At 40.5% G+C, this 140,228-nt stretch overlaps 3 protein-coding genes and 3 pseudogenes across 10 annotated transcripts; 3 read left to right on the plus strand and 3 right to left on the minus strand.

Moving 5' to 3' along the window:
• Positions 1–5,005: 5,005 nt before the first annotated feature.
• LOC309833738 (N-acetyltransferase 8-like) lies at positions 5,006–5,695 on the minus strand (annotated as a pseudogene). The gene has a single exon. The product of its transcript is annotated as an N-acetyltransferase 8-like (transcript).
• Positions 5,696–14,132: 8,437 nt separating this feature from the next.
• Positions 14,133–20,729, minus strand: TPRKB (TP53RK binding protein). Of its 3 annotated transcripts, none has more exons than XM_082672453.1 (5): positions 20,321–20,579; positions 18,268–18,427; positions 17,239–17,361; positions 15,719–15,895; positions 14,133–14,814 (listed from the first exon to the last, which is right to left on the minus strand). In XM_082672453.1, the coding sequence occupies exons 2-5, from the start codon at positions 18,406–18,408 to the stop codon at positions 14,728–14,730; spliced, it is 528 nt and encodes a 175-aa protein (XP_082528579.1). In that variant the 5' UTR covers positions 18,409–18,427; positions 20,321–20,579; the 3' UTR covers positions 14,133–14,727. The 3 variants fall into 3 exon arrangements, with proteins under 3 accessions (XP_082528579.1, XP_082528580.1, XP_082528578.1); XM_082672454.1 differs by lacking the exon at positions 20,321–20,579 and adding an exon at positions 18,518–19,311; XM_082672452.1 differs by lacking the exon at positions 20,321–20,579 and adding an exon at positions 20,592–20,729 and having other exon boundaries at positions 14,137–14,814.
• An 8,622-nt stretch (positions 20,730–29,351) lies between these two features.
• Positions 29,352–56,580, minus strand: LOC309833677 (RNA/RNP complex-1-interacting phosphatase-like). Of its 2 annotated transcripts, none has more exons than XM_082672128.1 (9): positions 56,361–56,580; positions 54,892–54,967; positions 53,797–53,928; positions 50,684–50,807; positions 47,225–47,285; positions 40,971–41,017; positions 40,280–40,355; positions 39,869–40,051; positions 29,352–29,869 (listed from the first exon to the last, which is right to left on the minus strand). In XM_082672128.1, exons 1-9 carry the CDS (start codon positions 56,459–56,461, stop codon positions 29,674–29,676), a joined length of 996 nt encoding a protein of 331 aa, XP_082528254.1. In that variant the 5' UTR covers positions 56,462–56,580; the 3' UTR covers positions 29,352–29,673. The 2 variants fall into 2 exon arrangements, with proteins under 2 accessions (XP_082528254.1, XP_082528255.1); XM_082672129.1 differs by having other exon boundaries at positions 29,353–29,869; positions 50,684–50,723.
• On the plus strand, positions 43,598–44,260 carry LOC309834204 (RING finger protein 11-like; annotated as a pseudogene). Its single transcript has 2 exons — positions 43,598–43,870; positions 44,085–44,260. The product of its transcript is annotated as an RING finger protein 11-like (transcript).
• Positions 56,581–61,140: 4,560 nt separating the features above from the next.
• Positions 61,141–80,012, plus strand: LOC309834125 (uncharacterized protein C2orf78-like; annotated as a pseudogene). Its single transcript has 4 exons — positions 61,141–61,240; positions 64,087–64,834; positions 66,126–68,016; positions 79,755–80,012. The product of its transcript is annotated as an uncharacterized protein C2orf78-like (transcript).
• Positions 79,726–114,110, plus strand: STAMBP (STAM binding protein). 2 transcript variants are annotated; one of them, XM_082672507.1, is made up of 10 exons: positions 79,726–79,779; positions 81,623–81,840; positions 101,510–101,585; positions 101,898–101,993; positions 103,146–103,509; positions 104,555–104,679; positions 105,562–105,699; positions 111,079–111,191; positions 111,792–111,891; positions 113,451–114,110. In XM_082672507.1, exons 2-10 carry the CDS (start codon positions 81,638–81,640, stop codon positions 113,505–113,507), a joined length of 1,272 nt encoding a protein of 423 aa, XP_082528633.1. In that variant the 5' UTR covers positions 79,726–79,779; positions 81,623–81,637; the 3' UTR covers positions 113,508–114,110. The 2 variants fall into 2 exon arrangements, with proteins under 2 accessions (XP_082528633.1, XP_082528632.1); XM_082672506.1 differs by having other exon boundaries at positions 79,764–79,853.
• The last annotated feature ends 26,118 nt before the right edge of the window (positions 114,111–140,228 follow it).

Below are 140,228 nucleotides of genomic sequence, written 5' to 3' on the forward strand. Positions count from 1 at the left end.
ACTTGTCTTTTTCCAATGGACTTTGTTATCCCTTCTCTCACCGTGACTTTTTTTCCAGCTTTACTGTGATATAATTGATATTTAACATTGTATAAGCTTAAGCTATGTAATGTGATGATTTGACATACATGTGTATTGCAAAATGTTTACCACAATAAAGTTAGTTAACACATCCTTCACCTCACATAATTACCATTTTATTTTTCTTGTTGTTCTTATAGTGAGAACATTAAAGCTCTACTGTCATAGCAACTTTCAAGTATACAATGCAGTGTTGTTAACTACAGTCACTGTGCTGCATATTTGCTCCCCAGAACTTATTCATCATAAAACTGGAAGTTTGTACTCTTTGACCAGCATCTCTCCATTCCCCCATCCCTCAGCTCCTGGTAACCACCATTCTGTTCTCTGTTTCTGTGAGTTTGATGCTTTTAGATTCCACATATAAGTGAGATCATACAGTTTTGTCTTTCTCTGTCTGACTTATTTCATTTAGCACATTGCCTTCACGGTCCATATATGTTGTTGCAAATGGCAGGATCTTTTTCTTTTCTTATGGCTATTCCATTATATGTATATATATCACATTTTCCATTATATATATTCCATTATATGTATGTTCCATTATATGTAGATATATATATATCACATTTTCTTTATCCATTCATCCGTCGATGGACACGTACGTTTCCATGCCTTCACTATCGTAAATAGTGCTGCAATGAACATGGGGGTGCAGATATCTTTTTGAGATCATGATTTCATCTCCTTCAGCTATGTACCCACAAGTGGGATTGCTGGATCATACGGCAGTTCTATTTTTAATGTTTTGAGGAACCTCCACACTGTTTTCCATAGTGGCTGCACCAGTTTACATTCCCACCAACGGAGCACAGTCTCACCTCCTCACCAGCATTTGTTATCTCTTATTTTTTTGATAATAGCCATTCTAACAGATGTGATGTGCTATCTCATTGTGGTTTTCATCAACAGTGACTTTTTAAAATATGTTTGTTCTTCTTTGATCTCTTTCCTGACCTCCACTTTTGTGTTTTCATTTAGTGATTATCCTCACTGTGTCCAAAGTGGAACTACCCATTTTCCTCTCCCACACTTACTTGGGCCACCCACTCACCCACTGGAAAAGCTGGGGAGCTATTGCCTCCAGCTCCGTGACCCCGCACTGTACGTGCAGTCGGCTAGTGCGTCCTGGAGACTCGCCTTCATGATCGCTCTGGAACCCATTCTCCTCACTGCCTTGATGCAGGCTTAGCCTCCTCTCTTGGAGGACTGCTCTTCTCCCCCTTCTGCTCTTTATCTTCTCTAATCTCTTTTCCACAGAGCCGCTACATCATTATCAATGATTTCTTTTTCAGATTATAGAAAACTTTGGAAAATATAGAAAAAATCAGAAAGAAGAAAATAAATGTCATTCATAATTCTTCCATCTAAACATAACTAACACTAGTCCTGTTTCTATGGGGATTTTGCAGAGACCTGTGTTAACACACTTCTTTCTCCCCAGATTGTTTATCATACTATATATACAGGTTTGTAGCCTGCTTTATTTTGCTTAACATTGTATTGTGAACGTTTTCCCATAGCATAAAAACTATTTGAAACATTTTATGCTTTGTAATAATTTTATTATAGCCCATAATTTGTTTAACTGTTCTTTTCTTTTGTTGGAGATTTACATTATTTCCAGTTACAGTGTATTTATCAAATGAATGTTTGATCATGTTCCTCCCTACTTAAAATCAGTGGCATCCAGTCCCTGATAGGACAAAGCCCAAGGTTTTCACATGGCTATGAGACCTTCACCCCATCTGCTTCCCTCCTGTTCCCCTACACTATCTCCGTGAAGCCTTGACTCCATTCTTACCAACACTCCCTTCTCCCCACCTCCCCTTTCTGTTCCTAACTATTCTTCAAGACCTACCTCAAGCTTAGTCTCTTCTCTGGTCTTCCTTGACCTCCTTCAATCAGAATAAGTTCTGTTTCTTTTCCTATAACTCTATGTAGCATTTTGTAGATATGATGATATTGTATTTTCTTTTCCATTATTTTTCATGCTTAAAAATATGGTAGTAATACGAAGTCATTATCTTATATTGAAACCATACATTTTTCCATATAGAGTGAAAAGAAGTTCATCTCCACCCCTCATTCCACTTCTTTCCCATAAGTAACCACTATTAGCAGGATTTTATTATGTTTTTATCTGTATCCCTTTTCAGATCATGAGCACTCCAGGCCAGGGTTCTTTGTGTCCAATTGTCTAACAAGAAGCAGGGCACACAACAGGCCCACAGCCTGTCTGAGGGACTGAGTGCCTGGAGAGCAGTAGAGCTTAGGGAGATGTGGGGAGGAGTGATCGTGTGCCTCTGTGGTCAGGTGGCCTCACTGCTTTCTGTCTTTCCATCGGTGCCATTTCTAAGGATTTATGAACAGCTTCCAGAAGTACAGAACAAGAGAGAAGAGGAAAAGTGGAGATTGGAATATAAGCCATACTGGCTGCAAGCCCAGCTATATAAAAAGGTCAGTCAGTCCTAGAGCAGGATTGATGAGATTTATCAGGGGAAAGAGAAATTGAGAAAAACACATCTGACCTGTTTGAATTAACCACATTTGGAGAGTGAACTTAAGCTCATAACGCATTGTACCACTACTAAAATTTAGAAGATAAAAGCACCTGTAACTAGAGTTCAAATCCAAAAATCTAGAAAGGCAAATCTGAAAAAGGCATCTTCCAGGGACTTCCATGGTAGTCCAGTGGTTAAGACTCAATGCTTCCACTGCAGGGGGCACAGGTTTGATCCCTGGCCAGAGAACTAAGAGCCCACATGCCGCATGGCACGGCCCCCCAAAAAAATTGTTTTAATGTTTTAAAATTGTTTAATAAATAAATAAATAAGGCACCTTCCAGGCATACATTTGGAATGAAACCAAATTTCATACTTGGGTGTCAGTTTAGACGCCATGCTGGAAATGCCCACACCTTTCAGAACTAATGAGTTTTCATCCAGAGTCCCAAATGATAGTTTTATGCCCCTTATGGGTGAATCATACACCACTAGAACTTTTTAAATAAATTGGAAAATGTCCAAGTGTAGCATACAAGTTGGCAGTTTGGGTACTCAGAGCCTTGAAGCCACTACCATTTCCTGCCCACAGCCCCAGTAGAATCAGTGGTACTGTAAGTTTTAGAACCTCACAGGCCAGGGGACTTGATACCAATTAATTCCTTGAGAAAGCAGATGGGCCACTATGCCTGAAGGTCCAGATCCTTCAGTGTTCTCATTTCTTTCCCAGCCCCCTCACTTCACCCCCAGAGGACTCTGAAAGTCAGAAACCAAGAGACGAGTTCATACCAGACTGATGTGGGATTGGAGAGCTGCTTCTGGAGCGCATACCGTGGCTCAGGCTGGGCTCCCTCAAGTGGGGACGCCCCAGGCACTACATGGCCTGTCTGGTGTGTCAGCATCACAAGGCCAGGCCTCTTATTGTGCTTGTGTGTTTGTGAACTGATGGATGGATTAGTCTATTAGGATTATATTAATATTATATTTCTGTATAGACTATAATAGACTACAGATCATCTTCCCTAAACACTTCAGGAAGTATTTTTTGTATAATTACCATAGTTTCTGTAGCTGGGAAAGAGAAACAAGATTTGGGGAGAATGACACTGGTCTCTTCAGCAACATGTCTGGGGTGAGGAGTGGCTGTCTGCCTCTAGTGGCAAGAGTATCTAACCTCTTTCCTGCCTTTCTTTTCTTCCACAGAAAGTGACCAATCAATTCTTGGGGAGAAAAGTTCCTTGGAACTGACATAAGTATTTTCCTCAGAGCCTTGGAATTATATTTTATCAGCCTGGAGGAGCACAATCCTTACTTTTATGAGTCTGGTTTAATAAAACTTACCTTGTTGTCCATGTGTAATTTAGAAGTAGTAATCTTCTAAAGAGTCTTGGGTAGAATGATGACTAAGATTATTAATGGTTTAGGAGCAATACTTTCTCCACAGTGGCCTTGCCCACAGGGATGTTTGTTACAATGGTATTATCTTAATTCTAGGCAAGAGTAATTCCCTTTTTGTTTGTGTTTTTATAGAAAATAACTTCTGATTGACTCATAGTAAAGCAAGCAGCAGAGGGTTATTTATTTCCCATCTGTAGAGGTGCAGGGAGCTATGCAGTGTCTCCCTGAGGTGTGTGGGGAACTTCAATTTAAAAGCACCAGTCAAGGAAAAGAAATACAGCATAACACGGTGAGAGCCCTTTTGTTGACTTGGTGTCAGGCAGTGTCTGGTTAGGGTAGACATCAGGTGGGCCCAGAGACTCTCAGCAGACACAGGTGCCTTGGGTCCAGAGCTACCTCCTAGCCTCATTCCAGCTTCCTTCGGGAACATTAGCCTTTAGTAGACACAACTCAAGAGGCAACAGAAGCTTGACTTAAATCATGGCCTGGCCCTGGCCAGTGGGATGTGGGTTGTGCCACTTCTAGGCCTAGTCCATGTCAAATCCCACACTCTGCCCCTGGCTGCCTTCTTGCCCTTCAGCAGCGACCTTGGGGCCATAGCAGACTGATGGCACCATTGGCCCTGATCCTTCTCACGTGGATTCTTCTCACACTCCTTCTCCACGCCCTTTCCACATGACTTCGCATTTCCTCTCACTGAAGAGGCAGGGCATGACACCTGGAGATCTAAGCGGCGGCCCAGCTGAGCTCAGCCTAAGCTGCTGACCCACAGACTCATGAGCTGAAAAAATGTTTATCATTATTTTGTGGTGGTTTTTTATGCAACATTCTTGTGGCACTAGATAAATGAAACAGTAGCAACCCCAAAAACTGAATGGAGCAGAGCCACCCCACCACCAAGGCCATTCGGTTCCAATGTGAGCAAGCAGTAAGCTTTTACTGTGTCGTCGCAGTGAGACTTCAGGGTTTGCTTATTACTGCAGCAGAGCCGATCCCTCCTAACTAATCCACAGCGACACAGATCATAGGCCCCCTTCTTGCTCCAGTGCCTGAGAGACCTGAGCAGAGGGGAGACGGTAGATAAATTGAATTGCAGGGACAGCAACTAGCCTATAGCTTGTGGAGAAGAAAAACTAGCCCATCTTCCAGAAGCCGAGGCGCTGGTAAAGGGCCAGGGCAGAGTACTGCAGTGTGCTGGTGCTGTAGCCCTGGTGCCACACAGACTCAGACAGTCCTGACCAGGGCTTTTACTTATCACCTGACCACGGTGCTCCAGGGCCACACGTAGGTGAAGCAGCTGCAACTCCTCATTCCACAGGGTGGCCTTCTGAATGGGCAGCACTCCCACCATGCCCACCACCTGCCCCCCAGACTCAACCACCCAGAAGCAGGAGCCACTCTCACTGAAGTAGGATTTGGTGATGTCAGACATGTCTGTGTGCAAAGACATGACCTCAAACTGGATCCAGGGGTGTTCGGCAAGAAACCTCAGGGCAACAAGGAGGGCGGGGCTGGCCACGAAGTCCAGGACCCAGGAGCGAGAGACCAGGAATAGGGCAAGGGGCCCCCGCAAGCAAGAGCACAAGGGTTCGGGGCAGCTTTAGGATGTTGTGGAAGGTGGTGGGAAGGTGCTCGGTCATCACCTTGGAGAACAAACCCACGACCCATTTGCGATAATTTTCCTGGTATTTGTGGATTTGATAAGGAGCCATGGAAGACTTCTGTGTCTGGATCTCAAAGTTCAAGAGAGAGGTAGGAGTCCCTGTATGACTTCCTGGCAGCCCTGGGGGAGAGAGAAGAAGCCATGTGAGTGGCTTATCCTCCCACCCCCCAGAACCGGGGATGACCCTGCTCAAGGATGTGTCTTTCTGCTTCTACCCAAGAGGAAATAGGCCACAACCACTGGGAGAAGGTGTAGAGTCAGCAGAAAGGTCTGCATTTGGTCCTGTCTCCATGTATGACCTTGGGCATGTTCCATAATCTTCTCCAAGAACCTGCCTTCTGAAGTTGTTTAGAGGATTTAATAAAATAACATATACAAATCTCTGGTTATGAAGTACCCTCCCCTCTCCCTCTTTCCCCTTTCCCTGGCTCTCAGCTTCTCCATACATTGGGGTGGCACCATGCAGCAGCCAAGCATGTGTCCCTCTCCCAGGGACCATACACTGCAGTGGTCCTGTGTTTCCAAGTACAAGTTTCAACAAAGGCTTCTTCCCACTTGTTTGCAAATTTTCAGGCTGCTGAGGTAGCATAAGAGCCAAACACCAAAAATAGACCAGCCTTGAGAACCAAAGGAGGGTCCAGAGCTCCAGGCCACACCTAAGAACACTGTCCTTCCACCCATAGCCTCTCACCTGCTACCACAAGAGCCTTGAGTGTCCAGGGCAGCCGCTGCCCTCAGCCTCCAGCTGGCATCCAGGAGAGACTGCAAGGGCACGCTCCACGTCCAGGTCCTGGATGGTACCTCATTGGCCAGCTCCTGGATATTCGTTCATCATAAATCCCAGGCTCAAGTAGCTGGGCTATGATGGAGCAGGGAGTCCATTCTGCACTCTCTGATCACTGGGGAATCAGCCTGGAGGGGGCACGCAGAGTCTGGAACAGCTCAGGAATCCTTGCCCTTGTGGACGGCCTACACCCCACACCATGGCAGTTCACCCAGCACCTTGGTGCTCCCTGATGTCCACCCTCAGCCCCTCCACACAGCTGCTATGACCCTGGGGAATTTGCCCCTCACCCTGTGCTCTGTCATCACAGACCAGAGTCCAAGTCCCCTGGCTCAGCACACAAGGTGCTTCACAGCTGGATGAGGGCAGCAGGGACCTGGCCATGCAGGGCCTATCATCCAGGTTAGGAAGTTTGGACTCTATTCCAAGAACACCAGGAGGCCATTGCTATGTTTTTAGCTGGGGAGTAACATAACCAGAGGTAGGGGTGGGGTGTGTGGGGTGTGTCTATTACTCTGGCTACATGTGGAAAATGGATTGGAAGAGCCAGGAATGGAAGCATATATCCCCCTGCCCCCAGAGGCTAGCACAGCAGTCCAGGCAAAAGAAGGGCCTCCAGATACAGATATGCAGGCTGCTCGCTGTAAAAGAGCACCTCGCCCAAGAAGGCTAGTGGGAACTAAAGTCCATGAGCCCTGGCACAGAGCTGAGTCTGACCAAAGGAAAAGGCACCTTTTTCTTATTTGCTCAAAGGTGTCACTGCTCACTGAACTGTGTTCCCAATAGGTTGTGTCTTTGTGAAGGGGGTGCCTTGTTCTATGTTCACAAAGGAGCCATCTAGGCTAGCAGGGGTCCTACGAGAGAAAGCAGTGACTTGGACTGGAGTTGGGCCATGGGTGTGACCTGGCCCACTTGGAGGTGCACTTTGGGGGCAGAAATGGCAGGAGTGGATGATCTAAGGATGAAGAAGTGGTCAGAGATGACAGCCAGATTTCTGGCAAGAGCATCTAGGAAGACTGGAGAGAGACCAGACTTGGGGAGACAGATCATGACCACCCCAAAGGTGCCATCCTGGCAGCTGGAATCCAGGGCTGGTGACGGAGACTGCTGAGGCCCAGATCTTTGGCACGCAAAAAGCCCACAAGGGTTTAACTAACATGAAGGGAGGGTGGTGAGCCATGGGTGTGTTACATTGTTTTCAGTACATTTTAATATTTTTTTAAATGTTAAGCAAAACTTGAAGTAAGAATCAAAAGAGAATAGAAGGCTCCAAAATACAGCTGAGTATCCCTAATGAGTCTATCTAATAACAACTAGTCAGAAACCTAATAGTCCAGCTGAGGGGCCAGAGGTCCTTGATCTGTCCCTGCCCTCTCTTTCCTGTATTCTCACCAGCTTCTGTGGCTTCCTCAACACCCAATGGCCTTGGTTTACATTCAAGCTTTTCAACCTTCCTCATAGCCATGAATAATGAGGAGGATTTATTGACATGAAAAATAATTGTCAAAATATAGCACCAACCTATAAAGGTTATAAAACAGTATGTTTTCATTCATTTTTGGAAAAATATAACAAAAGTAACTTATACACACAAGCATGCAGAGAGAAAAGTCTGAATGGTTACACCAAACATTGGCAGCATTTGTCTCTGGATAGAGGAATTATGGGTAATTCTCTGTGGAAGAAATGAAGTCTGGAAGTCTCAGCACATTCCAGACTCTTGGCCCTGCATGCAGATGATGAAACTGAGGCTTGGGAATCTACCTGTCTGCCTCAGCCAACTTCTTTATTTTATTTTAAATTTATTTTATTGAACTATAGTTGATTTACAATGTGTTAATTTCTGCTGTGCAGCAAAGTGATTCAGTTATACATATATGTACATTCTTTTCCAGATTTTTTTCTACTATGGTTTATCATAGAATACTGTGTATAGTTCCCTGTGCTATACATTAGGACCTTGTTGTTTATCCATCCTATATATAACAGTTTGCATCTGCCCATCCCAAACTCCCAATCCATCCCTTCTCCTCACCCCCTCCCCCTTAGCAACCACAAGTCTGTTCTCTACGTCTGTGAGTCTGTTTCTGTTTCGTAGATGAGTTCATTTGTGTCATATTTTAGATTCCACATATAAGTGATATCATATGGTGTTTGTCTTTCTCTTTCTGACTTCACTTAGCATGATAATCTCTAGGTCCATCCATGTTGCTGCAAATGTGCCTCAGCCAACTCTTTTTTAAAAAATATTTATTTATTTTTGGCTGCATCGGGTCTTAGTTGCAGCACGTGGGATCTTTGGTTGTAGCACACCGGCTTCTCTCCAGTTGTGGTGCACAGGCTCAGTAGTTGTGGCGCAGACTTAGTTGCCCCACGGCATGTGGGATCTTAGTTCCCTGACCAGGGATCGAACCCTTGTCCCCTGCATTGGAAGGTGGATTCTTAACCACTGGACCACCAGGGAAGTTCCCTCAGCCAACTCTTAAGAGTCTAAAGAGACCCAGCTAAGATTGTGAACTCCTAAAGGTAAGGCGGGTGTGTTATTTTATTCTATTATTTTAATTAACCATTTAAATGTGTACAATTCAGTGGCATTTAGTACATTCACAATGTTGTGTAACTACCACCTCTATCCAGTTCCAAAGCATTTTCTTTACCCCAAAAGGAGACCTGTTAGTCAGTAGGTAGTCACTCCCTATTTCCACTGCTCCCGAGCCCCTGGAAACCACTAACCTGCTTTCTGTCTCTATGGATTTACCTATTCTTGATGTTTCATTTAAATGGAAACACGTAATATGTGAACTTTGACGTTCAGCCTCTTTCACTTTTGTTCTCAAAGTTGACCCATGTCCTAGCATGTATCAGTTCTTCACTGCTTTTCACGGCTGAATAATGTTGCATGGTATGGACAGACCACATCTGTTCATCCAGTCATCCACTGATGGACACTTGAATTGTTTCCGCCTTTTGGCTATTGTGAATAGTGCTGCTATGAACATTCTGCACAAGTGGTTGTTTCAACGACTGTTTTCAATTCCTTTGGTATATACCTAGGAGTGGAATTGCCGGGTCATATGGTAAGTCTATTTTAACATTTTGAGGAGCTGCCAAACTGTTGTCCAGAGTTTTCCTTTCCCACCAGCAGTGAGTCTTATTTGGTTTTACTATCTGCCTCGGCACTATGTAGGTACATACAGGGAAGGAGAGACAGCTGTTATTCACTGAGATATTAGATGCCTGGCACTGTGAGAAAGCACTTTTCCTACGCTGTACTATTTGATATTGGCAGCAACCTAAGAGCTAAGGTTGATACTGTTTCCATTTTACAAATGGGAAACCGAAGCCCACAAGCCTGAGACATCCAACCCACAACCCCATAGAAAATGGCAGGGTGGGACCCAAGCCTTGGCAGCTCTGACTTGAAGGCCTGAACATTTTGCTTTTTCAGTACCACATGCTGACCCCATCAGGCAGCTATCTGACAAGTGAATTATTAAGTGGTGTAAAGCACTGTATTCCAGGAGAACCAGCTCTGTCTGCTGGGATGCAAGAGTCACCTACAAGCCTCATTACGCCCCTATCACCAGCGGTCAGACCATACTTGACCAAATTCCAATACGTGACTAAGGCTCTGTTCTTTCTTCAAGATCCAGTTTAGTGCTACCTTCTCCATCAAGACTTCTGACCCCTCCCAAGCAGATGGATCTTGTATCTGCTCCCTCTTTGAAGCCTTTGCACTTCTCATTAAGCACTTATATCACTGTTAATTTGTTACTTGCTTAACAGGTAACTGTTAACTTATTACAGTTAAACAGTTACAAGTAACTGGATAAATTATTTTATTTTTATATTGCCTATAGGAGCCTGATTATAATAGGTAATTATATTTTTGAAATCACTGTTATTCCCAGAGTTGTGGGACCTGAGAGCAGCATGTCAGTGAAATCCCATGCTTGCATTTATGAAGAACACTTGCCTAATAGACCAGCTCAGTCCAGAAATGGGCCAATGAAATGGAAGGTAGACAAGACTCATAGTGTTTTCGAAGCCTCAGAAAGAGAAGGAAAATGACCTGGAAAGAACATCATCTCCCCTGATCTCTCATTGGGGCTCCCAATAACCTAGCCTCAGGTCAATGCCCTGGTCTCCCACTGAGAACTCATAACTTAGACGAATGAGAGGAAATAACAGCAAATTATTTCAAGGGGAAAGAAAGTGGACTAATAGGTCCTTGGCAGGATGTTCAGAAATCCTACAACAATGATTCAGCTCTACAGAAATGTTTCTAATCTAACCTAACCTTTTAACAAATTTAGCAAAAGGGAGATGCTATCAGCACTCAAATTAGGATAACTCGAGCTGATTTTACAGATATAGATCACCAGAGGGCCAAATTATGAAGGTGTGGATGGGTAGAGGGGAACCAGACGTGTTATTGCTCAGAGGCCTGAAGTGAGGCGGAGGGAGAGGTGACAGGAGCCTGACCCAGGAGTTGAGTAGCACAGACCGCCCTGAGAGGTTCAGGGCCAAAGCCAGCCTAGGGGTCCTTGCAGGGAGGGGCCAGGAGAATAAATACCCTGGCCTCATTCTCCTGCTAGCCTCCCCCCTTCACACACACTGGCCAAACCCAAGTAGAAGCCATGGGGAAGGGAGGACCTCTTGCTGGGTACATGGTAAGTCAGCCTCCAGGGCAGACAGAAGAGTGGAGAAAGATGAAGGGTGACCTGGAGGGAACAATGGGAGACTACTGGCACAGAGGATATGAAAACAAGAACAGGCAAATTTGATGAATACAAACTTTGCTCATTGCACCCAATCAACCTAGAGATCTGTGCTTTACTCAATATTGTAACATGGAGTACAGATGGCATGTCAGTCAGCAAAACAAAGCCAGGAGCAGAGAAGCAGCTGCAAACCCAGCACAGGTTCCAGGGCAGAGGAATTGACTACTGTAGTTTGCAGACAAGTGGAAAGGTCATCAAGGGGAAAAGCAGAATGAGAATGGCAAAAGGAGGCCTGAAATAACCTGTGAGCCATGAGGCTCCTTCTAAAAAGAAGGTGCAGGGCTTGGGAGCAGTTCTTGTAGTTCTTCTGAGTGTGTGGTGGGGAGGGGAATAGGGGATTAAAGACGATTTCACTGTAGTTACAGCCTTAGTTGTTCCCAAGACTGGGGAGATGGGGAGCAACAATGATTGCCTGGGTAACAGAGCCCCCTTCCCTCACCTTATCCCAGAAACAGCTGGCTTTTTACTTTAACATGTAACGCTTGACTAGGGAGCCAGATAAGGGTGTCCTACCAAACTGCATCCCTTTTCTGCCAGCACCAAAGTCCCTATAATTACAGCTTGCTTTTGCTGGGGAGCCTTTAGGCTCTGAAGCAACCTGGTTAATTTAGGAACAAAGAACGTTGTTCCTAAATTGCATCAATTATTTTAGAGAAAAAGCTTACGTTACCTTCTTTCCCAGGAAATGGCATTACTTTTTCTTTTTTCTTCTTCAGCCAAAGGCTCACAAAGAGTTGAAAACATTATAAATAGTTACAGAAATAACTATTTAGACACTTTCAAAACACTCTTCATAACAAACTAACAGTTCAACTTCACCAGTAGTCTGACAACTCAAAATGGTTAAAGTGTTGAAAGGTTAAAAGGCATTGTTGGCGAGTCTGCTGAGACTGGCACACTTGTGCCAATTACAAGTGCAAAATTGCACCTTTCTGGTATTAAAAAATTTATATCCTCTTCCCTAATAACTCCACTTCAGGGAAGCTATCCTAAAGAAAGAGATGTGTACAGAGATTTATTTGCAAAAGCGAAGTGAAAAATTGAAAGCAATGTCATTGTATAAAAATAGAATTACATATGTGATGTTTCACATGGATAAAAACATGTTTGAGAGTGATGGCACGGGAAGAAGCAGTGTGATGGAGTCATCAGGAGCATAGAATCAGGGGTCACTCAGATCTGAGTTTTAATTTTGACCACAAGCACTTTGAGCTTTACAGCAGCTTTGACTCCCTAAGCTTCAGGGGAAAAGATGCCTTCATAATGGAGAGGTCCGGCAGAGGGTGGGGACCACCTTAATGAAGTGACCAAACTGTTATCACCAATGATGAGGCCAACTGACATGATGTGCCTCCCAACAATACACAACTGGAAGGACACGAAATCTATCTACTATCATTCCCCCAAATTTTTAAACTGACTCGAATCATGAACAAACTCATTCTGAAATTCTGAAACACGTCTAGGGTACTCGTCAAAGAATGTCAACATCACTTAAAAAAAAAAAAAAGAAAGAAAGATTGTTCTATGGGACTTCCCTGGCGTCCAGTGGTTAAGACTTTTCCTTCCAATGCAAGGGGTGCAGATCTGATCCCTGGTCGGGGAGCTAAGATCCCACATGCCTTGTGGCCAAAAAACCAAAACATAAAACACAAGCAATACTGTAACAAATTCAATAAAGACCTTAAAAATGGTCCACATCGGGACTTCCCTGGCGGCACAGTGGTTAAGACTCTGTGCTCCCAATGCAGGGGGCCCACGTTTGATCCCTGGTCAGGGAACTAGATCCCACAGGCATGCTGCAACTAAGGAGCCTGAGTGCCACAATTAAGGAGCCCACCAGCTGCAACTAAGACCCGGCACGACCAAATTAAATAAATATTTAAAAAAATAAAAATACTTATGAATAAATATTTATAAAAAATGGTCCACATCAAAAAAAATCTTTAAAAAAAAGATTGTTTTAGATTAAAGGAGACTAAGAGACATAACAACTAAACACAATGTAGGGTGAAGTGCCATGAGGTCTGCAATTTACTTTCAAATATTTCAGAAAAGCAAACAAATGTAGCAAAATGTTAACAAATAGTGAAATCACATGAAAGTCACATGGATGTTCATTGTATTATTTTCAGTTGTTCTGTAGGTTTGAAACCTTTTGAAATAGAGTTCAGAGACTAAATTTGCTTCCTTGAAGGTGGTAAAATCTCTTAGGGTTGTAGAGAGGACTATGTGAGGCAGTGCATATAAAGAGCTTAGCGCAGCACCTGCAAGAAACGCTAACGATGTGCTTTGGTACCTTATTATTTATGACCACAATGGAAATACATGTTTGTCCCCTAAGGATTTCTACCTCTCCATTCTCTATCATGGTGCAGGATCGCACTCCCCCACCCCTTTTGATGTTGGCACGGCCATGTGACTGGACAGTGAAACATGAGATAAGCGATATCTGTCACTTCCACATGGGAGCTTTAAGAGCCACCATGTAACTCACAGCGTAACTTCCAGCTGTGCAGTGACCCACAGAGCACATGCTGACATAAAGCCTTTGGCTGACTGGATTCCTGAGTCACTGCAATGAGTCTTCCTACTGATTCACAGTGGCTATGTGGAGTGAGCAAGACAATCTTTTGTCGTATGAAACCAATGAGCTTTAGGGACCCTAAATTACAGCCCAATCTAACCTAGGAGTCCAGAAACTACTGCCCTCTGGTCAAATCTTGCCCATCACTTATTTTTGTAAATAAAGTTTTACTGGGATACAGCTGTGTGTATCATTTATATACTGTCTGTGGATGCTTCAGCGCTACAACAGCAAGAGCTGAGTAGGTGCAACAGACACCACATGGCCTGTAGAACCGGAAATACGTACTACCTTGTCCTTAACAGAAAAGTTCGCTGACCCCTAACCTACTCTATCTTGACTGACACAATCATATTTTAAGACAAAATAGAAAAAAAAAACCAAAAAACCAAAGCATTTATAAAACATGACTTTTAGCTGTAAAACCTCGGGCAAGTTATTTATTACTTCTACAACCTTTTAGTTGCCTTTGTGTAAAATGGGAGTATTAACAGTATCTACCTCATATGATGCTGTGATAATTAAATGAATTCTTGCATGTAAAAACTTGGAACCAGGAGGCTTGGAACAGCAATGCTGGAGTAGCCAGAAGGAAGTGCAGGAATATGAGCTGAGGGATATAAAGTCATGAAAACAAGAACTCAGTACATTGTAGACACCCAATAAATGTTAGCAATTATTCCACTTACATAAAAATAAAATATATTTGAACAGAAACAGAAGACTAGAAGGCAGTAACAAATAACAGTAACCATGGTTAGCTTTTAAAATATTAAGAGATAGGATCAGGAATGGTTTTATTTTTTTTCCTTTGTTACCATTCTGTGCTTTAAATTTTTCTACAACAAACATAATAGATTTTATAATCTGGAAAAAATAATGAATGGTTTTTATAATTGCTGAAAATTTTTAATATTTCTGTCATTTCACAAAACATCTTTTGTTGACATCCTACAAATGATACCATCCAATAACGTCCCAATTCTTTCTTCTTGTGAAGATAGTTTATATATCTGTAAAAATAAAAGACAGATTATGACATGCTGACATATTCATGTACTACTAATTTTCATTACACGAGCATGTATATGTGAATTAACTTATTACTCAATTACTGGGATAATGGTGTAAAATCACAATGTGTTTAAAGTTTGGAAAATAGATGACAATTCATCACTTACATCAAAAGTTTCAATTGCAGTTATGGTGATAACTCTCTAAACATAGAAATACATTTGTACCAGTTTTAAAAGCATACATCTAGACATTAACTTCATACTACATTGTGTAAGATATAGATATTTAAATGTACTGTGTAACATATAGATATTTAAAATTATCTATTCTTTTAAAAAGAATGCATTGGGCTTCCCTGGTGGCACAGTGGTTAAGAATCCGCCTGCCAATGCAGGAGACACGGGTTCGAGCCCTGGCCCGGGAAGATCCCATATGCTGCTAAGCAAATAAGCCCGTGAGCCACAACTACTAAAGCCTGTGCTCTAGAGCCCACGAGCCACAACTACTGAGCCCGTGTGCCACAACTACTGAAGCCCGCGTGCCTAGAGCCTGTGCTTGGCAACAAGAGAAGCCACCATAATGAGAAGCCTGCGCACTGCAACGAAGAATAGCCCCCGCTTGCCGCAACTAGAGAAAGCCCGTGCGCAGCAATGAAGACCCAACGTAGCCACAAATAAATAAATAAAATTATATATAAAGAATGCATCAACTAAGTTTTTAATTATGTTACATAACCCTGCATTTCCAATTCTTTGCATCTATAATTATTTTTCAAGTAACTTTTAATTATATTAACCTTTCTTAAAAGTTAAAAATATATATAGAAGCATTGGCGTTCAGCAAACAAACAGTATTATTCCACATCTATCATGCTCTTTCTAAAAATACAGGCTTACAAACCTTTTTGACTTCCGTAATATTTGTTATTTCAGGGAGATTTTTGAGAGAAACTTGATGACCTTCTACCTGAGATATTAGGTATTCTTGATTTATTTGTTTTTCTCCCTCCTCAATATAAGCAATCAGAACTGAAGTGTCATTTGCCGAGATACCAAACTTTTTCAAGGCCTCTGAAATCTAAGGGGGAAAAAAAGACAATAAAACCAGTAGTTTCAACATCTGAAATCTCTCCCCATTTGTGCTCTTTCCTGGTCAGATTCTTATTTTTCATATCCTAATGGTTTTCTCTGTCTACAGTTTTTCAACAATCCCTTCCTAATATCTACCAGCTCTGCCTCTTGAGTACTCCCTGCTCAAAGCTGCACTTCATTCCCATAGAGTCAAGCCTGGACTTGGCATGGCGCACAAACACCCACTCCCCCTGGACCTAAGTGACCCTCTAGCCATGCACTCCTGCCCTCTAGCCAGTCGGGACTGTTTGGGGCTCCCGTCATTTCATACTTTTTTGCCTGGGCCCACACTTTGCCCTCTGCCTGGAGTGCCCTCATCTTTCAAGGTCCAGTTCAAATGTCACTCCCCTTGCACTTTCCTCTTTACAGAATGAATTGCTTCTTTGTTCCCACAGATTTGCATTATTATTCCCATTATATCAATTATCTTAGGGCATTTGGACTTTGTCTTGTTCATCTGCCTTCCTCAGAAACATATTTGTTTCTTCTGCCCCTACAGCTGGAACAGACACAAGCTCAACAGATGTTTATGAATTGTACAGTCTCCTGAGTTATTTCAGTGATCTCAAAGAAACAATAGTAACCCAGTAATTTTCCCCCAGGTACTGCGGAATTCTATCACCACACATTTTATAAACTTTTCAAACATCTGTATTTGAAACTATGCCATGGGTTTCCTAACTTTTCTCTTGATGTCAGCACTTGATTGTGTTGTTAATAGTAGTAGTAATACTAAAACTCTGTCAGCAAAATTACATTTTTTTTCAAATGTGCCCCAGGTAGAATATTTTAAACTCAATAACTTTGATTACTATCAGTATCTCAAACCACAAACTCTTCCTATGCACTGGGTGTGTGAGCATGTGTTAAAGGGCTGTTCTAGGTCCCAGGCAGACTTCTGGTGTATGGAAAAGACATGGGTTCTATCCTCAAAGAGTTTATGGGGAGAACGAAAGATAAACATGATAACACACAAATATCCATGCCTAATTTTTATCATTAGATTTAAATATCACTTAGAGTGATCTTCCTGACTCTATATGGTCAGGAAGGACAAATAAAACTATCCTCACTTAATTTAGCTAAACTTTAGTTTACTCATATGTGAAGTGACTCCAAAGCTTATTTGTCTAGTAAGAGGCAATACTAAACCTCAACTCTCTATCCAGCATTCTTTCTTCACTATTATTTTTGTTTGTTACTAACAACAGGCTCCAACCCAACAATAAGTACAAAGGCTACCATGACAAGGTCAAAAGATATAAAGTAAGTAAATTCCATATTAATTACATTGTTATTTGGGGAAAGATTGAAAATAATTTCAGTAGATAGAGTTCTTGTCTTCATTTTTCCCAGTTTGTAGAGGTGAACTGCTTTGTTTGCTGCCACAAGTATCTGAAATGGATCGACAATCTATCAAAGAGAACAAAAAGAATTACATACAGAGAATCTGGAGTACTCTGAAGACATATGCCCTATATCATGGTAACTCCAGTGTCAGGCTGTTTTACTTCATCACAATTCCTACAGACTACATTTTCAAAATTTTCAAAATCTCAAGGGCCTACGGTGTTTAGAAAATCACAGAATTTTACAGCTGCAAGCAACTTAGGTAAATAGTAAAAAGTTTTAAAACAACACTTATTGAGGGCTATTATATGGGAAAGGCCATATTCTCAACATTTTACCTTCATTTTCTATACTTCTCAAAACGACCCTATGATATCTGTATCATTATTCACATGCAATAGATGAGGAAACCAAGGCAAAGGATGAGTTGGAATTCCAGTTCTGTCACTTACCACCGAGGGAACCTGGGCAAATTCCTTAGTGTTTTATCTGTAGAAGCAGATAATCACCATACTTACTTCACAGGGTTGTTATGAAGATTAAGTGAGTTAGCGGTATATGTAAAGAACTTAGAACAATGCCAGGAACCAAATTAGCACTATATAAAGGTTGGCTACCACTTGCTCAAAGTCATAATAAATGGCATATCTGGGATTTAAGTCCTGCTGATTCTACCACTATGCAATGTCTCCTTTACAGAGATTTTCTAGTTCAGAAGAGAAGATGGAGATCCAGGCATCTGCCATCACATCAGAGCTAGACCACCTTTCACATCTCCAAGGGCAGGCCCTGGCACTTCGGCTTCTAGTCACTGTTAAATTCAAGGCTGGCCAAATCTGATTCCACTCTACAGCTTGGACAAGAACTTTTTACCTGAAGATAACAATTTTAGGCTAACCTATAACGTCATGAAAAATCATCATATTCTTAAACTCCCCATGTAGTTCACTCATTCCCACGAGTACTTACCACTGTAGGATTTATTAATGAGCCATCAATGGCACCTTCCATGGCCTTTTTTCTCAAGTCTCCAGCATTTTTTACATCTTTAAATAACAGAAGGGTCACCCTGTATTCGGGAAATAGGTCCAGCTGATGTGTTAACTGCATTTCATCGATAAGCAAGATTCTATTGCACAAGACCAAAAGACCAAAAGTTAACAACTGTAAGTCACTAACAAACAAATATCCTTACTAACAATTAAATATATTAAAGTACCTTGAATAATGAGATGTAGAACTGTTAAACTAGAAAAATCCACCCCAAAACATTTGGCATTCTCATGAGACACTGTCTTCCTAACCCTGCTGAGCTGTTTCTAGCTTCCTTTACCATTCCTGGGAAAGGATCAAGGTTGACACCTGGCCCCCTGGCTGTGCAGATAAGGCAGGCTCTGATGCATGGAAGAAGGGCAGCTTCCCAACAGACAACTAGGAGCAGAAAACCAAAAATTGTTTAGACCACAGGTTACTTATAGCATTAAGGAAATCTCACTCTAACTTGGTCTTTTTAGCTTTCTGATCTCACCATTTGTTTATATTTTAGCAGAACCTAGACACAAATATAAAGAAAATAATCTTATAGAAGAAAGTATGACACAACTCAAAGATATTTATTTCACACATGGGAATTTAGCCACGAGGGTACAATTCTTAAATAATAATACTGACCCTTTATAGACGTAAATTTAACAAGGACATAAAATACAAATAACTGGAAAGACATAATCTATCTTTGAAATGGAAAAACTAAGCACTGCAAAAATCTGATCTTTAAAACAATTTCAATTACAGTCCCAATGAGATATTTGGGTGAGGCAATTTTATAGGTTCATTTTATCCTTTCACCTAGGTTCCATTGCTAGCATTTTTCTTAAGGAATAAATTGGCAATCTGAAGATTTATGTAATAAGATGTCCTTCTCATCATCCTAAGAGTAAAAAGTTGAAAACCTACCTAACTAGTAACAGGGGATTGGTTTTTACTAAACAACCACTAAAAACTAGTCTTGAAGAGTAGTTAAGGATGTGTAAATATAGCAATAAATAACATTAAGTACTTCACATCTGATTGGAAAACAAAACACAAAATGTGACACAAATTGTGGGGTTTTTTAAAAGGTACACAAAAAGAAAAAATATTGAAAGAAAAATACAACAAAAAGTTATCCTTGACTTGCTGGAATTACATCTGATCTTTTCTGTTACAATCAGGAAAGAATAAAATTTGTGAATAACGTCCTAGCACACAGCAGTTCAACCTTTATTATCATGATAACGTCCAATGGAAAAAAAATAGATACAGACAGAATGTATACCCAATTATATAAAAAGATGCACTCAGAAAGCAAAAACATAAAGGAAGCACACCAAAGTACGGCCATCTTGGATAGCAGAATTGCAGGTAATTTTTATTGTTTTCTATAAAAAATATTTTTGTGTGTATGTTCTGAATTTTCTGCAGTGTGCACACAAAATATAATGAGTACATATAACTAGGGAGGAAAAATTTTTTGTGGTTTTTGTTTGTACACTAGGGGAAAAAGGCCCCCTAGCAAAAGTCAAATTGGTTTGTTTTGTTTTATATAATTCACTCAGGTCAGAAACTTCGAATCGTCGTTGGATACTAACCTCTCACTCAAATCCCATATCTAATCCAAAAGTCTTGTCAATTTTTAATTATCATCTCGACAGCTCCAATTTTCTCCTATACCCACTGCCACCACCGTAGGCCACCATCTCTCATCTACATCTGTGACCTCCTAGAAGTGGTCGCCTCACCATTCCTGCCCTCCTACCATCCAACCTCCACCCACGGGCGTTCCAAACTCTATGATCTGAACCCTTCCTCCCTCTTCGGCTTCCTAGCGCACCCCTCCCCTGATCGCGCTCATTCCGCCACCGCCGCACTTGACTTCTCAGCTTCAATTCACCAAGATCCCGCCCCCACGCGCCCTCTAGGACAGGCAGTTCCCCTGATGCAATCCTCCCTCCCTTCAACTCGCCGGTAAGAGCCCATTTACCAGCACGCCCAGAACCCAGGACTAGCTCCCTATTCTACGAGCTCCTCTGTCACAACTTTGATGAGTCGTGGCCTTATCAGGATGATGTATCGTCAGCTGATACATCAGGGAGAGACTACGCAGATCATTGCCGGGCTGCATCCTAGGGCCGGGCCTCGGGAGGCGCTCGATAAACGAGGAAGCCGAGGATCACACCCGTTTTCTAGAAAATGGGTGCCGAGACTGCGTCTTCCGTTCCCGCCCGGCCAGCTCTTGCTCGGCGAGGACTCACCGTCGCGTCCCTGTTCGTCTCGTAAGATCTTCCCCACGGAAACAATGCCCTGAACTTCCGGAAGATCGCCCTCAGCTGCGCCCCTTCTCCGCCCTCCCGGCACACCCTTCTTCCCCGGCTTGAATCGCATCAGCGGACGCGAAGGAGAGCCGGGGCTCCGTCCACCACTTCCGGCGAGGGAGGAGGCGAGACTCCTCCGGCAGGGCCGGAAGCTGGGGGATCTGTGGGCTCCGCCCGGTCCTTAAGCACCTTGACTTTGGACGAGACGTCCTCAGTTTCTTCCTGTGCAAAGAAAAGTATTGGCTTCAATGAGCTCTACGTACGTCTCCGCTGCTCGAGATTCAACAGTTCTTTTTCGAGGCAGGCGGGATTTAGTTTGCTTCTTGTTCTGGGTACGCTCACTGGGGAAGGATCTCCTGGAGCCGAACGCAGTCGGCGACCTACCTGAGGTACTTCAGAGAGAGGTGACAGTACGTTAATGGAGTCAACCTCTTCATCCAGCAGGCTCACAGATTTGACTTGTCATCCTTAAGTGTATCAGCCTCTAAAAGAGGAGGTAATCCGCTGAACAGGCTGTAGAGAATTATTTTCCATGTTTTTTATGCTTGGGGCTCATGTTGGTCAATACTTTTCTTTAAACAAAAAGACAGGTAAATAACAAATAGGGTGGATATATGCTATGGAGAAAAAACCAGAGGAAATGAGGTAATGTCAGGCCGTGGGTATTACTATTTTAGATAGGATGGTTAAGAAAGATCTCACCAAAAAGGGCCATTTGAACAGTGACTGGAGGAGGTCTGGAAGGAAGTTCTGTGTGTATTTGAAGAGCAGCATTCCAGGCAACAAAGAGTGTTCAAAGGCTGAGACAGATACGGCCTTAGCCTATTTAAGAAAGAGCAAAGAACCTTGTGGCTTGAGCACAGTGGGAATGTATATGAAAAAAAAATTGTTCTGACAGAAGACTGGAATCCAGATTATGTGAAGAACTCCAACTCAAAAATTATGAGCCAACCTAATTAAGAATAGGAGACATTTTTGAACACACTTCACAAAAGATATATGAAAGGCCAATAAAAACTTGAAAAAATGCTCAACATCATTATTCATCAGGGAAATACAAATTAAAAACATAATGAGATACTATTACATACCCGTAAGATGACTAAAATTTAAAAGACCTTAAAATTTTTAAATACCAAGTGTTGTCAGACATGCAGAACTAGAACCCTCACATGTTGCTAGTCCGAGTATAAAATAGTATAACCACTTTGGAGAAGAGTTTGGCAGCTTCTTAAAAAATTAAATGTGTTCTTACCATACCCAGCAGTTTCACTCCTTGGTATTTACCCAGAAGTGAAAATGTGTCCACACAAAGGCTTGAACGTGAATGTTCATAGTAACTTGACTCATAATAGCCCCAAACTGGAAACAACCCAGTGCCCAACAACACATCAATGGATAAACAAATTGTGGTAAATTAATGTCATGAAATACTATTCAGTAATAAAAGAAATGAACATACTTGCAACAATACTTGCAACATGGATGAATCTAAAAACATGCTCAGCAAAAAAGCAAGAAACTAAAATTATGTTACTGTATGATTCCATTTCTATAACTATAGGAATTGCAAATTTATTCTAGAGTGAATGAAAGCAAATTAGTGGTTGCTAGGAATGGGCAAGTAGGAGACACTGAAAAGAACCCCCAAGGGAACCTTTGCATTCACATGAAGCCAATGTTCTGTATCTTTTTTTTTTTTTTTTTTTTTTTGCGGTATGTGGGCCTCTCACTGTTGTGGCCTCTCCCGTTGCGGAGCACAGGCTCCGGACGCGCAGGCTCAGCGGTCATGGCTCACGGGCCCAGCCACTCCACGGCATGTGGGATCTTTCCGGACCGGGGCACGAACCCATGTCCCCTGCATCGGCAGGCGGACTCCCAACCACTGCGCCACCAGGGAAACCCCAATGTTCTATATCTTGATGTGGTGTTAGTTAAAAGGGAGCATGAATTTGTCAAAATTCATTAAATTATGTACTTTTAAAGAGTACATTTTATAAAATTATGCCCCAGTAAAGTCAATTAAAAAATAGACATAGAAAAAAAAGTTGTCCCAGTTCAGTGACTTGTCTGTGACCACCAAAAGCTGGAAATGACCCAAATGTTCATCAAGTGAATGGACAAACTGTATATCCATACAATGGAATACAACTTGGCAGTAAAAAGGAAATCAACTATTGCTACATAAAATAACATGGATAAATCTCAAAATAGTCATGCTGAAAGAAAAAAGCCAGACATAAAAATAGTGTATACTGTATGACTCCATTTATATAAAACTAATTTATAGTGACAAAGCAAATCACCAGTGGCTTGGGTAGGGGGCCTGGGGTGGAAAAGGAGAATTACAAAGGGGCACTAGGAATCTTTGGGGTAATATCAATAGATGTGTTCTATCTTAATTGTGGTAATGGTCTCATGGATGTATACATGTCAAATTTATCAACCTGTTCACTTTAACAGTTGTACAGTGTATCATATGTCAATTATATTTCTAAAGCTGTTTTAAAAATCACAACACTACATCTGTATTAGAATAGCTCAAAGAAATGAAAAAACTGACAATATAAGTGCTGGTAAGAATGTGAGCAACTGGAACCATTCCTGTGTCATGTGAAAATAACCCCCCAAATGAAACTGTATTTCTTGATAAACTGTTACTTGATGTCTCTGTATTCCTAAAAGGTATAAATATTTGTAGGATCTCAATGTCAAGTCAGTGGAAGAGCTCTGGTACTTCTTGGTCTCATATGTGTGGTTGAAAAATTAATAGCTATGACTGCCAGATTTATTAACAAATAATAAATTTATGAATTTTATTATTTTAAAATTTTATTTATTTACTTTTGGCTGCATTGGGTCTTTATTGCTGTGCACAGGCTTTCTCTAGTTGTGGCTTGCAGATGCTATTTTTTGTTGCAGTGTACGTGTTTCTCATTGCACTGGATTCTCTTGTTGTAAAGCACGGGCTTTAGGTGCACGGGCTTCAGTAGTTGTGGCTCACAGGCTCTAGAGTGCAGGCTCAGTAGTTGTGGCGTACGGGCTTAGTTGCTCCATGACACGTGGGATCTTCCTGAACCAGGGCTCGAACCTGTGTCCCCTGCATTGGCAGGTGGATTCTTAACCACTGTGCCACCAGGGAAGTCCCTACATTTATGAATTTTAAATGTGTTACATTTGTCTTGCTGAGGTCCTCTAGAAAGCAGAACCTGAGGCAAGGATTAAAATGCTGGTATTTTATTTGGGGTATGTAGGAACAGAGTTGTGAGGGTGAGGAACAGGCTTCACAATGAGACAAAAAGCCACACAGTTGTTTGGTATATGTGTTCACTCAGCAGGCTGGACTTTCTTTGGGAGGCTTGAAAGGAAAAACCATTCCTGAGAGTAATCCACAGAAGGGAGAAAGAAGCGGGAATTTGCCTGCCAGGCTTCCTCCTGTCTTACACGTCTCATTAATCAAGGCTCCTTCCATGGGAGCCAACTCCTCTACACTTCTGTTCATCATCTCACCCTTCTCTGGCAGCTCAGAAAGCCAGAGTTGTGGCCTGATATGTAGCATTTCCTCCAACTCTAACATGGAGGGATGGCTGAGAATGGAGAGGGCTTGGTATGGAGGCCCAGAGTTTAACTTGGGCTCTAGTCAGCTTAGAGAGTGTTAATTAGGTTTGCTGGCAAAGGCAAGACCAGGGAGTGTGGTCCAGGTGGCAGATGGCATCTTCAGGGAGGAGGAGGAGGCTGAGGGAATCTGAGACCATTCTTAGAACCTGTGTTTCACATAACAGGAGATATAAATGAAATAAATGCTAAATAGTGATACAAGGTACCTTGTAGAAAAAGAGCATAATTCAGTAGGGGGGTAGGGCTGGGAGAGAAGGCTTTACTGAGGAGAGGGGGCTTCAAGAATGATTTGTTCACAGAGGCTGTAGGAGAGCCATTATAGCCAAGGGAACAACCTGAAAGACAAAGATACCGTGGCATAAACATGTACAATGTTGTGGTCAAGAAACGGCTGGCACACTGAAGAATGGAGTGGAACACAGCAGAGGCTTTGAAAAGTCAGCTGGGAGGCAGATCACACAGGGCTCTGACAAGGAGTTGGAAATGGATTCTGAAGGCCGTAAGCCATCAAAGGTTTCCAAGAGAGGAATAACATTAATGAGCTTGTTTTAGGACATAATTCTGGGGCAGTTGTTAGAATTACATTAGAAAGGTGGCTCAGACAGGATCTAGATAGGGCCTACCTCCATAGCAGGAGTGTTTGTAGTTGATTTTGTGGGTCCAAATCATGACTTAGGGCACTGAATGGCCTACACTCCTGGGACATGAGGCATAAAAATCAAGCTTACCAGACTAAGGTTAAACCCAAAACCAACTTAAGTGGCAAAGTCTCATTACACTGGCTAGATTGAACTCATGCCTGTATCTCTACTCTTTACTTAAACCCTACCAAGAAGATAAGACTCCTAAAGATTAAGAACTCACAAGAGGATGGGAGGGATGATGAATGGTAGACAGAGAGAGAGAGAGAGAGAGAGAGCAATAAAAATTTCAAATATATTAACTCTCAGAATGGAGAAAAATAAAACCTAATTGTGTGCAGCAAGGGGAAGCTAAACAAAAGTCAAGGTGACTGACCACCTTATTACAAGTCTACCATACACTTCCATCAGCTCTGAGTGCCTCAATCGTAAGTACTAAATGACAGGCAAAGATCACCAGATATTTCAAGATCACATCTAACAGGAGAGAAAGGCATCAACAAACAGGAAAAAACAAAAAACAAAAACAGCTGACACAGGGAACAGAAGAAACTTAAAAATTGATAACTTTAGAGAGAGAAAAGATAATGCATTCATTTAAAAAATAAAAGAATGAAGTGCCTGGGAAAAAAAACACTCAGAAAAGAAGAGCTAGCTCTTGGAGATTAAAAACATATAGCAGGGGGCTTCCCTGGTGGCGCCGTGGTTAAGAATCCGCCTGCCAATGCAGGAGACACAGGTTCGAGCTCTGGTCTGGGAAGATCCCACATGCCGTGGAGCAACTAAGCCCATGCTGAGCCTGCACTCTAGAGCCCACGAGCCTGCACTCTAGAGCCCACGAGCCACAACTACTGAGCCTGAGAGCCACAACTACTACTGAGCCCATGCGCCACAACTACTGAAGCCCGCGCGCCCTAGAGCCTGTGCTCGGCAACAAGCCACCACAATGAGAAGCCCGCATGCCGCAACGCAGAGGAGCCCCCGCTCCCTGCAACTAGAGAAAGCCCATGTGCAGCAACAAAGACCCAGTGCAGCCAAAAATAAATAAATAAATTTATTTTAAAAAAAACATATAGTAGAAAAAATATGTATATAATATGTAGCAGAAAACCTAAACAATCAACAGAAGGGTGGACATAAAGCTGATAAAATTCTTGTGATTTAAAAAAAAAAGGAAAGATTAAAAATGGAAAAAATATATATATATAATTAACTTAGAGGTACATTTCAGAAAATCCAATAGTCAACTAATAGAAGTTTCCCAAAAAGAAAATAGAGAAGATAAAGTGAAAAGAAAATTTCCCAGAACTGATGCACATAGCCTGCCAGACTGGAAGACCTCACTTAGTATCTAGCATTATGAATTTAAAAAATACCCACACTAAGTCCTATCATGAACTTTCAGGACACCTGAAACAAAGATCCTAAAGCTTGCAGAAAGAAAAATTACAGGTCACAAATAAAAGTTCTGGAATCAGAATAGCACAAGGCTTCAAACAGCAACAATGAACTATGGAAAACAATGAATAAATGCATTTTAAAGTGCTTACCTACAATTGTACATTCTATCAAACTATCAGTGCAGTGGAAGAATAAAATAAACCCATTTCAGACATGCAAAAGCCTCAAAAAATTTACATCCCATTAATCCTTGGGAAACCATGGAAGGATATGCTCCACCAAACAGGGAAGTAAACCATGAACACAGCAGCTGTGGATCCAGGAAACAGAAGAGGGGTATAAGAAAGGACCAGGGTGAAGGCAAAGAGAAATCTCAGGGCAAGAGCTATGCCCCAAGTGTAGAGAACAACCAACGTGCCTGTCATGTGTTGAGCTGTGCTCCCGCAAAAGTCATATGTTGAAGTTGTCCTAACCACCTGGACTTCAGAATGTGACTGTACTTGGAGATGGCGTCTTTAAAGAGGTAAGTTTAAATGAGGTCATTAGGGTGGGCACTAATCCAATATGACTGGTATCCTTATAAGAAAAGGAAATCTGGACGTAGACACAGAGGGAAGACCATGTGAAGACCAAGGGAGAAGATGGCCATTTACAAGTCAAGGAGAGAGGCCTCAGAAGAAACCAGCCCTGCCAACAGCTTGACCTTGGACTTCTGGCCTCCAGAAGTGAGAAAATAAACATCTGTTGTTTAAGCCACCCAGTCCGTGGTACTTTTTTACGGCAGCCCTGGCAAACTAAAAACAGTGCCCAACCTAGAACAGGTCAAGAACAAGTCCAATCAATCCAGGAAAGATTTCAAACAAAAAAGAATCTGATGTGTTTACCCTATCCACACTGAGAAATGTTACAGTGGTGTTAGAGATCTGGAGGACGAATTAGTGATAGGTTCATAGGAAAAGACACAAACAAAAATGAAGGGGACAAAATGGTGTAAGAATGGAAACATACTCGTACACGATGGTTCAGAGGTGAATGATACTTACCTAGCAAATAACATAAACTTAGAATATTGATTTAACCAAAAGTTGGGAAATAACTATCCTGAAAAGATGAGGGGAACAGAAGTGTGTATGTGGACAGATGATGTGAAAGAGCTAAGTTCTCATCTTCCACAGTAGGAAGTCAATAGATAGTATCAGAAACTGAAAAATCAAGACGTGGTAATATACGCCTAGTATTTAAATATGGAGGCAAATATTAGAAAATAATGCTAAAATACTTTAAGTGGTTGCCTTTGGGTAGAAAATAATGCAAAAATACTTAAAGTGATTGCCCTTGGGGAGTGACAATCAGGGGATAGGGCAGGGGTGCTGATGGGAAGACTACTCTTTTTCATAGAAATCTCGGTAGAACTATTTGAATTTTAAACTATTGGGTTGGCCAAAAAGTTCGTTTGGGTTTTCCGTAACATCCTGCAGAAAAACCCAAACGAACTTTTTGGCCAACCCAATACTTACCTGTGTTTTTTTAATAAAAATAAAAAATTTAAAAGCTTAAACAGACCACTAAAGACCTTTAAAAAAGGTTGCTCGTCCCTTTAGCCAGAGGACTTTCAGTGGTGTGATGTGAGAAGCCGGAAACACAGTGTGTTGAAGAATAAATGAGACACGAGATAGCAAAAGGAGACTGGTTTTCAATAAGCTGTGCTGATAAATGAAATGGGATGGGGACAGAGAGGACAACACGATCAAAGAAGGTTTTCAAAGGTGGCAGTGCTTAAGATGACACTTCTGCTGGCAATGTCCTCCTCAGAAACTGCTTGCCCAGGAACTCCTTAAAACTATTAGATTAGCTGGACTCACATGCCTGTCCCTGGTGGTTCTTTTTTTGCCTCACCAGTTGTCTTGCTGCGCCAGTATCTTTCCAAGGGAGAGTTCACGATGTATGCGAAGGAACAATTCCACAGAGCAGCCTTCTGGCAAGAAGAACTCTTGTATCTCTGTTAAATGTGGCTGGCAGAAAAAAACTTTCTGAGCCACCGCCTAGATGAAAGGTAGCAACCTGACTGAGCTCATCAGACACAGACCAGGGAGTAGCTGAGTTAGAGAACTTCATTAGGGTCAGGTTCCACATGATGTTCATTTATAACACAGAACAGAGAAAACAACTATCATATGCAATATCAGACTTCCCATGATACAACACTTCAAAATCAGAGACTTAAAAAACGAAGCCAATTTGCCCAAGTATTCATCAAATATTTACCAAGGCTTATGATGTCATGACAGTTAGACCCTTTCTTGAGCAAACAAAGGTTTCTGGCTTCCTCTGCAACTAAAAATAATTAACACCTCCCACATGATCCAGCTGTGTGTTCCAGAGGTAAACTAGCAGAAGGGGCAACTTAGAAAAAGTCAAGGTCAAGGCACCATTCCACTGTGAGAGGCAAGTGGAGAAAGACTGCAGCAGGTTACGTTCAACAAAGAAGCAACAACACAAGGAGCTATGCAAGTCTCCCCAGATATTCCAGGCTTTAAATGTCGCACCCTATTCTGTTCATCAAGCAACATTTATAGTCTATAAAAGTTTTCAAGTTTTCTGAGTAGCTCCACACAGTTGATAACAATTACCCTGTCAGGTAAATTACCCAGCATTTAGCATTTACGCTTATCAGTTTGTCTCTCCTGCTCAATTGACAATCAATCCCTAAAAGTTTATCCAGTGTTAGATGGCGTATCTGACAATTCAGTGAAAGGAAATTGGTCAAATCCAACAATAGGCTGCCAAAAGAAAGAAATGTCTAATCACAAAAATACTACAACTAATTACAGATAGTGATTAGGTTCTAAAGAGATTATCTCCTAGGTAGATTTTAATAGAAATCTTGAACAGTTTGGGGCCGGGGTGGTGGGGGGGAGATACCCTGATGATTGGGTAATAACAGAACATGACAAAAACACTATAAATTTTCTGCAGACACACACATACATACACACACACATACACACACACACACACACTAACATTACAAGTCTAGTCAGAAGGAAATACACCAGAAAAGGAAGATAGAATTTTTAAAAATAATTTACAAGGGATGTTCTTTATTACTTTTACCAGTTCTAAAATATCATCCTCCTTTAAAAAAATTTAAGACTGGAATGACAGATTATTTCCTTCACTGTTGTAAATACTGCAAATTTATCAGCGGAGCTAAGTATCAATATAATTTTTCCTTAAGCTTGAACACATAAGGGAGCACTAAAATAGATTGTAAACCTCATTTGACCTGATTTTATAAAAAGTCACTCTGGCTGTCTTCGGTCCTGTTCTGTCTCCAGGTAGATTTCCAGGGTAGGCTTGTGTCACTTGGTCCATCTATAATAGGTCGGATAGGGTAGTCTGTAGTAACTGCCAGGATACCACCTTCTGTTCTGCGCTGCTTGACTGCCATTTGGCTTTACATTCCAAGAGTACCTCCTGTGTAAACAGTCCTCTCCGTGGGGACCAGGAGGAGGAATATGGCCTCTCTGGTAAATGTTCTGATTCTGTGAAAATTTTCTTAAACAAAACAAAAGTAATACACCATTATTAGTTTAATAAATATATATAATAAGCTTTATAAAATTATACATAGATACTCTGGTTCTACTGTTTTCTACCTGCGTGATTTTAGCAGATAAAATTGCTTAATCTTTGGATTTCGTAGTTCTTTATAAAATAGAGCTAATAATACCTTCCATCTTCATGGATTGTTTTGAAGGTAAATTAAGATGATATACTTCAATTACCCACCACAATGCCTTGGCACACTGTAGGTTCCCAGAAGCCTTTCCATCTTTCCCTATAAATGCCCATACTATTCTAATCAGATACATTCTCTCCAAGTGTGGCAGGGTTGACATGAAACAGAATAAGCTATTTATTTTTGAAACCAGGAACCTACTTTCACTTCATAAGTAAATACATATATAAATTAATTATAAAATGTAGAAATTCTAACCTTGGCACATGCAGCAAATTTGGAAAATTAAAATTTAATTGTTTCAAAAGCAACATCAGTAAATCTAATACAATCATACAAAAGAAAATTTGGAAATCTGAGAAAAGCAAACACCCCCAAAAACCCCTCAATCCCACTTAATCTAAGTAAACTGGTTAATATTTACTTTTGGTCTTTTTCCCCCTAGCATCTTTTTTTGACTGCTGAATCATAACCTATTATTTTCACTTATCATAAGTAAGCTATCACTTTCAATGGTTTTATAAAATATCATAGTATGGATATAATAATTTACTTAGCTATTCTTCATCATTAGAAATGCAAGCTGCTACCAATTTTTCCACTACTGTAAATAATGCTGGGATTAACATCCCAGAACATATACAACTGTATCCTAAGCATCTAGTCCAGAGTCTGATACATAGTAGGGAGTTTGAGAAATGTGCTGAGTGATTAAATGCACGTAGATTTTTCCATATTTTTAAGTATTTCTGTAACCTCATGGTGGAATTACCAGGTATGAACATTTTTATGGCTATTACAGTTATGTTTCAAAAGGGCTATACCATTTTTTAGTGCCCTGGCAATACAAGCAACCTTTTTGAAATGTTTACATCTGCTAAAAATGCCAAAATATCTTTTTGAAAACTGAAAGTTTACAATGTGCTAAAGTACTTTATTAACTCATGTAATAATCAACAATCCCAAGGTATATGTTATTAAAATTTATTTATAATATTATTAAAATTTCCATCTAACTGATAATAAAATAGGAATTTAGAGATCTTACTCAAGAGCATATACAGGGGGGCTTCTGGGAAGATGGCGGAAGAGTAAGACGCGGAGATCACCTTCCTCCCCACAGATACACCAGAAATACATCTACACGTGGAACAACTCCTAAAGAACACCTACTGAACGCTGGCAGAAGACCTCAGACCTCCCAAAAGGCAAGAAACCCCCCACATACCTGGGTAGGGCAAAAGAAAAAAGAATAAACAGAGACAAAAGGATAGGGATGGGACCTGCACCGGTGGGAGGGAGCTGTGAAAGAGGAAAGGTTTCCACACCCGAGGAAGTCCCTTCGTGGGTGGAGACTGCGTGTGGCGGAGGGGGGAGCTTCGGAGCCACGGAGGAGAGCACAGCAACAGGGGTGTGGAAGGCAAAGCGGGGAGATTCCCGCACAGAGGATCAGGGCCAACCGGCACTCACCAGCCCAAGAGGCTTGTCTGCTCACCCGCCGGGGCAGGCGGGGCTGAGAGTTGAGGCTCGGGCTTCGGTCAGAGCGAGGGGAGAGGACTGGGGTTGGCAGCGTGAACACAGCCTGCAGGGGGTTAGTGCACCACGGCTAGCTGGGAGGGAGTCCGGGTAAAAGTCTGGAGCTGCCGAAGAGGCAAGAGACTTTTTCTTCCCTCTTTGTTTCCTGGTGCACGAGGAGAGGGGATTAAGAGCGCTGCTTAAAGGAGCTCCAGAGATGGGCGCAAGCCGAGGCTAAAAGCGCGGGCCCCAGAGACTGGCATGAGACGCTAAGGCTGCTGCTGCCTCCACCAAGAAGCCTGTGTGCGAGCACAGGTCACTATCCACACCCCACTTCCAGGGAGACTGTACAGCCCGCCACTGCCAGGGTCCTGGGATCCAGCGACAACCCCCCCCCCCCCCCGGGAGAACGCACGGCACGCCTCAGGCTGGTGCAACGTCACGCTGGCCTCTGCCGCCGCAGGCTCGCCCCGCACTCCGTGCCCCTCCCTCCCCCCAGCCTGAGTGAGCCAGAGCCCCCGATTCAGCGGCTCCTTTAACCCCATCCTGTCTGAGCGAAGAACAGACGCCCTACGGCGACCTACACACAGAGGCAGGGCCAAATCCAAAGCTGAGCCCTTGCCAGCTGTGAGAACAAACAACAGAAAGGGAAATCTCTCCCAGCAGCCTCAGAAGCAGCAGATTAAAGCTCCACAATCAACCTGATGGACCCTGCATCTGTGGAATACACGAATAGACAACGAATCATCCCAAATTGAGGAGGTGGACTTTGAGAGCAAGATTTATGATTTTTTCCCCTTTTCCTCTTTTTGTGAGTGTGTAGGAGTATGCTTCTGTGAGAAATTTTGTCTGTATAGCTTTGCTTCCACCATTTGTCCTAGGGTTCTATCCGTCTGTTATTTTTTCTTTTCTTCTCTTAATTATTTTTTATTTTTATAACTTTATTATATTTTGTCTTACTTTATTTTATTGTACTTTATCTTCTTTCTTTCTTTTCTTCCTTCCTTCCCTCCTCCCTCCCTCCCTTCTTTCTTTCTACTTTTTCTCCCTTTATTCTGAGCTGTGTGGGTGAAAGGCTCTTGGTGCTCCAGCCAGGAGTCAGTGCTGTGCCTCTGAGGTGGGAGAGCCAACTTCAGGACACTAGTCCACAAGAGACCTCCCAGCTCCACATAATATCAAACGGCGAAAATCTCCCAAATATCTCCATCTCAACACCAACACCCAGCTTCACTCAACAACCAACAAGGTACAGTGCTAGACATCCTATGCCAAACAACTAGCAAGACAGGAACACAACCCCACCCATTAGCAGAAAGGCTGCCTAAAATCATAGTAAGTCCACAGACACCCCAAAACACACCACCAGACGTGGACCTGCCCACCAGAAAGACAAGATCCAGCCTCATCCACCAGAACACAGGCACTAGTCCCATCCATCAGGAAGCCTACACAACCCACTGAATCAACTTTAGCCACTGGGGACAGACACAAAAAACAATGGGAACTACGAACCTGCAGCCTGCAAAAAGGAGACCCCAAACACAGCAAGATAAGCAAAATGAGAAGACAGAAAAACACAGCAGATGAAGGAGCAAGATAAAAACACACCAGACCTAACAAATGAAGAGGAAATAGGCAATCTACCTGAAAAAGAATTCAGAATAATGATACTAAAGATGATCAAAAATCTTGGAAATAGAACAGACAAAATGCAAGAAACATTTAACAAGGACCTAGAAGAACTAAAGAGGAAACAAACAATGATGAGCAACAAAATAAATGAAATGAAAAATACTCTACATGGGATCAATAGCAGAATAACTGAGGCAGAAGAACGGATAAGTGACCTGGAAGATAAAATAGTGGAAATAACTACTGCAGAGCAGAATAAAGAAAAAAGAATGAAAAGACATGAGGACAGTCTCAGAGACTTCTGGGAAAACATTAAATGCACCAACATTTGAATTATAGGGGATCCAGAAGAAGAAGAGAAAAAGAAAGGGACTGAGAAAATATTTGAAGAGATTATAGTTGAAAATTTCCCTAATATGGGAAAGGAAATAGTTAATCAAGTCCAGGAAGCACAGAGAGTCCCATACAGGATAAATCCAAGGAGAAATACGCCAAGACACATATTAATCAAACTGTCAAAAATTAAATACAAAGAAAACATATTAAAAGCAGCAAGGGAAAAACAACAAATAACACACAAGCAAATCCCCATAAGGTTAACAGCTGATCTTTCAGCAGAAACTCTGCAAGCCAGAAGGGACTGGCAGGACATATTTAAAGTGATGAAGGAGAAGAACCTGCAACCAAGATTACTCTACCCAGCAAGGATCTCATTCAGATTGGATGGAGAAATTAAAAGCTTTACAGACAAGCAAAAGCTGAGAGAGTTCAGCACCACCAAACCAGCTTTACAACAACTACTAAATGAACTTCTCTAGGCAAGAAACACAAGAGAAGGAAAAGACCTACAATAACAAACCCAAAACAATTAAGAAAATGGGAATAGGAACATACATATCGATAATTACCTTAAATGTAAATGGACTAAATGCTCCCACCAAAAGACACAGATTGCCTGAATGGATAACAAAAACAAGATCCATATATTTGCTGGGTACAAGAGGTGCACTTCAGACCTAGAGACACATACAGACTGAAAGTAAGGGGATGGAAAAAGATATTCCATGCAAATGGAAACCAAAAGAAAGCTGGAGTAGCAATTCTCATATCAGACAAAATAGACTTTAAAATAAAGACTATTACAAGAGACAAAGAAGAACACTACATAATGATCAAGAGATCGATCCAAGAAGAACATATAACAATTGTAAATATTTACACACCCAACATAGGATCACCTCAATACATAAGGCAAATACTAACAGCCATAAAAGGGGAAATCGACAGTAACATATTCATAGTAGGAGACTTTAATACCCCACTTTCAACAATGGACAGATCATCCAAAATGAAAATAAATAAGGAAACAAGCTTTAAATGATACATTAAACAAGATGGACTTAATTGATATTCATAGGACATTCCATCCAAAAACAACAGAATACACATTTTTCTCAAGTGCTCATGGACCATTCTACAGGATAGATCATATCTTGGGTCAAAAATCAAGCCTTGGTAAATTTAAGAAAATTGAAATTGTATCAAGTATCTTTTTCGACCACAACGCTATGAGACTAGATATCAATTACAGGAAAAGATCTGTACAAAATACAAACACATGGAGGCTAAACAATACACTACTTAATAACGAGGTGATCACTGAAGAAATCAAAGAGGAAATTAAAAAATACCTAGAAACAAATGTCAATGGAGACACGATGACCCAAAATCTATGGGATGCAGCAAAAGCAGTTCTAAGAGAGAAGTTTATAGCAATGCAATCCTACCTTAAGAAACAGGAAACATCTCGAATAAACAACCTAACCTTGCACCTAAAGCAATTAGACAAAGAAGAACAAGAAGAACCCCAAAGTTAGCAGAAGGAAAGAAATCATGAAGATCAGATCAGAAATAAATGAAAAAGAAATGAAGGAAACAACTGCAAAGTTCAATAAAACTAAAAGCTGGTTCTTTGAGAAGATAAACCAAATTGATAAACCATTAGCCAGACTCATCAAGAAAAAAAGGGAGAAGACTCAAATCAATAGAATTAGAAATGAAAAAGGAAAAGTAACAACTGACACTGCAGAAATACAAAAGATCATGAGAGATTACTACAAGCAACTCTATGCCAATAAAATGGACAACCTGGAAGAAATGGACAAATTCTTAGAAATGCACAACCTGACAAGACTGAATCAGGAAGAAATAGAAAATATGAACAGACCAATCACAAGCACTGAAATTGAAACTGTGATTAAAAATCTTCCAACAAACAAAAGCCCAGGACCAGATGGCTTCACAGGCGAATTATATCAAACATTTAGAGAAGAGCTAACACCTATCCTTCTCAAACTCTTCCACAATATAGCAGAGGGAGGAACACTCCCAAATTCCTTCTACGAGGCCACCATCACCTTGATACCAAAACCAGACAAGGATGTCACAAAGAAAGAAAACTACAGGCCAATATCACTGATGAACATAGATGCAAAAATCCTCAACAAAATACTAGCAAACAGAATCCAACAGCACATTAAAAGGATCATACACCATGATCAAGTGGGGTTTATTCCAGGAATGCAAGGATTCTTCAATATACACAAATCTATCAATGTGATAAACCATATTAACAAGTTGAAGGAGAAAAACCATATGATCATCTTAATAGACCCAGAGAAAGCTTTTGACAAAATTCAACACCCATTTATGATAAAAACCCTGCAGAAAGTAGGCATAGAGGGAACTTTCCTCAACATAATAAAGGCCATATATGACAAGCCCACAGCCAACATCGTCCTCAATGGTGAAAAACTGAAAGCATTTCCACTAAGATCAGGAACAAGACAAGGTTGCCCACTCTCACCACTATTATTCAACATACTTTTGGAAGTTTTAGCCACAGCAGTCAGAGAAGAAAAGGAAATAAAAGGAATCCAAATTGGAAAAGAAGTAAAGCTGTCACTGTTTGCAGATGACATGATACTATACATAGAGAATCCTAAAGATGCTACCAGAAAAATACTAGAGCTAATCAAAATTTGGTGAAGTAGCAGGATACAAAATTAATGCACAGAAATCTCTGGCATTCCTATACACTAATGATGAAAAATCTGAAAGTGAAATCAAGAAAACACTCCCATTTACCACTGCAACAAAAAGAATAAAATATTTAAGAATAAACCTACCTAAGGAGACAAAAGACCTGTATGCAGAAAATTATAAAACACTGATGAAAGAAATTAAAGATGATACAAATAGATGGAGACATACACCATGTTCTTGGATTGGAAGAATCAACCTTGTGAAAATAACTCTACTACCCAAAGCAATCTACAGATTTAATGCAATCCCTATCAAACTACCCTGGCATTTTCACAGAACTAGAACAAAAAATTTCACAATTTGTATGGAAACACAAAAGACCGCGAATAGCCAAAGCAATCTTGAGAATGAAAAACGGAGCTGGAGGAATCAGGCTCCCTGACTTCAGACTATACTACAAAGCTACAGTAATCAAGACAGTATGGTACTGGCACAAAAACAGAAAGATAGATCAATGGAACAGGATAGAAAGCCCAGAGATAAACGCACGCACATATGGTCACCTTATCTTTGATAAAGGAGGCAGGAATGTACAGTGGAGAAAGGACAGCCGCTTCAATAAGTGGTGCTGGGAAAACTGGACAGGTACAATTAAAAGAATGAGATTAGGGCTTCCCTGGTGGCGCAGTGGTTGAGAATCTGCCTGCCGATGCGGGAGACATGGGTTCGTGCCCCAGTCTGGGAAGATCCCACATGCCGCGGAGCGGCTAGGCCTGGAGCCATGGCCGCTGAGCCTGCGCGTCTGGAGCCTGTGCTCCGCAACAGGAGAGGCCACAACAGTGAGAGGCCCGTGTACCCCCCCAAAAAAAAAAAAAAAAAGTATGAGATTAGATCAAATCCCTAACACCATACACAAAAATAAGCTCAAAATGGATTAAAGACCTAAATGTAAGGCCACAAACTATCAAACTCTTAGAGGAAAACATAGGCAGAACACTCTGTGACATAAATCACAGCAAGATCCTTTCTGACCCACCTCCTATAGAAATGGAAATAAAAACAAAAATTTAAAAATGGGAACTAATGTAACTTCAAAGCTTCTGCACAGCAAAGGAAACCATAAACAAGACCAAAAGACAACCCTCAGAATGGGAGAAAATATTTGCAAATGAAGCAATTGACAAAGGATTAATCCCCAAAATTTATAAGCAGCTCATGCAGCTCAATAACAAAAAAACAAACAACCCAATTCAAAAATGGATAGAAGACCTAAATAGACATTTCTCCAAAGAAGATATACAGACTGCCACCAAACACATGAAAGAATGCTCAACTTCATTAATCATTAGAGAAATGCAAATCAAAACTACAATGAGATATCATCTCACACCAGTCAGAATGGCCATCATCAAAAAATCTAGAAACAATAAATGCTGGAGAGGGTGTGGAGAAAAGGGAACCCTCTTGCACTGTTGGTGGGAATGTGAATTGATACAGCTACTGTGGAGAACAGTATGGAGGTTCCTTAAAAAACTACAAATAGCGGCTTCCCTGGTGGCGCAGTGGTTGAGAGCCTGCCTGCCGATGCAGGGGACACGGGTTCATGTCCCAGTCCGGGAAGATCCCACATGCCGTGGAGCGGCTGGGCCTATGAGCCATGGCCGCTGAGCCTGCACGTCCGGAGCCTGTGCTCTGCAACGGGAGAGGCCATAACAGTGAGAGGCCCTTGTATCACAAAAATAAAAAATAAAAAAATAAAAAAATAAAAAATAAAAAACTACAAATAGAACTACCATATGATCCTGCAATCCCACTACTGGGCATATACCCTGAGAAAACCATAATTCAAAAAGAGTCATGTACCAAAATGTTCATTGCAGCTCTATTTGCAATAGCCCGGAGATGGAAACAACCTATGTGTCCATCATCAGATGAATGGATAAAGAAGATGTGGCACATATATACAATGGAATATTACTCAGCCATAAAAAGAAACGAAATTGAGCTATTTGTAATGAGGTGGATAGACCTAGAGTCTGTCATACAGAGTGAAGTAAGTCAGAAAGAGAAAGACAAATACCGTATGCTAACACATATATATGGAATTGAAGAGAAAAAAATGTCATGAAAAACCTAGAGGTAAGACAGGAATAAAGACACAGACCTACTAGAGAATGGACTTGAGGATATGGGGAGGGGGAGGGGTAAGCTGTGACAAAGTGAGAGAGAGGCATGGACATATATACACTACCAAACGTAAGGTAGATAGCTTGTGGGAAGCAGCTGCATAGCACAGGGAGATCAAGCTCAGTGCTTTGTGACTGCCTGGAGGGGTGGGGTAGGGAGGGTGGGAGGGAGGGAGATGTAAGAGGGAAGAGATATGGGAACATATGTATATGTATAACTGATTCACTTTGTTATAAAGCAGAAACTAATACACCATTGTAAAGCAATTGTAGTCCAATAAAGATGTAACAAAAAAGAAAAAAAAAAAAGACCAAAAGACAACCCTTAGAATGGGAGAAAATATTTGCAAATGAAGCAACTGACAAAGGATTAATCTCCAAAATTTATAAGCAGCTCATGCAGCGCAATAAGAAAAAAACAACCCAATCCAAAATTGGGTAGAAGACCTAAATAGACATTTCTCCAAAGAAGATATACAGACTGCCAACAAACACATGAAAGAATGCTCAACATCACTAATCATTAGAGAAATGCAAATCAAAACTACAATGAGATATCATCTCACACTCGTCAGAATGGCCATCATCAAAAAATCTAGAAACAATTAAATGCTGGAGAGGGTGTGGAGAAAAGGGAACACTCTTGCACTGCTGGTGGGAGTGTGAATTGGTACAGCCACTATGGAGAACAGTATGGAGGTTCCTTAAAAAACTACAAAGAGAACTACCCTATGACCCAGCAATCCCACTACTGGGCATATACCCTGAGAAAACCATAATTCAAAAAGAGTCGTGTACCAGAATGTTCATTGCAGCAATTATACTCCAATAAAGATGTTAAAAAAAAAAAAAGATCACATACAGGGTGAACAGCAGAGCCAGGATGCAAACCCAAGTCCAGCCTGACAATCAATACACTGGACTACCTTGTCAAAAACTTGCTAAATTAATAGCAAAATAGCAAAAAGTATTGTTTAATTGTACTGAGGTTTTTCCTGTTTCCCATGTAAAAGTATGTTTGTGATTTATATGTTCAACCCCTTTGCAAGTTTCTCTACTGGAATTTTACCATTTTCCCTATAATTTGTATTTACTCCTTAAATAAAGCAACCTTCTTTATTCTGAAAACTATACCACTATTACTGCAGCCTAAGAATGTAAGATCTTTTCTGACACTCACATCAAATTATTGGCTTAAACTAAGTTTAAGAATCAATGAAAATTTCTAAGTCCTCTTCCCAACTGCCTCTGAAAAATCACCTATTCCCCCTCCTGTACTTGATTTTCCAGTCCTAAATGCAAAATATGGAACAAACAATACCTCCTGGTTGACACTGATCAGCAAGAAAACACCAGTTCTTCACATTATAATGTGTTTGCACTAATTTATAATATTAATTTCTATTTCAATTCTAGAAAAAGGGAAAGCAGAGATACCTTTCTGATTGCTGCGAATCTTGGGTCTGGGTACGGAAATGCCGAGATGTTGGGTAACCTGGGGTCTGATGTAGGTTATACTTCAGTCCTTGGTTAACAGACTTATTAGCTGTGTGAACTGGTTCCATCATACGCGCTGAGTCTTCAAAACCACTTGTTCTGGATACACTGGAATCCCGATTCCTCAAACAGAATGTTTCCACAAAATATTACTGGTCTGCAAATTCAGTAGCCAATTTAGTGACTATATTTTGGCCCGTGAAAATAACAATTCCATCCTCCCCCCATTCCTATTTGTTTAGGCTTCCTCGAGCAAGTAAACAAGCTATAAGAAGAAGGGATATGTGCAGCTTAAATTATATAAAAATAGATCTTCCTAACCACAAATATCACATATAAAATGCAACTTACTTTCTGATGGGACCATTCCGAAGGTCTTCAATGTAGTTTTGTCTTTCTAAGCAATGTCCACGGCTCCTATTGAATACTGAGGAACGGATGAATTGTTAGAGATAACTGTACAAAAAGCAAATCTTTCCCAGAGAAAGCAGATTAAAGATGAAATCCAGGGACTTCCCTGGTGGCACAGTGGTTAAGAATCAACCTGCCAATGCAGTGGACAGGGGTTCGAGCCCTGGTCTGGGAAGATCCCACATGCCACGGAGCAACTAAGCCCATGCACCACAACTACTGAAGCCCACGTGCCACAACTACTGAAGCCTGTGTGCCTAGAGCCCATACTCCTCAACGAGAAGCCACTGCAATGAGAGGCCCGTGTACCGCAACAAAGAGTAGCCCCCGCTCGCTGCAACTAGAGAAAGCCCGCACAGCAACGAAGACCCAATGCAGCCAAAAATAAATAAATTAATTAAATAAATTAAAAAAAGAAAAAAAATGCTGAAATCCACTGACTAATTATTCAGGCTGTTATATCTCGCTATTTCCAGATACATCCCTTTCAAAACTTTTGGTAAACGCTTATCTTATGTCTGAACAAATGAATTACAAACTTTTCTCTTTTTCCAAAACTTAAGAAATTCCCCTACACTTCTACCTTCAAATTTTGTAAAAACGGAAAAGTAGTGACAACCCTTATACTTACATTCAATTGCATCATCTGGCCACATGCCTTCTACATCAATCAAATATCTACAAAACAACAAAATTCGAGTCATTTGTAAATAAAAAGAAAAGAAAATCAAGGTTTTGCAAAAAAGGTCCAATTTCGCTTTACAAATATAGATATAAAAATCCTAAGAAAGTATCAGCACATCTAATCAATAATTATTAAAGAATGATATATACCATGATTACAAAAAGGCTTTATTCCAAGGATGCAAGGATAACACAACTTTAGAAAATCTATTAATATAATTATTTACATTAATACAATAATTTAATTAATAAATGAAAGAGAATAAAATACATGACCAAACTGGCAGATGTTAAAAAGTTATCTGATAACATACAACACTCAGTTTTGTTTTTTTTTTTAACACTCAGTTTTGATCAAAATGCTTTGTACACTCAAAACAGGAGACTTAATATGACAGAGTATTCATCAAGAACCAACAAATAACAAAAGACAAATTAGGATAAATATTAACATTATATCTAAAAAACCCTATCTAACCAACCATAGGAGCCAGAAACTTAGGAATCACCATCACTGACAGCTATTTCTCCCTCGCCCTCATCCTCAACCCACCACCAGTGCTAACAATGATACTGCCTACATACCTCTAGAATCTGTCCACATCTTTCCACCAAAATGACCACCATACCCTGGTCCAAGCCACCATTATGCCCAATTTCTACAAAAGTCTCCTAACTTGTTTCCTCGCTTCCACTTTCTCCCTGCGGTGTATTCTCCACTCTGTAGCAAAATGATAGGTTGAAAATGCAATTGGGTATGTTCCACACACTCACCTTCAACAAAAAAAGTTCAATGGTTTTCTATTAAAGTCTGAAACCTTAAACATAAGCCTGCACAATCGAGCTCCTGCCCACACTTGTAGCTCCATTATAATCACATGCTCCCCCAACAGCCCCACCTTCCTGGCCAGTTCCTCCAACACACCATATGCTTTCCTCTTATAGGGTCTTTTGCTATTCCTTATGCTCAGAAATCTCTCTCCAACGTCCCTATCTGCTTAATACCTACTCATCCTTCAGATATCAGCTGAAACATCCCTAAATAAACCTTCTCTAATCTCCATGATGAGATCAAATCCTCCCTAAAATATGCTCTCATGGTACCATGTTCCTCTCCTTGGCACTTGTCAGAGTTGTAATTCTACATGCAGAGTATGATTCTTGAATATCTATTCCCTCTCTGGACTGTTAGAATTCACAAAGGGCAGGTCAAGTCTCTTTACTCACAAAATGTCACAAGTCTTTTTGCTAGCACCCAGCACAGTGCTTAAACATAACACATGCTCAATAAGTATTTCCTGCATGAACAACCATAAATTGGTACAGTGTAGCAACAACCACAAAAAGCATAAGGGCACCAACTCTTTGATGCAGAAGTCCCATTCTGAGTGAAGTTAACTGAGACAAAGCATATATATTCAAAGGTGTTCACACAGCAAGGTTCATTACTTTGATGTTTTATAATATCAAAAACTTCGGACTTTTATATGTTCATCAGTAAGCAAAGGAAAAATGCAGCCTTAAAAAAAAAATAAACAAATGGGACCTAATGAAACTTAAAAGCTTTTGCACAGCAAAGTATAAACAAGATGAAAAGACAACCCTCAGAATGGGAGAAAATATTTGCAAACGAATCAACAGACAAAGGATTAATCTCCAAAATATATAAATAGGTCATGCAGCTCATTATTAAAAAAACAAACAACCCAATCAAAAAATGGGCAGAAGACCTAAATAGACATTTCTCCAAAGAAGACATACAGATGGCCACAGGGCACATGAAAAGCTGCTCAACATCACTAATTATTAAAGAAATGCAAATCAAAACTACAATGAGGTATCACCTTACACCGGTTAGATGGGCATCATCAGAAAATCTACAAACAACAGATGCAGGAGAGGGTGTGAGGAAAGGGAACCCTCTTGCACTGCTGGTGGGAATGTAAACTGATACAGCCACTATGGAGAACAGTATGGAGGTTCCTTAAAAAGTAAAAATAGAATTACCATGACTCAGCAATCCCACTGCTGGGCATATACCCAGAGAAAACCATAATTCAAAAAGACGTATGCACCCCAATGTTCAATGCAGCACTATTCACAATAGCTAGGTCATGGAAGCAACCTAAATGCCCATCGACAGATGAAAGGACAAAGGTCCGTGGATGGACCTAGAGACTGTCATACAGAGTGAACTAAGTCAGAAAGAGAAAAACAAATATTGTATATTAATGCCTATATGTGGAATCTAGAAAAATGGTACAGATGAACCGGTTTGCAAGGCAGAAATAGAGACACAGATGTAGAGAACAAACGTATAGACACCAAGGTGGGAAAGCGAGGCAGGGCGGGGGTCGGTGGTGGTGAGATGAACTGGGAGATTGGGATTGACATATATACACTAATATGTATAAAACAGATAACTATTAAGAACCTGCTGTATAAAAAATAAATTTTTAAAAGTCAAAAATAAATAAAAATAATAAACAAATAAATAAATTAATTATTTTAAAAAAGAATGAGGTTGGAAGACTGTCAAAACAGCACACAGATCACACACTCAAGCCCCGGAAGATGGGGAAATGCCTTAAGTCCCCCACTTCGGATGACATCTCCCTGCCTCACAAGTCTCAGTCCGACTGGGCTAGCTTCGGCAAGGGGACGGAGCTGGATCAGGAGCCGCTGCTGTCGTATCTGGATCAAGTTCCAGTTTTGGTCTATCATCCAACACCTAGCCAGACTCACCTAGCAACTCAGCTGAGAGGAACAAAATAGGAAAGAATAGGCCTCATACAGCATCAGCCTAAAGGAGTTTATGACCCTGGAAGAAATGGATCAGAAAAAAAGCCTCTCTCTAGTTCCCTGGTGGTGCACTGGCTAAAGACCCCGCTCTCCCAATGCAGGGGGCCCGGGTTCGTTCCCTGGTCATGGAACTAGATTCCACACGCATGCCGCAACGAAGAGTTTGCATGCCACAACTAAGGAGCCCACTGCCTGCAACTAAGACCCGGTGCAACCAAATAAATAAATAAAATAAAATAAAATAAATATTAGAAAAAAGATCCGGGAGTGTGTGATCTGTGTGATGGACTTTGTTTATGACAACCCAATTTGATTTCTGCTGTGTATGCAGATCACCTGGGCTGTACAGATGACTGGCTGACGAGATCCTTCACGGGCCCCTCCTGCATGGAGACAGTTGATGCAGCACTGCTTTTGTCCTACGAGACTAACTGAGCCAGTGTCTCTCACCTGACTTCAAGTGAACCATCATTTTTGGTGGTTTTGATCTTTTCTCGTTGAGCCCAAAGATCCAGGGATTAGGAATTAAGATAATGCATGAAAGTTTCCTAAAAATTCCTAAACGGCTGCAGATGTTGGGGAAAAGTACGTGATATTTTAGAAATTTATGGGGAAAAGTAGGATGCTATTTTTATGTAAAGCCTTCACCCAGTGTTTAAAAATATAATTGTATTTAGATCTTATTATTGCTCTAGTACATAGGAATTGTATAAAGTGTTACAGCAGCTATATATGTTTAAATTGTGTCGAAGATTAGGATACAGATAGTGGTTGTTTTTCCTAAGTGAGATAACTTTCTTCTTCCCCCTACCCAAATTCTTTTCTGAAGTTGCTAGCATTTGGGTCAAGGTTTTATTAAAAGCTACATTTTATAACATTGGCACAAAAAAAGTAGTTTTAAGCTTGTTTGCACAGTTCTTTTTTTTTTAGAATAAACATAGAGCATTTATTTTTTATTTTATAGGAACTCCACAAGTTAAGGTCCCATTGTTCTTTTGCTGTGATTGTTGTTACTATTGATGTTGCTGTTTTCTGTCTTTGCTGGTTCTTTCTAATCTACCATTTGTCGTTATTGGCATATAATCATCTCATGGTCACAAGATGGCTGCGGTAAAACCAAGTATCATATTCTCACAAAACAAGGAGGAAGCAGAAAAAGAGTCCAAATGGTCATTTTCCTAATGCATATTTATCTTTCTTCAGAGAAAAATATCATTCTCATAAGCACAGTAACAGCCTTCCCCTAATTACTCATTTGCCAAAACAGACTGATATGACCATTCATAAGACAATTCATGGCAAAGAGGCATATAATAATGACTGTCTTAGGCTAACAAGGATTTATCCACTAAAGCTGAATGCTTCACTCCTCTAAAAAATCATAAAGTTCTATGAGCAAGGAAGAACTACTAAGTGACTGTTAAGTAAACCATCAGAATTGTTTGTCCAAGACCATATGATTCATTTTTTCCATTGGAAATGGAATTCATTGCCTTAGGTCTTTTTAAATAGTGTACTATTACTGTTGGGGCTGGCTCTGTGCTTGAAAACCAGTTTATTTATAACCTGTTACAAGTGCTATATTTGTTTGCAGTTAAGAAATGCAGAGTGATCTCCTAGCTTGTAAGCAAACTGAGATTCATTGTCCCTCTTCTATAAAAAAATGAGTTAATGTGTCCAGAAACTAACTCTAGTAAAGTGGGGTTTAACATTACCCTTTCTTATGTGTTTCATCTGATTATTTTGGTTGTTAACATGGTGATAATTAAAAGTTAAGGTAAATTTTAAATATTAAGAATTCTGATTTATTGAGCTTGAGTTATGCCAACATGCTTATGTAAAAATGAAAGTGGCACCATGGTTAAACTGACAAACGTTTCTCAGTTGTAACAATTTTGATTTATTCTTTCCTGTGACCTCCTTCCCTGTTGTCTTCAACCACAGCAAAAGGATACTGCATGTCTTCTTATTGTAGTGCTGAGGTTACTGAAGTTATATAAAACACATCTGTCTGTTTCTTGGAAGGAAAGTCCTGCTAGTTGACTGACAATTGTAAGCAGGGAGAATTAAGATAAATGTGTTTCATGTTTTGCACACAAATGCAGAATTTGTATAATCATGACTTCACAGTTGTGATCTCAAAAAAGAAGGAATTTCTCCTTTATACTTTTCTTGCAATTAATGTAAGAACACTCTGAATCTCTAAGCTTCTGAAGTGTCAGAAGTACAGATGGGCTACTAAAGATGTAGTTGTAATGTTTTACCCATTTAGCATGTGTTTATTTTTCCTTATGTACTCAAAGGTGACATATTTGTTCAGCTCAGTGATATTATAGCTAAAAAAATCATTCATTAGTAAAAGGAGAAGCAATCTCAACCTAACAAATCAGAAGTGTTTCTTATTATTTTATACTGAGTTGAATATTTGACTCTTAACACTTTTCTACATACAAAACACAAGTCTCTTGAAGGGTTCTTCATAAGTGCATTATAGAAGAATTTAGTATGTCATAAGCACTTAAAGATTTGACATTCAACTGTAGTAGTATCCATGTTGGTTAATTTTCTTACAAGCCCCATGATGAGTTTGAGAAAAATTGAAAGAATTAGAGTATCAGGTTCTATTAAATTGTTACATGTATCTTGCTTAAGTTTTTGTTCATTAATTTATATCCAACTACATAAAGCAAATTTGGGAAAAAACATATTAATAAATAAATAAGAACGAGGTCTCCAAATATTTTCATAGGAAGATGTCCACCATATATTAAATTATAAACCAGAATGTCTAAATACTATACCATTAAATCACATGTACTGTCAGTTCTGTATATCCAACCGTTCCATATCCTGCAGATATGGGAGGCCGACTATACTACACCATTTTACATACAGGACTTGAGCATCCGAGGATTTTGGTATCTATGGGGAGCCCTAAAACCAATCCCCTGCAGATACCAAGGGACCATTGTATATGCTTATATCTGCATTTTTTACGTCTGAAAAAATATGTGCTAAATTATTACTGGTGGTAACCTCTGAGTAGGGGGCAAAATTGCCTTAAACTTCATACATTTCTCTGACTGCATTTTTTTTTTTTTTTTTTTTGCAGTACGCAGGCCTTTCACTGTTGTGGCCTCTCCCGTTGCGGAGCACAGGCTCCAGACGCGCAGGCTCAGCGGCCACGGCTCACGGGCCCAGCCGCTCCGCGGCATGTAGGGATCTTCCCAGACTGGGGCACGAACCCGCGTCCCCTGCATCAGCAGGTGGACTCTCAACCACTGCGCCACCAGGGAAGCCCTTCTGACTGCATTTTTTGCATTCAGTTTACATTAGCTTACATTACTATTGCAAACAGAACAATTTAAACATGGTCTGCCTCTTGGGGTTGCAACTCACCTGCAGATGAGGTAGCCAGTCCTGTTTAAACCATGGGTACAGTGGACACCAATAAGTCTGTCTATAAAACAGGGAATATGGAATTAAGTAAGCGAAGTAGATACACTACAAAAAAGTTATACAATTTTTCTGAAGAGTAGCATTTATTAATTACCACAACACTACCACTATCCTGAAAAGGAAAAACTCTGAAGAAAGGAGTGTTTTTGAAGGAATGTACTATGAAGAATTAACTACTATAAAGTCAAAATTCATTGTCTCTGGGAAATTTTGCATAGCCTCCAATCAGATGCAATAGTGTGGACTGGAGAATGCCCATCAGGAACTGATGTGACTATAGAAAAAGGGGGTGGAAAAAAAAAAAACAGGCTATCAGAAGAAGAGAATTTGTTTTTGAGTGAAACAAATGGAATGCCTTCACTTTTAATGCTCAATATTAAAAAGTACAAACGGTTTCTGAAGGGCTCTTGGGGTCCCAAAGCACTTCCATTCCTTCTCTCATTCACTGCTCCTCACACGCCACGGGTCTATGTGCCTGTGGAGACCTTGGTTAAGTAGCACCGTTCTTATTTCACAATGAAAAAGTAAGGCTTGAGACGTAAGTCCAAGCTGCACAGCAGGCCAAAAGAAAAAAGCCTAGAATCGAGTCTCAGGTTTTTGCAACTACGCCACAGTGTTTCGTGGTCCAGCACTTAAAAAAAATTATAAGAGAAAGTAAATAAAAAACAACAACACGTAGCTGATCTCTGCAAAAGGTATGTCTGTGACTAGGTGGTGTCTGGCATTTGTCATCTCCTGCCTGGATTACTACCGCCCTGCAATTCTAGCAATCTCTTTTATTTCAACTGATCCTCCACATGGAAGATGTTATCTTTCTAAAATATAAACTTGGCTGGATTGCTCTGTTGCTTAAAAATCTTCACTTAGCACAGAATAAAGCCCAAGTTTTTAGCATAGCATTGAGAACTCTTTATAAACAAATATCAGTGTGTCTCTCCAACTGAATTATAAGTTCAAACTATGACTTACAAGGACCTACATCATCCACCTCCCTCCTTTGCCCCGCCAGTCTCCCCTGATCTCATTCTCTACTGCCCTGCCCTCACTCACTTTCCCCTGTCCAGCCACACTGGCTTCCTTACTATTCCTCAAACATGCCAAGCACAGTCGTGCCTCAGGGACTTTGCACCTACTATTCCTTCTGCTTCAGAACACACCCTCCCACCCCATCTCCACTCTCCCAGAACACACCCTCCCACCCCATCTCCACTCTCCCAGAACACACTCTCCCACCCCATCTCCACTCTCCCAGATAGCCAATGGCTTGTTTCTCACTTCAAGGCTCTGCTCAATCGACATCTTAATAGAGGGGACTTCCCTGATCACCTACCACATTCCCTCACCTCTTCATCTTCTTTTGTTATTCTCCAAAGCATTTACCGCCACTTGACACTCCATGTATTTACTTATTTATTTATCTCTCTCCCCCACTAGAATGGAAAGTACGTAAGGGCAAGAACTTTGTTCTGTTCCTACTTCCTAGAACAGTTCCTTCAACTTAGAAGGTGTTATACAAATATTTGCTGAAAATCAATGTATGACTTCTTTGCCCTTTCACACTACCCTCTAGTCACACCAGAGGCTGCCCCTCCAGAGCACAAGTTCAAGCCCTGTGCCTTCTGTACCTGTCCCCAATACCTGGGCTGTCCTTTCCTCATTCCGGCAAAATCCTCTTCCCCCAAGCCCAGCTCAAACGCTGTCTCCTCAGTCAGGCCTTCCTCAATTTCTCCTCTATATTGCTGCTGCACTTGATTCTTCTATTATAATTAACCCACTTATACTCACTACATGTTTATCTTCCTAGATAACTGTAAGTTGCTACTGAACAAAGACTTCTACTCACCTCTGTATCCCCGTGCCCTAACAACAAACCTATGAGGCTCTCGGTGTTCACTGAAACAATTTATTTTCTGAGTCTCTACAAATTCTAGGGAGTGCATAGTATAGTCTCCTCCTCATTATCAGTGAGCCTGGCACCTGTGGGAGGGCCTTACAGCAGAGGAAAGTCACCAATGGATCATAACTAAGGTCCTGAGACTGCAATGGCAGACAGCATGGTGAAGTTGGCCCACTGCATGCAGAAGACCCACAGAGGAGTCAGCATATGCAATGGACTACACTTGGTATAACACGTGAACAATCAAGGTTTACAAACGTGTTCTCATGCACTTGTAAGGATCTTCTAGCCGACGCGGAACAGACAGAACACACACAAAGTAGGCTGGAGGAAGGGAGTAGGCCAGCAGCTGCGCCCTAACATCTTAAGAGGTAACATTTCTGTGACTACAGTTTAAACAAATCAGATAATTTGCCTCCTTTCTAGACACCCTGGTTATCACAGGCAAGGCCAAGCCTCTCAAGTTTTAAAGCTAAAGTATAGGAAAGATCTGTGAATAGGGCTGAAGATATTTAAGAGCTAGTACCTGCATTAAGCAACCAGGTTACAGAATGAAAATTTATCTTGAAATTCCAGTCTCGCCCTCCTCTCTCACCTCCTATCCCCTATCTTCCCACCTCCATCTCTATTCCTTCTCCCCTACTCCCTGTTTTATGTATATATGTGCATCATTTTATATATACACGGAATATTTACTGTCTGTTATATTTATTTAATAAAGTGCACACTCCTCAGGCTAAATTTAGAAAGAGGACAAAATGAACACTTTCACATGGGCGTCAGTGGTGTTCCAAAGACAAAAGATTCCTCAGTCTTAAAACATGGCAAACACCACGTTCCTTCTGATAGTTAGATGCTAGAAAAAGGCAAGTGGATCCTTAAAATTCACACGCTATTAAGACCTACTATCAACAGAGTAGATCTTAAAGCAGAAACAAGAAAACACCAGCCTTTTAAGTTCTTCCTGTCTGAAGATAAGAATAAGAGGTGGTAGTGTTCTTCCTCACTTGCACCCGAAGTGTAAAAGCGGCAAAAATATCTTAAACACATATATGATGAGGAAGCCCCTCTTCTGGTCCACTCTCTTTTGTTTTGCTTCTAGGGATCTGTCTCACTCCAAAACTTCGCTTTTGGTTTTCTTTTTTATATACGCTAAGAACCTGAGAGTCTCAACCTTTTCTTCCACCTCTCAACCAATAAATAGGACAAAAGAACATTTTTTTAATGTATTTTTCCATTCAAAGTTTTAAAAAACAGATAAGTAAGCTAGTTCAGTTGATATTTCTCACAAAAATCACTTTCCAAACTAAACTAAATTGTGACCATAAACAGGAAAAACACCGTACTCTATTAGCACCATCTGACATTTCCACCTTAATGTTACCAAACACAACTTGACACTAATGTCAGAACTATTAAAAATGTTAAAAATCCCCAACCCCACTCAAAATGCATACCAAAGTTCAGGTAAAGGAAAAAAAAAAACCAAAACAACAACTCACCATTATCTTTATTTTCCTTCAAAAACCCATTAACAGCACACTGGAATTTAAAAATAGTGTCATCATCTGGCACCTGATGCCCAATTGTACAAATTTTTAAATAAGGAACAGTTTCTGGTAAGTCCTATAAGGCAAAACCATGAAAATATGTATTATTTCCTTTGTAGGGAAAGAATAAAAAATTAATTAGAGAAGGCAGAATATAAACCAGGAGAGTACATTAAACTTAGTATGTCAGTCATTCTGATAAGAGCCATTTTTTCCAAAGCTGCTTTAACCAGTAATTATCACTTGGTTTTCATTAAAACTGCAGAACGGACAGTTACCAGGCATGCAAAAGGAAAAGCAAATCTATGTGAATGAACGTACATGTAACTCAAAATGATATCAACAGTTCTACCTACATTTATGTTCTATCTTACATTTCAAGGGCATAAAGCGGCTGTGATTTAAGTAGAGTAGTAGAATACAGTCAGAAGAACTTGGATTCGAATTAAGAAACAGAGCAAATTTCAGGCATTGTTGAGAACTGGTATTCTTGGGGTGGGAGAAAGTAGACTATCAATAGAAGACAGAAAAGGATAAGTGAAAATTCTGTAGTTCTGAAAATAAATGGAAAGTAGCAGTATGAACCTATGATATATTTTATATTAAAAACAAACATACGTAATTCCTAGCTCTGAGCACTGAAAAAGTCTAGAAAGAACTGATGTCATTTCAAAAGGACTCAGGAGTCACTGAGAAGCTCCAACTGGCCAAAGATAGGGCCTCAGTTAGAATAATAACTGTAACGGAGTCCACGGTGATAGGAATAAATAAAATTTTACAAAACTGGTCACCACTGGAGGATATTTGTGAATCAACTCATTATTTTGAAACCTGTTAAATAAAAGAAGAGAATCATGCCTCTACAACTGGGCAACCAAACAGCTGATGAGGGGAATCTTCTCCTCGTACAAATATACCCAGCTAATAAGTGAAAAAAAAGAACAACAGAATTCACCATTCTTTGAAGCCTCAACTGAATTAATGGATGTAGGTATGAATCATCAGTGACTGCTAATACCACAGAAAGACACAATTATATATGTCTCCATGGAAGAACACATCATCACCTATGAAACTGTCTTGCCAAAACAAAACATGCAAGCTTCATTCAGACCAACTACCAAGTTACAGGAAATAAAGGGACTGAAGAATATGTTACCAACACATGGAATGTAATCATCAACATCTAGATGGGACAAATTACCTGGTTTCTTTAAAAACAAAATTCAAGGAGGAAAAAAAAAGTGAGAGAGACATGGAAGGAGAACCTATAGATTAAACAAAACTTCAGAGACCTAACCATCCACGGCAAAGTGTGGACCTTATTTGGATCTAATTCAAAATTCTTATAAACAATTTTTTATGACGTTTAGGAGACAACTGCAAATTTGAGCACTCCCTGGGTATTTAATATTAAAAAATGATATTAAGGAATAAAAGTCCTATATTTTAAATGCACGTACCAAAAACGTACAGGTGTAATTACATGCTGTCTCGGAGCTGCTTCAAGATAATATGGAATGGGGTGAAACAGGTGGGGGTATAGATAAAACATGACATCCATCAGTTGGTAAATAAGAAAGCTGGATGAGTTCATGGGTATACAAGGAACACTCACAGTATTTTTATACTTTTGTATATGCTTAAAATTTGTGATAATTGTTTAAAAACAAGACGACACTGTAGAAAACAGTCTGGCACTTTCTCAAAGGTTAAGCGTAGAGCTACCGTATGATCCAACAACTCTGCTACTACCTATGCTGCACATCTAACAGAACTGAAAGCAGGGATTTGAACAAATATCTGTACACCAATGATCATAGCAGCATGATTCACAATACCTACAAGGTGGAAAACAACCAAGTGTCAATCAACCGTTGAATAACAAACTATGGTCTATATACACACAATGGGATTTTCTAAGCCAAAAGAGAAACGGCATTTCGTTACGTGCTATAACATGGATAAACCTTGAAAACATGATGTTTAGTGCAATAAGCCAGACACAGAAGGACAAATACTGCAGATTCCACTTACACGAGGTACCTAGAATAGGCCAATTCACAGAGACAGAAAATGGAATAGAGGTTACCAAGGGTTGGTGGGAGGGAAAATGGGGTTGTTACTGTTTGATGGTTACAGAGTTTTTGTTGAGGATGATGAAAAAGTTTTGGTTATAGACAGCGGTGATGGTTACACAACACTGTGACTGTACTTAATGCCACTGAACTGCATATTTATAAATGGTTAAAACAGATACTATTTCTCTATATTTTACCACAATAAAAATAAAGAGGAATAACTGAGTTGAAATTTCAATTCTTCCTTTTCCGACAGTCAGTTTCATCGTCTGTAAAATTAGTAATTGTAGTTGTCTATCCTCTGAGCTTAGTGCAGAGTAAGCACTCAGCAGGAGATATCAGTACTACTTCCACTTCAACAGCAAAGGATTGTTGTGAAGATTAACTAAGTCAATGCATGTGAAAGAACTTTCTAAATGGCAAACTGATACAACTATTAACAAACATTAGGTGTTACTGTCTCCCAAGGCCATGGAACAGGTCAGAAGAAGGATAATTCTTTTGCACTGGAATGTCCTACATGGGCCAAGAGAATATATGGGTTCTGTACTATATCAGAAGGTATTAGGAAAAGAAAGCATAAAACTTAGAGAACAATTGTCTTTTACCGTGATGCTTAAACGTGCTCAGGTAACTGCTTAAAATAAGTGCTAAAGACATAATGGACATACCTTTCTTTCCTTTTAGACTACTACTATTTTTACTAAAAGTTTACTTCATTTTCAAAATATAGAACATGGACGCTTATAGAATTTCTTAAGCATATCTAGAGCCTACTGCCAAATACTACAGTTCAATTCATATCTTTAATCTCATTTTGAAACAGCAATTACAAATGTGTATTTAAGGAAACCACTAGCTTCCCTTTTTGAACCCATGAAAGAAGGCCAGGATTCACCTTAGCATAAGATGATAACTACTGAATTACTATCAATTATTACAGTATCAGAAAGAAGGTCATTTTCAATTACGGGTTCCATTTACCTCTGGCTTATAATAGCGGCGAGTATATGTTAAGTCAATTATCAGCCCAAGTTCTTCATTCTGTTCTTGGATTTTGTTAAAAAGATCCAAGGGGGAAAAACATTCTTCTGGAGCAAGATTCTTTTCAAAACTCTGTCAGAAAGAATAAAATAAGAAAGAACATGTGTTTAAAATCCTTTATTATATTATCCATTTACTCAAACCCTGTGATGCTAACATATGAGATTAAAAGTAATGTCTCCTCCTCTGGAATTTACAAGCGATATTACAATCCTTTCTTCCAGAGAGATTAGAAGGAAAAAGATAAGTTCACTTCTATATATTTATTTCTAGGTTTGTTTATTTCATGTTGGTCTCCTAACCAGACTGTAAACTCCCAGAAGGCAGGGACCACATCAATTTTGCCTACCACTGTACTGTCAGCTCCAAGCAGAGTGCCAGAAATAAATACTTCTTGAATATCTACATATAGGAAGGATGGCTTTCACTGCTAAATATTCTTTCATGTATTTGGCTTATACATGTACCCTGTTCCATTGATCTCTTTGGTTATTCAAGTGTCAGCAACACACACTTTTTGTTAAATTAGTAGACTAGTTTTAGAGCAGTTTGAGATTCACAGCAAAACTGAGCAAAGAGTACACAGTTCCCACTTATATCCGCTCTCCTTCATCCCACACAGCCTTCCCCATTATCAACATTCCATATCAGTGTGCTTCAATTGTTAGTATTCATGAACCAACACTGAAACATCATTATCAATCAAAGTCCATAGTTTACTGCATTCATGGTACAAGTAAGTGACTATTTCTTTATTTCTAGTATAGTCATCCCCAAACATTTACATACTGAGATACCTATTACTTTCTTAGAAATTACTTTATTCTTTATTTATAGTTAGGGCATTACATTGTTTTTTTAATTAAGTACAAAAGTAGGTTGTATTTATCTATGAATTCCATTCTGGATAGTAAAGGAGGTATTAAAAAGTATTCGCTAAAAAATAGGGAAAATGGAGTACGACGGGGTTGAGAGCTAGGGATCTATATGGTGAATTCAGATTTCTGGAAGCATACGGTATTAACTTTTGCTTACCTTTTTTAAAGGAACTTTGAAAGCAATGAAACGAGTCCCAGGCATCCGCTGTCCAACTGGGAGATAGTCTTTCCACCTGTTAATATATTTCTTGTTAGGCAAATTTTATGTTAGGCTGTCTCCCTGCATAGGATGAATGCGCCTTGAAAATGGAAATCATACCCCTGTAGGGTAGGTCCCTGTTCTTTCTGCTTTGCATTTTGCTGCTCCATTTATCAACCCCACCTAGTAATAACCTATACTTCCCTTGTTCCTGTTGTCCCATCTTGAAAACAGATAAAAGGTAACAAAACAATGCAAAGGTCTCAACAAATAAGGGATATCTAAAACCAGAGATGACCAGAACTTCTGTATCACTAATAAAACCTAGCCCGATGTTGGATACTAAGGTATCATTAATACATGAGTGTTGACTGAAATAGTTTAAACTCAATTTTTTCACTTCACAGTTTATTTTTAGTCCTCATACAAAACCTGATAATAAAATTCCTTAATGCTAGGAATCACAGTGAAAAATAATATCTGAACTGACTTCTGTAAGATGAGTTAGAACTAAGGTTAATTCAGTGTATCTGAAGCATTGAAAGTGAGGGCAAAAGTGGCACAAGATGGGGCCAGAGAAGCAGAGGATTCTAGACCACGCAGAGTCTTAAAGGCCAACAGTTTGTTTTCTCTTCTCAAAACAATGTTTCTGAGCGATGTTTATGAGCAATGTTCCAACTTGCTTTTAAGGTTTCTTGTATGAAGAATGGATTGGAAGATATATGGACACTAGTTAGGACCTCCTTGCAACAGACAGGCAAGTTCAGTATTAGGATGTTGAGGAAGAGCTGACAGATTCAAAAGAAATTCAGGAGATAAACTGAAGCGGGCTTAATGGGGTATGAGATGGAGGAAAGGAAGGTCTTAGGGAATTAAAGGGTTTACTGCACACATGAGCATCAAAATTAATCATTTGAACGTACAGAGGTAGATCTCTCAAGTAACACCGGTTAGGAAGCAACAGTACGCCCTTTATAATTCCTAGAGACAAAACAAATCAACTGTTTCAACGGAAAATTCGGCGGTACCGGTGCGTTTTTTCACTCAAACTTAGTTCCAGTTCCTATTACTCACATTTTCTGTGCCTAAACAACACAGCTTGAGGAACTGAAGGGGATTCCATCCTGGTAATTAAGGAGGGTCCCCAACACTGACAGTCCCATCTTAAAAAGCAGTCCCCCTGCATTTTACCCGAGGAGCAATGGCCAGAGCCTCCCTTTTAAAACGATGGGGAGAAATCAGAACATCACACACTGTCCCTTTCAGCTACTGTGAACTGAGCCGCGAGACGACCAGTACCCCCCCTAGCACAGCGCGGACGGGGCAGCGCGCGGGGGCCACTGTGACAGGCGACAGCACAAGAGACGAAGCCCAGGCCCAGGGGCTCTGAGCTCCACCGGCAACGCCCAGGGGCCAAGGCGTATTACCTTTCCGGGATGTGGTTTCCGCCCTTCTTCTTGGCCGACGAACGTCCAGAATATCCGCGACCCTGACCCCAGCGCCCGCGGGCATGATGCCACTGGCTCATGTGACCCCCAATATGCCGCCCACCCAACGCCAAGAGTGCCAAAGTCGCCAACCCGGCGGCCCCGGTGCCAGCACAAGGCCACGAACCACAGGCACCTAGGCGTTACCTCACGCAGCTCGCGGACCTCTTTCTACTGCGCATGCGCCACCGCTCGTCGAGATGACGTCATCACGCCGGCCGACTGAGGCGCTTGATTAGTAAAGAGGATTCTGATGGCTGCAATTCCCGCTTTAGCCGGAGGGTGGTAGCAGAGGTCCATTAGTTCTTGTGTGAACCCTTCCGAATTCCAATAATAGGGGACATGGAAAGCTGTCCAACTCTCCCAGTTTCTTGTGTGGTTGTTTCAGATATTTAAGTGCTTACATTCACACTTTTTGTATCTTGTCTGTATTTGTACGTAACGGATATCCTGTATTTTATATAAGAGCAGCATACTATACATAGTCTACAATCTGTCTTGGATAGTGATTTTCCCAGTCAATTTTTGCATACATCCATTCTATTCTCTTTAATAGCTGCATAACATTACATAATTTATATGACCAGTCCAATATTGATGGACTTTTAGTTGTTTTCAGTTTGGGGTTTTGTTTTTTGTTTTTGTCCTCTGTTACAGGTAGGCTGCAATGTGAACATCTTTATACATGTATACAGCTATATATGAATTTCTAGACATAGAATTTCTGCAATGAAAGAGATGCAAACTTAAAAAATTGAAAGATTTTTAATCAATCTAATCTGCCTAATCAACCTTGCAAAAATATTCTATCAGGGTGGACCAACTGAGATAACAGTTACGAAAGGGTTTTCCAATGTTTAAAATTCTCTTCCCACTTCAGAAATAATTACAATAAAATGTTACTCACTGGTGACAAAAAAAAAATTCTATCAACTTATACTCCACTCACAGTGAAACATTTATTGGGTTTCTATTATGAGCCTGGTATCATGCTGGAGGTTGACAGTATGGATTTACATTTTAGACAATACCAAAAAATGCCTGAGAGAGATAACAGTGGAGCTCAAGTATAACATTTCCTCACATTATCAGGCATAGGGATCTGTACCTGTTAGAAAACCTATGAATCCTGCCACAAGTGGAACGGCAAAGAACAGCATGTCCTACAGTAGGTCTGAAGGTATAATAGCATACTAAATTCCATTGTTATTTATAATAACAACTGTTTTTTGTTAGTTTTAGTTTCTAATTTCTGAAAGTAACTTACATACACTGTTAGTAATCTTCACAACCATTTGAGCTGGGTCAACTGAGTCAGGAAGGTCAGAATTATTGAATGAATGAATGAGTAAAAAGACCACTAGCTTTAACATATCTGGGACAGTCTAACCAGGTTTCAATCCACAAGCATTTATTTACAATTCTGAAAACTTCCACGTAATTACAAATGGGACAAGAGTAGTAAATTACTGTTTGGATAAAAAAAGATACAAGTTAGCACAACATAGTTTACAAACTTACAATTAGGCACATTCAATTTGGTGCTAAGTCATAAAATATTCTTTTGCAATTTATGAAAAATATCCAATAGACATGTAATGGCCAAAATGTACAAATGATACAAATATCTATAGACATGACAGTGTACAAATTGTGACATAAATCTATCAGAAACTAGAAAATCTATGTTGGTCCTATAGTTCCAGCTTGCTAAAAGATACAGGCTTTGGGTGGGAACACAAAAAAATCCAGACCTGGCCATAACAGGGTTTCCAGAAAGTATGAGAACTAGCAAAGAGTAGGCCTCTGGATGGGAGTGGGTCGAACATGAAATAAAACAATGCCTTAATGGGTATGTAGTAGGCTGGGATGGAAAATATAGGAGCAAGGGATATTTGGGGAATCAGGGAGCTAAGTATTTGACAATAACAAAATCTACCAGTATCTGATAGGGCCTCAGGTACCATGTAAGGGTTTGAGGGATTCCAGTATTTAATTAAATCACAATGTGACAATGGGAAGAATTAAGGACAGCCTCAGGGATAGATGAACTGGGGATGTTACACAAAGACATGTCTCAGTTAACCTGATGGGTTCAAAATGCAGGAAGTGGGTATACGGGACAAGACAATACCCTAACTGTAAGAATAAAGGTTTAGGTCAGGGTAGGGCCTGATGTTGCTAAGTGTTGAAATAGAGCTCTTTAGTTTCTTCCTCCTATATGTAAGATTCTTTAGAGGTTAAGATGATGCTCAACCTGCAAGCTAAAGTTAAATGGCTGGAACTAGAGAGAGAAAATAAGTTACATAGGCTCGGAACCAGGAAAAGCCTAACTAAGGGTTTGCCTAAATAGAATTGAATGTTGGGACTGAATATTTTAATATGTAAACATTTTACTGATACCAAAATGTGTCTTACCACACTTCCCCCAATCTCACACCACCCACCCTAACCTGCAGTAGCTATGGGTCCCTTGATTTCCATGGAAATACAGAGAAAAGAGACACTGATCTGGCTTGCATTATTCAGTAGTTGTTAGCCTCACATCACATACTAGCATCATGTGAGTAGGCCATCTGAAGTAGGAAGCTTAGGGGAAAAACCTTGAAAAACACTTAAAAGCTTAAGCCACATCTCTGTACTACAACACCTTTCACAATTTCTTCTCAGATAAGCATCATCCCCATCAGTGAAAAAACTCATATCTCATAATAGGAAAAACAGGCCTAAAAATTAAATGTGTGTCTTTGGAGGTCCCATCTATGGGATATCTTCCTGGTACTAGAAAAGTCCCCAGAAAGATCAATCTTTGCACCCCTCCCTGAAAGCTTACCACCAAGGAAAATGACTAGATCCATAGATTTCCTCCCTCAAACCAGCTTACCTCACATATAAATCATTAGCAACTCAGCCCTTACTCACATCACCACAGTCACAAGAGTGGTTAGGGAGCAAAGTACCAACCACGGGAACTAAAACAGAGGCAACCCAGGCCAAGCTGGGCTGATGGCAGATGTCTGCTCCTTACGCTTGGGTGCATAATGCGACTCACCGCAATGCCTTTTTCACAGACCCTTTTTCAAGTTTCTCCACAAAATCCAGCAGGTCAAGTTCGTTCATGATGCTTCAAGATAAACGATCGTCAAGAGAAAAACATGCAGTATGTCTTACAATGTTGGAGTCCTTAAAAATATGACAAGGAAATAACCATGCAGACAAAACCAGAGCATTTAAAAAAATCTGTGTTCTACAAACATACAAGTGAATGCCATTAATAAGGTACTATGACATAAAACAAAATGAGAAATATATGTAAGACTGTTCCCTTTAGTGTACAGAATTCATGGCAGTTGCCGCACTATTGAGCTACTTACATCTATGACTGTCTGTTCTGGTAATACTAAATGAGGCCAAAGTGTGTCAACTTGTTTCCCACAGAAACCAAAAAATCTACATGAATCTCTTTTCTCCTGTGCCCTTTCACCTTATCTGCTCCCAGTTCTCCATGAATGTCCGCTTCCTTCTCTAATTATTCTCCTCTTCATTTTGCTTGGCCTTGCACCCACGCATGCAAGACAGAGAATCCTAGAGGTCCAAGATTCTAGAGTGGCTGTTTGCAAGGGGGTGGAGATTACAGTAACTGCCACACTGTATATACTTCTGTGCAAAGAAAAAGGGACAGTATTCAGAATGTCTCTCACATATAAAGGAGCTGGATGGCAGGATACCTGTGTGGCCCAAGGAACTAGAGGCAGCAAATTATGGGCAAAAGAATTGCAACCAAAGGCTGGAAGAGGAAAGCTTTGCAAACAGCTGTCTCTAGCTCTTTGGTATTTGCTTCCAGTGGGCAGAGTCTGTTTTGAGAAGCATCAAGCACTGAAAAGAAGACTCCTGCTGCTGGAAGTTGACAGAAAGTAGCATCCATGAGGGTAAGAATGCAAGATCAAGGCTTGTCCTAGAAACAATGCCCATAATGGAAAAAAAAAAAGAAAGCAGAAGAGAAATGTAAGTCACAAGTCCAACGTGGCCCAGCCTAGCCCAGCCCAAGGAAGGTAGGAGTCAAGGAGACGAAACTGAAAGAGAAGAGCCTTGGACCACAACATTCTCCACAAGGTACACGCAACAAACTTCACCCTACGCTTTAACCAAGTTACAAGAAGAACTTCTTAATCCCTACTTTTTCTCCATAAAAGTTGCTATAAGTTCACTAATTAGACAGATATGTTTTCAGAACAACTGTAATAGTTCAACTAGATGGCTCTTTCCTTCCTAAGGATATTAATTAGTTACATATATATATAGCTCTAAGTATATGATACATAGAATATAATACTCTATAGAATATAAGTAACTGTTAGTTAATGATATTAATGAACGTCTGTAAGAAATGTTGCAATGATTTCCCTAATATAAGAGGCTGGGGGAGGTAAATCTGTCTTCTAGGATTTCCTCCCCAGAGCTCAGAAATTTAGGTGTTGTTTTAGCTCTGCTACACTCTCTCCACCCATCCCCGCCTTCCTGTTGGGGATCGGACCTCCCTATTGGCTATCTCGTACCTGTAAACTGCCTGCTTTGTGACATCATTCTCCTACCAAACCTACTACCACTTGGTAGAGTCTTGGGGTTTCCGTGGACTTGTCTGTAAATAAATTTGGATCATCACAAGTGAGCGGTGACCAGTGACAAGTGACCAGTAACCAGTGACCTTTGTACTGGACACATGCGCCATTCAGCTGCAGCCACTCAGACATCCTCTGGTGTTGTCTCTTCATCCCTCGTATCTGCAGTTGATGTTTCCTTTTCTTCTAGGACCATGTCAGGTAAGAAAAGAAACTTTTTAATTTTTTTCATTAGATTTATTTTGCCCCTAAATTTACTAGTAGATTCAAAATAGCATGGAATAATGAGGGAAAGTATTGAACTAGAAGTCTGGAGACCTAATTTCAGTTTTGACTTTGGCATTTACTATCTGTGTGACTTTGGACAAATCATTGACTGTCTCACAAAACCTGATATTTTCCTTATCAGTTACGTTAGAACACTACATTGCTTGATCACTCTGATCCCTTTCTTTTCTAATATTGAGCCTTAAAGGGTACCCTTGTAGAAAATGAAATCAGAGACTTCTCAAGAGTGTTTCAACAGAAACATAGAAAAGACAGGTGACATAGAAAACTAGCAATACATAGCAAGATGTTTCATCTCTAAAGGTCTCCCTCCACTAATATTTCGACTAGTTGTAAAGAGAAAATAGGGAGAGAGGATGGAGAGTACTGGGCTATAGGGAGGCACAGAGTCAAACGTAAGGAAGTTTAGGATTGTTTTCATCAGCACAGGCCAACAGGAAAAAAGAGATAGGAAAAAAAATAAGAATGAAGAGGGAAAGCATAGAGGAGCTCTCAAGAAAAATGTAGTTTGCAATGGAATGTTGATGGGAACCAAAGATTTTAAATTAAAGCAGAAAGAGCATAGAGTGAAATCTGCTCAGAGCAGGGCAAAACAAAGTTTATTGTAGCAAATCCTTATTTTAACAGACTAAGAGGAAAGTAAGGACAGAACAGGGTATCACCAGGAAAGGCAGCTTACCAGAAAAGTCATACTCAGTATTTTTTCTTTTATTGCCTCTCTGAATACAGTTGGCACTTGACAGTTTTGAATATAAATATTTTAGAAATATGTCCTGGAAATGATGCTTCCTATAAACAGGAAACCAAAGTGGTTATCTAGGGGTCTGCTTTTCAATGTTTGATTCTTTCTAATTTTTAAACTATGTAGACATTTTACTAATTAAAAATTTTAAATGATATCTTCTAAATTGAATCAGAAGGACTATTTCCCTTGTGTGATATGTAGGTTCTAAGGCAAGGTTGCTTTTCATCTTTACAGTTCTTTCCTTCCTAACACAGAGAGCACATTGATCAACAGCCATCGTTCGTTTTTAGATCTTAGCTACTTACGAAGAAAAAGATAAAGTCAAGCCCCACATGCCTAATTCCACATGAGGGAATTCGCTGGCGGTCCAGTGGTTTGGACTCGGTGCTTTCACTGCCAGGGCCATGTGGCGCGGCAAGAAAAAAAAATTCCACGTTTATCTAGAACAATATTGTGGAGTCCTTTTGATGTTTTTACATTTGCAAATCTTTTTTAATTGGATTCTAGTGATGATGGTTTTTTTAGGTTTTGGGATGTCATCTTCTTGGATGTTGAAGATGATTATAATCTAAGTTCTAGGATAAATAAAAAAACCGTCTTGATACTTTTTAAGCTTCCTTTCTGCTTATTGTATATTTCTATTCTTTGAAATATATATTTCTACCAGGCTTAATACCTGTTATTGCTGGGTAAAAATATGAATGAGAACAATGATGAAATTCTTTTACACTTATTATTTTGCTGTCTGCTTTGTACCAGTTTTCATTGAAATACTTGTCTGCATATATTGTGGCCCCCTATACATTCACGTGGATTGAATTTTGTTGCTTGTTATGCATTTTTACTGATATATCTTCTGTGTCTGTATGTATTGGCTAAAAATCCATTCAAAATCACATTCTACCGCGTTTTTTGGTTAATAGTATTCACTAAAATAGAGTGGGCAAAATTCACTTTCATAATATTGCATGTATGGTACAGAATGTCATTTGTTAGTAAACTCATTATGCTTTGATACTTGCCACATACCCAAGTTTTCATTAATATCTATGTATTTCTTTTTCATTATGTAATATGTTTTTCATGATTTTTCTTTCTAGAACTTATTGTATCTTCCTCCATATAAATCATACGCTATATATCAGCTTATTCATGTATTAATTATTACTGCTATTATTATTGGTGGTGCTGTTATAACCACTTTATAGATGAGTAATCTGAAGTAAGCAGATAACTTTTTTGTTTCCAAAAGCACTTAAGAAATTCACTTTCAGGTAATCATTTTGAGGTAGGATGAGAAACCAGGCTTTAAGAGGGTAAAAATGACTCTTTAAATTTACCAGTTGGACTGAGCTATATGTGAACTCTAGGTAATAGCATGGGAACTCCACAAGCAAAGTGAGACACTGAAGATGACAATGATAATAGCTGTACTATTTTCTAACGGACAAAAAAAATGCCTATATTATAAGTTCTACTTCTCCCGCTTTCTGGCAGTATCATGCTCAGAGTAGCGTCCTGGCAAGCAAGTCAGGATACTTAGGCTCTGAAACCTGGTAAGGATACTAACATAATGAGAGAAGTTGAACAAGTCAACCTGACCTCTCTGAGTCTCAGTTTCCTTCTTCATGAAATGAGACTGTGAAAATAGAAGTTCTCTAAGACCTCCTAGTTCTAAAATGCTCCCAGTCTACGAAACAGCATAGAAGTCCATACTAGTTCAGGCTGAAAGGAAAGATAGGGCAGGAAGAAGGTTGCTTCCAACCTAGAGAATAATGTCTGAGCCATACCACTTGGGTCTTCTGTGCCCAACATGGGAGCACAGGCAGCTAATACAGAAGAGTGTAAAACTGCTCAGTCCTTGCCACCATCATAACGATCTGATTTTTGGTTTCTCAGTAAGTATTGACACTAGAGGTATCCGGATAGCAAGAAACTTAAGATAATGCTGTTCTTCAAACAGTGAGAATTTATCAATCTCCCTGATGTTTTCATTACCCTCTTGTTCTTACAAAAAATTTCCAAAATCCATCTCTACTTGGAACTCTGAATTCTCTGCAGCACTCTCTTCCTGGGGTGAGCAATGCAACTTCCCTAACAGGAAGTGTCTGCAACTTCTCCAGAGTCTCTGCTCCTGCCGTCAGTTTGGCATCAACTATGGCTACCTCCTTCCAGACACTCATGGGTAGTGCCTACCTTCACCAACATTCTAGCACAACTATGTTATCTGGAGTTACTGACCAGAGCCAGACCTCCACTTCAGCTGCTTCCTATCCGGGTGTTCTTGACTGGGACATCACAGGAAGCACTGAAAAGAATTCTCCTTCACTCGGAGACTTTACTCTGGCAGTCACTGACCAGCACACAGCTGCTTCCTCCATGTTTATGGCAGCCCAGTATGATAAAACTGCAGACACCAATAACATGGTCCCTCTATATCCATCACTTTCTGCCAGGCTTGCTCAGGGAACACCATCTCAGATTCCAAACTAGGGACACAGCCTGTCACTTCCCTACCAGGAAGGAAGCCAGGTATATTACTATAACCAAGGCACATTGGGGTCTTTACTGAATGGAGAACTTGGCTCCTGCCTGCAATCCTATGGCTCTGTGTCATACACAGGAAGTAGGGCCTCTGTGCAACCAAAAGTGGTTATGGTACTAAAGGAGATTCAGCCCACAAATATCCAACCACCAGCTTCCACCTCTTGGAATCTACTACCCTGTGTCTGCTCAAGCCATCACAGAAACAAGTTTTCAAGGTGAGTACAAACAGCAAGAAAGTTGAACAATGAGGTCAGCATTCAAAAATGGGGTCAAATCTACAGCTGGGAAGTGGTGTACAGACAGGTAGAATTTAGGTCCTGAGCCTTTAATGACCACTACCTTTGCTCAGGGCTCTCTGGTTTTAGACTCATATAAGAACACCTAGGGCTTCCCTGGTGGTGCAGTGGTTAAGAATCCACCGGCCAATGCAGAGGACACGGGTTCGAGCCCTGGTCTGGGAAGATCCCACAGGCCGTGGAGATACTAAGCCCATGTGCCACAACTACTGAGCCTGCATTCTGGAGCCCGTGAGCCACATCTACTGAAGCCCACATGCCTAGAGCCCGTGCTCCGCAGCAAGAGAAGCCACCACAATGAGAAACCCACACACCGCAACCAAGAGTAGCCCCGCTAGCCGCAACTAGAGAAAGCCCGTGCACAGCAATGAAGACCCAGTGCAGCCAAACAAATACATACATAAAATAAATAAGTTCAAACAATAAACAAATTAAAATAAATTAAACAAACCAAAAAAAAAAAAAAAAAGAACACGTAATGCATGGGGGAAGGTGGGAGAGACACTGTAAAGGTCATCTATGCTACACGTACAAGAACCCCGAGAGCATACTAATAGGTGCCACATTTTTCACTGCTGCAGCCAATCATTCCCCCTGTACTACCACACTGTCTCACTCCCTTTCCTGTTCTACTGTTAGAGTCTCTTTGGAAGGTGTTTCAGAACTCTTGTTATGATAGTGACAGTTTAACTGTCCTCACTTCCTTAATTTATACCAGAATTTAAGACCTTGTGGTCCGAGATCCTGTCCAGAGCAAGCAGGCTAAGACTCTGTCTTTGTTTATATATTTCATCATGAAGGGTCTACTCCCTCTCCTAATTCATGGTGTGAAGTGTCCTTAGCCTCTCAGGAAAGTGGGGAGAATTGAAAGGACTCTATATGAGAATGCTAGACTTTGTAAAACATTTCATTTTTTAAAAATAAGACTCATTTTTAATTGATTTATAACAATCTTATGAAATACAAAGAAAGCCAAGAATCAGTGACATGAAATGATCACCAGTAAGAATTACAACAGTCACCCCTTATCTCATAGCATAGGGCACTGTCCATGATCCTTAAGAAGAGTTACTAGAAATGCCTTGCCCGTCTTGCCCCTAAACACCAACACAGCAATCATGTACCTTGAAAGGTACATGATTGCTGTGTTGGTGTTTAGGGGGAGCATCTCACTTACCAGGGACTGACTTCTACCTTGATTCCTTTGTAGGGATGGAGACTTCCCTGGTGATGAAACATTCCCTGGGATTGCAACCTCCAAGCCAGACATCTTGTGTGACACAAACTCAAGAACTCCCCAGGTCCTGCAGGAGCAGAAATATTCAGATACTTGAGAGTAACCCACCACCTGAACTTGGGGACATTTCAGGGACAGCTCCAGTCCAGAGCGCCAGTAGTCTCCTGGCCCTGCCTCCAGCTCCAAGCCGGGGACAAATAGAGAGTGAGCACTTGGAGGATATGAAAACCAAGCTTTCAAAGCCTCTGGATGCCTACAGATCCCAAGAGAAAACCAAGAGCCTCCACTACTCCCTTTAGAAATCCCTGATATTCACCAGCTCCTGGCCTGCACTGATGCATCCCCTTAGCCAAGAGGAGCAGCTGCTTCTGAAAATGCTGATCTGGGAAAGAACAGCCTGAGTCTTGAGGACCCAGGGACACCTGAAAATGGGATGGAATCTAGCAGTGGTTTTGCAGACATTACTACACTGGCGGAGGATATTCACCTTCCCCAGCTCTTTTTTTCTTTGAAAGATCTTGATCAATCCAAAGGTCCCAACGTGATCAAAGCCAAAGACACCAGAGCCATTAAGGTGAATCAGGTGCAGCAAAAGCCAAGTGTCATAAAGGTTCCCTCTGCTCAACCAGGAAGAACAAACATAAAGCCTCTGAGCCTATCAGTGGTGCTACCAAGGCCAAAATCCAGCCAAAGAATCCAGAGTGCCTGTTAAGGGGAGAAGTGCTTCTATGCCATGCTGCAGTCAGGGACAGCGCTCCTGTGAACACGGCCAAGCATTCCAAAGGCAAACCTCAGAAAGCTGCATCCAGAAAGATCAGCAAAACGAAGAGCCACGGGCAGGAAAGCACCTCAAGGACCAGACGAAGGAAGAAGGCTGATGAGAAAAAGCAGTCAGGGAACAAAGTCAAGGCAGGAGAGAAGCCAACAATTCCCCAGACGAAGCGAAAGGAACACCAAACTGAGCTTATCCAAGAGAGCTTTAAAAAGCCTCGAACCTCCCTAGGCATGTGCAGGCTGGCGTCTGTGAAGGTTTTTCATGCACTGGGGGAGAAGAATGATAAGAAAACTGGGCTCTCTTCCTGTCGGGTCTTGGGAAATTCAAGCAACCCTAAACACCCCCAGCTATCCAGCCATGGAGGTATACCCCACCTGAGGGTAAGAGTCCTGAGAAAACTCAAGTCAAAGCCCAGAAACCAGACAGCAGTGCTGAGAAAGAGTGTTCATCTCCATCCCAGTAGGAGCTGCCGCCTCCTGGGAAGGTCAAGTTGATACCTCTGCCGTTTTCTGCCTGGGACAAGCCTCAAGCTCGACCTGCTCCTTGGAGGCCACGGTCTCTGGCCTCACATCGGCCTGCTCTGGCTGACTGTGCCCAGCCTGCTTCTGCTAACTCAGCTCAACCTCCTGCAGTGAGTTCATCCCAGCCAGCTCCTGCCTCTTTGCCAGGTCCTGCCAAACCATCTCAGCCAACTATGACTAACCAACCCAACCGGGTTGGACCGACCATACGCAGCCTAGTGTCCCTCAGTCTGCTGCTCCTAGGCCTGCACCCTACGGAACTTCATCTTGCACTTCTCTCCAGCGGGAGCCTGTTCCCCCTGCTGTGACTAAGCGCCAGTCCCCACCCAAGCTCCAAACCCCATTTCTACTCCAAGACTTCAGCGAGCAACCAGTTCCATGGAGGGAACCCTATGTTCCTGAGCCAGTAATGTCAAAGCCCATCGAACACAAGCAGAGGCCAGAGCGGGAGGCCATGAAGAGACAGGCTCAACAAGAACGTATTGCTGCCAAATACACCTCTTTGGGGAAAGTGCAATTTTTCATTGAGAGGGAAAAAGAAATGGAAATTGCTGACTACTACGGATATGTAAAGTCAGAGCTGCTAGGAGTGTGGGTGCCACCTTGGGGACCAGCTGCTCTTCCATATACAGATAAGACAGGTATAAATTTCTCTATTTATTTTGATATATTTTAAAACAATAAAACTGAATAAATAAATGTAATAGAATTAATAGATGAGTAATAAAGCTTTTGAATCTTGAGATGCTGCTAACTGTGGCGTGTTTTAGCTTTTTGGTTTGTTTGTTTGTTTTTGATGGGGTTGGAATCAAAGTCTGCATGAGAAAGGAAGGACTGAAAGTTGGATGGGAGAATGAAGGAAAGGGGGAAAAAGGGGTAAAAACTGAGGAAAGAGGAAGGAACTTGGCCCAGGGCTAGGAAGGCCAAAAGAGATTTATGGATTTATGAAAGGAAGCAGGAGTGAGGATGAAATGGAAGAAGTAAAAAGCAGGGTCAGAGGTCAGGGTTGAAAGAACCAAATTTGAGTAGACTTGAAGATGACGGAAGGTGAGTCTAGGTTTACTAGGAGAAACAGAAAAAGTCTCTTGGGGAGGTTGGCCTTAAGTCTCACAACCACCAGATAGGTATTTAAGAAAACAGGAGGTTCAGGACACATCTCTGAAAGGTTTGAGTTGCCTTATCCAGGTGTGATTATAGTGGGGGGACAGGGAAATCTACCAGAGAGGTGGCTACGGCTCAGAGTTATCCTAGGGGCAGCTGACGACAGGGGCAGAGCCAAGGAACTGCTGCATCACGAGGCCCACGAGTAGGCCCTGGTATGTTAATCACGATGTACTCAACATCTAAGCTCCAGGGCAGCCAATGCACTCTTCAGTTAATCCTGGCAACAAAAGGCAAGGCCAGTATTCCTGTGCCACTTCACTTAGAGAGGTGCAGCAGAGGGCTGAGGTCACATCGTGTGTGCAGGTACAAGGCCTCAATTTGAGGCCCAAATGCCTCCAAAGTCCTCAGTATTTGTAAGTGCCCGCAGGCGGCCAACCTGGCTTTCAGAGGACAGCATCCTGAGGTTACTGGTCGACGAGATCAAACTTCTGGACGGGCCTAAATATTAACTTGCGGGGCTTTTTCCGTTGACCAGGGCGTGTGCCGCCGTCTGTAAACATCACCATCTACTGAAACGCATGAGAAAATCCGACGGAAGCATCCACTCTCACGGGTGAGAGCGGTGGGGGCACGCACACTGGGCAGCTGCTCCAACAGCCACAGGACCCAGGCGCCCAGTGGTTCACGGGCTCCCTGGGAGGCCTCGTGGGGCAGGTCGAGGGAGTGAGGATGGGAGAGAGTGGCAGGGGTGGGCATCAAAAGGAATGCAGTGGGGAGAAGGGAGGGATGGAGACAGTGGATAGTGGATAGTGACCATGGGAAAACTGGCAATTTTCATTTTCAACATTAATTTTTTGAGATGTCATTCACATGCCATAACACTCACCGTCTGAAACTGCAAATTCAGCGTCATTTCATACATTCACAAGCCTATGCAACCATCACCGTCATCTAACCCATCACGTTTTCATCACCCCACAAAGAAGCCCCTGTAACCATCAGCAGGCCCTCTTCATCCCCTCCTCCTTCAGTCCCTGCAACCATTAATTTCCTTTCTGTTGCTATGGTTTTGCCTTTTCTGGACATTTCATGACATAATACAAATGGGACCACTGTGTGTGGCTTCTTTCACTTAGCATAATATATTCAAGTTCGTCCATGTCGTAGCATGTGTCAGTACTTCATTCCTTTTTATGACTGTATAATATTTCACATATAACCACATTTAAAAATCCATTCATCCATTGATGGGCATTTGGGTTTTTTACACTAATAATCTCCATTTATTGACAGTTTATTCTGTGCCAGGCAGCACCAGGCTAAGTTACTGACCTTATTTCACAGATAAAGAGGCTTGGAGAGTGTGAAGAGTTTGCCCAAGATTAAGAGCTAGCAACTGGGGGAACTGGGGTTTGAACTCAGGCGAACTTCAGAGGTAATAGAGTCACATGACAGAACATTAGAAAAGGTCCACAAGGGTATTCAAGGAAAAGTCACCCTTTTCCCCACGTGCCCCAGCCACACATTTCCCTCCTCAGAGACATCTGCTTTTGCCATGCTGTGGATCCTTCCAGAGAACTATTTATACCTCAACATGTATGTATCACAATTTATTGACTAATCTGTCCCACTGATTTGAAATGTCACTTTTATGGTATAATAGATTCTTATACATATTTATGTTACTCTTTTCAGAGCTGTCCTGACTCTTTTTTGCCTATCTTTTATGTTTGCCATTTCTCTAAAATTCTTTTTATCTTCTTTTTGATTAAAAAAATTTTTTCCTTTTCTTGTTTGTTTCTCTTAAGACATTATCCATTATGTTCATTCACTCGTATTATTTAATTAATTAATTAATTTATTTATTTATTTTTGGCGGTGTTGGATATTAGTTGCAGCATGTGGGCTCTTCACTGTGGCTCGGGGGCTCTCTAGTTGTGGCGCATGGGCTCCAGAGCACGCGGGCTCAGTGGTTGCGGCATGCGGGCTTAGTTGCCCTGCAGCATGTGGGATCTCAGTTCCCCAACTAGGGATTGAACCTGCATCCCCTGCATTGGAAGGTGGATTCTTAACCACTGGACAACCAGGAACTCCCCACTCTTGTATTATTTTAAATTTAGTCTTCATTTCTGAAATTTTTTTCTTTTATTTTGAATTCTGTCCTGAGTTCTATCATCTTACCTAATTCTGATTTATGCTGTTCTTTCACGGTTTTTTTTATTATGGTAAAATATACATAAAAGAAAATTTATTATTTCAACCATTTTCAAGTATACAATTCAGTGACATTAAATACATTCACAATACTGTGCGACCATCACCACTATCCAAATTCAAAATAATTATGTCTAAAGATTGAGCAGGACCTCAGAAAGATGGAGGCAGCAGCATAGTTTCTGAATCTCTCCAAACCCTTTCATGGAAGAAGATCAACTAAAACCAAACACCCATAGGTGGCATTTATCAGCATTTACCTTTTCCAGAACTTTTTCACCATCCCAAACAGAGACTCTAGAGCCATTAGACAGTAACTTCCCATTCCCTCCTCGATCCATGTTCTTTCATCTTTTCCATTGTTTTTCCTAACATCTTTTAGCCCACTTTGAAATAATAGGTTACAGTTTTTTTTGTTGTTTTTGTTTTTGTTTGCGGTACGTGGGCCTCTCACTGCTGTGGCCTCTCCTGTTGTGGAGCACAGGCTCTGGATGCACAGGCTCCGGATGCGCAGGCTCAGCGGCCATGGCTCACGGGCCCAGCCGCTCCGCGGCATGTGGGATCTTCCCGGACCAGGGCATGAACCCATGTCCCCTGCATCAGCAGGCGGACTCTCAACCACTGTCCCACCAGGGAAGCCCTAGGTTACAGTTTTGATCTGTTTTGTGGACCTGTCTTTTCCAACTTGATTTTATTGTCTGAAGAGATGCTATTCTGCTCCTTATTCTCTTTTTTCTTACACTACCTCTGTACGGGATTTGATCCCAATCCTTTTTTTTTATTGATTTTTGGATGAAAAAAGTTTTAAAGCACTTTGAAAAGGAGGTGCGAGGCCATGTGGAAACGTGTTCCTCATGGCTGTTTCATCAATGCTTCACTTATACTGTTTTGAAATAACTCTTTTCCAGGAGGCATAAACCAGTGGGCTTTATCATTGGACAGAGTGCAGAGAAAGGACCCCACGAAAGCTGATCACCTTAGCAAAAATGATTTAGTTATGATTTCACCCAGGATTGGTCACAACCAGCCTGGGAAACTCAATGAACCAGAGACAAGGTATAATGTCATCTTTCCTTCTCTCTACCTCAGCTCTCAAGGATTGGTCACCTACATGTTATTCATAATTATTAGTTGGTTTCTGTTCATAATTACTATCAGAAGACACAGCACTTATGGGCCTAATTACACTGCCCAGCTACGCACCATTCTTCTTCATTTTGGCTTCCTGTCCACCAGCAGGAACCTGATTTATTTTTGTTCTCCCTTCACCACAGCCCAGTAATTTTTGTGAATGACTCTCAGTCTCACCAGAATCTGTATCTCTCACTCTGCCCCAACATCCCACCCCATCATTCGCTCCCTGAAGTGTACTCTAGAAATTTAGGTAAACTGGATATTTTAACACGGTTCACCATCTCTTATGAAACCAGAAGAAGAGCAGCTCTCTTATGGAACGACGGAGAACTTGTAAGGATAAAACACCAATCTGCAGGAGAAAGGGAAGAAAAGAATGATGGAAATAGTTTCCTGAAAACTGTTTTTACATTATGTTTTGTTTGTTCCTGGTAAATAAATTGAAATCTTCTAAACATTAAAAAAAATCTAAACCACTAAATTCAATAATACAGGAATATAACTTTTTAAAAAAAATTTCTTTGGCTGCGCAGCATGTGGGATCTCAGCTCCCCAACTAGGGATTCAACCCCTGTCTGCTGCATTGGAAGCACCAAATCTTAACCTCTGGACCATCAGGGAAGTCCCAGGAATATAACTTAAAGGAGAAGTTATAAACCCCTTGGTTATATGAACTGGAGATTTTTAGTAAGAAGTCATGTATTTTAAATGACTTGGAGCTTTAAAGAAAGGAAGGAAGGAAGGAAAGAAGGAAGAAAAAAGAAAAAGGAAGTTCCTTAGTGGGCAGTGGATAAGACTCCAAGCTCCCAATGCAGGGGGTCCCGGGTTCGATCCCTGGTCAGGGGCCTAGATCTCACATGAATGCTGCAACTAAGAGTTCGCGTGCCACAACTCAGGAGCTGCAACTAAGGAGCCTGCCTGCTGCAACTAAGACCCAGCACAACCAAATAAATTAATTAATTAAAAATATATATATTAAAAAAATAAAAAGGAGGTGTGATTGAGAATTGCTTTTCTAACTTCACAGAATTTCTGTTTGTCTGTTTTTTTAATGTAGTATTCAAAAACACAGTGGCTTACTTTCGGAGGTTTCCTGGCTCTGCTGCCCTCCCTGACTTTTACCAAGACATTTCCCTTTGTGCCTGTTTTTCCTCCCAAAAGTTTCTCTTCTGTGTGGGTCACATCCTGGAAAGGAGCTCTGGCTGCTCAGTTTGATGATGTAGAAGGGCTAGACTACTCCATCCCTTTAGACTATTCTGGGCCCCTTGTCCTTACTCACGTTAGAGTTTGGTAAAATCTCTCCCAGTCAGCTGCTGTTCTCATATTGGCCCACAGTGCTTTCCAATGAATACCTGCTGGCATTTTGAAGGACTCCTGTCTTCATGTCCATCAGATGCTTGCTCCTGTCTGACACTTCCTTTGGTGCAGATGCTGGGACCAGGCAGGTCTCTGTGGGTGGTGGTCTGACACACCCTCTTGTTTTGGGGTTTCTAGTTTCTCGATAAGTGTTACCCATGGGCACTTGGTTTTGGTTGATCTAGTTCCATGAGAAGGTTTGGTGAGATTCAAATGATGTGCAACTGCCTCCATCTTTCTGAAATTCTGCTCCATCATTTGCCATAATTACTTGAAATGTGAGTTCCTATAATTTTCAGTTTCCCGAAGCAGAGCCCCATTTACACTACCCTCGTTAGGACTCTGGGTCAGAAGAGGCTTTCTGAGTCTCCTCTGTCTGATGTCTCATGTGTGTATTTGCTCAGTCCATGTTTTGAATAGGAAGTTAAAACACAACAATCTAAAGGGCTCATGGGTTGGGGGACATTTGGCCACCATGAGAGGTGGAGTAAGCCTGTGGGCAGGGGGAGAGTCTGAAGGCAGGTCCTGGTCAGGAATGTGTATCTTTTCCTTCCCTCTTTTCCTTCTCTTTGATTGACTTTCCTAAGCATGTACAAAATGGAATCTCCAATCTGCCCTCCTCCCCAGCAAAAGACCTGGTCCATGCCCAGTTTTCTTCATCTCAGTTCATGGTAATATCATTTTTTCGGTTGCTCAGGCCAGAGACCTTCGAAATCACTTGACTCCTCTTCTTCCCTGCCAACGATGCATCAGCAAACTCTGACTGCCTTACCTTTGAATTGTATCTAGAACTTGTGCACTTCTAACCACTTTCCTCCATTTCCACATTAGTCCAAGCCCCCATCATTTCCTGCCCAGATTACTAGGATAGCCTCCCAACTCAGAAGCTTCCCAAACTTTCTAGATTTACAGAGCCTTTGGTGTCTCACCTCTAGGCTAAAAGCAATACTTAACAGTCCCATTTATTAACTAGTTGGGTGCCAATAATTAATAAGCATTTATGTTTGCAGTAGGCTGGATAACGACCACACAAAGAGATCAGATCCTAATTCCTCAAACCTATAAATATTACTACCTTATTTAGAAGAAGGATCTTTGCATATGTGATCAAATTAAGGATCTTGAGATGGGGAGGTTATCCTGGATTATCAGGGTGAGCCCTAAATGTAATCATATGCGTCTTACAAAATGGAGGCAGAAAGAGATTTGATAGAGACAGAAGAGGGAAAGGCAAAGTGACCATGGAAGCAAAGACTGGAGTGTTGCAGCCACCAGCCAAGCAATGCCAGCAACCACCAGAGGCTGGCAGAAGCAAGGAACGAAAACTCCCTCAAGAGACTCTGAAGGGAGTGTAAATTCTACTGACACCTTAATTTTGTCCCAGTGGTATTGATTTCAGACTTCTGGCCTCCAGAACTGTGAAAAAATAAATTTCTGCTTTTTTTTTATTCTATATATTTTAATGAATTTAGTCACAGAAATTACTCAGTTGCTGACAATTGCTACAAATGCACCTAAAGCCCCTTTATTTATAGCAATTTAACTAGGACAAAACATAAGTAGAAATACATCAGGAAAGTATCATTTCACATTGTTTGACTGAATACACAGCACTTTGAAAATTGAAGAGTATGGCTCTGTTCAATGTCACCTTAAACGTGTGTGAACAAATACCTTATAGTATATCTGTAATTTATTATTTTCACTTATGTTCCACACTTGTACCTTATTAGATTTCTGTCACCCTCAAAGAATGCAACAGAATATTAGGAAGAGGCAGTTCCAAACTCATAATAAATTTTTTAAAAGAAATTGAAATGGTCCCCTGCTTAATTTATACTATGAAATACAAGTGAATTTTCAAAGGCAGTGGAAAACTTAATGCAGGAAAAATATGAAGAATACTCCAAGTTTTGACTTTGAAAATGTTTAGGTAATGTAAAATATAAAATGATTCACAAACAATACCTTAACTTTATTGTACCATACATCATGTAGTGCATGCTGTATTTATCAAAGCATATTTAATTTTGAACTGAAGCTTAGCATTTCATTATTTTTCTGTACTGTACAGTGAATAATACTGATAAACTTCTGCTTTTTAAAGCCACCAGTTGTGGTGACTTGTTAGAGCAGCCACAGGAAAAATGCCCCATTTGCACAATGATACAATGCTCCAACAACTAGGTAGACGTTTGAAAAATAATACATGTGAATTAAAAGGAAAATATTTTTATTTCACTCTGAAATAACCACAATTACTTGCTAATGGAATGTGGGGGACTGTTGGGCACTGTACAACATCTCAAACCTTAGAATTAAATTGGGTGCTGCCAGACTCATTTCCTGCTCCACACTGATCTTCAATTAGTACTTGACTTTTGTTACAACTACTGCCCAAAATCCCAGGTTCACAATCATATGACAGCATTGAAAGGAATATAGCACAACTAATGCTGAAACTGTGAACTACCTACCAGCTAGAAGCTCACGTGGTATCTAACAGATGTCAAATATTGCTGTGAATCCTTCAAAAATTTTAAATATCCTGCTATAGGCTGGTGAATTTATGTGGTGTCCTGGGGGGCGCCCCAGTGTACCTTGTGAACCACAGTCCTGACTGGCTTTCCTATTCCCACCCTTGCCTGCCTAAAATTTGTCAACACAGCCACTGTAATGATCCTTTCAAAACATTAGTCAGATCCTGTCCTTCTTCTGCTTGAACCCTCCCACGGCTTCTCATTTTTCTCAGTGTCAAAGCCAAGGTCCCTGCAATGGCCTATGTGGCCCTACCTATATCGGGGGTCAACAAATAAACAGCCAGACAGTAAAAATGTTAGTCTCTGTGAGCCAGATTGTTTTTGTCTCAACTATTCAACTCTGCATTGGTAGCATGAAAGCAGCCATAGAAAATATGTAAATGAATGGGCATGGCTGTGTTCCAATAAAACTTCATTTGCAAAGACAAGTAGTTTGCTGAGCCCTGATGTACATGATCTATTGCTATGTTCCCTGTCACTCATTCCACTCCCATCATGCTCAGCCCTTGCTGGTCCTTAAGTACATCAGAGAGCTCCTGGCTCAGGGCCTTTGTACTTGCTGTTCCCTGCCTGCTGTTACCTCCAAGTCTTTACTCAAATCTTTCCAATGAGGGTTTATCTGACTACACTATCTGAAATTACAACTGTCCCCCTGCACTTCTCCTTTCCTTCAATCTGATTCCTTTTACAGAGCCCACTTCTCCCATGGTATTTAGAATCTTCTAATATACTATGTAATTACTTATTTATCACATAATTGCTTGTAATCCATCATTCCCTCACCCATCGCTAGAATATAAGATCCTTGAGGGCAGGGTTGTGTTTCTTTTTGTCTGCTTTGTTGGCTAATATATGCCCAGTGCCTTGAACAGTGTTTGGCACAAAGTAGGTACTCAATAAATAGTTGTTGATTGAATAAATGAATGAATAAATGAATGTTTTTCAAGGAGTATAAATACAGCAGTATGCAATTCTTTATCTTGCAATCAAAGTTATAGTGGTTGGTCATATGGCAATATTTTTGTAAATAAATATGTAAACCAAATATAAAATGATAAAATCCCTCAACCCAAACTGTACAACTCAAATAGTCCTAAAGTTTCTTTTCTCATTTAACTCTTGTTGAAATTTTCAACCTTGAGAATGGCACTCTTACTTAAAACAAAAGGCTCTCAGCTATCAGGAATAAATCGTATAACTCACAGCTAACTAGCAGGTAACAAAGGAAGAAAATACGTCTAAAATAAAATTGACTGCTTATGCACAAATTTAAGCATTAATTGTAATAATACACACACATTTAAAACCTTTACAAGCATACATTAAAAACTCATTTTCCTGGGACTTCCCTGGTGGTCCACTGGTTAAGAATCTGCCTTCCAAATGAAAACAAAAAAGAATCTGCCTTCCAATACAGGGGACACAGGCTTGATCCCTGGTCGGGGAACTAAGATCCCACATGCTGCGGGGCAACTAAACCCGTGCCTCAGCTACTGAGCCCACATGCTCTGGAGCCGATGCATCACAATTAGAGAAGCCTGCGCACCACAACGAAGACCAGGGCAGCCAATAAATAAATAAATAAACAAACATTGTGCTTGCATGATATATCTTTAAAAAACAAAACAAAACCTCATTTTCCCAACTAGATATTTTTCTTGGTGACAGGAGACACTATTCTTCAAAACAAACTACAGGTGGAGCCCCAAACCTCAGATTCACTTCAATGTTACTAGTTTTACTGTAGCCTTCTCAAGGAACAACTTCTTCATGAGGTAATTCCAACTCCAACTGAAAAGGAACATAATTTCCATGCATTCATAATATACACATGTGTCATACATATATTTTTGTCCCCATTGCTTTTCACAGTGACCCTTAGAGATTAAACACTCATTTTCAATACAATTTTATTGGCATTGTGACATTAAAAAGTTAGTGTTATGTCCTTTGCTAGGCAAAAAACAGTTGTCTAATATCTCAGGCCAACAATTTTGTGTAGAAAGTAACATAAACAAACTGAAATTTTCAGAAGGAGCTTTCTTTTCCCTGATTTAGAAACCCTGGTAAGTTTAGCCAGGTTTTCAGATCAGCAGTCCCTCTTTGAATGTTGGATTTATGTGGGTGTGATAGAGGGGCTATCTGGCAGGAAAATCCTACTCAAAATCAAAATAGTAGTTCTTTCATAAGATTCAAAATTTTAAGTTAATAAGACAATGAGGCAGAAGATCTTTTTTATTATAGCAACTATTTTTAGAGTTTAAAGAAATTGTGGGTATTCTTCTGGACAGCAGTAGGACAAAGCAATTCAATTACTGGGTAATACAATCAGACTCCAAAGCAAACGGGTTTCTATTTCAGTTTTAAAGCATTTAGTACTTGTTAAGCACACCCATTTATGAAATAGTATGTGTAGATAAATAGAAAAGTACTTGCCAATTTTGCAGAGGTCAAAAGCAAGCAAATTCATTAATATTATATAGTGGTCAAGAACAAATGTATATTGATATAATATTTCTAGACAATCTTAAATATTAAACTTTGTTCTTTAGTCTACTAATATTTTTTAAAATTTATAAAGCTGAATACTATACATTGGAGCAGGGACAAATTCAAAGGTAATATTTAACAAAATTCAGACTAGAAATTGAAACAGCTTTAAATATTAAAACATTTAATGAATATTATGATGACCAAGAACTAATATTGCTAAACTAAAACAAATGTGCACCTGCTTCTTATGTGATGGTAACCCCATGAACAGAATCAGTTAATCCATGAAAACATACAGAGAAATTTCTAGTAACAAGCTGATGAAGTCTTTTCTTAATGAAGATTTGAAAGGCTTTCAGTTTGAAAAGGTAATAGTTGTAGAAGATATGCTTTTCAAATTTACGGGTAAAATTTTGTTGTAACATATGCTAAAAAAAAATTAATGATTTAACCAGTATTCAAAAAAGAACGTGAGGGGCTAAAGTGGTGTGCTAAAGTCTACAAAATGAAATTTACTTTTAGATCCTACTAGTGGAAACCACTAGAATGCTTGCTCCCCAAATACTCTTCCTCTGGAAACCTTGCCACTAACAAGGATGGACCCTAACAGCCAATGAGTCTAATGTGACCTACCTCTCTGGCCACAAAGATTTAAAACAGAACTGGACATTGAGTTTCTGAATGTGGCAATGAACAAAATTAAGGTGAAATCAAGAGCTGAGACTTGAGTAATTTCTAAAAAAATAAGGGAATGGAAATTTAGAGAAAGTAAATTTCCACATAGAGAAGACCCGAGGATATGTATTTAGCAATAAAAATAAAAGTAAAAACACAGCTCATATCCTGGTTTTCCAATGACTTAGTAGTATATATAGGGCATTGATAGACTGGTGGGATAGTGTTCAACACCCAATCAATTCTGATAAACCTCATACAGTTTTCTCCAGAGAACTGGGACAAGGTAGCTTTTTAGGACTGACATAATCATTTAACATACCTCACAAATGTGAAGGACATGAAGGCATGGGGTAAACATGAAAGTTGCCAGTCTAATTCCAATAAATGTATGATTTATGTAATAGATTTTATCTGATTCCATACTTTCTAAGCTTTTCTAAGGGATGTTGTATTACAACTTGTGTAGCCTTTCACATGGTGGAATGCATCGGTGGTTAGTGCAGACATTTTAGGTTAGCGCAGACGTTTACTGTGTCCGCGCTAACCTAAAAATAAAAGCTGGCTTGGTCGTTGGGTCCTTTAACTATTTGTTTCCCCTTTCTTCCCCGTTGGTTTTGTTTTACCAGTGTGGCCGCCGACCCGCTCTCTCCTCATTGGTGGGTTTTTCCGCAGGTGGCAGCTCTAGCCCCGCCCACCAGTCGCCGCCCCTTGCCCTAAGTTCCTGAGAATTAACCGATAGACCAGAGGGAGGGGGCGGGGTGGGCGCCGGATGTGACGTTTCCGGAAGCGCCGAGTGTCGACCGCGGGGACAGGTGGGGAAGGGTACCGGGAGTATGGTGGGGCCGGGCTGCTGAGCGTGGTCGGACTCTGGCGGGGAGCGGCCACCGTGAGTGTGGGGCCTGCAGCCTTCTCCTCCCCGCGACCCCTGCCCGGCCTGCCGCGCGCGAGGCCCCTGACGGCTCTGGTTCCCAGCCGGGCCCAGCGCGTCCCCTCCTACCGCACGCGAAAGACCCGAACACCTTTGCTGATTTTTGCCTGGTGTTGACAACTTGGGCTTGAGTGCCTTCGAGAAGGGGGCGTCACGCAGTTGTCAGGAGGTCCCTCTCCACTGTATATGCCTCCTTCGCTCGTTCCTGCTACTTCCTTTCGCCTCCTCCTCATCTTTCCCCCTCGGTTCTTTACGCCACCTTCCCCCCTTATTTACGGATACTGCATCTCCTCCCTGGAGTGTTGCTCAGCTTGTAGCTCTGGGCACCACTTCCTGGCCTCGGGAGGGGGTTCCATTCTCTACCAAAAGATCCTCTACCAAGAGGGACTGAAGAGCAACAAGCTTGCTCTGCTTCAGTTAGCTTTGATGGGCTTGGCCCTGAGTTTAGTAATTAGACAACTTGGGGAGGTTTTAGATTTGCTAGTAGCTTTCTGAGCCCCTAAAAAAGCTCCCACAGGAGATGGAATACCTCTACATCCCTGGTAGTCCCCACAACTTTTGTACTATTAGGGTGTTTGAGAAGAAGGTCGGTGGAGGAAGTGTGACCTAGAGATAGAATTGGCCCGGAGAAGACCATCTCTGAGGGAGGGGTTGGAATGGAAAACAAAAGCAGTGGATAGACAAATGAAACTGAAATGTCAGGATTTCTGGGCAGATAAGAATCCCGACTGAAGCAAAAGATCTCTGTTGGGAATGAGTAAGGTTTAAGATTAAAATGAGGCCAGTTGACACAGAACCTTGAATTCCAAAATCTGCTGTAGCTTGTATATTCTGCAGCATGCTGGTTAGGATGTGCTGTAATTCAGTATGTATCCAATTACCAGAATCTTTTTGGAAATGATCGTAGAGTGGTATCTGATTGGAAGTTGGAGTCTGATTCTAACAGCAACAAAAACTGCAATCTGAGACCCAAGGAGGGAAAACTTCCAGGGTTTTTTGTTGGTTTGTTTTTTGCATTTCAAGTTACCTTTGTGTCCTTTTGTTATTCAGAGAGTACTTAGTCTTTGAAGATAGATTTGAATAAATTGTTTTCTAGGTCTAAATTCCTTGCCCTGAAATGGTGAATGATGTTGTAGGTTGACTGGAATAGTGGTTTCATGAGCAGAGTTGGGATAATGAACATTCATTCCCACACCATGTCCTCTAACTAACCGTGTGCTCAAGTCAGTTACCCTCAGGTTAAATGATCAGCTTGAAGTCAGTTATCATCATGAAAGTTCATTGAGTATACTCTGCCAGGTACTGGGGTGGATGGAAGTGGGTAGCTGGGAGGAGAGATAATGGAAAAAATATAAGATACTGGCCCTCTTTTTGTGATGCCAAGGGCAGGGCTACCTAATGACATGGAATGATTAGCATTAAGAGAGAATTGAAACGCTAGTGGCTCATTATAGTTATACTCTTTGTACCACCTAATTACGGTGCAGGGATTATGGGTTTTTGAATCTGCCAGTCCTTTCGTCCTTGTGATATGGGCTTCCTTGAGGGTCTCAGGCTTCTTGTGGGAAAGAGACCTTATTTGATATGAGCTACAGCATGTGTATGTTTCTTTTAATTTCTTTGTAAGGTAGAGGTTTGTGGGAAAAACACGGTGTACTAGGCTGTGCTCGGCTAATGGGGGCCTTGGTGTTGATGCCATCTTTTTTTTTTTTTTTTTTATGTTTCAGAACTTCTTGGTCCTGATGTCTGACCGTGGAGATGTGAGCCTCCCACCCGAAGACCGGGTGAGGGCTCTCTCCCAAATGGGTAGCGCAGTGGAGATAAACGAAGACATTCCACCCCGTCGGTACTTCCGCTCTGGAATGGAGATTATCCGAATGGCATCTATTTACTCTGAGGAAGGCAACATTGAACATGCATTCATCCTCTATAACAAGTATATCACGTAAGACGCCTCCAGTTTCCTTTTTCTTTTCCGGTGACTGATGCCTCACTCATTCTGTCCTTGTGCTCGTTTATTTCAGCTCAGAATTGCTAAAACTAGAGAACTTTACAGCATCATTATCATTAATCATTTTTGCTAGCAGCTCCTACATATTGGCTGTCCTTGACATTCAAAGACATGAGTACTGAAAGTGTTATTTTCATGACTCAGTAATTTCATGAGTAAGAGACCTAGCTCTTTGGCTTGTGCCCACATGGCCCAGCTGTTAGACAAGAGAGTTGGTGTTTAAACTATACATGTTTTGTATTGATGAATGTTTTTCGCTGTCCTCTCTCTATTAAGACAGCCAATCAGAGAATTATTGTTGAAGTTTAACAGAGCCCAAATTCCTCACCTCTGCTTATTTTGTAGCAAATTGAATGACTCAGGAAAAAGTTTTTTTCTTACCCTTTATCATAAGCATAAAAATCATCAAATAAATAGTGATCACCTACAGTTTGTATAGCTCGTCATAAGACCTTTCCCTTGAGTTGCTTAGCCTCTTGCAGCAGAAATTAAAGATTTCAGTTCAGTTAACAGGAACAATTGCTAAAGCCCCAGTGATATTGGAAAAGATGTCTAATTTAGGAAGGGAATAATGTTAAAGGGTCTCATTTATAATTTCTAGTTTTGTTCTTTCATGATACCAGGATCTTAAAATAATAATAATTACAGTGTATTTGTATGGCTCTTAAATAGTTTGTAAAGTATTTCACCTGCATTATTTCACTTGATCTTCACAGTTCTGCGTACATTGAGTAAGGCACATCATCCTCCCATTCTGCATAGGAGGAAACACCCTCCGGATTTAGTGGTAGGCTTTGTTCCACAGTTTGGAGTGACAAAACCTGGATTTTCTTAACTCTTAATTCAGGATTCATTCTACAACATAGGTCCTGTTCTTTTTGTTTTCTTTTTGGTAATGTTTAATAAATTGAAGGTAGTCTTTTGAGATCATAGTCTTGAGCCACACTAATTTTTGGTTATTTTTTATTGTTTTTGAATAGGTAACATGTGTGTGTAGTACAGAATTCAGAAGGCACAAAAGGGTGTATATTTAAAAACTAAATCTCCCTACCACTCCTCTTTTCCCCCAAACCTTTAGCTCCCCTCCCCAGAGACAATCACTCTTATTAGTTTCTTTTTTTTTTTTCTTTTGCGGTACGCGGGCCTCTCACTGTTTTGGCCTCTCCAGTTGCGGAGCACAGGCTCCGGACGCGCAGGCTCAGCGGCCATGGCTCACAGGCCCAGCTGCTCAGCGGCATGTGGGATCTTCCTGGACGGGGGCACGAACCCTTGTCCCCTGCATTGGCAGACGGACTCTCAACCACTGCGCCACCAGGGAAGCCCCTTATTAGTTTCTTATATGTTCTTCCAGAGATGATGTATGCCTATCAATTATATGATATTAAGTTTTTGATCACATGCTACTCTAAAGCAGAGTGTGTCACCTTTGGTGTTAATGACATTTGGGGTTGAATAATTCTTTGTTGTGGGGAGTGTTCTGTGCATTGTAGTGTGTTTAGCAGCATCTTTGGTCTCTCTGCTCGCTAGATGCCAGTAGAACCCTTTACCCCCTAGTTGTGACAACCCAAAATGTCTCCAGATATAAACTAATGCTTTTTAAGAGGCAAAACTGACCCAGTTGAGAACCAGTACTCTAAAGAAGAGTAGGTGTGAGAGTGGATTGCCTAGAATTCATATTGTAAATTTAGAATGGAGAAAAGGGACTGCTATTGTTTTCTTGTTAAGTTTAGAGATAGTGTCTGTTTCCTCAGAGATCTTGCATCCATCCATACCATAATGTCCTGTTATGTGGCCTCAATGTTGATAAAGTTTCGTAGAAGTATAATAATATTTCTGCCTCTCTTTGCTTTCATGGTTTTTCACTCCTAGGCGCAATGGGCACAAAATTTATTTTCCTGAGAAGTTTCTTGCTATTGTCCCACTCTTCATATACTCTGCTGCTGGTAGAATTAGTATTCTTGTATATTTCCAGTATTCTTGTAGGTAGTTCTCTCAGAATGAGGGGCACAATTCTTTTGGGAAATCGTAGTTGAGAAAGTTCAGTAGAATCATGGAATCACTCTAACAGGTATTTTCTGAAGGGCCCTCTGGGTCTTGTTGTCCCACATAGAAAGTGCTTTGAGGGTGAGGACCGTATTCATTCAAGAAATATATATTACATATACCTACTATCTACTTGACACTGCAGTAGGTCCTGAATACGTAGTAAGTAAACTGGCCCCTGCCCTTATTCTTCTTATGGGAGAAGACAGTATACAGGTAAGCAAATAAATATACAGTTCACAAAATGCGGAAAATGCTGTGGAAGCAACAGAGAGTGCTGGGACAGGGAATAACCAAGGTTATCTAATTAAATAGAGTAACATCTGTCTGAGAAGGTAAGATTTAAACTGAGACTTGAAGGATGCCATAGAGTTGGTCATTCCAAAAGCATAAAGCAGAGCATTTAAAACAGATACAGCTGTGTATTCAGAAGCTCTCAGGTAGGAAAGACCTTAGTGTGTTCTGAGGATTGAAAGATCATTGTGTTTGGAGTGTAGCAAGTGAAGAGGGAGAATGACTGCAGATGAAGTTGGAGAGGCAGGTGGGGCCAAATCACGCAGAATCTTATAGGCCAGTGAGGAGTTTACATTTTATCTTGAGAGCAATAGAAAGCCATTGAAAAGTTTTAAGTGAGGTTGTGACCTAATCTTACTTATATTTTAAAAATTAAATTTTGGCTGCTATGTGGTAACTGGTGGAGGGAGTGTCAAGAGAGAGGCTGGTAGGTTGAAGGAACATGGTGGACTGGAAAGGAGCAGACGGATTTGGTATTCTGGAGATAGAGTCCATGGAACTTACTGATAATTTGGGAAAGAAGATGGCATCAAGATTGACCTCAGTTTCTGCCTTGAGTAACTTAGGATTTGCTGGTCCATTTATTGAGATGGGGAGAGTGGTGTTGAAAAGGGGTTGGGTAATGGGAAGATTCAAGAGTTCAGGCCTGATTTTTTGACCTGTTAAGGTGTAAAGTTTAAGTTACCTGTGAGATATCCAAGTAGAGATGTCCAGTAGGAGGTTGGATGTAGCAGTCTGAACTCAGAGGAGAGTTCTGGGTTGGAGATACAAGCCCAGGAGTACTCAACATATAGTTGGTTCTGAAGCCATGAAAACTGCTGAGAGCTTGTAGTGCAGTGGTTCTTAATCTGGGGTCCAGGAACCCACAGGGATTCATTGATAAAATTCAGGGTCCATGAACTTGGTCGGGAGAAACTTTTCTTGTTTTTACTAACCTCTAACTGAAATTTAGCACTTCCTTTAATTTTGAATATAGGCGTCAAACCACAGTATTATTAATATTTGTAGTTTTGTCACCAGTAGAAATCAAGATATTTTTATATTAAATTATGATTGTTGCTGGTATCTCAAAATAACATTTATACTTATCACTACTTCAGAATTACAGTACAGAGTTATTAAACCCACAACTACATCCTGTTTTTTAATGTATTAACAATGCATTAATAAGTAAGCACATATCACAATTTTTTAATATTTTGAAAACTGCATTACAGTAGAATTGGGCTTTTTGTAATGTTTCATAATTTATATTATATCTTTAAAAAATTATTCTGAGAAGGGTCCATAGGCTTCATTAGATGCCAGAAGGATCCATGGAGTATTAAAGTATCAAGAAACCTTTCCTCGAAGGAAGGTTTGAGAGGTAGGAGGAAATCTAGGAAATCCATCACTTTGTCATGGGAGCCAAAAGAGGTCAGTATTTGCAGGACAGTGGCCAGCTGTGTCAGATGGGCAAGATTTGGGTTTGATGTCATGACGTGGTCAGTAATCTTGGTAAGCAATTTCACTGGAAGGATTAAAGATTGGAGTGGGTTGAAAGGTGAATGGACAGTAAGAGAGTAGAGACTGTGAGTATAGTCCAGAGATCAGAGAACTTTTCCTGTAAAAGGGCCAGATAGTAATTTTTTTTATCATCTTTATTGGAGTATAATCGCTTTACAATGTTTTGTTAGTTTCTGCTGTATAACAAGGTGAATCAGCTATTCATATATTCCCATATCCCCTCCCTCTTGCATCTCCCTCCCATTCTCCTTATCCCACCCCTCTACACCTAGAGAAAACACCGAGCTGATCTCCAACTGCTTCCCACTAGCTATCTGTTTTACGTTTGGTAGTGTATATATGTCCATGCCACTCTCTCACTTTGTCCCAGCTTACCCTTCCGCCTCCCCGTGTCCTCAAGTCCATTCTTTACGTCTACATAGAGACTAACCCTTGGGACCAGAAAGTAGTGGTCTATTTAGTGGACACATCACTGCCAGACACAGATGTCTGGATTCCTGATTTTATGTCAGAGTATCTGGTAGAGCTTTCAAAAGTCAATTAATCACTGCTTCTGAGACCTTGACAACTGATTCAGATTTTTTAAGCAATAACAAAATGTAGTAGGCTTTAAAAAAAAAAAATCTTACCTCTGCTACATAGGTCTGACTGCTGTGAGGGATTGAAAAGAATATGCCTATGTTTGATGAAAGATATTTAACAAGTATTGTTTTAACAGAGTTGACTTTTCAAAGAGAACTGCACTTGAATTATTACTATAATATTAGAATAAAAATGTTTATCAATTAAAAAATACTTCAAGCTTTTTTATTTGTGTCCTGCCCCTATTTCTTCAGAAACTTTTTTTTTTTTTAGATTCCATATATATGTGTTAGCATACGGTATTTGTTTTTCTCTTTCTGACTTACCTCACTCTGTATGACAGACTCTCAGTCCATCCACCTCACTACAAATAACTCAATTTCTTTTCTTTTTATGGCGAGTAATATTCCATTGTATATATGTGCCACATCTTCTTTATCCATTCATCTGTCGATGTACACTTAGGTTGCTTCCACGTCCTGGCTATTGTAAATAGAGCTGCAGTGAACATTGTGGTACATGACTCTTTTTGAATTATGGTTTTCTCAGGGTATATGCCCAGTGGTGGGATTGCTGGGTCATGTGGTAATTCTATCTGTAGTTTTTAAGGAACCTCCATACTGTTCTCCATAGTGGCTGTATCAATTTACATTCCCACCAACAGTGCAAAAGGGTTCCCTTTTCTCCACACCCTCTCCGGCATTTATTGTTTGTAGGTTTTTTGATGATGGCCATTCTGCCTGGTGTGAGGTGATACCTCACTGTAGTTTTGATTTGCAGTTCTCTAATTATTAGTGATGTTGAGCATCCTTTCATGTGTTTGCTGGCAATCTGTATATCTTCTTTGGAGAAATGTCTATTTAGGTCTTCAGCCCATTTTTGGATTGGGTTGTTTGTTTTTTTGATATTGAGCTGCATGAGCTGCTTGTATATGTTTGAGATTAATCCTTTGTCAGTTGTTTTGTTTGCAAATATTTTCTCCCATTCTGAGGGTTGTCTTTTGGTCTTGTTTATGGTTTCCTTTGCTGTGCAAAAGCTTTTAAGCTTCATTAGGTCCCATTTGTTTATTTTTGTTTCTATTTCCATTTCTCTAGGAGGTGGGTCATAAAGGATCTTGCTGTGATTTATGTCATAGCGTGTTCTGCATGTGTTTTCCTCTAAGAGTTTGATAGTGTCTGGCCTTACATTTAGGTCTTTAATCCATTTTGAGTTTATTTTTGTGTATGGTGTTAGGGAGTGTTCTAATTTCATTCTTTTACATGTAGCTGTCCAGTTTTCCCAGCACCACTTATTGAAGAGGCTGTCTTTTCTCCATTGTATATTCTTGCCTCCTTTATCAAAAATAAGGTGACCATATGTGCATGGGTTTATCTCTGGGCTTTCTATCCTGTTCCATTGATCTATATTTCTGTTTTTGTGCCGGTACCATACTGTCTTGATTAGTGTAGCTTTGGAGTATAGTCTGAAGTCAGGGAGCCTGATTCCTCCAGCTCCGTTTTTCTTTCTCAAGATTGCTTTGGCTATTTGGGGTCTTTTGTGTTTCCATACAAATTGTGAAATTCTTTGTTCTAGTTCTGTGAAAAATGCCAGTGGTAGTTTGATAGGGATTGTACTGAATCTGTAGATTGCTTTGGGTAGTATAGTCATTTTCACAAGGTTGATTCTTCCGATCCTAGAACATGGTATATCTCTCTATCTCTTTGTATCATCTTTAATTTCCTTCATCAGTGTCTTATAGTTTTCTGCATACATGTCTTTTGTCTCCTTCGTAGGTTTATTCCTAGGTATTTTATTCTTTTTGTTGCAATGGTAAATGGGAGTGTTTCCTTAATCTCTCCTTCAGATGTTTCATCACTAGTGTATAGGAATGCCAGAGATTTCTGTTCATTAATTTTCTATCCTGCTACTTTACCAAATTCATTGATTAGCTCTAGTAGTTTTCTGGTAGCGTCTTTAGGATTGTCTATGTATAGTATCCTGTCATCTGCCAACAGTGACAGTTTTACTTCTTCTTTTCCTATTTGGATTCCTTTTATTTCTTTTTCTTCTCTGATTGCTGTTGCTAAAACTTCCAAAAGTATGTTGAATAATAGTGGTGAGAGTGGGCAACCTTGTCTTGTTCCTGATCTTAGTGGAAATGGTTTCAGTTTTTTCACAATTGAGAATGATGTTGGCTGTGGGTTTGTCACATATGGCCTTTATTATGTTGAGGTACGTTCCCTCTATGCCTACTTTCTGGAGAGTTTTTATCATGAATGGGTGTTGAATTTTGTCAGAAGTTTTTTCTGCATCTATTGAGATGATCATATGGTTTTTCTCCTTCAGTTTGTTAATATGGTGTATCACATTGATTGATTCGCATATATTGAAGAATCCTTGCATCCTGGGATAAACCCCACTTGATCGTGGTGTATGATCCTTTTACTGTGCTGTTGGATTCTGTTTGCTAGTATCCTGTTGAGGATTTTTGCATTTATGTTCATCAGTGATATTGGCCTGTAGTTTTCTTTTTTTGTGACGTCTTTGTCTGGTTTTGGTATCTTGGTAATGGTGGCCTCGTAGAATGAATTTGGGAGTGTTCCTCCCTGTTTTATATTTTGGAAGAGTTTGGGAAGGATAGGTGTTAGCTCTTCTCTAAATGTTTGATAGAATTCGCCTGTGAAACCATCTGGTCCTGGGCTTTTGTTTGTTGGAAGATTTTTAATCACAGTTTCAATTTCAGTGTGTGATTGGTCTGTTTATATTTTCTATTTGTTCCTGGTTCAGTCTCAGAAGGTTGTGCATTTCTTAGAATTTGTCCATTTCTTCCAGGTTGTCCATTTTATTGGCATATAGTTGCTTCTGGTAATCTCTCATGATCCTTTGTATTTCTGCAGTGTCAGTTGTTACTTCTCCTTTTTCATTTCTAATTCTATTGATTTGAGTCTTTTTCCCTTTTTTTCTTGATGAGTCTGGCTAATGGTTTATCAATTTTGTTTATCTTCTCAAAGAACCAGCTTTTAGTTTTATTGATCTTTGCTATTGTTTCCTTCATTTCTTTTTTATTTATTTCTGATCTGATCTTTATGATTTCTTTCCTTCTGCTAACTTTGGGTTTTTTTTGTTCTTCTTTCTTTAATTGCTTTAGGTGTAAGGTTAGGTTGTTTATTTGAGGTTTTTCTTGTTTCTTGAGGTAGGATTGTATTGCTATAAACTTCCCTCTTAGAACTGCTTTTGCTGCATACCACTGGTTTTGGGTCATCGTGTTTTCATTGTCATTTGTTTCTAGGTATTTTTTGATTTCCTCTTTGATTTCTTCAGTGATCTCTTGGTTTTTAGTAGTGTATTGTTTACCCTCCATATGTTTGTATTTTTTATAGTTTTTTCCTGTAATTAATATCTAGTCTCACAGCATTGTGGTCAGAAGAGATACCTGATATGGTTTCGATTTTCTTCAATTTACCAAGGCTTGATTTGTAACCCAATATATGATGTATCCTGGAGAATGTTCCATTAGCACTTGAGAAGAAAGTGTATTCTACTGTTTTTGGATGGAATGTCCTATAAATATCAGTTAAGTCCATCTTGTTTGATATATCGTTTAAAGCTTGTGTTTCCTTATTTATTTACATTTTGGATGATCTGTCCATTGGTAAAAGTGAGGTGTTAAAGTCCCCTACTGTTATTGTGTTACTGTCGATTTTCCCCTTTTATGGCTGTTAGCCTTTGCCTTACGTTCTGAGGTGCTCCCATGTTGGGTTCATAAATACTTACAATTGTTATATCTTCTCTTTGGATTGATCCCTTGATCATTATGTAGCGTTCTTCTTTGTCTCTTGTAATAGTCTTTATTTTAAAGTCTATTTTGTCTGATATGAGAATTGCTACTCCAGCTTTCTTTTGATTGCCATTTGCATGGAATATCTTTTTCCTCACTTTCAGTCTGTATGTGTCCCTAGGTCTGAAGTGGGTCTCTTGTAGACAGTATATATACGGGTCTTGTTTTTGTGTCCATTTAGCCAGTCTATGTCTTTTGGTTGGAGATTTTTTTTTTTCTCCTTCAACAAATATTTATTGACCATATATGTGACAGGTCACTTGGGATATTACAATGAACGAAATGAAGTCTTAACTCTCATGGAGCTTTTATTCTAGTGTTGAAGACAGATAATAAAAATATATTTTTCAAGTGTTATTAAGTGCTATGAAGCAAAGAAGGGAGCAGAGTGACTGAGAGGTTCTGTTCAATATAGGGCAGCCAGAGAAGGTGACAATTGCTCTGTTAATATTAACAGTATTAATCAATATTGTGCAATAAAATTATCAACTATTAAGCACTTTTTTTGGTGCCTTCAAGAATAAAGATAACAATATTTGAGTACTTCTAGTTCAAGGCATTATTTAACTTACCCTTACAATAAATCTGAGGTCGGTATTATTATTATTTCTAATTTACAGTAGGCAAAAGTGAGCCTTAGAGAGGCTCTTTCAGTTATCTGTTGCTGTGTAACAAAGCATCTCAAAATTACCGACCTAAAACAACAACTTATTTGCTCATAATTCTGAAATTTGGTCAGGGCTTGATGGGGCCAGCACATCGGCTCACATAGATGGCTTGACTGGAGCTGAAGGATGCACTTCCAAGGTGGCCTCATAAATATGGTTGGCAAATTGGTGCTGTAAACTGGAAGCTTAGCTGGGACCACTGGCAAGGGGCTTCACTTATCTTCCACATGGCCTCTCCAAATAGCAAGGTTGGGCCTCTCACAGCATGGTGGTCTCGGTGTACTTAGACTTCTTAAATGGCCACTAACTTCTTAAATGGGCACCCTAGGGCACAAATGTGGGAGCTACCAGGCCTTCTTAATACCTGGGCTCAGAAGTCTCAGAATGTTTTTCTTGCCATATTCCATTAGTTAAAGGTCACAGAGCCAGCCTAGATTAAAGAGGAGGGACTACTCAGGGTCATGAATGCCAGGAGGCTTGGTTCACTGGGGGCTACCAATGTAATTGAATACTACAGTTTGCCCTTTGGTCTCTAATGATTTATGTTCCTCCTACACGTACAATTATACTCACATATCCCACTACTTCCAAAAGTCTTGTTCCACTTTTACATTGGCTCAAAATCTAGGATCTACCTGTAATCTTAGCTCATGGTACTAAGCACCTCCCTGTATGTTTAGGCCAGAATCACTCATTCTCCTTAATTCCTCTCACTTTCTCCTTCCACTTCAACCAAGCAACCTATATCATTGACTTTACTTCCTAAATATCTCCCTAATCCCTAATCCTAACCCTAATCAGTTCACTTCCTTCCTTTTCCACCTCCTCAATTCTAAGCTACCATAATTGCTACCTGGGCTACGGTGAAACCGGCAGTTGTCTCCATCATTCTCTCTTGCTCTTCCTTAATTCAGTGATTCTCAATGAGGGTTGATTTTGCCCCTTGGGGACATTTGGCAATGTCTGGAGACTTTGGTTGTCTGAACTCCATGTGTGGATACGTCTAGCGTGGAGATGCCAAGGATGCTGCTAAACATCCTATAATGTATAGGACAGCCCCCCACACAAAGAATTACCCATCGCAAAGTGTCAATAGTGCTGAGATTGAAAAACCCTGCAATCTTTTCTTCACCAAGTATCCAAAGGTCTTTTTCAAATGTAATCATGTCAACACTCAGCTGAAAAATCTTTGCAAGTCTTCCTACTGATTTTAGGTTAAGAATGTGAACCCCTTTTTTTCTGGTGCATAGGGTCCTCTATAGGGTAGCTCCTACCAGGCTCTTTAGCCTCAGCTTGTGCACTCATCTCTTTGCTTTCTGTGCTCTAGCCACTTGGGCCTTCCTTCAGTCCTATACATATTGCATCTCACTATGGGACCTTACTCACGCTCTGTCAGAATGCTCTCCCTCCTAACACCCCCCATCCTGACCCTAATTCTAACTGTAACAGAAGAACGAGTGCAGGTGTTTGGGGGAGCTGGCATCTGGGAGAGATTCAGAGGCTCCATATTGATGATTCTGGAGTGCTGAGTGAGGCCACTAAATATACCTCTCTGCTCTCCACTCATTATACAGAATCTTTTTAAAAAGGCATGATGGGACCCAGTGGGGAGGCTTGCAGCTGAATGGAGCAGTGAGGTGGGAGCCTGGCATTGCTGCCCTGAGAGGTGCACTGAGCAGTGCAGGCCCTGGTGGCTCCCAGGCTTCTGGTGCTCCCTACATGGGAATACAGTGATCCTGTCAGAAGCAGAGACTCCCAGGATCTTTGTTAACATTACCTGGCCTTTGGTTGGAGAATTTAGTCCACTTACATTTAAGGTAGTTATTGATATGTATGTTCCTGTTACCATTTTATTAATTGTTTTGAGTTTGTTATTGTAGGTCTTTTCCTTCTTTTGTGTTTCCTGCCTAGAGAAGTTCCTTTAGCATTTGTTGTAAAGCTGGTTTGGTAGTGCTGAATTCTCTTAACTTTTGCTTGTCTGTAAAGGTTTTAATTTGTCCTTCGAATCTGAATGAGATCCTTGCTGGGTACAGTAATCTTGGTTGTAAGTTTTTCCCTTTCATCACTTTAAATATGTCCTGCCACTCCCTTCTGGCTTGCAGAGATTCTGCTGAAAGATCAGCTGTTAACCTTATAGGGATTTCCTTGTATGTTATTTGTAGCTTTTCCCTTGCTGCTTTTAATATTTTTTCTTGTTATTTAATTTTTGATAGTTTGATTAATATGTGTCTTGGCATGTTTCTCCTTGGATTTATCCTGAATGGGACTCTCTGTGCTTCCTGGACTTGATTGCCTATTTCCTTTCCCATATTAGGGAAGTTTTCAATATAATATATATATATATGTATAATCTGTATAATCTGTATATATATATATATGTATAATCTGTATATATATGTATAATCTGTATAATATGTGTATATATATATATGTATAATCTCTTCAAATATTTTCTCAGTTCCCTTCTTTTTCTCTTCTTCTTCTGGGACCCCTATAATTCGAACGTTGGTGTGTTTAACGTTGTCCCAGGTGTCTCTGAGACTGTCCTCAATTCTTTTCATTCTTTTTTCTCTATTCTGCTCTGTGGTAGTTATTTCCACTATTTTATCTTCCAGGTCACTTATCCGTTCTTCTGTCTCAGTTATTCTGCTATTGATTCCTTCTAGAGAATTTTAAATTTCATTTATTGTGTTGTTCATCATTGTTTGTTTGCTCTTTAGTTCTTCTAGGTCCTTGTTAAACATTTCTTGTATTTTCTCCATTCTATTTCCAAGATTTTGGATCATCTTTACTATCATTACTTTGAATTCTTTTTCAGGTAGACTGCTTATTTCCTCTTCATTTGTTTGGTCTGGTGGGTTTTTGCCTTGCTTCTTCAGCTGTGTGTTTCTCTGTCTTTTCATTTTGCCTAACTTACTGTGTTTGGGGTCTCCTTTTTGCAGGCTGCAGGTTTGTAGTTCCCACTGTTTTTGGTGTCTGCCCCCAGTGGGTAATGTTGGTTCAGTGGGTTGTGTAGGCTTCCTGGTGAAGGGGACTGGTGCCTGTGTTCTGGTGGATAGGGCTGGATCTTGTCTTTCTGGTGGGCAGGACTGTGTCCGGTGGTGTGTTTTGGGGTGTCTGTGGCCTTATTATGATTTTAGGCAGCCTCTCTGCTAATGGGTGGGGTTGTGTTCCTGTCTTGCTAGTTGTTTGGCATGGGGTGTCCAGAACTGGAGCTTGCTGGTCATTGAGTGGAGCTGGGTCTTAGCGTTGAGATGGAGATCTCTGGGAGAGCTCTCGCTGATTGATATTACATGGGGCAGGGAGGTCTCTGGTAGTCCAATGTCCTGAACTCAGCCCTCCCACTTAAGAGGCTCAGGTCTGACACCCGGCTGGAGCACCAAGACCCTGTCAGCCACACGGCTCAGAAGAAAAGGGAGAAAAATTAAATTAAATTAAATTTAAAAAAGTTATTAAAATAAAAAATAATTTTAAAAATATTATTAAAGTAAAAAATTATAATAAGTAATAAAAAAAGAGAGCAACCAAACCAATAAACAAATCCACCAATGATAACAAGCATTAAAAACTGTACTAAGATAAACATAAAAATCAGAAACTAGTCTGTTCCATGCAGCAAACCCCAAAGTCTACAGTTGCTCCCAAAGTCCACGACCTCAGTTTTAGGATGATTTGTTGTCTATTCAGGTATTCCACAGATGCAGGGTACATCAAGTTGATTGTGGAGATTTAATCTGCTGCTCCTGAGGCTACATGGAGAAATTTCCCTTTCCCTTTGTTCACACAGCTCCCGGGGTTCAGCTTTGGATTTGGCCCCGCCTGTGCGTGTAGGTTGCCAGAGCGTGTCTGTTCTTCACCCAGACAGGAGGGGGTTAAAGGAGCGGCTGATTAGGGGGCTCTGGCTCACTCAGGCTAGGGGGATGGAGGGGTACGGAATGCAGGGCGAGCCTATGGTGGCAGAGGCTGGCGTGTGTTCTCCTGGGGAAGTTGTCACTGGATCACGGGACCCCGGCTGATTAGGGGGCTCTGGCTCACTCAGGCTAGGGGGATGGAGGGGTACGGAATGCAGGGCGAGCCTATGGTGGCAGAGGCTGGCGTGTGTTCTCCTGGGGAAGTTGTCACTGGATCACGGGACCCTGGCAGTGGCGGGCTGCAGAAGCTCCAGGGAGGGGAGGTGTGGATAGTGACCTGTGCTTGCACACAGGCTTCTTGGTGGCTGCAGCAGCAGCCTTAGCGTCTCATGCCCGTCTCTGGGGTCCGCGCTGATAGCGGCGGCTCGCGCCCATCTCTGGAGCTCGTTTAGGCGGTGCTCTGAATCCCCTCTCCTCGCACACCCCGAAACAATGGTCTCTTGCCTCTTAGTTCCAGACTCTTTCCCAGACCCCCTCCCAGCTAGCTGTGGCGCACTAACCCCTTCAGGCTGTGTTCACGCCGCCAACCCCAGTCCTCTCCCTGGGATCCGACCTCCGAAGCCTGAAGCCTGAAGCCTGAGCCTCAGCTCCCCGCCCCCGCCCGCCCCGGCGGGTGAGCAGACAAGCCTCTCAGGCTGGGGAGTGCTGGTCGGCACCGATCCTCTGTGCGGGAATCTCTCCGCTTTGCCCTCCGCACCCCGGTGGCTGCGCTCTCCTCCGCAGCTCCGAAGCTTCCCTCCTCCGCAGCGCCGAAGCTTCCCCCCCTCCACCACCTGCAGTCTCCGCCCGCAAAGGGGCTTCCTAGTGTGGGGAAACCTTTCCCCCTTCACGGCTCCCTCCCACTGGTGCACCTCCCATCCCTCTTCTTTTGTCTCTGTTTTTTCTTTTTTCTTTTGCCCTACCCAGGTACGTGGGGAGTTTTGCCTTTTGGGAAGTCTGAGGTCTTCTGCCAGCGTTCAGTAGGTGTTCTGTAGGAGTTGTTCCACAGGTAGATGTATTTTTGATGTACTTGTGGGGAGGAAGGTGATCTGCCATCTTGAAGGTCCTCCCTGTCAGTAGCTTTTCAGTCAGCGATACTTCGTTTTCTTTTCCTTCGTGCTTAATCTAGTTTCATTTGCTCACAGGGTGTCCCGTGCAGAGGTCTTGACCCCAGCACTTCAGACCAGAGTTCGTAGGGCAAAGTGGCTGCACCCAACACCAATAAATATTTTTGGCTTTGCAGGCAATTTGATCTCTGTTGCAACTTCTGCTTTGTAGTGTGAAAGCAAGCCATTGATAATACACAAATGAATGGGTGCCGCTGTGTTCCAATGAAACTTTATTTATAAAAACAGATGGCCAGCTAGATTTGACCCGCTAGCCGTAGTTTGCCAAGCCCTGGCATAGACAGCTCTTTGGAGAAGTTGGGCAGGAAGTAAAGTGGAAAACTGAGGAAGTAATTGAAAGGGACAAGGAGTACATGAATGTGCGTGTGTACATGTACGTGTGTGTGTGCGTGCGTGTGTGTGTGTGTGTGTTTTAAGATCGGAGATTCTAGAGCATACTTTTTGCTGATGGAAAGGATACTGTGGAGAAGGAGAGGCTAACGGTACAGAAAAGAGAGTTTCAGTGTAGAAATAAACTCTTATATAGGCAAGAGGGAGTAGGATTAATGGTACACGGATGCTTAAGAAGTTGTTTTTTTTCTGTGATTTGGTGTTACTTTGAGTGATATGAGTATCAGTGTTAACAACAAGACCGATACGGGGAGTCTGTTCCTGTATGTGGTGTTCTGCTTATAGGACCATTTAACATGATGAACTAGGCCTAGAGGAGAGTTGAGTGAGAGGAGGGTAGAATGTATTACTTAACTTGTTAGATTTGGGGTTTAATTTGGGACTTTGTTGGATTGGCTAGACCTGGATCAATAAATGTAGCTACCTTCATTTTTCCTGCAGATATCTTCAAGGCCCTAACTCTGATTCTGTGAACTGACAGGCCCTAGGAGTTGCAAAAAAACTAGCTCAGTATTCTTGGTCAGTTTTTCTACTGCAGTTTACTTGGTATATTCCTGTCAGTTAACAACGGCTCACTTTGGCAGTTATTACACTGAGGAGAGAGGAGGGAAGAGGGTAGGCCTCTACCTCACCACTCTTCTGCCTCCCCCCCACTATTGAGTCATTGTTCTAGACCTTTTGCATACTTTAGCTCAGGATTTTAAAGGCATGTTTGTTCTTTTCCCTTGAGCAGTTCAGGCGTCTTAATTATCTCAAGCACATTTCCCCCCTCAGAGGTTTCCCCTACTGTAGGAATGCTTTGCCTTTTGCAGACCCCAGTATAGAAGAAGGATCTTCAACATATTAAATCAGTGCATATTTTCATGGTGAGCACAGACAGTAATCCAGGCGGTGGATTCTTTCGCAGCTTTTTATGGTCATCGACTAGGCTGCATAGAAGAGAGTTACAGAGGACTTAGGATATTCCTGTCTGCTGTGTGAGCCCCCTACAACACAGACCTGCTTTCTGAAAATGGCCTGTCACCTGTGTTGAAAATGTTTACCACCAGGATTGGGGCTTATGGACTGAAGAGGGTTTTCATTTGTGCTCATGCTCACTTCGCTGACTAACTTTTAAGATTGGAAGAAATTAGAGCCCTTAATACATCCATGTTATAGAATTTCTGCTTGACTTTTTAAATTATTTTTACACAAAAGTAATATTTGTTCCTGATTAAAACAAATTTTTTTCAAACCATACAGCAATGGAAATATTAAAGTGAAAAGAAAATTCCCATCCACCAGAGGTAATCACTGTTATGTTTCTTGTGTGTTTATGTGTTTGTTAAGAAAATATGCCCATGCAAACACATGGGCTCATGTCTTTTTCTTAAAGCCTGAATGAGATCATACAATATACTATTTTCTACAATTTGCTTTCTTAACAGTCATATCTTTCTGCATCAGGACACATTGATCCAGCATCTCATTCTGCCTTAGGGCTGTTTCTTCTGCCTGGAACAGTCTTATCCCAGATATTGTCATGGCTTACTCTTCCAGTCCTTACTTAACTGGTACCTTCTCAGTGATGCCTTCCTTAGCTGCCCTATCTAAAAGCTCAATCCCTTCTCTGTCACTTCTATTCCCCTTCCCTATTAGTGACTTTTTCCTAGCACTGATTATCTATAATACTTTTTATTTTATCTTATTGTCTGTTCCCCCACTGTAATGTACACTCTCTGGTGGGGAGGAATTTGTGACTGTGACATTCACTGCCAAATTGCCAGCCTTTATAATAATTCCTGACCCCACAGTAGATTCTCAGTAAATATTTGTTGAAGGAAAGAGTGAATGGTTATGTTGTTTTTCCACATTTGGGTACACCATAATTTATTAAATAATCCCCTACTGATGGTCATTTAGGTTTTCAGGTTGCCCTACTTTTATGAACAATGCTGTATTGAACAGTTTTATACATATATTTTTGTATTATTATAGGATAAATTCATAGAGGTGGAGTTGTGAGTTTAAAGGATATACATTTTTTTTTTTTTTTTTTTTTTGCGGTACGCGGGCCTCTCACTTGCTGTGGCCCCTCCTGCTGTGGAGCACAGGCCCCAGACGCGCAGGCTCCGCAGTATGTGGGATCCTCCCGGACCGGGGCACGAACCCACGTCCCCCGCATCAGCAGGCGGACTCTCAACCACTGCGCCACCAGGGAAGCCCTAGGATATACACATTTTAAATTTTGAATACTTGGTCTCCCACTCCCCTTCCTCTCCTAAGGAAAAAGGTATTATCAAATTACAGTCCTGCTAAGAGTGTGTAAGGATACCCATTTCTCTATGCCCTTGCCTACACTGACTGTAATCAACTTTTAAGCCTTTGCCAATCTGATAGATGAAAATGATATCTCATCTTAATTTGAATTTCTTTCATATGTAAGTAAAGTTGAGTACCATTTTATATAATTATTTACCTTTTTATTTACTTTTCTGTGTACCTCTTTTTTTCTATTGTTCCATTAGTTTGTTTTGCTTGTGTTTCACCAACGCATCTTTGTTTGCTTTGGTACATTTCCTGTCTGTAGGCTGCAACCAGATATAACCCAGAGAACAGTATACATCTGGGCCACAGCTATTCTCTGCCTAGAAAATTTCTAACCCTGGTGTTAACATCTTCATCTCTTCTTCTTGCTCACGTTTTTATTTATTAGTAAAAGCAATCATATAAACATATAGCAGATGTTGGCTATGTGCTAGGCACTGTGCTCAGCATTTTATTTATTTTTAAAAATCTATTTTAATGTCATAGCAGCCCTATCAGGTAGTACTAGTTTGTCTCTGTATATATAATTTATATAGAGAGAGAAACTGAGGGATGGTGCTGGAGATCACACAGCTAGTAAGTGCTTAAAGCCAGGATTTGAACCTAAGCAGGGTGGCTCCAGAGCCTGCCCTCCTAACCACCAAGCTCTGTTGCGTCCAGTGTGGGCAGTGGGTTATGCTGCCCATTCTGTTTTCAGGAGATGCTTCTGCCCATATGTCCCTATTCAGAAAATTGACTACAGTTACTGAAACAAGAGAAAGGTATTCATGTTCAGGTCTGGGAGTTTTATCTTATAAGTTAGTTTTCATTACATGGTTCAAAACCAAAATAATAAAATGAAAGGTATATAGTGAAAATTTTCACTCCCACTCTTGTCACATCTACTCTATTTCCCCTGTTCTCTATTTTTGCTAGTTTCTGTATATACTTCCTGTGTTACTTTATATACTTATAAACAAAATAAATGAATATATATACATGCACACAGGCATACCTTGTTTTATTGCACTTTACAGATACTGCATTTTTTTACAAATTGAAGGTTTGTGGCAACCCTGCATTGTCAGATGATTCTTAGCATTTTTTAGCAATAAAGTATTTTAAATTAAAGTGTATATGTTTTTAGACCTAATGCTATTGTACACTTAATAGAGTACACTGTAGTGTAAACATAACTTTTTTATGTACTGAGAAATGAGAAAACTTATGTGGTTCATTTTATTGCAACATTTGCTTTATTGCAGTAGTCTGGAACCAAACCCACAATATCTCTGAGGTGTACCTATATATAATTTTCCCCTTTCTTACATATAAGGTAGCATGTTATATATACTTTTTTGCACTTTGTTTTTTCACTCAGCTCATCCAAAGGTTTTAAGACAATTTATTCATCAGATATTTTTTCAGTGCCTCTTTATACAAGGCACTGTGCTGGCTTTAGAGGAATATACAAAGAAGCATGAAACAGAAATCTCTGGCCTCAGGGACTTTACAGTTCTTCAGGCTGAGAGCATAAATAAAAATAAAGTGTGGTGTTTATATGACATGTTACTTTCTTGACTGATTGAGGCTTCAATACAAAGCACACTTAGCCTGCTGAAGGTAGTGTACCTTGGTCTTTCGAGTTAATAATAGGTCTCTTGAGCACAAGATCTATGCCTTATTTATCCTAATATCCTCTTCAGGACTTTATGGTTGAAAAAAAAATCTGTGCTTGTTTTAAGTATAGACTTCAAGGAAACTTTTAATTCATTTTTCATGAACCCAAAGGACAATTTTTAGAATTGTTTTGATTTTGGAATTCATCCCTGCCTGAGGGGTCTTATGAAATTGGATTGAAATGAAATTTTCATGTGCCTAATTAGAACAGAAGGAGGATGGTTCATCTATAGACGGTGTGTTTTGGTGGGGATCTTCTTTTCCCTTTACTGAGTTTTCCTCCTTTGTTTCCTCCTACCCATGGGCAGAAAGTGAAAAAGAGTCAGTTAATCTCAACTACATAACAGTGTTTTGTGGCTGTGGGCAAGCTACCCTCAGTTTATTTGTTTTGGGTCTCAGCTTGTGTTTATTACAACGTAATTCTATTGAAAGACATCTTTGTTCAGAACCCCTCCAACAGTTCTGGACATTCCAGGAGCCATGAGGAGGCAGTACGATATAGTAGTTGAAAGAGTAGACTCTGGAACCGGCCTGCTGGCATTGAATTCTGAACCCTCCGTTTTGGCTGTGACAAGTTACTGAACTTCTATTATTTTCACCGTCCCCAAGTAGACATCATAAATGTTAGAGGTCTATGAATTGATTCAGTTTATTTTTCCCACTGAGCTTTACAGCCAAGGACAAGAACTGAAAGAGGAAATCTAGCACTTAATGTTTCTCTAAGCACTTTTCATCAGAGATCATAATACACGTTACACATGGAACATGCACATATTACACACATATAACACATGAACTGTCTAAGCATCTCAGTGCTTAATCTGGTGCAAGGAATATTCTTCTTTGATGGAACATGAATCCCAAAGAAGAAAAGCCAGCATTAAAGGTCACACAGAGTTAGAAGTAGTAATAGAATGTGGGTTTTCTCTTAGCCTCCTGTCCTTGGCTGCCAAACTGTTCTCTGAAGAATGATTTGTGAGAGGCCTTTTCCTTTGGAAGCCTGTTACTGTCACAAGAAGAAAAGAATCTCTTTGGAGGTGTATTTTGGGGCGCAGGATAGGCTTTCCTCCCCATCGTTTTTGTTGTAGGAGTCTGGTGCTGCTGCACATCTGATTTGGGAGAAGAGGGAAACACTCTGTTGCTCTTTACAGGGCTAGAGATGAGTGGGGAACATGGCCTGTCAGGGTGTTCCTGTTATCCCTGCATGCCTGGAAACCCATCAAGTAGTCTCTGCAGGGTAAGGGAGTTGCATTGCTTCAGAGTCTTTTGGACATTTGGACATCTTCTTTGCATCACAGTCAATCTGATCTGTTCCCTTAGGCTCTTTATTGAGAAACTACCAAAGCATCGAGATTACAAATCGGCTGTCATTCCTGAAAAGAAAGACACAGTAAAGGTGGGTCTTCACTTTAACTGTTGCCCATCTAAAAGCTTCAGAGAAGCACAAACTAACTCCAAAATATAAGTAGCAGTATCTGCATCTGAGCATCATATCCTGCAAATAGGAGATAAGGCCATTTCACTAGATCAGTTACGAAATATCTGGTATGGTAGGAGGTATTTTAAATTAAATTATTTAAATTTAAATTATTATTTAAATGTTTTTAGAAACATTGTTGCCATTGCCAACTTGACTTCAGTCTTTTTACTTCTCTACTTAATTAGCGGGCAATTGTTCTAACTCCCAGTTTTTGATTTTGTGTCTCAGAAATTAAAGGAGATTGCATTTCCCAAAGCAGAAGAGCTGAAAGCAGAACTGTTAAAACGATATACCAAAGAATATATAGACTATAATGAAGAAAAAGTGAGTATGTAATAGCAAAAAAAAAAAAAAAGGAAATTATTTTGGTTTCTTAGGCTGTGACCTAGGATTCTAATAGATATTTCAACAGATCTTGTGATTTTAATGTGATATTTTACTTTATTGGCAAAGACCAGAAACTCAAAAAAGGTGTTTAGGCTGAGGATTCTAATACAGATTTAGCCTGTTTATCTAAGAGGATGACTTGAGGGACAGAATATCTATTGCTTGTCTGCTATGTCTAGAGCTAGAACCTAAGAACAATGAAAATCGCACTAAAGTATAAGGTTTTTAGATCAGAGAATTTGGGATATTTGATACACATTTGATTATATCCAACATAGGATATACCTGTTTATAATAATTGGGGGTTTTTTTCAAGCTATTTTCAAATGATTCTTGTTAGGAAGAGTCAGTTAAAACACATGAGAAGCTCTGAGACAGTGTCATTGGTCTGTGTCAGGTGAGAACACACACTGCAAGCACTTGCACATTCTTTTGTACACTCTACTGAATTCTGTTCTGGACTCTGATGTTGAAAATTAGCAGAGAGGTGAACAGCTATGTATTTCTACGGTACCCTTAGAGTACCTTAGTGAAATGAGTGAAAACCTTCATGAAGGAGATTATTCCTTGATGTTTCTTAGTAGTTTAAAATGTCACTCTATATTGGACCAATCACCAGAAAAATTTCAGAGGCTTCATTCAGGGTCAAAATTCAACAGAGACCCCCAACATGGCAGTTGTAAGTTTAGATTTGGTTCTGTTTCACAGCCTTACTTGGGATACAGAATGTATACATGGCACACCAGAGGCTAAAATTGTATGATACAGATTATGAGGTGCAGACAGTAAGTTGCCTTGAGATTTTGGTAAAGAAGAAAATGCATTAGTTAAAGTCATTGGGAAAGGGTACCAAGAGGATCAGGACTTTAACTGTTTTTGAAGAATAGGTGTATGATAGTTAGATAGACAGGAGCAGCAGCTGTTCCATGGGTGTAGAGGTACTAAAGGAAACATGAATTCTGTGTTGGGAACTCACGCTAGAGCAGAAGTACATTTGGGGCAATCTCCCTGCTGAAAAGCCTTGTCCTTCTAAGATGTGAAGTCACTTGAGTATAAAGTGTTAGCCTAACTCGTATTCATTCTTTGTAGAAGAAGGAAGAGGAAGAATTTGCCCGAAACGTAGCCATCCAGCAAGAGCTGGAAAAGGAAAGACAGAGGGTGGCACAACAGAAGCAGCAACAGTTGGAGCAGGAACAGTTCCATGCCTTTGAGGAGATGATCCGGAACCAGGAACTAGAAAAAGAACGACTGAAAATTGTACAGGAGTTTGGGAAGGTGGACCCTGGCCTGGACGGCCCACTGGTACCTGACTTAGAGAAGCCCTCCCTAAATGTGTTCCCCACGGCACCTGTTACATACACACAGCCTTCGGACTGTAATACAACTGTAAGGCCTGCCAAGCCACCTGTAGTGGATAGATCCTTGAAACCTGGAGCATTGAGCAACTCAGAAGGTAGTGAATTCATTTGCTTCCGTACTCTTCTATCTCAGCTGCAACCAAACAGGGTGTCATTGCAGGAGATTCAGCTACAACTACCTCCATGATACCACTCATTAGGCTCTGGTCACAGAAATCCATTTGATTAGTATTACCATACTGTGTTCTATCACAGCTATATTATAAAGTGGACTTTGCTTAAGACATATAGTTTACCTGGGCCAGGTCGATTTTCTGAAGAGCTAATAACATCCTTGAAAGTCAGACCCTCAGCTTTTAAGGGTTATACAGAGATTTGAAATGTTCAGTGAACTAGAGACCACTGTTGACCTTTTGTAAAGGAAATTTGAGACTTATAGTACCACTTTACAGTTCAACCACTGACCTTTAAATAATAAAAAAGAGCTACTGAATTGTGCTTGCCCTGCAAATGTTCCTAATTGGTAAGAGTTTAGTCAAGGTAAGTATTGTATGTAGTCAGTGATAATTCAGTCTAGCCATAAAAAACTGTTGAGTCTTTCCTCCTCTCACCAATGTATGGCTATCTGAGAAAATAACAATAGTGGCAAAATGATGAGTATGCCTTGATTAATAGAATAGATCTTTTTGTTAGGAATTGTCTTTCAAGTAGTCATGTAAGGAGTTCAGCTTCGCAGAAGATCCACTTAAAAGCACAAGGTAAGAGTGGGCAAGGGGTGCTGGACTCTTGAAGCCTGGCCTTCAGGTTTCTCCCCATGTACTAGGCAGGATTGTCTCTCACTATTATTCCTGAATAGCTCAGAAACTTCTTTTAAGCAGTAGTTTACCTTTGTGTTAACTTGAATGATTAAAGCCTCTTTTCTTTTCTTGAAATAACATACTCCCAATGGCTGTAGCAAGAGGTTGGAGAAAAGACTTTACAGCCCTTTTTCTTCTGCCATAAGGATGAGATCCCCATGCGCTACCTACAGTTGCGGGACCCCAGTGATTTAGCATTGCTCTCCCAGGGCTGCCAACTCTGAGGTCTGCTTGGGGAGGCTGTGCCCCATGATCTCAGACATTTCTTCTTTCTCCATTACAGCTCCTACAATCGATGGACTGCGCCACGTGGTGGTGCCTGGGAAGCTCTGCCCACGGTTTCTCCAGTTGGCCAGTGCCAACACTGCCCGGGGAGTAGAGACATGTGGAATTCTCTGTGGAAAACTGGTAAAAGACAAATGCTTTCCTGAGCTGAGACTGTTTCTTCCCCCTTGGCCTCCTGTGACTCTCAGAGAAGATACCCAGGGTCAGTTACTCTTTGTGCCAATCCTTCTGCCAAAGAGCCATGGGCAGCGTAATGCAATGTCACCTTGATTTTAGTGACCCTGTATTTGATTGATTTTCAAAGTCCCTTGAACTGAACTGATTATTTTAATGCCAGTGATAAGAAATACCTAATTCTAAACTTGGTAGGAAGATCCTGTGTATTAGCTTTTGAACACCGACTTTATGGCAGGACCTGGGAATATGAAATATGTAAGGCACGGAGCATGTGTCCGCAAAAAGTACCCCAGCACTTTGGAGAGATGGGAGATATACACCAAAAGATAGATAGTATGTTGACTAGTATGTACAATAAAGGCACTAGGAATTATGAGGAAAGAAGGATCATTAAATGGAGGTGCTTAAAGAACCCATTACTAACTGCTGAATAAATAAACACCTAAGGTGGAATAGACTTCAACTGAGCTTTAAAGGATGGGAAGGGTTTAGGGAAATAGTAAAAGGAAACTACTCTAGACATGAACAAAGGAAGAGAAATGGTACTATACCCAGAGCTTCTTAAGAATCATGAGTAGACCTGTTTGGCTGCAGCAGGAAATTCCCACAGGGCTGTGGGCATCTGTGGCTTTGCAGAGGGCCCCAAACAATGTACTTGGGCAGTCAGGGTTGTGAACATGACTGACATAAGGGACTCACCTCACTTAGAAGACTGATGCTGGGGGGAAGGACCTTCGCTTGTATAGATGTTTAACTTTCCACTGCTGTGACAGAGTGGGGTTGCCTAAGTACCAGGGAATTGTGATGAGCTGTTTTCTCATTTGACAGATGAGGAATGAATTTACCATTACCCATGTCCTCATCCCCAAGCAAAGTGCTGGGTCTGATTATTGCAACACCGAGAACGAAGAAGAGCTTTTCCTCATACAGGATCAGCAGGGTCTCATCACACTGGGCTGGATTCACGTAAGCAATTCCGAGCTCTTCAGGGGTTCGTCTCCTCTTCTCACATGATATTATAAACACACTGCTTATTTTTGGCTTGGAGCAGAGTGAATTGTATCCAGACTATTTAGATGGTTGTACTTCCCTCTGTTGGATGCAGACTTGACTTCCCTAGCATACGTAACTGCTTGCACCACAGTATTGATTTCCGGGCATTACTTAGGGCTTTTTAACTTAAAATTTTTTAATGGAAATGAACCTGTTTCCCTAAAGCCCCAATTCCCCTGTGAGCGTGAACCGTGATAGGATGCTAGCCTAGAGTATATGTGGACCTTGACGGTAGAGGCTATGCCTTACTTCGTACAAATGATGTTCCTGAAAGGTATATAAATCAAAATATTTTAAATGAGCCAAGGAAGTTAATTCAGATGCCCCCATTTGGTCTTTCTTAAAGCAGCCTATACCTTTACATAAATCAGAAGGGCCACGAATATAGGAGATTTTCAAGTGTCTGCATGTCTTAACAGTCTTCTGGTAATATTCAGGTAAAATATAATTCCATCCCTAAAGATTACTTCTTAATTTTTCTTTCTATTCCTTTTCAACCCCTCATTCTCATAGACCAAGCTGTTTTCCATATTGTGTGACAGGGTTACATAAAAACAAGGCAGCTCATTTCTGGATTTGGGAAGATTGCACACACTTGTATGTTAGAATTTGGGAAATACTGACCTGTGAGGCAGTCAGTGTGCCTCTGTCCTTTCATAAATATTTGCCTTTTATTGTGTATCCCCCATTATCTTACATGGGGAGTAGAAAACTTGTACCTTATCCGCCAGGGGATACAAATTTGAGTAAGATATGATTTTAGTCTCATAAAGGAGACTGACATATAGACAAGTCATAACTCTTCATGTGAGGCAGAATGTGCCAAGTGCCTCAAGAGGTGCAAACAGCCCTGTGGAATTCAGAGGAGGGAAGGATCACACCTGGGGTGATTTTCTAGAATTTTGACGAGGTGAGCCAAGGGAGAGTTCCATATGGAGGGGACAACACTGGAATAGGCAGACTGTGATCCTGCAGCTTTGAGTGGTCCAGTTTTCTGGGGCTTATGGTTCATATCAGGAAACAGTTGTAGGTAAGCTTTCACATGATACTTTAGGAGCAGTGTTCTGGAGGGTTTTGGGTGGACAGGCAGGATAGTTCTGCTTTTTAGTGAGGAGGTTGAAGCAGGGAGATCATTTAAGAGGTTAATGTGATGATAAAGTCTAATAATGATGAGAGCTACGGTGATAGCAGTGCATTTGGGAAGGAAGAGATAAATGCAGGATTTCAGAGGATGTGGGGAATGAGTAAGAGAGGATGATGAGTAAGTGATGACTTAGAGATTTCAGGCCTGACTCATGGGGGTGGCAATGATTAATCATCTCATAAGCAGAAACAGAGGCTCCAGCAGGAGAGCTTACTTGGAAGTGGGGCAAATGGTGTCTTCCGTTGTGAGTATTTGACATTATATTGGTGGAGGTAATTATCAGGCAGTTGGAACTTGGGAACACGGTCTAGGTGGGAAAGAGAACCGGGAGACCTCTGCATACAGCTGACCTTGGAAGCCTTGGAACTGGAGGAGGGTGGAGAACAGGAAGAGATTCACTGGCAGCTTGAAGGACAGGCCACTTAGGGGAGCGTAGGGAGTAGTCAGTCATGAAGTGAGATGTCAGAGAAAGGTGAGGGGAGTGTTAAGGCGCAGATGCCAAAGGAGGAGGAACATCTTAAGAAGAAGCTTCAGGATGTTAACTATGTCACATGCTGCAGAGAGATGAAGACTTGTATGAGCCCTTTGGATTTGATGAGGTCATTGATGACCTCAATTTAGTGGGTTTTATGCAGATTAAAAAGGTTTAAGAAGTAATGGATATTGAGGTTGTGGTGATAGTGAAATATATACTGATTTTTTGAAGAGCTTAACACTGACTAAAGGAAAGGAAAGAGATGGAATGGTGGCTTAAGGAATAGCCAGGTTGAGAGAGTTTGCTTGATTTATGGTTTAGTGTGAAAATGTGTTCTGTTTTTATTTTGTTTTTTTTTTAAACCTTTATATTTGAAATGTGTATAAGAAAGTACATAAAATAAACGTGCACTTTAATGAATCATTAAACAAACATCTGTGCGCATACATTACCTAGGTCAAGAAATAGAGCGTCGCCAGAAGCACACTCCCACCTCCATGTCCTGCCCAGTTACCCTTCCTCTCTGGTATAGATAGTCCCTCACTTGACATTTCTGGAAATTCTTTGCTTTTCTTTATAGCTTTACCACCTAAGTGTGTATCCCTAAACCCAATAGTTTAGTTTTGCCTGGTTTTGAACTTTATGTAAATAGAATTGTATAATATGTATTTTTTTGTACTTGGCTTCTTTTGCTCAATTTTCTTTTTTTTTTTTTTTTTTTTTTTTTTTTTGCGGTACGCGAACCTCTCACTGTTGTGGCCTCTCCCGTTCTGGAGTACAGGCTCCGGATGCGCAGGCTCAGCAGCCGTGGCTCACGGGCCCAGCCGCTCCGCGGCATGTGGGATCTTCCCAGACCGGGGCATGAACCCGTGTCCCCTGCATCGGCAGGCGGACTCTCAACCACTACACCACCAGGGAAGCCCTTTTACTCAGTTTTTAAGGTTCATCTGCATTCTTGTGTATAGTTGTCTGAACATTTTTTTAAAAAAATATATTTATTTATTTATTTATTTTTGGCTGCGTTGGGTCTTCGTTGCTGAGCGCAGGCTTTCTCTAGTTGCAGCGAGCAGGGGCTACTCTTTGTTGCAGTGCATGGTCTTATTGCACTGGCTTCTCTTGTTGCAGAGCATGGGCTCTAGGTGTGCAGGCTCAGTAGTTGTGGCACACAGGCGGGCTTAGTTGCTCCGCGGCATGTGGGATCTTCCTGGACCAGGGCTCAAACCCGTGTCGCCTGCATTGGCGGGCGGATTCTTAACTACTGTGCCACCAGGGAAGTCCCTGAACATGTTTTTAAGCCCAGTGAGCTGGTGGAGTATAGTGGAGCCTGTGCAGCAGATGTCAGAGGTCAGGAGAGACAAGGTAATGGAAGATAGGAAAGTATTAAATCAGAAGTACAAAAAAGGAGTCATCTTCATATGGGGGAGAAAACACTCACTCCTCTGAGACAGAATTGAAGGAAGAAAGAAAGATACCGAGAGATTTTTGAGGTTATAATTGGAGGGGTTGAGGGAACTCATTTTAGGTGATCTTGCTATCAACAAGGTTGAAGTCTAGATCCACTGCTCAGCAGGAGGAGACAGATAAGTTTAAAAACTGGAGAAGATGGGGAAAGTTTGGAATAATTTCTGTTTAGACTTCAGGTAGATCTTAGCCACAAATGAGTAAAAGAATTTTTAATATCAGTGGGGGCCTAGCTAGGAAGAAATTTAGAGCCTAAATTGATAGTATTCCAGCTTTTTTTCCCCATGATATTTCTGTAGCATTCCTTCCTAACTTGGGATTGAAAGCAAACAAAAGCAGACCATAACGTTTGCTCAGATCTTAAAATTGGCAAGAGGAGAAGGCAAAAGGTCAGTTCTTCCTTCTGTACCTTGCCAGCTATATAAATCAGGTTCCCTGGTCAAAAACTTTGTATGGTCATGTTTATCACCAACTATTGTGTAACCCCCAACTCAGTATTCAAGGCACTCCTTCACCTTGTCTTACCTGGCATTGCTCTCCTGTGGCTGCCCTACTCATCCAGGCACCCAGGCTACCCTGGGCATTCACTCTCCTCACTTATTTCTGCTCCTTTAGTGTATTGTTTTCTCTTCATAAAAATGCCTGCCTCTGTCACCAGCATGGTGGACACAGTGAGCGTAACTGTTTTTTCAAGAAACTTGACTGTAAAGGGAAGGAGAGAAGGTACAGTAGTTAGTGGGGAGCAGAGGCTCAAACAAGATTTTTTGGTTTAGTTTAACAATTATTTATTGATCCCCTGCTATGTATCTGTATATCATCTTTCTAGCTAACCCAACTTTAGATTGGAGGCCTTCATCAGCTTGTGTAGGTCTTATTTGTTCTCAGTTAAAATTTCAGGCTGTAACCATGGGCTGTAGGGTGTTGGCACAGGCTGTTTGTCCCTAACAGTCTATAGGATCATATTCGTATTAGGTAGAAACTGTTTCTCCCTTGTGGTCATGAAAGTTCTTTCCTTCCCCATGTAGACCTGTGTGTAGATTTACTGTCAGCACTCAGCTAACATGTTCCTGTATTGCAGACCTCTTCCACAATGAGCTGGTCACAGCATTCTATGCAGTTGTGCTTCTCAGATTAGGCTGCACATAAGAATCATTTAATGAGCTTTAAAGAAAAAAATTTCCTTCTCAGGATGGATATTTCCAGGGTGGGGTGCAGGAGCCTGTGCTTTTGACAAGTTCCTCAGAAGCTTCATTTTTTGCACAACAGGGTTGAAAACACTGGTCAAGGGCACATATTTCTTTTCTGTGCTTTTCTGTCAGTAAAGATTGGTGGTCTTTTTGAGTCATATTGGGTCTTTCTTTTTCCATCCTTGTTATCTCACACCCCCTCTGAGATGACCGTAAGTCATTATATGGTCCATTTGTGTACAAAGAGTGTGATCAATGAAACATTAAATAACTGTGGGATTCCAGTGGTTAGGACTCAGTGCTTTCACTGCTGTGGCCTAGGTTCAATACCTGGTTGGGGAACTAAGATGCCACAAGCCACGAGGCGTGGCCAAAACAAAAACCATTAAGTAACTGAAAACAGATGAGATAAACAATGTAATTTAGATGGTGCTTTAACTGATTACCCTCAAAATTCAATATCTTGGTCTTTTTCTCAAATAAGACAGGGTCCTTTGTGTGATTTAACTACCCTTCTGAAATCCCAGTAACCCTCTGCCTCTCATATCCTTGAAAGATATGCTTTAACCACAGGACAGCTTTTGCTACTTTTGCCTATAGAGCCCCAGACTCATGCTTGACCTTTTAACCCCTCCATCAGGAAGAAGAATCATTCATCTAACTGTGCTTTGTTAAGTCCTTGACTTCTACTAGGTTGTTGTATTGGGCAGCATGTACTGTCTGATCCAGTATGGGAGACGCCATTGTGTTGAGAGAGCTTGTGAGTAGCCAGATAAGTCTTGATGGTCAATTAGAAATTGAGTCTCTTCACATACTCATGTTACACTATACTCGTTTACAGTGCTGGGAAGGAGGTTCATTACTTATTATGAACTTCAGGCATATTCCTCATGGCTGCTAATGGCTTTGTACGTAAGGAGATCGTAGCAAGTTATTGAGAATTACTTGGCTCTACCTTCCTTCATGGGCCAGGCTTGACTGTGTATTCTCGCTGAAGGGGTCCCTGCCTTTTTTTCTCTTCTCAGACTCATCCCACGCAGACCGCCTTCCTCTCCAGTGTTGACCTACACACTCACTGCTCCTACCAGATGATGTTGCCAGAGTCGATAGCCATTGTTTGTTCCCCCAAGTTCCAGGAGTAAGTACATAGGGTGTGGTTCAGGGTTTTGCAAGGAGATAGCCGGGGAAAAGCCTCAGAGGAAACATTCTCCATTCTTAAGACCTTGTTCTCTATAAAATATATAGATTGTGGTATTGATTGGCTTTTTAAAAAGGCTTCCTTTTAAGTCCTATATCCTGATAAACCTACTCTAACTTGTTTACAAAAGTATCCAAGCAACAACCTAGATGCTTTTATAAGAAAAGGACATAAAAAATTTGAAGTGTTTGACTTGAAGCAGTAGGAATTTCAAGAGATTGATATCAGATTAGAAAATTTCAAAATCCAACAGATTATCTCCAAAAGTTACTTTTTCATTCTAAATCCTGTTATTTACTATGAATTCTCCCAGTAAAAGTAGCGTAGTGGCGGTGATGAGTCATTCTCTAACTGATTCATTCACCAGAGAAGAGACCTATGAGCCAGCATACTTTTGAGGCTGTCTCAAAGTGAGCTCTTCACTGCTCTGTGTGTGTGTTTGTGTGTGTGTGTGTGTATGTGTGTGTGTGTGTGTGTGTGTGTGTGTGTGATTGAGGGGACACCTTTGCTTGATTCTAGATCTGCTTTTTCTTATTTCAGAACTGGATTCTTTAGACTAACTGACCACGGACTAGAGGAGATTTCTTCCTGTCGCCAGAAAGGATTTCATCCACACAGCAAGGATCCACCTCTCTTCTGTGTATGTATCTATGTAGAAGAAATCGGAGCTGTGCTTTAACCAGGGAGGACAGTAAGAGCTGATGAGGCACATTGTCCTTTGTGACACACATAGAAGATCAGCCTTGTCACTTATTTTTCCAAATCTTCCTAATAAAAACATACATGGGAAGCGGTGTGGGATAGGAAGGAGTTTGAGTCTTAGCTCTGCTACTTAAGGACTGTGTGTCTTTGATCAAGTTACTTAACCTTCCTGGGCCTCAGCTTTCTCATCTGTAAATGAAGATGATAATAATAATAATACGTACTTGAATAGGGTTATTGACAGGATTAAATGAAGTGATGCACAGAAAGTACCAAGTGCAGTAGCTTGCTTATTAAATGTTAGGTTTTTTCCTTCATCATCATCAGTTGCTAAGCCTGCACTTCAATAAGAGATTTGAATTCAAAAGAAAAAGCCACTTAAGTATATTTAATTGTGGAATATTGCTTTTAATTTGATTTTAGATAACAGGGATTTTTATGACCTTATTAGAAAGTTTTTTTCCCCAAGTGGTATTCTGTGAGTAAAAAGTTTCAGTTGCTGATAAGTATGTTTCAATTTTTCCCCTCAAATCTAATGTGATAGTATTGCTTCACTCCATGCTGGCCATGGAGTATTATTATTTCTTTTGGGTTTCCTGAAAAGTGACCAATATGGAAAAGGGAGTCAGACCCTTGTCACATAAAAGAAACTGGGGGTGTTTAGGAGAGAACCCCAGGGAGCATCTGAGAACTGACTATAAGTGTTAGAAGAATTGTTGTATAAAAAGGTATTGGGTGTGACTCCCAGAACTAAAACTTAAGACCCTGTGGGATGACAGTTTTCAGCTGAGTATGAGAAAGAACTTTCTGACAGACTTGTTCACAAATAGGTTAGCCTGCCTTGGAATATAATAAATGTCTAGGTACCAGGATGTTGAAACAGAGGCTATACAATCCCCCAGAAATGCCTAGGCTTTCAGTTAGGATGAACCCTTATGCATGCCAAGAGGGAGTATTCCCCATGTGAGAGTAGGTGTACTTTATTATCTGGTTGACATAATAACCCAAAAAACTGCAATGAATTCAGCAGTTATTTAAAATAAATGTATATTTTACGAATGACTCTAGAATATACATACATTTGAAAAATAAATGAAGGTATATGGGCCCACATTGATTCAGGCTACAGCCTATTGATTCTGGGTTGGTGGAAGTAATAATTCCCAGACCCCTTACCATAACAGCCATTTAAGTAGCAGTCTGGCTGCCAGCCTGGGAACCACTAGCCAGAATAAGCATTGTAAATAGGAGTTTTGTTTGTTTGGGTTTTTCTTAAACATATATATTTATATATCATGACAATATACAAAAGATATAAGAAGTTAGGCAGTGAGCTGCTTATTGTAAATAGCTTTTAAACTTGCTTTTCAAAGATAAGAAAACACACAGGAAGTTAAGTAAAAGATATCTTCCATGACTTCAACAAGTAAGGAGTTTTAAAGATGACTTTTCAGAATTTTCCAGGACTTTCCCTTTCTTTCTTTTTCCCTGTTGCAGAGCTGCAGCCACGTGACTGTTGTGGACAGAGCAGTGACCATCACAGACCTTCGATGAGAGTTTGACTCAGACACTTCCCAAGAACTATAAAACCATATCAGTGTACTGGTAGCCCCTTAATTTAAACTTTCCAGAAAGCTCTGGAAGCTTTTTAAAACAGAATAGAACGTATCACCTGGGGGAGAACTGATTTTCTATTTCTGGTTTGAAAAGAAATAATTGAATATGTTTTTTAGGCACATCTGGAAAATAGCATGATCATGCTAAAGCAACTTTTCAGTCTGCCTGTAACTAAAAAATTAAGTTGAAAAAATGTTGTAATGAACACTTATATACCCTTTGTTCTAGATTCACCAATTGTTAACATTTTTTCCCCTCTCAGAGATCCTTCTAATTTCTCGGCCAACTTGTTTATTGTTTACCTTTGGACTAATTAAGGGCATCTATGCAGAAATTTGGAAGCCATTTAGAAAATCTTTGGGTTTTTCTGTGGTTTATGGCAATATTAATGAAGCTTATCATAAGGCTGAGGGAGAGCTTGCTGTGTTTGACCAGATGGTGAGGCCCAAGAACCCTGAAGAATGATTTTGTCAGGAGTTATTGTTATTTAACAAATATTTAGGGATATTTTTTCTTCTACAATAAAATAACAACTATATATATTTTTTGTGCTCTAGAATGATCTGTTGGATCAAGCATTGTCTAGAGAGGTTAACTAAATGGTCTGGTTATTTGGGGAAAGGTGAGGGGAAAATGGAATTTGAGATGTACCAACATTGAAGGTATGTCCCAGTTCACTTTTAATTGTTCAGTCTTTTCTCTCTGCCTTTTGCCATCTTCCAGGACTGTGAAGTCATCTCTGTTCTTTTGGTGCTATCTCAAGTCGGTCATCCCATTCACTTCCTCCTTATGCCCTAAAAGCTTTCAGCTGAGGATAATAGAGCCTTTGTTTGGAGTACCAGGTTACACTCCAAATAAATGATTATATTCCCATGCCACCCCACCCTGCTGGTTTTATTGTGTTGGCTCTTCCTTTCTGACTTAGGCAACATCTAGGAAGATGTTTGAAGCTGCAGTTGATTCTGTATTTTTTCTATGAGCTGAGCCTAGTGTTATAAGGTGGCCCAGAAATTAATGGTATTGTTTGTGTCCTCTCTGGTCAGGGCAGGAGAGTAAATGCCTTGGATAGGAGAATGATTTCTTTTTGTATCAAAATTCTGTGGTAAAGAAAATTTGCAAATGTATGAAGTTTTGCTTCATCTTAAAATTTTGTGTCCCGAATATATTCAGTCTTTATTGCTTAGGTTAGCAGCCCTTGAACTTTTCCCCCAAAAGCCAAGTGTCTATATTCTTGTTTTTCTCATAAGTTCTTAACTCCAAAGATACTAGAAGTTCTTTGTTCTGCAGTTTCAGAGTAGGTGGGAATGTGGAGGTAGGTGGGTCTGGGCAAGGGAAAGAGAACCTCTCTGGTCACTGCCCTCCTTTCCTGCCGTAGCCCCAGAGGCAGCCTGGACTGCTCCCTTTGCCCTTAACAGTCCTACAATTGCCTGGCCCTGCACTTTCCAGGAAATTCACCCCTTCTTTCCATTCTCAAGGCTGCTGCTTAGTTTAGGATCTTATTACCCCTTACTTGAACTATTGCAATAGACTTTTTACCAGGTCTCTTTGTTTTTAGTGTTTCTTGACTCCAGTCTTTTCTGCCCAGTACAGTCAGGAGAAGTTTCCCACATTACAGCCATCCTCATGTTTCCTCACTTGCTCAAAAACCTACAATAGCTTTCCACTGCTTAAAATCTAAATTTAGCCCTTATTCCAAACCTTCTACATATGGCCACATAAAGCTCTTACCCCTGACTACACATTCAAACACCTGGGGAGCTTTTTAAAAAATACTGATACTCACACTCCACCACCCCCCAACCAGTGAAATCCAAATCTCTGGAGAGGGACCCCAGACATTGTTTGTTTCTGTTTTTGTCTTTTAAGCTGCTAGGATTCTCAAGTGCAGCCAGGGTTGAAAACCACTGTATTAGTCATTTATACTGGGGAGTTTTGAACTGATTCATCAGTCTCTGCACATCATAGACATTCAGAAAATGTTTGTTGAACCAAAGTGAACTGTATCATAGATTGCAACCACATTGATCATTTACTGTTTACCAGATCGCCACATTTTCTTGCCTCCACACCTGTGCAGAAGAAATCTCAGTAAATGGATGGGTGCGGGAAATCAGTCTGCAGTTGTCCTCTTCAGACCTGCTACAGTCTAGCCACGAAAGTGGTACTTTGCACAGGCCAGCTTTAGTGTCTCACTTCACCCTACATCTGTGGAAGAGACATGCTATCAAGCCAGCTCACAAGGAAGCAGGGAGACTGGATAGGGCAGTGAGAGAAAAGGAACCAGAACTGTAGGGAAAGGAGGAAAGGAATATTGTGAATAAAAGGAAGTCAGACCACAAAACCTGAGGAAAGAAGCTTGTATTGAAAGGGTAAAAACTACTTGATAAAGAGACTGACTTCTGGGCTCCTGAAAGCCTTTCCACTCTCCCAAGCCACACAAGTGCGATACTTACTGGTCTGGACTGAGTGGGGAGAGAGAAGCAGTATCTGATTGCATCCCAGCTGGCCTCAGAGGCACAGACCCTCCAAAGTGCCGTGGGCCAGGTGCAGAGACGCTGGTGAAGACTCTGCTGGGGGTCAGGGCAGGCCTGGGTTTTTTCAGCTGATTACTTCCACGTACTCCTAATTGAATACCACCAAAGAGGAAGAAAAAAACCACTTAAGCCTTATAATGCTCTCTTGGGTGCCAGACACCTTAAAAGCCATGGTGGGAAGCATTCACTAGTGGGGGGGATCATTCCCTAGTGTCATGGTGGATACTTGTTGTTTGAGAAGCAAGGGTTTCCACTTCCATTTGGCACCCCAGAGTTTAAAATCATAATGCCTATCCCCTTTGACTTTGGTCACCTCTGGGTTTCAGTTACCCCAGTGGAAAGAGCTTTTCATGTGGGGGTTGACAGGACTGGAGACCGCTAGGAGCAAAGCCTCAATGACATGAGGGCCCAGTGAATCCTGTGACTTTGGTCTGCTTCAAGTGGATTTTGAGAACAGTTTTCAGATCAGACCAGATGTTGTTCCCTAGAAAACAGTCCAGTTTGTATTGTGCCTCCCAGCCCCTCCCCACTATATCTCAGTATATTAACCCCACCTGGGTTTGGAGACCAGTTTGTTCAAGGATCTTTCAAGTGTGTGAGCCCGGAGTGGAACTTCAGAGGCAAGGCTTCTTTCTTTTTGTGAGGAGCTTTGCTTGAGGCACTGAGAAGGCCTGTTTGGAACACTGGAGCATTATCCTCTTGAGAGGAAGTGCCAGGCTGAACATTAAAGACTTTGCTTCTAGGCTCAACTGTTCATTCACCAGGAAGTCACTGAACTTCCCAAACTTCTTTAAAATTCTGTGAAGTGGGATCAGTCTAATATACCTACCTCGAATGAGGATAGAATGAACTCCATATGCAACTATGAGAGTTGTAAAGATGCTATTCAATATAAAGATTTAAGCTACTTGTTATTTGTATCTCTGCAAGTGTTAGAGTTGAGGTGCCGTTACTTCCACCTGCGAGACCTCTACCTCCTCCAGCTTCCAGCTAGAGGACTCCTCAGATAGATTCACATTCTTTATCACTAACAGAGCCTCAGCTCCAAATATCTTTTCTGGTCTGCCCTGATGTTCTGAACTGGAAAACTGAGAACCTCAAGAATCAGAAGAAACATTCCAAATTTCTACTCATTTCCCTTAAGACCCAGAGCAGAGCCAGGATCTAAAGAGATTGCACCGTATCTTTTAACCCTTGGTTCCATCCCACTCTTGTTTGAACCTCCCACTTTTGTTGTTCCAACTATTTCTTGAGGTGAAAGAATTGGAAGAGAACTTTGATCCTCTTCACAGAAGTCTTTATTCTTTAGTCCAGGGTTGAATTTTTTGTTAACCTTTGCCTACTTGGGGTTAGAAGTGGGCCTTACTCTTACAGGATAAGCCCCGCATCATTCATTGTGCCTGTTGGATCCAGAATCCAGCCCTGTCGCACTGAATAACCATGGACTTTTGTGTCCTTTGGTGATTAAACCTGCTTCCCTGAGGGCTTGGTTCAAGTTCTACCATCAGTGTCTTCTTGAACTGATAAATTCACTCAGGGCTTCCTTCTTTGAGCTCCAGTGGCACTTGTGGCCTGTTTCCCACAATTTGGTATGTGTTTTTTTGCTGTTTTGCAGTGTTTTCTTATTGTTTTATGTGAGTCAGGTCACTGAACTGTCATGTAACCTCATGTCATGTAAGGATAGGACCATGTTTGCTTTCTAGCACTGTGTTGAGTGCCTTTCGGTCAGCACAGTACTTCCTTACTTTCTTTTGCTGAGCCCTTCCTTGAAATAATGTCCGTGGTGTTGAGCCGTGTGTTAGAAAGCCAGGTGGACTTGTGCCCTAACCTCCGCCTTTGGGAAGCCATCTTACTGCCTTGACTCAGACATTGTATCCTGAACCTGTGCCGCCACCCCAGTGTCACCTTGTGCCAAAGGTCTGAATACAAGCAAGAGCTCTCAGAAGAGGGAGCCAGCATTTAAGCTCCTCTTCCAGCTGCCAGGACAGATGACTGTGCTACCCAGCAGGGTGGGCGGGGGAAGATGTGCCTGGACTAAAGTCTGAAAGGCGGAGGTCAGAGACGTAGGAGGAAACCAAGAGACAGTGGTGACAAAGTCACTACTATCTCGTCACAGAAACCAAGGAAAGCAACAGTTTAAAAAAGGGGGAGGTGAGTGGTACCAAATGGCTCAGGAGAGGTTTTCTGGGCTAAGGACCAAGATGAGTCCATGGGATCTAGCAGTTAGCAGAGGTCTTCCCTGACAACCCCATCTAAAACACCTCCACCCCGGGACTTCCCTGGTAGTCCAGTGGTTAAGAATCCACCTTCCAATGCAGGAGACACGGGTTCAATCCCTGGTCGGGGAACTAATATCCCACATGCCGCAGGGCAGCTAAGCCTGTGCACCGTAACTACTCAGCCCATGCGGTCAGGAGCCCATGGACCGCAACTAGAGAGAAGCCCACGCACCACAACAGAAGATCCCACATGCCTCAGTGAAGATCCCGCATGCCACAACTAAGACCTGATTCAGCCAAATTAAAAAAAAAAAAAAAACTATCTAAAACCAAAACCAAAAAAACCGTCTCCACCCCATCATTCTACCGCATCTTCTTTACTGTCTGCATACTGTCATTAGCTAAAATCATCCTGTTTATTTCTAGCATATATATATATACATATAGAGAGAGAGAGAGCGAGAGAGAGAGAGAGAATACTCTGTGAAAACAGCAACTTTTGTCCTGTTCACTCTTGTATTCTCAGCTCCCAGAACAGTGCCTGACCATAAGATAGGAATAAATGCACAGACTTATCCAAAGTCACCAGCTAATAAGTGGGACAGCTTTGGTTTTTTAAGGAACAGAGCAATAAATATGCACACAGTTTGAATAATAATTTTAAAGATTTAAAATTTAATTTAAAACTTAACAAATTTAATTTATTTTAATTAAGTAAATTAAAGTTAATTTGTTTAACCTTTTATGATTATAGAAGGTTACCTCTTAGAAGGTAAAAGAAGAAAAGCATATGAGAAAATAAAAACTACATATGTAGCCATTTGTCTTTATTTAGAGATGAGTGATAATGCAGTATCACAAATTGAAACTTCTGAACTTTCTACAAATTATACAGAGAAGGAAATTTAGAACCTTAAATGCTTTAATATTTAATAAGAAAGAATCAAAAGGTATGAAATAAGCATTTGACTCAAATTAGGAAAAAGAATAACAAAATATGCTAAGAAAGCCAGGAGGAAGGAAAGGATGAATTTATAAATAGGAATCTTGGTAGATAAATTCACAATGTTATTCTTTGAAAAAATAAAGTAAACAAAGAGGAAAAAATATATATACAAAATTAGAAGTGAACAAAGGGATACAACGAATGCATATTTTAAGAAAGTCCTATTATAACTAAGCTAATGAATTTGCATCTCAATGAAATTGTTAAGAAACAGATCTCCAGAACTTTTTCATCTTGCAAAGCTGGAACTCTGTACCCATTAAACCACAACTTTCCTTTTTCCCCTCCCCCGAGCCCCTGGCAACCACCCTTCTGTTTTCTGTCTCAATGAATTTGCCTTCTTTAGATACCTTATATAAGTGGAATCATACAGTATTTGTCTTTTTGTGACTGGCTTATTTTACTCAGCATAATGTCCTCAAGGCTCATCCATGTTGTAGCATGTGTCAAAATTTCCTTCCTTTTTAAGGCTGAATATTCCATTGTATGTATATACCACATTTTGTTTATCCACTCATCTGTCAGATGACACTTGGGTTGCCTCTACTTCTTAGCTAATGTGAACAGTGCTTCTGTGAACATGGGTATATAAATATCTCTTGCTGTTTTTAACTGCTGCAGAGCATAGGAAAATAAAAAAGCATATTTCATTTTTGTGAACACAACATAATAAATCATATACACATATATTTCACATCAACCTCAACAATACAGATGCAAATTTCCTAAATAAAAGCATTAATAAATTCATCAATATAGTGAAGGAATAATGTATCATAACTGCCAGCATTTGTTGTGCATCCCCATTTAGAACTTGTACATGACCCCCCAGCTAGTAAGTGGTGGGCTAGGATGGCAGCCCAGGTCTGCCCAACCCTAGAGCCCATGATGTATTTGATGAGTTTGTTGAGAAGGTAACGTTGGCCCCACAAAAGAAGTCTACTAATATAATACCTCACAGAAGAAGGTCAAAAGAAAATAAAGACCCAAGACTCTTTCATAGATAATAATAAAGTATTTGACATGAGAATCAACATTTATTCTTTATTTTTCAAACTCCCCTAATAAATTAGGAAAGAAAGAAGCTTTGTTAACATGATAAAATATATCTTCTGAAACAACACCCAGCATCATTCTTAATAAAGAAATAATGTTAGGGACAAGACAAACCCTTTCTAACTACTGTTATCTAACAGTGTTCTGAAAGGATAATCTAGCCAATGTACTGGAGCAGAATAAAGAGTATACTGGAAAAGAGACACAGTTTTTGGCTGCAAACTAAGTATCTACCTAACAACCTAAGGATAGGGCTTCCCTGGTGGCGCAGTGGTTGAGAGTCCACCTGCCGATGCAGGGGACACGGGTTCGTGCCCCAGTCCGGGAAGATCCCACATGCCGCGGAGCGGCTGGGCCCATGAGCCATGGCCGCTGAGCCTGCACGTCCGGAGGCTGTGCTCTGCAACGGGAGAGGCCACGGCAGTAACCTAAGGATAATCAATCATTAAAAATGGTTAGGCCTAATAAGAGCAGCAAAATTGTCCACTAAAAGATATATATATATATATATATATATATATATATATATATATAAAACTTCTTTGTAGCTTTCTAGTACAGGCAATAGCCAGTTGTGATTGGGAAAAAAAAATTCTCATTCACCCTAGCAACCAAAACTATGAAATACCTTGGAACAAAATTAGCAGAAAATCTTCAGGACTTACATAAAACTAAGCTGTACAGAGGGACATGAAGAAAATAAATGGAAAGACATATTCTATATTCCATGAAGGGAAGATTTAATGCTTTAAAGATGTTAATTCTTTAATTAAACCATAAATTTAAATGAAAGTCTACAAAAATTTTATTTTTTAACTTGAAAAGATTATTCTAAAATTAATCTGGAATTGGGACTTCCCTGGTGGCACAGTGGTTAAGAATCCACCTTCCTGGGCTTCCCTGGTGGCGCAGTGGTTGAGAGTCCGCCTGCCGATGCAGGGGACACGGGTTCGTGCCCCGGTCCGGGAAGATCCCACATGCCGCGGAGCGGCTGGGCCCGTGAGCCATGGCCGCTGAGCCTGCGCATCCGGAGCCTGTGCTCCGCAACGGGAGAGGCCACAACAGTGAGAGGCCCGCGTACCACAAAAAAAAAAAAAAAAAAAAGAATCCACCTTCCAATGCAGGGGATGTGGGATTGATCCCTGGTCAGGGAACTAGATCCCATGTGCATGCTGCAACTAAAAGTTTGCATGCCACAACTAAGGAGTCTGTGAGCCGCAACTAAGGAGCCTGGCTGCTGCAACTAAGATCTAGGGCAACCAAAATAAATAAAAATAAATAAATGATTTTAAAAATAAAATTAATCTGGAGTAAGTGAAATAACCATTTTTCAAAATTGAAAGATGAAGAGTGTTGGGGGAAATTTTATTACCAGGTAATTCTTATAATAAACTTATAAGTTAAAGTAATAGCATACTGGTGGAAGAATAGGTTAAGAATTAGCAAACTTTATTGTTCAAGGAGATAAGACAATGCTGTAGATGGCATGGACCGTATCTTGATGGAATTTGGTGTTGGTATGATGCCAGTGGCTTTTTTCAAGACAAAGTGAGGTGAAGAGAGGAGACAGAGGGGTAGAGAAGCTAACTACAGGGAATGAATGAGAAATAGCTAAGAATAGTCTTACTTTCTTTAGTCTAGGTGATGTTTTCACTTCTTTCACCCAGTAATAACCCATTACTATTTGTCCAACACAAGTAACTTCCTATATTCTCACTCAGGCCTAGGAAGAAGAACAGAAATAACCCGTGGGCCACTGTGGGAGTTCTTTTTTGGAGTTGCCGAAGGCCACAGAACTGCAAATGAGTGGTGTCAGACTTCCCAACCCACACTCAACCACGGTGCGATACTGCCTTCCTAAAATATGTATAGATATATGCATTCATTAAAACTATGGGAAAGAAATACACCAAAATATTAATAGTAGTTTTCTGTAGGTGATAGAATTATGGCATGATTGCTCTCTTTTTTTCCCTCTATACTTTTTTGAGTTTTCCAAATATTCTACAGAGAACATGAATCATTTTTATATTGGACAGAAAGGACAATGCCTACTATTTTCAGAAACCAAAGCTCCACTGCCCCTTCAATGTGAGAATCAAGCCAAGACCTTATTCTTGGACGGCATCAGTGAAAGGGCCTTAGGAATGCTCTTGGGCACAGCAGCAGAGGCATGTCATATATGGAAACCTTCCATGAGGGTGACCTCACCACTGGAACCCATTCAAAATAAACCTTGCTGCAAGGGCTAGCAGCAGAGATCTTTGGACAAAACCTGGAGGATGGAAAGCTAAGAAAGAATTGACCTAAAGAAGACAACCTCCGGGCTTTGTCCTGAAGAACTCTTGTGCATCCATCTGGGCTTACTGGCAGATCTCCCCTGTGCTCAGTTCCTAAGGAAGGATTACTTTACCTCACCTCGCCCTCCTCCAAAAACGAACTCCCACAGAGGCCCAAGGGTTATTTCTGTTTTTTTTTTTCCTGGGCCTGAGTGAGAATATAGGATGTTATTTGTGCTGGACAAATAGTAATGGGTTATTGATGGGTGAAAGAAATGGAAACCTCACCTAAACTAAAGGAAGTGAGACTATTCTTAGATATTCCTCAGTCATTCCCTGTAGTTAGCTTCCCTACCTCTCTGTCTCCTCTCTTCATCTCCCTTTGCCTTAAAAAAAGCCAATAGCAACATACCAAAGCACAATTCCATTAAGATATGGTTCATGCCATTATAGCATTGACCCCTTTGCCACCTTGAACAGCTCTTAACACCCCTGCCTACCATGCTTAAACATCTGTGTCTAGAACTTCTTTCACCCAGCTTAGTCTTCTATACCTTTCCATTGGCTTAGGAGTTTTAAGTTATTTTTAATTGAACCATAGTAGACTCAGGATAAGTTCACACAAATATTTTACTTCCCAGTCCCAGTGTTGCTCTGCAAGCACAAGGCCTCTGATATGGCCCTAGGAGCTTCAACGTGGCCTAGGAAGAGACCATATAATGAGAACAGAATCCTGTGTTGGTTTGAATTCTTTTCATTGTGCTTACAGAAAACTCAATTCAAACTGGTGTTCAGGCACAGCTGAATCCAGTGCCCATTGTCATCAAGGCTCATTTTGTGTTCTTCTCTTAGCTCTTACATACTCAATATATGTTCATTTAATTACATTTTTCCAATATAGTACTTTTGACAGCTATAGGTTTATAACCTATTGTCTTGGTAAATCCAGCAGGAAAAAGAGAATTTCTATGTCCAACAGTTCCAACAAGCCCTGGCATTGAGTCGTTGGGTCATGACTTTGGTCATGACTTCATCCTTGGACCAATCACTGTGGCCAAGGGGATGGAATGCTCTGATTGACCAGGCCTGTGTTGTATATTTATACCCCATCTGAACTATATGCACTAGGAGTGGGAGAACATTCATTCTCCAAAGAAAAATCTTGATGGCATTAAAGGGAGGAATGGATGTTGGGCAGGCAAAAGCAACAGATATCTACAATAAGTGCCTAGAAGAAAAAGCTAGGGCACCATCACCACTGTGGGCACAATGACCCAAAGTGAGCAAGCTAATAAAACGCAAATGAAAACACCAAGTGCTGTTGGCTTTAGATAACAGCAGCTGGACTATGGGGTAGTAACCCTTTCACTTCCCAAAAGGTGGGTCACACATCCAGACCATGGGTCATTTATTTAATTTGCATTTATTGAACACCTACTGTGTGCAGAGCCCTCTTTAAAATACACAGGAAGTAAATGTTATACTCTCTGTCTTCAGGGAGAAAATAATGGAATAAGATAAACTATACTCCCATGAATTAGCACAAGACCAATTTCTTCGTATCGATTCGTACACAGAATGAACACCAAATCTGTTCGTGATTACTGAGGGAACCCAAGTTAAGGAGAAATGAATGTTTTCATCTTAATTTATTTATACTCTTAATTTATTTATACTCTACTTAGGTAATTTAATTTATACTCTGTAATTTTTTTGTATTCCACTTTTAATTCTCTCAACAAATATTAACTGTATACCTACTAAGTGCCAAGCCCCATGCTAGAGTCTGGATACCTAGTAGAAACGTTTTCCAGGATATGTAAAATACTACAAAGAGAAAATAAATTGAATGTAGAGGCAAAGGTATATAGAATACAAGGATACAACAAAGCAGATTCAGTAATAGAGCAAAAAAGTAAACCATGATCACTTCCATTCCCACCATGGATAGGCCACATGATATGTGATGTCATAAATAATATAAACATTTGTATAATAAAGCCAAACAGCACATAGAGGGTTATGTATTTCCATATAAAAGATGGCATCTCACTACAGCACAATATGTAGTAAAAGTAATTCTACTGGAATGCAGGGAGTGGGGGCAGGCCGTATAGTTCAGCTCAGATACCTAACTTCTGTAAATCTGGTTTAACCTAGGGATGTATTTTGTAATATCTGAGAGCTCGGGTGGACTGCATGGATTTTAAACAACTCCAAGTTTCTCTTTGGTGACATTTTAATAAAATTTAGTGACAGTGAACTTGGAATTGTAATCTTTGGCAAGTACCTGGAGTTTAGCTGCCATTCTTTTTTTTTTTTTTTTGCGGTACGCGGGCCTCTCACTGTTGTGGCCTCTCCTGGAGCACAGGCTCCGGACGCGCAGGGTCAATGGCCATGGCTCACGGGCCCAGCCGTTCCGCGGCATGTGGGATCCTCCCGGACCGGGGCACGAACCCGTGTCCCCTGCACCGGCAGGCAGACTCTCAACCACTGCGCCACCAGGGAAGCCCCCATAACTGCTGTTCTTTATTGGCAGCTAAGTAAGATCCAAGGCTGTTGACTTTCAAACTTTTTTTTTAACACAGCTCACCAAGGTGGAGTAAGAGAGCCCACGGGCCCACTTAGTACATTGATTCCCACTTTACAGCAGAAAAGGTACTTGCAGTAACCGCAAAGGGATTTTGTACAGCAAATTTGGGGAATCAAATTTTGAACAATATGGTTGTCTCCTCATTTATGAACTTGGGAATAACATGGGACTACCTACCTAGGTAATAATTTTGATCTGTAGCCCTTTTCTGTCCATAGTTTACTAATAAAGACTGTTTTGTATACAGACCATTCCTTTTCCAAAAAAATATATAAAGCCATATCATCAGAATAAAAAAGGGTATCTCCATTTCTTTTTTTTATAGCAAGGGGCTATGCAACTAACTCATCCAAAGATACTATCAGGTTTTTTTTTTTTTTTTTTTAATGAGTGGAAAAGTACTGGTGTCAGAACTCAGCCTGGATCAGCCCTCAGGAAATTCCCCCCATTCTGGCCCATGAACTTCCTAGGTGTTATTCAGCGTTTCGTCCCACACGAACTCGCTTTCCAGGGTAACCACTCAAAAAACTCTTCTGGAGTCTGCCCTTGTTGCCAGATTCCATTCTCACCACAAGATATTATTGAAGTAAAATATATGTTTTCGTTTTATTGAGATATAATTGACGTATGGCACAATATAAGTTTAAGGTGTATAACATAATGATTTGACTTTTGTACGTGAAAAGATGACCACAGTAGGTTTAGTGAACATCCGTCATCTCATATAGGCAGATGAAATAACTCACTTGGGAGAGTGTTAGACTGAAGAAATAGAAAAAATTCTTTTCCTTGTCATGAGAATTCTTAGGAGTTACTTTGGAGAGTTGTTACTCTTAACAGCTTTCATTTATAACATAGAACAGTGTTAATTATCTTTATTATGTTGTACATTACTTCTGCAGTACTTATTTATCTTATAACTGGAAGTCTGTACCTTCTGATCACTTTCATTCGATTCCCCCCCTCCCCACCCTCTGGTAACCTCAAATCTAATCTCTTTTTCTATGAGTCTGTTCATTTGTTTACTTTTGAAGAATAAGCGACCTATAACAGTTCCTGGTATACAACATAGTGATTCGATATTTCTATACATTTCAAAATGATCACCATGATAAGTCTAGTTGTCATCTGGCACCATACAAAGATATTAAATAATTATTGACTATATTTCCCACATTGTACATTTCATACCTTGACTCACTTATTTTGTAACTGAAAGTTTGTACCTCTACCTTCCCTCACCTATTTTTCTCCTCCCCTTCAAAGTAAAATATTTTAAGACAGTGAAAAAATGTATCCTAAACCTTAACTTTTGTGAAGTCCTGAGTGGTCTCTTACTATTTTGATTTTTCACAACTTTTTCATTTGACTTGTTAAAGGTTATTTTGGCTACCCAAGAACATTTTGAAAATTAAGGCTGATTCTAAGTTATTTGCATTATGTTATGGGAGAACCTCACTTTCAGAACACTACTAGTTCTCAGCTAATACCAAATTGCAAATATATCTTTTCCCTCAGCGCTAGGGGAAGACGTAATGCTGCAGTTAAGAGCCAGCTCCAAAGCTAAACTGACCTGGGTTGGATTCCTGGCTCCCTCACTGGCTGACTGTGTCACTTCAATAAGTGCCTTACCCTCCCCAGCTTCAAAGTCCTCAACTCTCTAAAATGTGGAAAATACCACATTTAGATAAGGGAATGCATACAGTTTGTAGCACATAGACCCAAGTCAATAAGTAGCAGCTATCAGTAATAGTAATAATAATAATAATAAGGCCCAAGGCCAGTAGTTTGCTCCAAATCACACTTTGCGGGCTCTCGTCTTTCAGAGGAGCATCCTTGCCTTTCTAGAGAGATGGACAGAGGATCCTAACAGCCCAGGCTCAGCTGAGTCCCTATACGCTGAGGCCTTTCCCAGGGAAACCAGAGCACTTAATCACAAAATGAAGGTGGGGGGGGCGTGCCTTTCATTAAAAGCCACCCTTCTGTGGGCAGGCCTGAAGTGTCAGATAAAGCTTTACCTTTAGATGACTATCCAGCAGGGCTTCCCTGGTGGCGCAGTGGTTAAGAATCTGCCTGCCAATGCAGGGGACACGGGTTCGAGCCCTGGTCCAGGAAGACATAACCGCGGAGCAACTAAGCCCGTGCGCCACAACTACTAAAGCCTGTACGCCTAGAGCCCGAGCTCTGCAACAAGAGAAGCCACCACAATGAGAAGCCCGCGCACCGCAACGAAGAAGAGTAGCCCCTGCTCACTGCAACTAGAGAAAGCCTGCGCACAGCAACGAAGACCCAACACAACCAAAAATAATACATAAAAATATAAATAAATTTATAAAAAAAAAAAAAAAAAGAACCATCCAGCAGGGAGGCTACCAACCCTACTTTTAAAGCCCTCTAGTCCCCCTTCCCCCATCCCTCCCCTCTAGCTTCTCCGGTCTCCCAGGCTGAAAATAGCCACCTGGGGCACTACATAACAAAGGCTTGCCAGGAAGGATGCAGGCAGGAATGGGGGAGGGAACTGCCTGATAATAAGTAAGGGAGGGAACGGGGATTCTGGGACACCTTCCAGGTCAGCCCAAGACCCAGGACTCCTAGAAAGAGGAAAGGGGTGTGATGTCCATTTCGAGCTCCTCCAGAGTTGGGGTCATCCCTGAGGGCAGGCAGGAAAAGGGCATGTGTCTTTTTAGTTAGCTGGCTGATAGGTTTCAGAGTTCTTCCTTTGGCTGTCACTTCTCCATTTAGCACTGACTGTCCAAGTGCTGGCTATCTCATAGCGACCACACGTGGGGTTTTTGGTATATTCTGTGCAAACAGTGCCCCCCACCTAAACTGCACACTTCCTTGATATGGGAAATCTGGTCTAGTTCAAACGCTTTTACCCTCCCTTAGCCCCACTCTAGGGATACACCCTCCAGGGGTGCACCCACAGACTTGCTCTTGGCTTAGATATTGGCAAGAAGGCTGAAGCCCACCCACCTTCCTTGTGTCCACTGGACCTGTGAGGACACCCCAAATGGGGTTGTCCAGTCTGCTCCACAGACTTCCCCACTGTCTGCCCTGTCTCATTGCCTTCCTCCAAACCCCTTCAGGTGGGCTCAGGGCAGATCAATACAGCCTCTGCACTGGCAGACACCCAAAAGGAGAATGAGAACTATTGCACCTGGATCTTCCAAAGGTCCTCTTGGAATCCCCACTCACTTGGCAGGGGTTACTTATTAGCAAGCCCTCCCCGCCCCACAGAGAAAGGAGAAAATTCCCTCTCACCATAACACTGCTCTCCTTCCAAGGCTGAGGGCTCCAACTGGGAAGACTCAGTCTCCTTCTCTCTCTAGCTTTCTCACATAGGTGTCTGGGGACTCCAAGTGGGGGGCAGGGACGCTGCTCCCAGAAAGTAGGGGGTTAAGCTGCCCCTCCATAAGCCTTGGGGAAGGCATTAGGCTCCGTTTTTTGGCCATCTCCTATAGCTTGTTGTTTGCAGTTGGGGCCATAGCAACGATTCAGGGAAACAAAAATATTCACTCAACATTCTGTACACAGATAAGAGTTAATCCTGTTGTTCAGATCCTCTAAATCCTTCCTGATTTTTTTGCCTCCTTGTCCTATCAGTTACTGAGAATTTTCTCAGTGTTAAAAATCTATCAACGTGATTGCAAATTTGTGTCTTTCTCTTTTTTGTTTGGTCAGTTTTTGCCCTTGCTCTGTGTGTGTGTGTGTGTGTGTGTGTGTGTGTGTGTGTGTGTGTTAGGTGCATATAAATGTGGAATTGCTATATCCTCTGGTGGACTGACTCTTTTTTATTATAAAACATTTCTTTATCTTTAGGACTGTTCCTTGCCTTAAAACCTTTGATGTTAGTACAACTTTCTTTTGATTAGTGCTGCTTTCAGTTTACTGAATCCTTGCATTTAAGGCGTACAACTTTCTTTTGATTAGTGCTGCTTTCAGTTTACTGAATCCTTGCATTTAAGGCGTATCTCTTATAAGCAGTGTTGATTATTGTTGATTTAATATCATCAAATATGCAGTCCAAAAAAAATTTTTTTTTTCGGTACACGGGCCTCTCACTGCCGTGGCCTCTCCCGTTGCGGAGCACAGGCTTCGGGCACGCAGGCTCAGCGGCCATGGCTCACGGGCCTCGCCGCTCCGCGGCATGTCGGATCTTCCCGGACCGGGGCACGAACCCTTGTCCCCTGCATCGGCGGGCAGACTCTCAACCACTGCGCCACCAGGGAAGCCCCAAAATTTTTTTATCTTTATTTTATTTATTTATTTTTGGCTGCATTGGGTCTTTGTTGCTGCATGTGAGCTTTCTCTGGTGGCAGCAAAGGGGGACTACTCTTCATTGCAGTGTGCAGCCTTCTCATTGCAGTGGCTTCTCGTTGCAGAGCTCGGGCTCTAGGCACCCGGGCTTCAGTAGTTGTGGCTCGCAGGCTTAGTTGCTCCCTGGCATGTGGGATCTTCCCTAACCACGGCTCGAACCTGTGTCCCCTGCATTGGCAGGCGTATTCTTAACCACTGCGCCACCAGGGAAATCCCCACCCAATTGCTTTTAAATTGTTCTCTTTATCTTAATATTCCACACCCCACCCCCACCACCACCCTGCATACCATGGTTCCACTATGATGTGTCTAGGAATGATTTTCTTTGTATTTATCCTACTTGGGATACACAGTATTTCTTGAATCTGTAGCTTAATGTATTTCACCTGTGTTGTTGGAAATTTCTTGTCCATTATTTTTCAAATATTCTTCTTGTCTCATTCTTTCCTCTCCTTCTAGGACTGCAATTACACATGTTAAACCTTTTCACCATATTCCAAATTTCTCTTTTTTGTATTTTTCCAAAATATAGATCATCTGTGATCTGTTTCTATTGTTTGCTTTTTCTGTTTCAGTCTTACTTCCTGGTATTCCTGATAATTTTTCAATTGAATGCCAGATACTGTGGACAAATATTTGTACAGGCTCTTTAATAGTATTATCTTCCTCTAAAGAGAATTTACTCTAAATTTTCACAGGTAGTTAGAAATCACCTTATTCCAATCTGGAATTGAACTTATTTATTTATTTATTTATTGCGGTACGTGGGCCTCTCACTGTTGTGGTCTCTCCCGTTGCGGAGCACAGGCTCTGGACATGCAGGCTCAGCGGCCATGGTTCACGGTCCCAGCTGCTCCACGGCATGTGGGATCTTCCCAGACTGGGGCACGAACCCGTGTCCCCTGCATTGGCAGGCAGACTCTCAACCACTGCGCCACCAGGGAAGCTCTGGAATTGAACTTATTTTAACCTGGGTTCAGTCTTTGTGAGGCCTGGTCTATTTCTGGCTTGCCCTTATTCTCTAGAGCATAGTTTTTTTATGGGACAGTATTAGTTAGGGTTGTCCAAAGAAATAGAACCAAAAAGAGAGAGAGAGGGAGAGAGAGAGCGCGCATACAGCCAGCAGGCTGCAGATCCAGGGAAGAATTGCAGTTTGAGTCCAAAGGTGGTCTGCTGACAGAATTTCTTCTTCCAGGAAGATCAGTCTTCTTCTGTTAAGGTCATCTACTGATTGGATGAAACCCACCCACATTGTGGAGGATAATCTGCATTACCCAAAATCTACTGATTTAAATGTTAATCTCATCTAAAATATACCTTCACGGAAATACCTCAATTAATATTTGACCAATTATCTGGGTACTGTGGCCTAGCCTAGTTAATACATAAAGTTAACCATCACAGGTCCCAGTGGAAAGCCTGGAGCGTTTGACAGTGCCCCTCCTCCACAGTGGGCTCTGAACTCCAGTGTTTTTCTCCCTAGCCTCATAAGTCTGCCAAAAGTACTGATAAGCTTCCCATTCTCTCAGTTACTGCTTCTTGCTCAACTTCTTGGTCTCTGCCCTATGCTGCTTAAACACTGAAAGATGTCTCAAGAGGAAAATGGCATAGAATATCAAGTTCACCAGAATGAGTTTTCTCTTTCCAGAAACCTGGCCTCTTATGTCCTATTTTGGTAGTTGGCTGGTGCCTTCAAACAGGTGTTTTCAGGTTTTATCCTAGGGGGAGGATCATTGAGATGCTGAGAAGACATTTTACTAAATCCGACTCCCAATTAATAACTCTTAATAAACGTTTGGTGGAACAATACTTCCATAATATGTAAAATAATGCATATTATATTGAATTCTATTTAATGGGGAAATGCTAGATCATGATCCTCAATGACACATTGGGAACATGCTTCAGTATTACCTGTGTAATTAACAGAACACAGTTGCCTGGGTGCCACCTCAGATTTAATGAATTAGAACTTGTGAGGGTTGTAGGGATGGTTAAGAACACTGAGCTAGAGGCATTCTCATTAAAGACAAGGATGCCAGTTGTAAGAGCAACACATTAAACATTGTTCTGAAAGTTCTAAATAGTGTAATAAAAATAAGAAACTAAATAAAATGTAGAAATATTGGTTTAAATAAATACGATTTTCAGATGATATGCTATCTACTCAAAAAAAAAAAACCCGTCAAACTAATGAGATAGTTTAGCAACATGACTAGATATGTGTGTATAATAATATATTATATATGTATATAATAAAATGCAAGTTTCCTATATGTCAGTAATCAGATAGAAAATATAACAAAAATGTTAATATAGTAGCATCAAAAAACATAAAAACCTAGTTTGAAAAACAGAACTGTGCAAGGTCTATATGAGGAAAACCTTGAGATGTTATTAAGGGACATAAAGAAAGTTTTGAATAAATGGAAATACATACAATTATGTAAAGGTATAGATGTTTTCTAAATTAATATGTAGGGAATTCCCTGGTGGTCCATTGGTTAGGGCTTCAGGCTTCATGCTTCCACAGCAGGGGGCATGGGTTCAATCCAATCCCTTGTCGGGGAATTAAGATCCCACATGCTGTGCAGCCAAAAATACATAAATGCGTTAATTAATTAATTAATATGTAAATTCAATATAACCAATTAGGATCTCAACTCTTTCAGGGGATATGGTGAGAGAATTTCACAAAATGACTTTAAAGTTTTTCTGGAGAATAAATAAGCAATAATAACAGAGAAATATTTGAAAGAGAATAACAGTGCAATATTTACTTCAGCAGATATTAAAACCTAGAGCTATATTTAAAATGCTGAGATACTGATGCAGAAATGGGCAAATAAAGGAAGACAGTAGAATATAGAAAGAGAGAATATTTTAAATCATGGAGATGGTGTTGACTAGTTTATAAATGATGTTGCCTAGTTAACAAAATGCTGGTAATAGCTTTGAAGGAAGAGAGAAGACAGGGGAGTTTGATCCCTATCTCTTGTTTACATTAGAATAGATTTCAGCTGGATTAAATAAAGATTTCAATATAATAATGAAATAATGAAAGTGCCAGAATAAAATGTAGGTGAATATATAATTATGAGTAGAGGAATTTTTTTAAACGTGACCCCAAGATACATACCATGAAGGATAAACAGATATTATTACATCAAAAGTTAAAGCTTTATCAGAGTAGCGTCTACCTTGGGAGGATTATCAACTGGGAGAGGTTACATGGAAACCTGATGTGGGTAATGATTATACGGGTATAAAGACTCACTGAGCACTTAAAATTTGTGTACTTTTCTAAATGTATGTTATCCTTCAATTTAAAAACACTTTAAGTAAAACTTCCTTTTTTAAAAAGATACCATGAAAATAATTTTAAAAGAAACGACAAACTAGGAATAACTATTTGTAACATTCACGGCATACAAAATGTTAATTAATATCTTAAGTATATAAAGAATTATTATAAATCAATAAGAAACAATTAGGCACGCTAATAAAAATGCAAAAAAACCTCACAGGCAATTTACAAAAGAAGAAATACAAATTGACAATAAACAAGAAAATATGTATAACTCACTAATAACCAAATAAATGCAAATTTAAACCCAGTACAGCACTATTTTTCACCTATTAGATTGTGAAGGTTAAAAGGTTTGATGCTCCACACTGAAGAAAGAGGCAACAGCTATCCATAAAACAGTCCTCTCACCAAAAATATTAAAACCCACGCAGGATACACAGGGATGCTCCCACATAAAAATAGCCCTCCAAGACCACAGGAGATAATTGTTTCTCCTAAACTCATAGAATAAGAGAAATATAAGCAAAATGAAGAAGCAGAGGAACCACTCCCAATTAAAAAATCAAGAGAATTCCCTGAAAGAATAAAAAATGAAACAGACCTCTTCAGTCTAATAGACATGAGTTCAAAAAGGAGATAATAAAAATACTGAAGGAATTAAGAAAAGCTATTGACAGAAATGCAGATTCCTGTAAAAAAAGGAACCAGAAACTGTAAAGAAGAGCCAAAAAAAGTAGAAAACTCATTTGCCAAGACAAAACCTGAGCTAAAGGCAATAAATAGCAGATTGAATAATGCAGAAGAATGAATAAGTCATCTGGAAGATAGAATTATGGAAATCAACCAATCAGAACACAAAGACAAAAGAAAAAAATGAAAACAGTCTAAGAGACCTATGGGATAATGTAAAGTGTGACAAACTATGCATAATAGGGATCCCAAAAGGAGAACAAAGAGGAAAGGGATCAAAAATGTATTTGAAGGAATTATGGCTGAAAACTTCCCAAACCTAAAGAAGGAAACAGATATTCAGGTACAGGAAGCACAGAGGGTCCCAAACAAGATGAACCTAAACAGACCTACCAAGATATATTATAATTAAAATGGCCAAAGTTAAAGAGAGGATTCTAAAGGCTGCAAGAGAAAAACAAAGAGTTAATTACAGGGGAACCCCCATAAAGCTATCAGCTGATTTCGCTACAGAAATGTGGCAGACCAGAAGGGAGTGGCAAGGTATATTCAAAGTCCTGAAAGGGAAAAATCTACAACCTAGGATACTCTACCCAGCAAGATTATCATTTAGAATGGAAGGAGAGATAAAGAATTTCTAAGACAAGCAAAAACTAAAAGAATACAGCAATACTAAACCTATCATAAAAGAAGTAATGAAAAGTTTTCTAGAGGGGTGGGATAGGGAGGGTGGGAGGGAGGCTCAAGGGGGAGGGGATATGGGGACATGTGTATGCATATGACTGATTCGCTTTGTTGTGCAACAGAAACTAACACAGTATTGTGAAGCAATTATACTCCAATAAAGATCTATTTAAAAAAATAGAAAAGAAGCAAGAGTCTATAGGTTAGAGAATATCACAATTGGAAAGTTAATCACTTAAATAAGCCAGTATACAGATTAAAAAAATATATAAGATAAATTTTTGTGAAAGCAATAACCAAAATGAATAGCAAAAGGATAAACATGAAAATGTAAAAGAGGACATCAAAATCATAAAATGTAAGGGATGACAGTAAGAAAATGTAGATGATTTTTTTTTTTTAGAATGTGTTTGAGCCTATATGACTATCAGTCTAAAGCAAGTAGATATAGTAGTGGGTTAACATACTTGAAAAACAAGGTAACCACAAATCAAAAACACAATAGATTCACAAAAACCAAAAAGAAGAGAACGCAAGCATAATACAAAAGAAAATCATCAAACCAAAACCAAATCAAACCAAACCAAAAGGAAAAACAGAAAGATAACGAAAGGAGCAAAGAAGAAATAAAAAATCAACTGGAAAACAAGGTTTAAAATGACAATAAATACATATCTATCAATAATTACCTTAAATGTCAATGGACTAAATACTCCAATCAAAAGACACAGAGTGGCAGATTGGATTAAAAAACAAGAGCCTACAGTATGCTGCCTACAAGAAACCCACTTTAGGGCAAAGGACACACATAGATTGAAAGTGAGGGGATGGAAAAAGATATTTCATGCAAGTGGAAATGACAAGGAAGCAGAGGTCACAATACTCATATCAGACAAAACAGACTTTAAAACAAAGGCCATAAAAAGATTTTAAAAAAAGAGAGCTCCAAACCAAGATCTAACAGGACTCAAGAATTCTAATGAATTCAGGTATAACTCTAAAGTGGTGAAGGAGGTTTCAGGCATAGTTTGATTAAACTATCCCTTAAACACATCCAACTCCCCTTGCTGTGAAACAATGATTATCTGGCAACTTCTGATAGTCTGGATCAAGGGTTGGTTGGCAAACTGTTTCTTAAAGGGCCAGATAGTAAATATTCTAGGCTTGCAGGCCACTTGGTCTCTGTCACAGCCAATCAACTCTACTGTTGTAGCACAAAGCAGCCAGAGACAGTGCATAAACATGGGAATGGCAGAATTCCAAGAAGACGTTATTTGCAAAAACAGGTGGCCAGCCTGAGGGCTGTAGTTTGCCAACCTGTGGTCTAGATGGGGAACAATATTCCTTTCATTTTAAAGAGAATTTGGGTTTATCAACAATATCAACAGTAGTTTATACTTATTACCAAGTAATACATGGAACAGAACATCAATCACCCAACCGCTAATGTGATCAGCGAACCAGTCAATTCAGTGTGAGTAGACAGAATTCTGGATTTTGATCCTCACAGCACCTACAAGAGGCCCAAGGTGGGCAGCCAGTATACCTCCCTATCTGAGATCCTATGGCTACAACCGAGTAGATGTAAGAATGAGCTCTAAGAACCCAGAAGTCACCATATTGGCACCACTAAAAAAATGGCAGTTTGGAATAAAAATTGAGGGAATGTCAGTCAGTACAAAATCATCCCAACAATCAGTAAAATCCTCTAATGGGTGGTGACAAAAATTCAATAACATGTTTGTAGAAGAAAGATATCAAGTATAAAAAGTGGCAAACCAAATTCTGGTCCCCAAAGAGGCCTTAATACTAATTCTAGAAACTAATGATTAAAATAAAATGGTGAAATAAAATGTGAGGGCATTAGTATAATTTGTCCCTCAGTTTAATGAAAGGTATGGAAGGTATTGATAGTCACAAAGGGTAACTGCAAGCTAACTCCCAAAGTGCAGTTAAGAATCATAACATTAATTAGATCAGCCATCTACAGAAATGATACAAACCAAGAAATGTATGGTATCAGTTTTAGGAATAATCCAAATCTAACCCAGGTGATCTAGACAGTGAGTGGGACATAGTTTTCTTTTTTTTTTTTTAAACATCTTTATTGGAGTATAATTGCTTTACAATGGTGTGTTAGTTTCTGCTTCATAACAAAGTGAATCAGCTATACATATACATATATCCTCATATCTCCTCCCTCTTGCATCTCCCTCCCACCCTCCCTATCCCACCCCTCTAGGTGGTCACAAAGCACCAAGCTGCTCTCCCTGTGCTATGTGGCTGCTTCCCACCAGCTATTTATTTTACATTTGATAGTGTATATATGTACATGCCACTATCTCACTTCGTCTCAGCTTACCCTTACCCCTCCCCGTGTCCTCAAGTCCATTCTCTACGTCTGCGTCTTTATTCCTGTCCTGCCTCTAGGTTCTTCAGAACCTTTTTATTTATTTATTTACTTTAGATTCCATATATATGTGTTAACATACGGTATTTGTTTTTCTCTTTCTGACTTACTTCACTCTGTATGACAGACTCTAGGTCCATTCACCTCACTGCAAATAACTCAATTTCGTTTCTTTTTATGGCTGACTAACATTCCATTGTATATATGTGCCACATCTTCTTTATCCATTCATCTGTCGATGGACACTTAGGTTGCTCCCATGTGCTGGCTATTGTAAATAGAGCTGCAATGAACATTGTGGTACATGACTCTTTTTGAATTATGGTTTATGGTTTTCTCAGGGTGTAGGACATAGTTCTTGATAAAATCAATGGTAGAGCCTGATAAAATGACCTGATTAGGTGAGAGCCCTGATATGGTAAGAGTGCAGCTTCCACTTACTTGCTACAGAACACTTACTACATGCCAGAAGCTTTACACACATGATTTCATTTATTCCTCCCAATAGTCATATGAAGAAATATTATTTATGGATGAGAAAATTAAAGCTTAGAGATGTTAACTTGCCTAAAGTTAATAGTAGGGGGCAGAGCTGTAATTCAAACCCAGACCAGGACTCTACAACTAATTGTGTTTTCAAGCGGATCATCTGTAGAACTCTATTCTACAAAATGTTCGATGGGCAAATCAGTTGGGAAATTCTGAGTGTTTACTGTACTCTAGGACTTCTCTGAGCCTTTACTATAAATTTAAAGACCAGGGAAAATAGCAACTGGATTGACTGGCCTTTCTAGACCATCTCTTTACTTGTCCTTCCTCTTTCTAACTGTATAAAGTGAATAATTAACAGAAAATAATACTTCCAGATTGTGGACTAGATATGGTAGGAGTATGTAATTAGGGTGCTCAAAAATGCTTAGATTTGTGACTCAGTATTTAAAAATGAATATTTATATGTAAAAACAAAAGTAAAGATAGGGTTTTTTAAAAATTAAACTTAAAGAAGTACATTGGCTGAACTTGCCTGGTGGTGCGGTGGCTAAGATTCCACCTGCAGGGGACACGGGTTCGAGCCCTGGCCCGGGAAGATCCCACATGCCATGGAGCAACTAAGTCCGTGTGCCACAGCTACTGAGCCTGCACTCTAGAGCCCGCAAGCCACAATTACTAAGCCTGTGTGCCACAACTACTGAGCCCGTGTGCCACAACTACTGAAACCTGCACGCCTAGAGCCTGTGCTCTGCAACAAGAGAAGCCACCGCAATGAGAAGCCCACATACCACAACAAAGAGTAGCCCCCACTCGCCACAACTAGAGAAAGCCCACGCTCAGTGACGAAGAACCAACACAGCCAAAAATAAATAAATAAATTAATTAATTAAAAAAAAGAAATACATTGGATAATAATTACAGTAAAGAGTATGCTCTAAGAATAGGAGTAAAAGCTGTTTGGCTTCCCTTTGTGGTTTGGCTCATTGAAGCTCTTAGCTGTAAACAAGCAGAAGATGATGCAATCTCTGACATAATTTAAACTGGGTAAAGCATTTAAAAAAAAAAAAAAGGTTTGATGCACTCTAGTTAGGTTCCAGGAAAATAAGCACTCTCATACCTTAGTGGGAGAATAAATTGCAATGACTTTCTGGAGGTCTGGCTTAGCAAAATTATTTCTAATTAAAATGTGTATTCTAGGGACTTCCCTGGTGGTCCAGTGGTTAAGACTCCACTCCCAATGTGGGGGCCCGGGTTCAATCACTGGTCGGGTAACTAAATCCCGCATGCCACAACTAAAAGAGTTTCAGGCATGCTGCAACTAAGACCCAGTACAACCAAATAAATAAATATATATATATATATATATTTTACAATTATGATTTTTAATATGTTTCATCTTTAGTTTATTATCTTATTTTTTTGTAACTATTTCTGTTTTCTTTTTTTAAATTAATTAATTAATTTATTTATGGCTGTGTTGGGTCTTCGTTTCTGTGCGAGGGCTTTCTCTAGGGCTTTCTCTAGGGCTTTCTCTAGTTGTGGCCACTCTAGTGGGGGCCACTCTTCATCGCGGTGTGCGGGCCTCTCACTATCGCGGCCTCTCTTGTTGCAGAGCACAGGCTCCAGACGCGCAGGCTCAGCAACCGTGGCCCACGGGCCCAGTTGCTCCACAGGATGTGGGATCCTCCCAGACCAGGGCTCGAACCTGTGTCCCTTCCTTGGCAGGCAGACTCTCAACCACAGCGCCACCAGGGAAGCCCATATACATTTTTAAATGTGTATTCTACTTAACCAAGAAATTTCTCCTTTTGGAATGATCTAAGGATATAATTCCATAGGTACCCACACATAAGTAAAAGCATATTCATCACAGTATTGTTTATAATAGTGACAAAGTGGAAACTACTTATTACAGTCAATCAGTAAAGGGTAGTTTGATAAATACATTGAAATATATGCAGCTAATAAAGTGGATAATGATGAAAATCTATGTTTATGGACACAGAAAAAATAAGAAATTCCAAGACATTTTGTTAAGTGATTAAAAGTGGGATTTATTTATTTCTTCATTTAACAGATGTTTCTTGAGGGCCCACATGTGTCAGGTCCTCCTGTAGTCATGGAGGATACAGCAATGAGCAAAAAAGCAAAGAACTTGTTGCCTTTCTAGAGTTGATATTCTAGTGGCAAATGAAAGATAATAAAAAGTGAAATAAATTATGCAGCATATAAAGCAGTGTGTACAGTACTATAAATGTGTATTTGTATTGAAAAATATCTGTTCATAATGGTTGTCTGGATGGTGGGGATTTTTATCTTCCATTTCATACATTTTCTTTTTTTTTCTTGAAATGTTTTGAACTCCTTTTAAAGCAGAAGACATCAATGAATTTCTATTTTGACAAAACATAAAAAGACAAAATTTTATTTTAAAGAGTGTCTGGATAAATGAGATATGCTGTTTCCTTCCTTCAGAGAAATTGAAACATCAACAACTGTGAAATGGGAGAAATTTTTTGACATTATAAATAAGTGCTCACCTCAATACATAAGGCAAATACTAACAGCCATAAAAGGGAAAATCGACACTAACACATTCATAGTAGGGGACTTTAACACCCCACTTTCACCAATGGACAGATCATCCAAAATGAAAATAAATAAGGAAACACAAGCTTTAAATGATACATTAAACAAGATGGACTTAATTGATATTTATAGGACATTCCATCAAAAACAACAGAATACACATTTTTCTCAAGTGCTCACGGAACATTCCCCAGGATAGTTCATATCTTGGGTCACAAATAAAGTCATGGTAAATTTAAGAAAATTGAAATTGTATCAAGTATCTTTTCCGACCACAATGCTATGAGACTAGATATCAATTACAGGAAAAGATCTCTACAAAATACAAACACATGGAGGCTAAATAATACACTACTTAATAACGAAGTGATCACTGAAGAAATTAAAGAGGAAATAAAAAGATACCTAGAAACAAATGACAATGGAGACACGACAACCCAAAACCTATGGAATGCAGCAAAAGCAGTTCTAAGAGG

Source organism: Grampus griseus (genome assembly GCF_964374135.1).
Source record: "Grampus griseus genome assembly, chromosome: 15".
In the NCBI taxonomy this organism is placed as follows: Eukaryota; Metazoa; Chordata; class Mammalia; order Artiodactyla; family Delphinidae; genus Grampus; species Grampus griseus.

Coding starts and splice junctions, on each gene's coding strand:
- STAMBP (XM_082672507.1), top strand. CDS start 81,638: ATGTCTGACCGTGGAGATGTGAGCCTCCCACCCGAAGACCGGGTGAGG. Junction 101,586..101,897: donor AAAAGAAAGACACAGTAAAG/GTGGGTCTTCAC, acceptor TTTGTGTCTCAG/AAATTAAAGGAGATTGCATT. Junction 111,192..111,791: donor TGTTCCCCCAAGTTCCAGGA/GTAAGTACATAG, acceptor TTCTTATTTCAG/AACTGGATTCTTTAGACTAA.
- LOC309833677 (XM_082672128.1), bottom strand. CDS start 56,461: ATGAGCCAGTGGCATCATGCCCGCGGGCGCTGGGGTCAGGGTCGCGGA. Junction 53,929..54,891: donor TCAAAGTTCCTTTAAAAAAG/GTAAGCAAAAGT, acceptor TCTTTCTGACAG/AGTTTTGAAAAGAATCTTGC. Junction 40,052..40,279: donor CGGAATGGTCCCATCAGAAA/GTAAGTTGCATT, acceptor ATTCTGTTTGAG/GAATCGGGATTCCAGTGTAT.
- TPRKB (XM_082672453.1), bottom strand. CDS start 18,408: ATGCAGTTAACACATCAGCTGGACCTATTTCCCGAATACAGGGTGACC. Junction 17,362..18,267: donor CATTAATAAATCCTACAGTG/GTAAGTACTCGT, acceptor TCTCTTTGATAG/ATTGTCGATCCATTTCAGAT. Junction 15,896..17,238: donor ATCTTTCCCCAAATAACAAT/GTAATTAATATG, acceptor TTTCCCCCTTAG/ATTTCAGAGGCCTTGAAAAA.